Here is a 139,586-nt window from a genome sequence, read left to right as displayed (position 1 = left end):
AGAGCCTGTGTAATCTCTAAGAGGCCTATGCATACTGCCCCCTCCCCCCCCCCCAAAAAAAAACAGCAGGGATGCAGGGACTACATTTAGTTTAGTGTATGATTGATATGGCCTGGGAGTGGTGCCTGCTGTCTTCTTTACTGAGCATGATAAATGTACGGGATGCTTATTTGTTATTTCCGTGATAGCTATTTCTTTCTGTTGGAAGAACCCCTTTGAAATCACCTACCCCCACCTTGGGTTCTCATGTTGTTTCAAGGCGTAGATCCACGCGGCAGAGTCAGGGACGGGTAGTCCCAAAGCAATATGCCCCAAGTGACAGGCCTGACAATCAGAGTGATGGATTGGGTCTGGGAAAGTGGTACTCGAAGGGAGGCAGTGACACCAGCGCGCCTCCACTGGCCGCTGAGAGCACGGGAAAGTGGTCTCCCTAGAGGCCGGCGCACAAAGGACCAGCTTCACCTTCTGATGATCCGCCAACCGGGAACTTTAATGTCAGTACTATGACTCTGTAAAATCTCTGCCAAGCGCTAAGCTGGCAATACACACCTCATCTAAAAGGCGGAGGGAGGGCGGTTGGAGGAGGGTATTGTTATTTTTAACAAAAAGTTTTTATTCCGAAATTTCCCTGGGAAAAGCTAGTGCATTTTCCCCCACGAGAAGAAAAGATGGGAATGGGAAGGCGCATCTCTGGAATCGGTATCGACGTGCAGCACAGAGAGAGAGAGAGAGAGAGAGAGAGAGAGAGAGAGAGAGACTCCTCCCTCCAATGGGATACTGGCCCCTCCAGCGATCCTGGATCCCCCAAAACAGCAGTTAGGCGCGATGCAGTAAGGGAGTTGTGCGCCTCCAAACAGACACTATACGAACCTGAAACACACCCAAGACCGAACCTAGAAATCTGTGCGGGCGGCGCGCGCCGGGCGAGTCCGGGCTGCGGGCACAGCTGGGACACCGCGCTTGGTCGCGACCATCTCACCCCCGAAGGGAGTCCTCAGACTCGCAGGCTTCGGACCCGACGGGCTCAAAGTAGCTGGAGCGGCCACGCCGCGTCCCGAGAGCCGTGGACGCCTCCAGGGCTCGGGCGCTTCCAAGTCCTCACACCAGGGAGAAGCCCATTAGGGGAAGGGAGCCGGGCCGGAGCCGAGCGGGAGCCGAGCGGGAGCCGGGCCGGAGCCGGGCTGGAGCCAGGCTGGAGCTCCCGAGGCGCGGCCCGCCCCCAGGCGGCCTCCGGGGGAGGCTGGGACTCGGCCGCGGCGGAGCCCCCCCACCCGCCCCACCCCGCCCCAGCGAGCACCCCCCGCCCCCGGCGCTGTGAAGGGAGAGGGGAGAGAGACTGGCAAGCCCGCGGAGGCTAGGGCGCGCAGTCCCGGGTCCCGGGGAAGTCTCGTCCGCTCTGGGACCCCGGGGCCAGGGCGGCCGGGCGGGGGGAGGGGAGGAGCGCGGCTGGCGGTAGAGGCCGAGGCGGCCGAGGCGGCGGCGGCGGCGGCGGCGGCGGGCGAGGCCCCTTTAAGCGTCTCCCCTCCCACCGGCGGCGCCGGCCTCCGCCCGCCGCTCTCCCCGCCCCGGGGTCCCGGCGAGAGCTGCGATTGGGCGGGCGCGGCGATCCCTTTGAAGTGTGGCTGCCGATCGCGGCTATTTGACGTGCGGCTCGGGGAAGGCGAAGGTTTTTGTGTGGCTCGCCGGGGCTAGCGGCGGCGGCGGCGGCGGCGGCGGAGGCGGTGGAGGAGGTGGAGGAGGGGTGGAGGCGCAGCGACTGCTGCACGGCGCTCGGCGCTGCGGAGCGAGCCCACCCGCCCACCCGCCCCGGGAGCTCGCCTCCCCGGTGCTCCCCCTCCCTCCCCGCCCCCCCAGTGGCGCTGCCTCCTCCAAATGAGCGATTCGCCCGCTGGATCTAACCCAAGGACACCCGAAAGCAGCGGCAGCGGCAGCGGCGGCGGCGGGAAGAGGCCGGCGGTGCCGGCGGCGGTGTCCCTCCTGCCCCCGGCGGACCCCCTGCGCCAGGCGAACCGGCTCCCGATCAGGGTCCTGAAGATGCTGAGCGCTCACACCGGCCACCTCCTGCACCCGGAGTACCTGCAGCCGCTGTCCTCCACTCCCGTCAGCCCCATTGAGGTCAGTCTCCCAGTCGCCGCCCGCCCAGCGCCGGCCCCATTCCGCCCACCGCTGCCGGGCCCGCGGCCCTACTCCCTGCGCCCCGGGGCTCCGCGCGACGCCCAGGTCCGGCCACGCCGGCGGACGGGGTGAGGAGGGACCGAGGGAACCGGGATCGGAGTCCACCCGGTTCTCCGCAGGCTTCTCCGTGGAGGGTTGCCCCTTCCACACTCGCCTTTCGGAGCTACGTGTTTTCTCTTGGATTGGGGTTGTTTTTGGAGTCTCCACTGGGCCCTTTACTTTTCGTCCGGCACCCAGTTTCCGGGCTAAAGATGATCTCGCCTGGGCCTTTCCTGCCCGCCCCCAGCCCCCCAGACGCCCGTGTGGTCTCTTTGAAGCCGGATCACCCCCGCCCCACTCCGCCTCTGTCCCAGCCGGTTGGAGCGCACTACGCCCGCACTCCCGAGCCCAGGTCTTCCTTCCTCCCACTTCCCTGGGTGCCCTCCCCGGGAGGGAGGGGCCACCGAGAGCGCCAACGGCAGCCCTAGCTGCAGACCGCGCTTGTCCCGGCTCCTGCCTCGCGGCGCCGGCGCCAGAAACCCGTCCCAAGCGAAGTTGCCCAAACTGAAGGAATAAGTTTTCTCCTGGGCGCTGGGGAGGGGGAGATCGGAGGGTCGGGGGCGAGTCGCAGCCCCTCCCCCAGCCCCGGCTGCAGCCCAGTCACCTGCTCCCGCGGCGGCCCCTGGTGGACCACTTCCACCGCGCGGCTTCCCCGGGCCTGCGCCGCGCTCTGGGGCGCCCTGGACCGACGGAGCCCATCCCGGGCCTGCGAGCCCAGCTCCACCCAGCCGCCCCGCCCCGCCCCGCCCCGCCCCGCCGCGCCCGGCCCGGCCCGGCCCGGCCCTCGCCCTCAGACTCTCCCCGAGGCCTTTTCGCCCCGCCGCGCCGCCGCGGGGGCTCCCCGCGCCCCCCGCCCCGGCTCCCCAGGCGCTCTGCCGGCCCCGGCGGCCTGCTGGTCTCACGTCCTCCTCCCTCCCCTTGCCGCTGTCTCCCACAGCTGGACGCCAAGAAGAGTCCGTTGGCGCTGCTGGCCCAGACCTGCTCGCAGATCGGCAAGCCCGACCCGCCGCCCTCCTCCAAGCTCAACTCGGTGGCCGCGGCGGCCAACGGGCTGGGAGCCGAGAAGGACCCCGGCCGCCCCGGCGCCGGCGCCGCGTCCGCGTCCGCGGCCCTCAAGCAGCTGGGGGACTCGCCGGCCGAGGACAAGTCCAGCTTCAAGCCCTACTCCAAGGGCTCCGGCGGCGGCGGCGGCGGCGGCGGCGACTCCCGCAAAGACAGCGGCTGCTCCTCCGTGTCGTCCACCTCCTCCGCATCCTCCTTGTCCCCGGGAGACAAGGCGGGCTTCAGGGTCCCCAGCGCCGCCTGCACGCCCTTTCCCCCGCATGGAGCGCCCGTCTCCGCGTCCTCGTCGTCGTCCTCGCCCGGCGGCTCCCGGGGCGGCTCCCCGCACCACCCTGACTGCAAGACCGGCGGCGGCGGCGGCGTTGGCGGCGTTGGAGGCGTTGGCGGCGGCGGCGGGGAGCTGGACAAGAAAGACCAGGAGCCCAAGCCCAGCCCGGAGGCTGCGGCCGTGAGCCGCGGCAGCGGTGCGGAGCCCAGCGCGCACGGTGGTGGCGCCGAGGCTGGGGCCTCGGGGCGCAAGTCCGAGCCGCCCTCGGCGCTGGTGGGGGCCGGCCACGTGGCGCCCGTGTCCCCCTACAAGCCGGGCCACTCGGTGTTCCCGCTGCCACCCTCCAGCATCGGCTACCACGGCTCCATCGTGGGCGCCTACGCCGGCTACCCGTCTCAGTTTGTGCCTGGCCTGGATCCTAGCAAGTCTGGCCTCGTGGGAGGCCAGCTGTCGGGGGGCCTGGGCCTGCCTCCGGGCAAGCCCCCCAGCTCCAGCCCGCTCACCGGGGCCTCCCCGCCCTCCTTCCTGCAGGGATTATGCCGCGACCCCTACTGCCTGGGAGGTTACCACAGCGCCTCGCACCTTGGCGGCTCCAGCTGCTCCACCTGCAGCGCGCACGACCCCGCGGGGCCCAGCCTGAAGGCCGGGGGCTACCCGCTGGTGTACCCCGGGCACCCGCTGCAGCCCGCTGCGCTCTCGTCCAGCGCCGCCCAGGCCGCGCTCCCGGGCCACCCGCTCTACACCTACGGCTTTATGCTGCAGAACGAACCGCTGCCGCACAGCTGCAACTGGGTGGCGGCCAGCGGGCCGTGTGACAAGCGCTTCGCCACCTCAGAGGAGCTGCTCAGCCACCTACGGACTCACACGGCCCTGCCGGGCGCCGAGAAACTTCTGGCCGCCTACCCCGGGGCTTCGGGCCTGGGCAGCGCCGCCGCAGCCGCCGCGGCCGCCGCCTCCTGCCACCTGCACCTCCCCCCGCCCACCGCCCCGGGCAGCCCCGGGTCGCTGTCATTGCGGAGTCCACACACTTTGGGGCTGAGCCGGTACCACCCCTATGGCAAGAGCCACTTATCCACAGCTGGGGGCCTGGCCGTGCCCTCCCTCCCCACAGCCGGACCCTACTACTCACCGTATGCGCTGTACGGACAGAGACTAGCCTCAGCCTCCGCACTGGGATACCAGTAACTACAGCTCTTGCTCCCCCCACCCTCCCCTCCTTTCCCCCTCCCTCTCCTTTCCTCCCCCCTGCCGCCTCGCCGCTGCCAACCTCCACTACTGCTTCTCCCTGCCGGGGTTCCCCGCCCAGACCCTCCCCACCGGACTGTGTATTTATTTACTATAATGTTAGCTTACAAGCTGGGAATATAAGTGCATTAACGGCCCACACGAGTCAATGGTATGCAAAAAGTCTGTGTTCCCCAAATAATAATATTAATCACACAAATAACCACATGTTCCCCACCGCTCTTCCTTTCTTTTATTTTTTTTTTCTTTTTCTTAGATATAAGGTTTTTTTGTTTGTTTGTTTTGCTTTTGCTTTTTTTTTTTTTTATTGGTTTGGTTTTAGGGGGAGGAGGGAGAGTTGGGGTTCTGGGGTTCTATTTGTTTTCCCTTCCTGGGGCGTTTCTTGCATGCTTCCTAACGGTTAAGACTACATTTCTCCCTTCTCTTTTCCCCCTCTTTCCCCTTCATTTCTTCTTGTTTCCTTACATTTGAGGTTCTGTTTTATCCTTTGTACGAGTAACAGAGAGGAGATATTTTTTGTAAAGCATTTGGGGGGTGCAGGGATCTGCCTTGGTGGCAAGACGTCTTGCGCATTCTACTGACCCAGAACTCTGCTCTGTGATTCCTCCCCTGCCACCCTCTCCTTCTGGGGCCCTTGGTCTGTGCCCTGGCCCCCAAAATTAGAGCCTTGCTCCTCTATCTTGCTCTGAGCACTGAGAGCCCCAACCCCTCCAGCAGGCTACCCCCCACCCCCCACCCGGAGAGAGACCTTTCTACCTTCCAGACTCTTCATGGCTCCAGACATCCGGTAGTCACACTGCCTGCTGGTGGGGGACCCGCAGGGCTCATCTTATTCAATTAAAAGCCCTAGAAGGCCCTGCTGGTATAAAACTTTGCTCTTTATATTTTGCAAAGTGCATTGATAGTCACATTTTATTCTCCATTACTGGGGCAGTGGTCCCTCTCCTGCTGGTAGGGGTAGGGTCAGTGATTCTTGGCTAGATCCCTCCAAAGCAGACCATTGGCAATATCAGAGGGCAATACAACCCTGGTAGCTCCATTGGGAGATAGCTGGGGAGTTTGGGGAGGACATGGATCACAGTAGCCCCATCACCCCCTCCCAGGCCTGACCCAACAGAATCCCCAAGTTGGCCGTGGGCTTCCGTGGGCTCCCTCAGTGACTGGGATTGAAGACTCGGACCCTGGGTCTTCTCCCCACACCTTCCCTCCCTCCTGGTCTTATGCAGCAGTGGGGGGTGGGGGTGGGGTGGGGCCTGTTTGAGATGAACAGAGCTCTCCCTTGGTAAGACTTATTTTGTTAATAAATGGAATACTTGGCTATATTCACACCGTGGTGTGTTTCTCTCTTGCCTCACCCACTGTCCCACTTCCAGACACCTGAGCAGATGTCCTTCCTTTATTCTTGTTTAAATACCTTATGGTTTCCTTCTGAGATTTCCGCTCAAGGTCGAGTTTAATGCCTTTCCTCAAGAAAGGAGGTGGGGGGGAGGAAAAAAACACAGAACTTCTGCCAACGCATTACAAATAACATAAAACCGCCTTTATGGGGTTTTTTTCCACTTGGTTATTTAGCTCCCAGGCTCACTTCAAAGGCCTTGACATTTCCTGGGGACAGGGTGGAGGGAGTGTGTAAATGCAGTTTTTCCTCTGGGCCTGGATTCGAGGTACGAGGGGCTGGGAGAGAGAACCGGGGCGCGGGGCTCAGACTCCTGGCTGCACGGTCCCCAGCACCGTCCCCAGAGCCGTGCAGGGATGCGAAGTCGGCGTGCCTCCGGCGCCACCTAGCGGCGGGAAGATGAGTGACCGGCGCCGGCCCCGACGACGCCCGCCGCGCTGCCCGCTCGAAATGCGCTTGCTTTCCTCTTCCTGGCCGCCCTTTAGACGCCTCGAACCCAAAGAGTTCGTGCGCCTGCAGAGACTGGCGCTTTGCGAGGCTGAGGGGCTCCCCGAGGCCAGCGCCGGGCTGTGGACCCCAGGCATTGGTGCCTCCCAGCCGTCTCTGGACGGGGTTTGGGTTGTGCCGAGAAGGCGCCGAGTCCCTCGGACCCCGACGCCGCCCTCGGTCACGCGGCTGGCGCAGGCTCGGGCATCCCCGGGCGCCGTTGGCCAGGATGCGCGGCCGGGCCGGGGACCCCCCGGTGCGAGGCGGTTCCAGGGACCGAGGCCGCAGCGGAGCGGCGGGGGCGCGGACACGTGTCGGGCGCACGTCGAGGCGGGCTGCCGCCCCCTCCTGGCCGCCCCGCGCTGCGCCCGCCCGAGCCGTCCGTGCTGCTGGTTTGCTTCGCCGCCTCCGCGAGGACTGCGAGCGACTCGGCGGGCGGTGGGCGCTCCGCAAACCGGGTGCGTCTGAAAGGTCGGTGGAGCCAGGTGAGCGCGGAAGGCGGCGTGGGAGGGGCCAAGCGCCCACGCACACCGCGCGCGGCTGGAGGCCAGAGAATCGCAGGACGCGCCCTCGGGACCGGACGAAACCTCAACGTTGGATGTTTTCTGGGGGAGTGGGGAGGTGGATTAGGGTTTTTTGAAGTTTTGCCTCTCTTGGTCTCCGACCAAAATTCCTTCCTTATTAGGCCAGAGAACGTCAGGCTGCTTCTGCCACCACAAGAACTTACCTGTGTCCCAGGGGAAGGGGCCTGAGCTGCGGGTGTCTTTGGGCTCGTGGGGGCCAGAGGGGGAGTCGGGGAGAATGGGCTGGAGAAGTCGCCCTGGGACCAGCTCAGGGTGTTTCTGGGGAATCATCATTAGCCGATTTCTCAAAGTTCAAATCGGCTAGAATCTTTAAAAGACCTGAAATGTTGCGACTTGCTTTGTTTTTTCTCTCTGTTGTGTGGTTTGCTGTTGGTCACATTCCCTTCCTCTCAAGTTCCCTTTCGTCAGATGCCTTTTTTTTTTTTTTTTTTTTTGATGCCTGCTGAAACTGATGGCAATTGCTCCCTCTGCAGGAAGACTTAAACTTTTCTCTTTGTTAAAAACTACCATCTTCAGACCTTCCTAGCTAAGGACTCCAGGGTTCATTTCTTGTTGGGATAGAGAAAAGAATAGATTCACTGTCTTCCATAGTGAACTCTCTGTAGAGCAAAAGTCACGTTTGTAGAGCTGCATGGCTCCCCATGAGCTTAGACCTCTCTGACTATTGAGTTTCCCCAGAAAATATACTGGTGGCCTTTGCAGACTAGGAAGGATGCCATTTGCCTAGTTGGACCGGGGTGCCCTCAACAACCATTGTGACATCAAAGGGCAAGCACTGTAGCCTGGAGTGTCCCAGTTCTTACCGTGAGATGTGAGCCCTCCTCAGCATAAATGGGTGCCAGTTCCTAAGAAATGTGGCTGTTTTAATTAGCTGGTGGGGAGTTGGTTACTTTCAATAGCTAAATTCTCATTAAACAAAGTTGCTGTTTTAATAGAGATAATGCTCCCAACCAACTGCTTATTTGCATAATTAATTCATCCAGCAACTCTTTTCTTTGAGAATCACCTCCACCTTCTCTTTCTCCACCTCCTTCTCCTCCTAGCCCTCCTCCCCTTCTTCCTTCTAATCTCTCCCAGGCGCCAGAAATGGGGCCTGTGTTCCCAAGGCACCAGGAAGGGTGGAAGCACAGAGCTGGAACTTGAGACACTGGACGTTCCTGGCTCCAGGTCAGATTTTCACACCTCTTGCCTGGTTATTTTTGTGGCCTCGTGGGCAGCAGTGGGAGGAAGGGAGGAGAGGGAGAGGAGAGGCTCACCCTCAGATACAGGTTTGACACAAACAGAAATTGCGTGGTGTTAGATTTTTAACTTGCCAGTCATCCCCACCAGCTCACCTCCTGAGAAATCCGTAGCCCAAGTGGGAGGCATGGGGCGTCCATCATCGCCTTGCCCTCCCCAGCATACTATGACGTGTCTCTCAATATAGGAGCTAACTCCTGATGTACGTCTGGGTTACGGTGGAATTCGTCTTGCAATAATCCTGAGGCTCTACACTTTATTAATCATTCTGTAGGGAAAGCTGCTCTCCGGTTCTGTTTGATTTGATTTCATTCATCCTGTCTTTTTGCAAAATAGATGGTTGAGTGCATCCGATAATGTATGGTTTAATTTGGAGCACTATGGGTTTGAATTACCATTTTCATAATGTGCTGTGCATTAATGTGTTACATCATTTATAAAGAGGAATGTGCTGGGTTTTAAACTTTCTCTCCCGAAAGCCAAAGTCACCTAAAGGAAACAAAGCCAAATCACATCGACCCATCTTCTTACCTCGCTGCCAGAGAAACTCCTGCCTCCCCAGCCAGGGGGTGGGGGGGTGGTTAAATCTGCCAAAGCTCGTAAAACCCAACATGAAGCTTTTGTAGTCACATAATGCAGGTGGGTGTCAAGGTTTGGGGGGAACTTGCACATGGCTGCCCGGGAGCCATCAATGGCAGCACAAAGCTCCCCCTCATTATTGTATAACAACAGCTTTGCAGCCAACCCGGTTGGAGGAGACCTCCAGTGGATGGCTCTCCGCAGACCCTAATCCCAGCCCTCCCTCCCCAATGGCTGTAATAACACCAGCTGTCTGTTACTCAAACTCTGACTGAGGAGGAAAAAGCACTGATTATCCAAATACAGTCATTAAAGGGGAAATGTGTTTTTAGGACTGTCAGAGTGATTAATGAGGGCTAGCCGTCTTTGCAAATGCACTTGTTTAGTCTAACTGGCAGCTTCTATTTTCCTATTGATTTATTGCAGCCGTTGCCGGGCCTTGGTGTGTGCAGAGTCAGGGCACTTCACAACTGCGCCCTGTTTAAACAGGAAAAGCATGCACCATTTTGTCCGGGAGGGAGGGACCAGCCTCAAGTCTCTCCCTTCAGGGCAGTCTCCGGGGGCCCAGACCAACAAAGGAGACATTAAAACCCTGCAGCCAGGAGAAGGAAGGAAGCTGCCTCCCCTCAGTTGTCCCCAGTCACTCCCATCCAAGGTCAGTGGAGACGCACCCTGGCCCCTGGACAAAGCCTATCCCATTGTAACACTCGGCAGGCCCGCATTTTCTCCCCGGGGCCAGCCCCAAACCAGCTGTCAGGCCACTGGGTCTGAGGACAGGAGAGGCACCTAGAGGAGGGGGAGGCTGCAGAAGGGAGTGGTGGGGCCAGGCCCAAAACAGAGAACTGAAGCAAAAACCACCCCCTCCCGCAACACACACACACCCCACACAGACACCCCTCTGCCCAGGTCCAGGTCCAGGTCCAGGTCCAGGTGCCGGGGGCAGGGGGGAGGGGGTGGTGGCAGCGAAGCTGGGGGGCGTGATGGGAAATTGATAGAGCCCAGTGGCTGATTTCAACTTTCCAAAAGAGGTAGAGGGACCAAGAGTGATATCTACTACTTCTTTCCACCTGCATGTTTAATGTTTTGACAACTGATGTATCTAAGGACAAAAATAGAGAAATGCCAGCTTGAAAGGAGGGCCCCACTATTTGGGGATTTATACTTCAAGGCGGCCATTCATCTAGGGAAACACAATTTGCAGAGTTCCGGTGATATGCCCAGCATGATGCTGGATGCCGTGAGACACAGGAGAAAACTCAAGACCAAATTCTTGTCTGATTTAGTTGGAGGGACAAGACACCCCCATGAGACAGAGAGCACTGCATATAACTGCATTTATGCTGATCTAATAAACTGCTGAATCGTCCTGGGCAGACAGTGGAGAAGAGGACAGGATATAATACGGTGCTAATTGTGAAGATTAGACAGGCAGGTTGCAGGGGCCAGAGGGGGAGACCCTGGGGACTGATGTGGGTGACCTTGCCCCCACCTGTTGGGAGGCTCCCCAATTCCTTGGAGGCCCATCCTTTTTTGAAGGCTGAAAGATGGATGATGAGGCCTTGGTTCCACAGGGATAAGGGAGCTGGAACTTGAGCCCCTGAGCCCATAATTTCCATTTCTAAAGCAGACCGAGGAACAGGCTTCATTAACACTGTATACAGCACCTCTGGATTTCCTTCTACCTGCTTTCTTCCTAGTGGGCTTGCACCTTCCACAGAGCATTCCACGTATGGAAATGGTGTGTACTTCTTGCTAAATGAAGTGCCTTTCCAAGTTTTCCCAGGGTGGTGGTATATCACCAGCATTATTAACACTTCCTAAAACAGGAAAAGCTGTCAGTGGATTTGGATCATAGATGAACTGGGAGCACTTTCTCTTAAAGAAGTTGAGGGGCGCCTGGGTAGCTCATTCAGTCAGTTAAGCATCTGACTCTTGATTTTGGCTCAGGTCATGATCTCAGGGTCGTAGGATTGAGCCCTGAGCTAAGAACAGAGCCTGCCTCTCCCATCTGCTCCTCCACCTTCTCTCTCTCACTCCCTCTCCTCTCCTCTCCTCTCCTCTCCTCTCCTCAAATAAATAAATAAAATCTTAAAAAAAAAAAAAAAAAGAAGAAGAAGAGAAAAAGTCGAACGTATTGGCTGAGAGAAAATGAAGTGATTGTATTTTATAAACTTTATAATACAAATGGTACAAGTAGACTCCGGTGAACTTTAGGACTGTCCAGGAAAACCCAGAAAATCTAGTCATTACATATCTGGTAGAAAGAGCATAGAAATGGGAGTTAGAAAACTGAGATTTTCTTCTAGCTCTGAAACTTATTACTGTGTGTGACTTTGAGCAAGTCACTTAATTTGAGTCTATTTTTCCATTTCTGAAATGAAGCTGTCAGGCCCTGTAATCCTGAAGCCCTTTCTAACTGGAATATTCTGTGAGTTTCTCAGTCACTAGTCCCTAGTCAAATAGAATTCTTTTTTTTTTTTTTTTTAAGATTTTATTTATTTGACAGAGAGAGAGCACAAGAGAGCCCCAATGTGGGGCTCGATCTCAGGACCCCAGGATCACGACCTTACCGACTAAGCCATCCAGGTGCCTCCAAATACAATTCTAAAGTTCCTATCAGGACAATGAAAGAAACTTAGTGACTTTACCTCCATGATGGGGGCTCAGGTGGAGTGTACAGAAGAAAAAATATTGTAATATGAGCTTTTCACCCAGAGAAGTGACTCCAACAAAATAAGTTATGAAAATATTTTTTTAATTTGATGAGATGCTGAGTTTCAGGTGATGCACATATTTCAAAGGTTGCCTGAGTGCTTAAGTGGGTCAGAAATCATTATTTAAAATTAAAATAATGTGGAGAATCTCATGTGGTTAAACCAAGGTCTATGAAAAGAATCACATGTTTTTTGTAATGTACAGCCAATTGCTTTTGGAAGATGGAATTGGCAAGAGAAGTGAAAAGTAGATAAAAATCAAACCACAGAGGGGTAGAGGAACCTTTGCTCTGAGTGGGCAGTGGGTATCTCTACAGCTCTTTGGACCATAAGATAAAATGATCTGTCCCAAGTTTAAATTAGAGCCAGATTTTAGAATGCAAACAGTAATTTGGAAGATGTCAATGCACATTCCCTATGTCCCGGTCGCTCTTTTGGGTATGCATACATATAAATGTGTGCACATGTGTAGTGCGAGTTACATACAGGTAGGTTTATACCCAATCCATAGAGAAATAGTGTGATCATGCTCTTCCTTTTTACTTTGATAATTTCAAATATAAGGACTACTAAACAAATGTGCAGAAGCAATAGACCAGGCCCACCCAGGGTTTCTCAGGAAGCATCATTGTGAGTGCACCATAGCACAGTTAAATATAATGATATGTACAGGGCATTTAATACTTACAACAAACCTCTAGTTCCTTTTGCTGAGAAAAAACAAGATTTGGAGAGATTAAGTAAATTGCTGAAAGTCTCATAGTCAAAGAGCTGTAGAACCAGGATTCTAACACATTTCTGATTATAAAACTCTTTGTACTAAGCCAATAGCTTCAGACTTTATTTCAAAGGGAGTCTAGAGGGATCCCTGGGTGGCGCAGCGGTTTGGCGCCTGCCTTTGGCCCAGGGCGCGATCCTGGAGATCCGGGATCAAATCCCACGTCGGGCTCCCGGTGCATGGAGCCTGCTTCTCCCTCTGCCTGTGTCTCTGCCTCTCTCTCTCTCTCACTGTGTGCCTATCATGAATAAATAAAAATTAAAAAAAAAAAAAAAAAAAAAAAACAAAGGGAGTCTAGAAGCTACAGGTGGATAGACTATGGGGATCTGTCCCATCAAAACATTCTGACCAGTGTCCCTTCATGGATTGGAACTGTGCTAGATGTAGTGCCAACTACCTTGGTCCTGCCTCTCCTTCCCAGGAACTGAGATGCTGCTCAGTGCAGTGGCTTTGACTCACTAAGTAAACATTGTAATGTATTCTACTCTGTAGAGTGCCCACTGCATATTAGGTTCCATGGTCTTCTCTGGGAACTAAAAAGATGGGAGAGCCATGGGCCTGGCCTGGCCTCAAGGAGCAGATGTGCAAGCTAAAACATACAATGGACCAAGAGCTCTATTAATGCTGTTGTAGGTGGTCATTATAGGCCAGATTACACTGTGGTAACAAATGAACCCCAAATCCTCAGGGCTTACCACAACAAAGACTTGCTTCTCATTTATACTGCACTGCCACCATTGACAAGGATCTCTGTATCAGTCAGGTTTGAGCAGAGAAGCAGAACCAGTAATAGAGGAAGGCATTTATTGCCAGGCATTGGTATACACAACTGTGGTGGCTAACCAAGCAAGTTGTACGTCTCTAGGGCAGGCAGGGAAGATCCAAGCGTGAAACCACTGGCATGAGCCCTTTGAAATCTCTAAATTCAGGGAAAGCCTAACCTATCTTTTAAAGGGCTTACCTGATTAGGTCAGGTCCACCCCCAGACAGCCTCCCTTTTGATGGGAACTGCAATCGTATCTGCAAGACTCCTTCACGGAAGCACCTAGATATGTATTTTGTTAGATAACCAGGTTGGTCTAACTAAGATGACACATCAGAAAGCATCACGGGGTTGCGTATAATTGATCAGACCCACTAACAAAGGAACATCTTCAGTCACAGAGGGGGAAGAGCCAAAGAATCCTCAAAAATTACACGTTTTAGGCCATAATGCCATGTGTCACTCCTGGTCATCTGTTCACACTCCTCTAACTAGAACTGATCACCAGGCTCCTCCCAACTGCCAGCACAGGAGGCTGCTGACCCTCCCTCATGCCTGGGTACTCTGACCAACTTCCATCCCGCCTTCCACATTTCAGTTTACACCAGGGGAAGCTGAGTCTGTGGTGAGATGAAAGCACACATGTCTGCCGACGGCCACACATAAATAAGACTGAGTTCTCCTCTCCATCCCTCCAGCTACCTTCACCCTGCTTCCTCAGGCTTCAACAAACTCCTGCCAAACCCACTGAGCTCTATTCACCTGGAGAAAGTTGACATTTGAAATTACAGAAAACAGTGCCTCCGGGGATGGAATGCCCTAGCCAGACAAGCATGGCCTCACTACAGTTAGGATGGACATCTCAGAGCTCTGAGGACCTTGAAGGTCAGAGACTTGCGACCTTCTGCATACTTTGTAGTCCTGAGATCTCCATCAGGCAGCTTGCAAAGAACCACCTTGTTGAGTATAGAGGCAGCATATTAACAAGGCCTCCTTACAAGAAGGGTAGGGACCTCCCTGGACTGGACTCTAGGAATGCTTTCATCTGTGAAACTCACAAAAAGGTAAGGATTGATTGAAAGTGATAACGGTCAATGGTCACTGACAAACAAGTGCCATCCACAGTATGTGCTCTCAGCTGAAATGAAAAAGCTCTGGGCAACAGGGACCAGACACGGCCCTCTTCCCTCTTGAACACTGATGGAGTGCTCACTGTGTGCCCAGCACTGTGCTAAGCACTTTCCACACAAGATGTCATTAACTCCTGGCAGCAATTCTCTGTGGTTGAGTCTATCATTGAACACATTTTTCCCAAGGTCACAGAGCCAGTAAGCAGTAGAAGCGAGGTCCCTACCAAGTCTATCTGATTCCCAAAACCTATACTCCAGCCACAAGGAGCCTCCATGTTCTCTTGTGAGACTGGTGCCCTGCATGAGAACATCTGGCCCAGGAAGCAAGTGAGGTCCCTGTGGCCACCCATGACACCTGGCCCAGCTGTATCAGTGAGGGGGGACTTTCTCTAAATCTCCCAAAGGCATAGATGGGTGAGGGCAGGATAGCCAGAGCCTTTCCAACTTCAGATCCTCTCCTCTAAAGGTCAGAGAAGAACTTTAAATCTTCTGATCCCAGGCTCACCTCCTGATGGTTACAGCTGAACTTTGCAGTGCACTTGTACTTGTGGAAATATCCTGAGAGCCTACTTCCTGTGCTAACTGCTATCAAAGGGTAGCTGGATAAGACATGGCCCCTTGTATCAAAGTGTTTACAGTCTAGTAGGGAAAGCCATACAAACACAGACTCATAATGTGAAATAAGGCATGACATTAACACGTGAAGGAGACTCACAAAAACTGCCAGCTGTTCAGAGGACCCCAGGCACTGGAAGGATTCATTCGTTCCCCTTGGGCCCCCAAAGGAAGAAGGGGAGAGGTCTCTGAGGCCAGTGGGGCGGCCTGAGAAAGCCCAAAGCCAGAATGTGTTAGAGGACGTCCCTCCAGCTCATGCCAACCGGCTTCCACGGGCAGGGAGCACAAAGGCAAGGAGAGCTTTAGGGAGTCAGTGATTGAGGGGGGGGTGCCACCAGCACAGGTGTGGCACCCACCAACCCCAGTCAAAGCAGGGCAGCAGCCTCAGGCACACAGAGCACAGTGAAGCCCAGTGAAGGGGCCACATCAGAGGGCAGGTAGGCTCTGCACAACTCAGCTCAAGAGCTGGAACTGAAACATGCATCCCATACGCTGGCTGGGCTCTTCCAGTCATAGCCACCCTCCTTGGGCTCTCCTGCCCCCCAGGGTCCACCTGCCTGGCTCCAGATACAGCATCAGGGACCAGAGCACAGAAAGGGTCGGGAGCCTTCTGAGGGTGCCAGTGGTAGGTGGGGCCTTCACACCCATCCCCCTCCTGACACTCACCTGTCTTCCCTGACCCCCCCCCCCCATCTCCCTTCTCTGGCAGTATTGGAGCAAATGTTCTTGGAGAGCATCCTACTTTGCACCCCTTGCTCTAGCATCACCCTCCCCTCCGTCCCACCCCCAGGGCCATTCCTCCCCCCAATACACACACGCACACACACTCCCTCTCACCTCCCTTCCCTCCCCCACCCCTTCCCCTCCATTTGTTTCAATGAACAGCCCCTTTTATCTATTCTGTAGGTACAAATGAAGCTGTCAAATTTGATCAGGCGCTTGATATGACAGGCCGTGGGAGTCAGGACCCCTTGAACAGAGTAGGCCTTGTCTGTCACAGCCTGCCTGACACTTCCCATAATGCCCAGACTGATGAGATTCTGAGTAGGGCCCAGCACATTTTCAACTCTATTTTGGGTGAAAACCCTTCTTGAAAGATCTTGAAAGGAGCTGGCAGTTCAGCCGCCCGGATGATTAATGAGGGTTGGCTCCGCTGGATGGATTTCTCCTGGTGCCAACAGCCGTCCTCCCAACAGGCTAGAACGTGTTGCTGTTGACTTCCCCCTGCACTTCCCCCTCGCAGGGACGCCCCCCAAAAAACCTCTCCCACTAACCCTCGGACATTCCTGCTGCCACCCCTCGCCTCCACCCGCAACCACTCTGGCGGCACATCTCTCCCCCATCCTCCCTCATTTTCTGACGCAGGAGCAGTCCCAGCATATGGAAAAAGTTAACCATCACAGCTGAGTGAGGCCTGGCTTGAGCAAACAGGGCCCACTGGACAGCTTTGCAGGTTTGAGGGCCACAAAGGGAGGGCTGGGAGGGACCAGACAGGACAGTGCCCTGAGCCTTCCTTGAGTTCCATGTCACATGCTCCGTGGGCAGGCAGGCCTGTCTACCTTTTCTCCATGGACTCTATGGCCCCAGAGAGATAAGGCCTTCAAGTCCTTGTCTTTCCACGCTTATCTTGCCATGTGTCTCAGAGGGGCATGGTTGGGATTTGGAGCAAGACAATTCGTTATTGGGTAGGACCCTCTGGTGTAGGGCAGAAGATTTAACATCCTTGGTCTCAAGACACTACTTGTTTGTAGCAACCCCCAATCTTGGAGGCAACCCAAACTATCCCCTACAACTCCAAATGCTCCTGGGGGTGGTCTCAGCCCTGCTTGAGAACCACCAGTAGGATATAGAGCTCCCACCCCCGAGTCTTGAGGGCTTTGCCCTCCACTCTGCCTCTCCCAGCTCTCACTCACAACCCTTAACCTCGCTTGGTGGGGAGAGCACTCTGAAAGAGGGGAAAGAAGGAAAGAAGGGTGTTCTCCCAGCCATCCCAATACTGACTTTTCTCCTCTGCTGCTCACTTCAAACAGGCGCTGCTTTAGTCTCTATTCTTCCCTTCCTCTTCTGCGTTCCTATTTCCCCCAGCAGATTACAGCTCACCCATGCTCAGGATGAAAGAATGGTGCCCAAAGCTTCTTTAGACTTTCCAAGATCAGAATCCTTCAGGAACAGACCAGCGACAGGTAGTTGGGGTCAGGAACACGCTATTTCTTTTTGGAGTATCCCACAGATTTCTTTTTCAAGCCAGACTCCAAGTTCTGGGGACTCCATCAGAGGAGAAGCAGGGTCCCTATAACCAATACCATCACCCACAATCTCTTGTGAAGCAGAGTCCTTGGGCCCAGGCCATGAGAGAGGGCTGTCAAGAATACTAAGCCATACCTACTGTCCTCACCCCACGTTTTTCTTCTGAAAAAGAGAGTAAAAAAAAAAAAAAAAAAATCCCATAGTTTACCCACCCCCAGACCACTGAGTAAATGCCCAACCCTACCTTTTACCAATGGCCCAGTCAGTGGCCAGTTGCTCCAGCCCCCACATGGACCCAACACCATCAAGTACATTCATTCAGTACCCATTACTGAGTTTCTTCTACCTGCCAGGCACTGGGCTCAACTCTGGGCATACAATAATGAGCAGAGACACACAGCCCCTGCCTTCATGAAGCTTACAGACTAGTAAGAAGAAAAAACTGGGCAGCCCGGGTGGCGCAGCGGTTTAGTGTCGCCTGCAGCCCAGGGCGTGATCCTGGAGACCCTGGATCGAGTCCCATGTCGGGCTCCCTGCATGGAGCCTGCTTATCCTTCTGCCTGTGTCTCTGCCTCTCTCTCTCTTTCTCTCTCTCTCTCTCTCCTCTGTGTGTGTGTGTCTCTATGAATAAATAAATAAAATCTTAAAAAAAAAAAAAGAAAAAACTAAAATCAACGTAGGATATAAATTGTGGAAGTAGCAATGAAGGAAAAGCAGACTGTTTTATGGTGCATCCTGAGAGGGTCTAACAAAGAACACTTGATTAGAACTAAGGTCAGAGAGAGCATCTTTGGGAACGTGACCATGAAGCTGAGATCTGAAAGTTGAGCAGGATCAGCCAGGTAAAGAAGGAAGAGTGTCTCAGCTGGGGAAATTCACACCTGAACATTAGCTGAATGCTCCTGCCATGGAGGTATTTCCCCTTGTAGTTAGCTGTGCTTCCGTGGAAGGACAACAGCTCAGTAACTCAGCCCAAGCCCTGGAAGAACCAGAAGGGGGAGGAGCTGGCAGGAGAAGGCAAGCAAGGGGTGCGGAGGGAGACTGCTCAGTCACCTCACCACCCAGGGCACCAACCACCATCTTGGCAAACGAGAGGGAGACTGCAGACCGGTCTGGGCCTGACACGACCTCTCCCTTGAGTTTCAGGGATGCTCTTGGGCCAAGTTTTGAGGTTCTCTAGCTCCTGGAGCTGTGGTGTAGTTAGCTGCTGATGGAGACAGAAATTGAACTAACGATGACACAAATTAATGTATAATTACAAGATTCTTGCCCAAGAGTGAAGCTTGAGGGAGACCCAGCTTTGTCTCTTCCAGAAAGATAATATTTTAATGAAATACAGGAGAATGCATTTCTTACTCTTGGAAACTCATAGGCCTTCATTGGCTCACCACTATGTAATCGAGGCCAAGCCTTTAGCCTAGGAAGCAAGGCCTCCACAGAATAGCTTCCAACACCTTCCCACCCACCCCTGCCGGAAGCTTCCCAGGAGCCAAACATGAAAACTCACTGTTTTCTAAACATCCAGCTCTTGCATTCAGTTGTTGTTCCTTCCTCCTAAAAAGCCTATTCCCTCTCACAAAGTCACTGGTCTCATTTTTACCCCAATCAGTTGCAGTTCCCCTTACTCCAAATCCCTTGAGCTCCTTATTTTATCTCTCTGATAGTCCTTCTGAATGTGAGGACCCCTCATCACCCCTCATTGCACCATTAAGTTCCTTAAAGGCAAGAAGAGTCTTTTACATAGACTTATGGCCCCTGTGTGCCTAGGACAGTGCCAGGCACAAGGCAGACAATAAATACTTGCCAAATTCCAGCTCTTTTCATTGGAAAAGAGCTAAAGAGGTTAAGCATATGTCAGCATCTTCCAGCTGAAGTCACTAGTTTGATGAGAGAAGAGACCTGGGAGATAAAATGCAAAGAAGGAAGGAGGACAAAAGAACAATCAGGAAAGAGAAAAAAGATGTACACTCTTTACCAATGGCCCACTGACCAGATGCTCCAGAAGTCTTCCCTTCTCTCATTGGTCTCCCCATGCCCACAACAGGAGAGGTGATCCTGGGGGCACAGGGGTCACTCTGAGGGCCTTGGCTATAGTGGCAAACCCTAGAGGCAGACAGAGGACACCCACTGGGGTATGGGCAGCCAGTGACCTCCTTTATCTGCCAACTTACCATGGTGGCTGGAATTCCCCCCAATTATGACTCATTTCTTGAAGTTAAGGAACAAGGTCCTGAAAAAAAAGATCTTAAAAATGAGCTGTGAATGGAGTAGAGGGAAAAGACACCCCTCTTAAGACATGGGTGTTCATTAAACCTGTTTAGGAACAGCCCATACCTCAGCAGACAGAGCAGGGCTGACAGGAATAGGACATCAGACTATCAAGGGGCGGGAAGGAGCCAGGTCAGTAAAGTTTTGGAACATGAACATTTTCCCAGGAATGGCAGCTCCAGCGTTGGTACCCCCAGGGAGAACCTGGCAGCCCGAATGCAGGGCCAGAGGACTTCCCTTCAAAGAGCAACCCTGCCACAGTACCAATTCACTATTTGATCCCTGTCTCACCCATGAAAAGCTACCACCACGAGGGAGGGAACTTGCCCCATGTTTACTGCTGTGCCCACAGTGTCCGGTCTGTGCCTGGCATGTAGCAGGCACTCAACAGATATTTCTTGAATAAGCAAATAAACTAATAGGCACTAAGAATGGACCCCAAGGAGAAACTAGGCCTTGCTCTCAATTCTGCAAAGGGACCCAGAAGACCTGCAGAAATTCAGACCCACATCGCTGGAAGCAATCCCCAAAATTAGCCAAGCACCCCCATCTAGCAGACAGAGGTCCACACCTGAGCAGCTTGGAAAAGATGCATTTGCAAACTTACCCCACCAGCTTTTGGAACATAACCGACCTCCCTGCTGTCTTTCAGGATTTCTTAAGGGAGAAAAAGAATTTTCCTGGCTATTGGGCCAGAATATAAAAACAAGGCTACATAAAACAGGCCTAAGAGGGAAGGAGTAGGCCAAAAACAATATGCTCCTTCCCCACCCCCCTGTTTTCTTAGGACCTCAACCTCTTTTCCCAGTGAGGAGGAGGAGGAGAGGGCAAGCAGAGCCTAATGACCCCCTGCCCCCTTGCCAGGACAGAGGCCCTTGCAGGCAGGGAGTCAAAGAAAACTTTTCCGAGACTGATTACCAAGAGGGTAACTAGGTACACCAAGCACATGTGAACAGGCTCCTCGTTTCCAATTCAGGACTGTCAGATGGTGATTAATGACTAACAGCCACAGAGCAGCCTTGATTGCCAAGCGCCGTATTGTTAATGCTGACATTTAATGAGGCCGGACACAAGTCCAGCACAATTCCACACCATCATCTGCAAATAGCGCTCAACAGATTTAATTGGTTAAGTATTTGTGTGTGTGTGTATGTGTGTGTGTGTGTGTGTGTGTAAGAGAGAGAGAGAGAGAGAGATAAAGGGCAGAAGAAAGGGATAAGATGTTGGTGTGTGAATTTGCCCTACATGGACATCTCTGTTTTAATACGTGTAACTATGTGATCCCACCAGTCAGGTGGAGTGAGTCCATAGGACTGTATCCACAGACCTGCAATATGACCTCAGTCCCCAGCAGGAAAGTCTCGGGATACGGTGGCAGCTCCCACTATATCCTCCCCACCCCACTAGCACATCTGACTACTGCTGTGGTCTCCCCACCACCACCCACCACCATCACTGCTGTCTCTCAGGGGCAGCTGGGAACTGGCATGTTTGTGAAGTGAAAACACATGAAAGAGAGTTGAAAGAAGAAGTTGTCTAGAAGTGGGCCTGGATCCAGGGCTCCCGAGAAGCCACTTTTTCACTGGACTCAGATCAATGGTCCCTTGGCCCGCCTGACTGGGCAGCTTCTCCTTTGCCAAGAGAGAACTGTTACCCCCATTCCGGAACTCAACACTCTCTTAGGAGAGGAACGGAATCCATCTTATTGTTCTAGAACAAGAGTCCCCAGCAATAGGGACAGAGAGACTGGCCCAGCGAGAGTTCTGTGGGCCAACTGAGCAAGGTGACCAAGGGCACAGGAAAGGATATGTCAGCTCCAATAGGGCAGATCAACACAGGAGTCTGGCTATAGTCACAGACTGTGGCTTGGCCTCTTGGGGACAGAGAAGGAGGTGAAACCCAGGCAGCCAGCACTCCAGTTGGGGAAATGGCAAATGGACACACAAGAACAGCCTGGATGGTGGATGCTAAGGGCCAAATGAGCAACAGAAAGTGGGTGAATGCCTCCAGCATTCAGAGGAGAGGTCAGTTCAGAGTTGGGGGCTCGAAAAGTCTAGAAAAGGCAGAAAAAGGTAGAAAGAACTAGCAAAGCCATTATCCAAATGAGGGCTTTGAAAATTTGAATTGCCATTACCTCCCCTGTAAAGCCTTATTCTTGGAAGTGGGGCCCTAAAATCACCAACATCACCACTCTGTGGCCTTGGAGTCTGTTAGAGATGCAGAACATCAGGCCCATGCCTGACCTACGGCTCTTGATCTGCATTTGAACAAGATCCCCAGATATCTGCATGTATGTGAAAGTTTGATAAAAGCTGATAAACTCTAAATGCCCTGGTCAGGAAGCCACACACGGTAGCAGGCCCAACCCAGGGACTGATAGGCCTGGAAGCCCTTGACATTGGTCCACTGTACTGCCATGGCAAGCAGTGTCCACTGGGCCTCCCAGCCTGGAAGAAGACCAGGACCACCATATCCACCCTAACTTGCCTCACACCCTATGGCCCTCTGAACACGGCAAGAACACCTGGGGGAACCATCAGTGTGGGTCCTGTTGCTTTTGTTGCTCTTCTCCGTTTGAAGCCAGGACAGGGCAGGACAGCTGGACAACCAGTTTCAGGCCTTGCTCCAACAGGAAGGCTCAGATGGCTCTGCGAGCCTCACCCCTGCTGGCCCTCACTATAGGCTGAAAGGCTTGAGTCGCAGGCAGGAGCAGGCAACTTTCTTCCGTGGGTGTCCCAGGTCTAGAGTCTTTGCTCCAGCCCAGCAGCCAGTACTGAAATGCTCCATGCTGAGGTCTGTTCATCAGAGAGGCCCTAGGTAATTACAGCCTGCTGCTGACCTTCATTCTGTCAGGCATTCCTGACCTCCCGGATCGCCCAGGTCCTGCCATCCTAGCTGTGGTAGGGTCAGCCTCAGAAAATAATAATTAAAAGCTAATGTTTCCTCTCATGACTCTGTGCCTACGGGTGCCCCTGCTGTGACCCAACCTTCCAAAGCCTTTCCATGAGCCACCACATCTTCCCTGCCTGGGGCCTCTCCTCTTGGAAGCACAAACTGTAGGGATCCTCCCACTAGCTGCTTTTTCTGCCCCACTCCACACCACCCCCCACCACCCACACCAAGCCTAACAAGTTAGGCTGTTCCCCCACCTTCATTAAATGCTCCCTTTACCTGGATCCTATAACCCAACCCCACTCTGACAGTTAGAAACCGAGGGGGAGCTGAGGGGCGATCCAGGGGACCTGGGTTCCACTTCTTGCCCCTCTCAGCTGCCACACAAGGCAAAGCACTTCACACATCTGTGCCTCAGTTTCCTCCCGGTAGAGGGAGGGGATTGGATTAAAGGGCTCACTTTATTCCCTAAAGCCCCTTCCAGCTGTCATAGTTTATGGTTGTATTTCAGTCAGAGAATTCTTACGAGGGCTGTATAATGGATATTATAATAAATTCAAAAGTTTAAAATGATACACAAACAGGGTAATAAAGAGTCTCCTTTCCTCTAATCACCCACCAGCATGTCTTTGCATGTGTCCTATTGTTTTGGGGGTTCCTGTTTTTCTCCACAGATTGGGGGCAGCATGATGGCAAAGATGGCAGTTTCTATTTCTTCCGTATGCTCTCCCAGTGACTAACGCTCACAGAGGCCACTTAACAGTGTCACTTACTGGGTGACAAACTGATTACCCTCCAAGCTGCTCATTCACTTAAACGGACCTGTAAGAAAATCACAGGAAAGTGGTCACCTTGGCTTTTCAGGGGGGGAAGGGAAAGGACCTCTCTTAAATATGCAGGTCTTATTTCTCTTGCTGAAAAAAAAGGTAGTTTGCCCCCTTAAAATTAGTTGGATCTGGAAATCCAAACGGAATTTCTAATACTGCCATGCAAATTAGCACAAACCAGCATGCCCGGGGCTTAATTCCATCCACAACGTACTTACTAAGCATACTGTGTGCTCAGCGCCAAGCCTCTGCTCACTTGTCGAGGAAATACGGGAGAAACACTATAAAGTAATAGAATTTTCTAAGGAACATAGCAGGAATTCGATATCAAAATAAATACTGTCCCATTCGAAACAGTTACTTTGGAATGATATACACTTATTCTAATACCTTACCTTGCTCTACATAATTTGGCATTCTTTGAAAACCATCTCCAAAGCCCGTCACATTCTTCAATGACAATGACAAATCTTTATGTATTGATTAGGTGAGAAAAATGCCTTTTGAAGCCAAGCCTGGTGAATAAGCTGGACGGTCAGGTCAAAAATCTAAATAACATGCATCTTCTAATAAAGCTCTTAATGAGCATACAAGAATAATGTGCAGCTTTTGCCTGTGAATACTTTGATGGTCTTCTTTCACCAAGTTACTTGCGTGTAGCCTTGTGTGGGGCACAATCAATCCCACAGTAGGTCTATTTGCTTCCATCCTTGCCTTCCAGCCCACTCCAACTCTCATCCTCTGTCCTCAACACAGCAGCACAAGAGTCAGGTCATGTCACTCAACAGCTTGAAACCCTGAAAGGGCTCCCATCTCACCTGGAGTGGAAGCCAAAGTCAATAGCATGGCTTCTGAGACCCCACATGAGCCAGCCCCCTTCCCAGCTCCCCTTCTACCACATGGCCTCCCCACCATTTTTTAAAATTTTTTATTTATTTATTCATGACAGACACAGAGAGAGAGAGAGGCAGGCAGAGACACAGGCAGAGGGAGAAGCAGGCTCCATGCAGGGAGCCTGAGGCAGGACTAGATCCCAGGTCTCCAGGATCACACCCTGGGCCAAAGGCAGCGCTAAACCACTGGGCCACCGGGGCTGCCCCCCCCTCCCCACCATTGTTTATGGCACATTAGGCAGACTTCCACTTAGGGTTTTTTTTTTTTTTTTTTAGATTTTATTTATTCATGAGAGATATGGGCAGAGGGAGAAGCAGGCTCCCTGAGGGAAGCCAGATGCAGGACTAGATCCCAGGACCCGGGGATCACAACCTGAGCCAAAGGCAGATGCTCAACCGCTGAGCCACCCAGGCGCCCCTCCCCTTAGGGGCTTTGCTCTAAGCTGTCCCCTCTATCTGGAAAACTTCTCTCTCCTACATGTCCATGTGGCCAACTCCTTCATTTCCTTCAAGCTCTTGATCAATTCTCACCTTCTCAGAGAGACCTAGTCTAACCTTCTATTTAATACCTTCCATGTGATAACTCCACACCTAGGCACACATGCATACTCACTCACAAACACTCATTCCTGATCCCCTTATCCTGTTCCTTTTATTCTTTTCTCTGTGGTATTTACCATTTTTCACTATACTATATAATGTATCTATATATTATTTATTGTATTTATTGTTGCTTGTATGCCCCTGCTAGCATCCAGGCTCAGGAGGGCCAGTGTCTTTACCTATTTAGTTGAATCGCAAAAGCACATAGCTGGCACTCGTCAAATATATAGTGAATCAAACTGAGTTGAATTGATTTAAACTGAATTGAATGACAGGTCCCAACTTTGATGAAGTATAGTCCCTGCCTTCTAGCTGCTGACAGATCTGATGGTTAGAAGGATACATACACACATGAAAGCAGTTGAACAGTACACAAGGATACTTGGCCACATGGGATTCACCGTCCTGCTGCAGGAGTGGTGGCAGGGGTAGGTACAGGTGGAAGGAGGCCAAGCCTTCCATCTGATCAAGCAAACCTTGTCCTTTTCCCCAGCACCTGTCTAGATCATTCCAGCCTCCGGAATATTCGCTTGCTCACACCCTCTGCCTAAAGTCCCCTACCCTGCTGTCCCTTCCCTACACCCTACCCACCCTATCAATGTTCAGCCCCAGTCCCCTTCCTCCATACAATCTTCCTTAATGATTCTAGCCCTCCTTGACTTCTCTCTCTTCTGAGATCCTATAGCACATATATTTTGCATGGGACTGTTTTGTCTTTAAAAAGAAACACTATGTATGCATGTGTATTATTAAGGACATGGTTTGCTGCTTCTCTCTTTTGAATGACACCAGCACTGTTCAGTAGTGGTGCCTGATACATATGGCTCCAATTGGTTGGCCATCAGTCAGAGAGAAAGGGGGAGGGCATTCCAGGCACGGAAAACCTCAGAAGCAAAGGTACTGGGGTATGAATATGATGAGCTTAAAGATATTACACCAGTGGTTCTCAGCCCAGCTGAGACTTGAATCACCTGAAGAGCTTTTATCAATAACTCCACATGAAGGCCCGACCCCACATTTTATTGGAGTATCAGGGAATGTGGCCTAGTCATTACTATTTTGCAAAAGCTCCTCTGGTGATTCTAATGTGTAGCTGGAGGTAAGAACAGCTATCCTATTAGGGGGAAAAACAGAGATTAAAAGAGAAAAGTGTATAAAGGAAATTGGAAAATAGGCCTAAAAACTATTATCGTGGCTGTCCTTTTTTTCCATGTTGTTTCAATTAGTTTGTCATAGGAATTTGTCTTTGTCGAAGTTGTCTGGATGGATCGGCACTCTGGACAGTTGATTCTGGCCCCTGCCTGGATGGAACAGGCAGCACCAACAAATGTGGGCACAGCCAGGGTCAGTCGGTACCCACAGGAATCAGAAAAGTCTGGGGAAACTAGAGGACTATTTTAGGCCACTGAGGCACTCTCTCCCCCTTCCAGGTGGTTAGAATTCCGTTTACTCTGTCTTGTGCCTGCCCACTCCAAGAGCCAAGAAGTTTACCAATTATATTCAGGCTATCAGTTCAGAAATTCTTGGCTAATTCTTCACACCCCTCTTGCCCCCACAACCCCCGAAATTGAGAAGTTACACCTACTCACTCTAAAAGGCAGCCTGGCTCAAGGGCATCAAAGAGCATGCCAGGAACTTCACGGCTATATAAGTCCTCAGCTGGTCTGGTCTGTAGACGCACATCACTTTTTCTCCCCCTTTCCCTCCCTTTACCTACAAAACCCAAACCAGCAACCGAGGTGCACTTCCCAGCAGCCACCTTCAGGGGCACCAGTGCAGCCTGGGCCGGTCCTCCCACCCACCCACTGACTGCACCTCTGCGCGCCAAGTAGCGCTATCACCGAGCAAGTCACTATTCACCACCTGCCACTGTTAGGGATGAAGCTGACAGTACCCGGGCCTCCTGGGAGGGACACGGGCTTACATTCAGGGTAGGAGGTAAAGGACTGAGATGAAAGCTTGTCCTGAGCACAGGACCTGCTTTTTTGGGAACAGAGTGTGGGGGGCAGGAAGGGGGAAGGGAAACATACTGGGAAATATGTTGGCACTTAGTGGCTGAAGGAGGGGGGGACGGGAGTGCCAGGGAACAAGGGGGAGGGTGTGGAAAGACGAGGCTAGAGTGCTGACGACAAGCTTCCCCAGCTCCGCAGGCTTGCCAAGACCCAACCCTGGATCCCAGAGGGGTCACAGCCCAGGGCCGACCTCTGAGGCCACCTCCTTTCTCCTCCTCGCTCCTCCTCCATCTGCCAGGCTCTGGCCAACCGGTGGCCTCTCCACACTGGAAGAGTCCTTGAAAAGCCTAGGGGGGAAGAAACCAGCCCCCAGCAGCGAACCCCATATATACCGGGAAGTAACTCGAAACCCCGGAGCTGGGCCAGGGGAGGAGGGAAAGTGTAGAGGGGGATGAGGTTTTTCCACTTCCATTCGCAACTGTCAGGCGGGTGATTAATGACCAACAGGTTTGGAATCGCCTTTATTGCCAGATCAGTATTGTCGCCCGTGACAGCTAATGAGGTTGGACAGGCTTCTCCACACTGAGCTTTATGGGGCCGGCTCCCTCCCCTGCAGAGCTCCCAAGCCCTGCCAGCTTTTGTGCACAGGAATGTCCCAGTGCCCCCCCCCCAACCCAAGCTCCAACTTAGTTCCTCCAACCCTACCCCCAACCCAAAATGCCCTGAACCACCGTCTCACCCAGAAACTGCCCCGTCCACAAAGGAAGCTTCGATCTCCAGCCTACTCACAGAGACCCATCTGTTCCACCTGCACCCCTATGAGCCTCCTCCCCACCCCTGCAGGAGCTTGAGCAATGGGACTGGGGGAGTTCACCACAAAAAGGAAGGCAGAGGAACAAAGGCAAACACTATAGCCCTTGGGTTTAAGACAAGGGGAAGACGCTTCTGCATGCTTGCTCTGGACAGTCTGACCAGCAGCCTTAACAAGCCACTCCCAGTGAGCTGTAAAATTCTAGAAGTATCTTACACCTTTACCACTTCAATCCCCAAATGTGTTGAGGAGGTGAGGCTGGAGGAGTGAGGGAATTTAGGAAAACAGGTTTAATAACAGTTAAAAATGATTTTTAACCAATCACCTTGAACCCAGATACACAAAGCCTGGTTTCAGTGCAGAAATAACTCTCTCCGAGGTCTCAGGGTAAGGAAACTCTGGCTTTGTTTTCTGCCCTCTTACAAATAATCTTTACCTTTGTGCTAGTTCACATCTTGATACGGTTAAGCACGTGTTTGCCTGGGGTTTAATATTTGAAGGAGTTGGAGCAATGTAATAAGCAAACAGCTTAAAAGGCCCAGAAAGACCCCCTCAGCTTAAAACTCTATTACTTTTCAATGTGATATAAATGTATTTTGCTTCTGCTCAGAGCAATTTCCTAGTTTACTCTTATTAAACTAGGAGACGGCTTAGCAGAGTTCTTGATTTATGAAACACATACTAGATTCATTAAAACCTTAAAAGATTTAATACATTTTATCAGGACATTAAATCTGTACAGGCTTTTTAAATCAAATACCTGCCATATTTCATCCCCCACACCCTGCACACTTACTTAAGAACCACTAAAATGTGGACTGACAAACATTACGGGTGTTTCAGGCCTGATTTCTAAGGGGCATTAAAGTCCTCCCCTCTAGGATTTACAGCCCAGCCTCTCCCCAAGGTAGATCTTCCTTCCCTCTCTGGAATTCGGTTCAGTAAGTTAGCTGAGATCTACATTTCCAACATATACACAAATGTTTCCATCCTCTCCCAGCCCACAGCCAGGGGGTTTTATCCTCATAGGTTCTCTAGGACCCCATCAGCAATACCTGCCCCCCATCCTTGACTCCTGGGTTCTGCTTCCCTGAGTCCACACTCAGAGCCTCTCCCTTCACATCCCACTCCCCAGACCCTCTTAACCTACACAGAACTACATCCCGACAACATCTGTCATGCTTGGAATGCTTGGAAAAGTTTGCTTTCATTCTCAGATCCCGTTTCTGAGTCTTGCTATCAGCTGGCTCTTGGCTAGGGGTAATTTTGTCACACCACCACCACCACCATCCCAGGGGACCTTTGCCAATGTCTGGGGACATACCTGGCTGTCATAGCTGGGAACAGGGGTAGAAAGACAGTTGTTAGTAGCATCCAGGGATAGACGCCAGAGTTGCTGCTGAACATTCAACAATGCACAGGATAGCCCTCCCGCTACAAAAGAACCCCAAAGAACCATCTAGCCTAAAATGTTAATAGCAGCAGGGTTGAGAAACCTTTCATTGGACCTTAGCAGGCACAGGTGGCCTCTCTCACTCTTCCATGCTTTCAACACTAGCTCACAGTTAGTAGGTGTTTAATAAAAGTTTACTGAACTGAATTTCTGTCCTGATACATTGACATTTTCCAAATTCACAAATGTGGGGGAGGGAGGAGTACAGAATCGGTAATCACATGAGGAAGTGACTTCCCCATCTAGCCTGCACATCCTTGTTTGTAAAATGGGGTTATAGTCATACTATCCTCGTGGACTATTATGAGGTTCAGATGAGTTCACGTAACTGAAATCACCCGTTTATGTCCCAAAGGGTCATGTGGTGTTTATTATTTTGTTCAACAAGCACTCACTGAGTGCTGCTTATGTACTAAGGAATTAGGTTAGACCCTCTGGGTGGGGTGTGGGAGACACAAACATGAATAAAATGAATCCCCTGCCTTCCAGAGGCTTACATTCTTGTGGCATATACTTACATTCTTGTGACACATACTGACCTAACCAGAATACTTCAGCATATTGAAGGGTGTCCTGTAGGAGAAGAATGCACAGGGTGCATTTGTGAAACCACAAAGCAACAGCATTTAGAAGGGTCTTGAAGGATGAGTAAGAGTTGGTCTAGTAAAATACACAAAAAAACAAGAGAATAAGATCATAAAAAGCTGGAGGTGTGGGTAGGGGATTAGCTCATTGAAGATCACACATGCTAGCTAAGACATGGGAAGCTTTTTCTCGATATGATCAGGTTTTAGGGTTTTTTTATATTTTATTTATTTATTTGAAAAAGAGCATAAGCTGAGGGGGGTGGAGAGAAGCAGAGGGAGAAACAGACTCCCCGCTGAGCAGGGAGCCTGATGCAGGGCTCTGTCCCAGGACCCTGGGGTCATGACCTGAGCCGAAGGCAGATGCTTAACTTACTGAACCACTCAGGTGCCCTATGATCAGGTTTGTAAGTAGAAAAGGTACACAAAGATCATATGGAGTGCAGTGTGGAAGAAGCACTGATTTAAGGGTAAGCTACATGGTAGAGTAGGGAAATCATTAACAGCAGATTCTTACAATAATCCATCCGTGAGAAACGATAAAGCCTAGAACCAGGAAAATGTACAGAGAGGAGGGTGCAGTGTCAAGGAACAATTAGAACTTTGTGACTAATTTACAATCTTTTAGCAGTAATATCTGTCAAATATTCTTTGCATGGCATCCTACTGTTAGGCACCATATGCTAATTTGTCCCGTTACTGGTGGTATTAACTTCTATCACTGAAAGGTGTGTCTAAGGCTTCTCTACTGTGAGGTTAATTAATAAGTATTCTGTACTCACACCTAATGACTAAGAAAAATGTATTTTGAGGATTAAAAAAGAAAAAGAAAATCATGTTATTAAAAGGATGGGGGAAATGGAATGTTTGGTAACAAACATCAACTGTTTAAAATGGACATTGTATGTAAAGAAATTTCTCTTTTCTTTTGGATTTCTTCTTTAGTATAGTTTATTATACATAATAAAAAATATTTTAATGACTTAAAAAAAGAACTTTGTAACTAAGTGAACAGGGCAGATGAAGATAGGCTGAGCATCTAGCTTGCATGGTTGAGTGCAATGGTGACGTCTTTCATGGAAGGAACACGTCCAAGGGGAACTAGGACTTCAGTTTGCAACACAATTAGTTTATCTTCATCCCACATCCAAAGAGATGGTGGAGTGAGGAGATCATGGAAAACCCTCAGTCCCCAAGGAAAGAGGAGGGATGAGATTAGGAATCCAAGTGGAAAAAGAGGGGCCTAGGTAGGAAAGCGGATTCCCTTATCCTCTGAGATTCACATACCAAGTATATAAGGTACCTCTTTGTCTACTGCAAAAAGGAATCTATCAATGAAACAAAGATATATATAGATAAATACATGCAGACAAGAATGCATATGATCTTTTTTTTCAAAATTCCTAATGTTATTATGGATTCAGAGATGTCAAAATGATGGTCATCCCAGGCAAAAGAGGCTAAGCTACACACCCTAAATCACCAGGCCTCTTGGACATTTCCCAGAGTAGCAGGCTGCTTTCTCTCACTCCACAGATGCACTGTGGACCTTGACCAAGTCCTTGCCCTGGATATTTCTTCCTCTTTGCCTTCTGTTCTTTCATGAGTGACATAAATGGATTGTATTAAAGTCACAGGCAGCGATGCATATATCCATCAACAGATAAATGGGTAAACAAATTGTTGTATAGCTGGCCCATGGAGTACTACATAACAGTACAAGGGAATGAATTGTTGACATACAGTAAAAGGAAATGACTGAACAAATCTCTAGATAATTATTCTGGCCAAAAAAATAATAAAGTAAAATAAGGGATGCCTGGCTGGCTCAGTTGGTTAAGCAGCTGCCTTTGGCTCAGGTCATGATCCCAGGGTCCTAGGATCAAGCCCTGTATCAGGCTCCCTGCTCAGCACTCTCTACCACTTGTGCTCTCTCTCACATGCTTACACTCTCTTGCTCTCTAATATATAAATAAAATCTTTTAAAAAATAAAAAGAAGCCAGACATACCCTCCCCTGCAAAATGAGTCCATACTGTATGATTCCTTTTGTATAAGATTGTACAAAATGCAAACTAATCTATAGTGACAAGATCAGCTGTTGCTTGAAAATTGGGGTTGCAGGATCATGGAGGGGGTAGGAGGGGGAGATTGTCAAGGAGATGAGGAAATGTGGGGGCATGATGCATATGTTCATTATCTGGATTGTGGTAATGGTTTCACAGGTGTATATATATGTCAAAACTTATCAAGTTATACACTCTATATACACTTTATTGTGGGCCAATTATACCTCAATAAAGCTGTAAAAACATATCATCACAAAATGATCTTTAGGTGACTTCCAACCGACTTCCAACTCCATTTTTTTTTTCATGAATCCCCTTTGATCCCTTTACCAAACTCCTTTGAAGAAAATATTATCAGCCCCGGGGTAAATATCCTTTTGTTCTTAAAAGGAACCAATCCTGGTTTTTGCAACTGAAAATAAGAGGGGGAATGTTGTAAGTAACCCCCTTCATGATTATTAGGGACATAATTCTTCACTTCTCTTCTCCCAAGCTCACCAAAATCTTACTGGGATCCAATGTCCTGAAAGAAGACCTCTATTTCCTGTTTTAGAGCATAAAGAAGAAAAATCAAAAACTTTTTCCAGCAACGTCCAATCTTGCACTACAGATGAAGCCCAAGATTTTAAGAGTTGCCTGGTTCCTTTGGCCAACCTGGTTATTAATAATTTTGCTCTAACTGTGCAAAAAGGGAGTCTCTTCTCTCTTTGGAGTGGCTCTCTCACCAACAAGCTTAGTAAGAGGACCAAACAAACAGCTATCCAGAGAGAGCAAGATGTGGGTGGTTGGGGTGAGACTACGTTTTATCCTGCTCCAACCCACAACTGCAAAATAAACTGGTCCGATTTAAAGTTTTGCAATTTCTCACCACTGGTCTACATTCCTAAAAGGTTACATGTGAGATAATGTGCTAACTCTGTGTGTGTGTGTGTGTGTGTGTGTGTACGCGTATGTGTGTGTGTGTTTTAAGTTGAATCATTATTTTCCCATTCATTTACTATAAGAAAGAAATAGACTTGGGATCACATGGATTCTGCTTTGCAATATACAAGTTTTGTGGTCTTGGGCAATCCCTTGACTTCTCCAAGCTTTAACTTCCTCCTCTAACATGGAGTTGATCTCAAAGGGCTGACCTCAAGATCAAATAAAATGAGAATGGCATAGGGCCTGGTACGTGGAAAGCACTAGATAATGCTTCGAAATTTGTATTGTAAATAAATATCTGTTGAAGTAGAATTTCAGAGTCCCTTATCTCTCCTTTTGATAAGCCTTCATTTGGTTATTACTCAATACCACATAACTTTAAGCTTATCCTTCTCTCACCTTCTGTCACATTAATAATCCAAATCCACAAACAGACAAGAACATGTTACAGGAATTTGCTATTTAAAGCAGCAACAGCTAACATTATTGAAGACTTAAAATGTGCCAAACATTGTGTATGCTTTTTTTCTTGAAGTATAGGTGATATACAATGTCATATTAGTCTCATGTCCACAACACAGTGATCTAACAATTCTGTACATGACTCAGTGCTCACTGATAAGTGTAGTCACCATCTGTCACCAAACAACATAATTACAATATTATTGTCCATATTCCCTATGCTGTACTTTTCATCTTCATGACTTAATTATTTTATAACTGGAAGTTTGTGCCTCTTAATCCCTTTTGCCTATTTCACCTATCCACCCACCTACTTCCTTTCTGGAAAGTACCAGTTTGTTCTCTGTATTTAAGAGCCTGGTGTTTTGCTTGTTTGTTCATTTGTTGTTTTTTAGATTCCACATATAAGTGAAATCATATGGCATTTGTCTTTTTCTGTCTGACTTATTTCACTTACCATAATACCCACTAGGTCCATCCATGTTGTTACAAGTGGCAAAACTTCATTCTGTTTTATGGCTGAATAACGTTTCATTGTGTATATATACCCCACATACGCCACTACCATTCATCCAGGGATGGACACTTGGGCTGCTTCCACATCGTGGCTATCGTAAATAATGCTGTAATAAACATAGTGGTGCATGTATCTTTTCAAATTAGTGTTTTCATTTTCTTTGGATAAATATCCAGTAATGGAATTACTGGATCATATGGTATTTCTACTTTTAATTTTTTGAGAAACCTCCATATTGCTTTCCACTGTGGTCATACCAATTTACATTCCTAACAACAGCACATGAGGGTTCCCTTTTCACCACATCCTGGCCAGCACCTGTTATTTCTTGTCTTTTTGAGTCTAGCCATTCTGATAGGTGTGAAGTGTTATCTCATTGTGTAAGTGCTTTCCTTGATCAGCCATTTATTGCTTACAACAGTCCTAGAAGGTTTATACTATTATTGCCCCCATTTTATAGATAAAGAAATTGGAGCACAGATAGATTAATTCATTTTCCAAGGTCACACAGCTAACAGGAGGCGTGGAGTGGAGTGAAGGGGTAGGATTCAAATTCAGCAATCTGACTGTGGAGTATCTACACTTAACCGCAACTCTTTTACCACAAGTTGTTTTTTAAAAATGGGTTTTTAAACACTTTTGTTAAATCATCACAGGCTTACCTGCTGCTTGATAATGCTGGATATTGTCAGAAAAATCACAGGGGGCCTTAAGAAAATGATTTTCAGAAATGCTAGACCATCTACTGAAGTTCATCCCCAGCCTCTAGGCAATGCCACAGTTAAATAGCTCAGGCCTGGCAAAAAGCTTCTTGAGAACAGAATCCCACAACTTCCACTCACAGTTCATGCCAAAGTTGAACAGTCAGGAAATTCTTAAATTACAACTAATTCAGATCCTTTATGCTGCACATGAAGGCCCATCGCTTGGGCTGATAAACCTCAATATTTCCATTTTTCTGACTCATTCACTCAACTATTAAATAAACGTATTAAGTGCGACCAGCTGAATTATATCACTGAGCCCGTAGACAAAAAGCCCTTAGGTGCCGAAAGGATGGATCAGGAGATTGGCCAGCTGGGAGGAGGGGGGATTTGTAGCCACAGGCTAAGACAAGAGCCCTCACTGACAGAGGTGGGCACACCGAGTGCCCAGGCAGCAGCACCAGGCAGCCACGTGTGGGCTTCACCATTCAATGCCAAGGCATCCCAGCAACAGACTCATCCAGAGCAAACCCAGGGTGAATTCCAAGCAGATACGCCTGGAAAACCTATGCTTTCCTTTGCCTGTGTCCTGAATCTGTCTACCACCACCATCTTGCCATCTTCTCTGTGTAAAAGCTTTTCATTTACTGAGGGCTGCAATTAAGTGGACGTTCTCTCCTGCAAACAAAAATAACTTCAGCAGCTGAATTAGAAAGGCCCCAGCGCGCTGCTGCTGAACAGCCAAGGCTGCGGACAATGTGAAGCCCTCAGACCAGGACACTCGAGGTCAGGATCCTGCTCCTGATGCCACGGTGCCTCCAGTGTGCACTTACTGAGCACGGGAAGTGCAGACGCAGCCCCTGCCCTCAAGGAGCTTACAGTCCTGTAAGGGGGGGGGGGCGGCGTAAGCTAAGCTGGCCGGTGTTACAAAGGCAGTTAAGCTCCCGATGGTTAAGAAGCGCCAAGGAGGCTTTCATCCACTGTCACCCTCGCGCCTCACTGAGCTCAAGATTCTGCTAAAACTCGAATAATTCCTTCTTCAGCTGTTGAAATAGTGCCGTGAGGACCTCAAAGGCCAAGGATCCTAAAAAAAAAAAAAAAAAGCATAAAGGGCAATCCCAAATAGGGACTGTTTGTTGATGAACGAGGTCACGGTGCTAATGCACGCACTAAAAGATGTGCTAGGTTCCGCCGCGCCGTAGAAAAGCGCGAGCAGAGGGCGAGAAGGGCTGCAGCTCGCTGTACCCGCTCCGAAAAACAACACACGCGGGGCGCGGGGGGCGGGGAGATCCGGAGCAAATTCCGAAGCTGGAACTTCGGAAAGCGACACCCTCAGTCACTCAGCACCGCGGCCACTAGCGTTCTCCGCCGCGTCACCCTCCAGGCGCTGCGCACCGTCCCCACCCGCGAAGCCTAAACCCAGGTCCTGACCCGCCGGACCCAGCCGCGGGCGCCGCCTGGTGCCCATGCGCGGCCTCCGACAGGTCGGAGCGCGGGGGCGGGGCTGGCGCGCTAAGGGTGGGGGCTCTTCTCGCGTGAACTAATGGCGTCATCAGAGCGACGGGCCCGGAAGGAAGTAGCGTGTGGAGGGCGTGGCGGTTTCTACGGTTGCCCTGGGGTTCGGACGAGTACGGAGCGCCTGGAGGGACAGCCTGGTACGCGGCCCCCGCCCCTTAGCGTGCGCGCTGGGCCTAGTTGCGGCTCCCGGCCGGAGCTTCTCAGCGGTCCTCCCGGGCCCCGGGCCCAGCCACCCCCCTCCCTCAGGACCAAGAAAGCCATCCCTGTCTGTTCCGTCCCTTCCCCGCGAGCCCCGAGCGCTTGGGACGCGCGACCCCCTGTCGGGGGAGGGCAGGGAAGGGGCGGGGAGGGGAGGGGAGGGGAGGGGGGCACTTGCAGACAGGACGCAGCTGCAGATCGGTAGCTGGAGTCGGTCACGGTAAAAGCAGCGCCTTGCAGACGTCCGAGCCCGAGTCCTGTTAGCCCCGGGAGGCGGGGTCCACGCCCCGCGCGGGGGCCCCCGGGCCGCCTGACTGGGAGCTTCTTCCGTTGCCATCGTTTTTCCAGATCCTTCAGGGCCCGGGAAATGAGCCTGGACGCCAGCTGTCTGTCCTCCTGGCGCTGGCACTCCCTGGGACCCGGGACCCCGGTCTTCCCACCCTGGGGAGCCCTCTTCTGCTCTAACCCTGCGCTTGGGGACCCGTCGGGTGCAAAGTGCCAGTCAAGTGTACGGGAGGGTGTATTCAGAGCCCTCCCCTGCCGCTTAGGGCCGAAGGAATAACTGGGAAGGTGGACGGAAGGCCAGAGAACCCCACCGTGCAACTCTGCTCACATGCTGCCTCTGTCGCCCCAGCATCTGAAAGGAGTAAATAATGGTTTCCTTTGGAGTGGCAGGCAATTAGGACGGCAGGCTCTGACCAGCATTACACAGCCACAACTGCCTGTCACTTGACATCCTCTGTAATTTGGGCAACCTACTGCAGCTGCCTCTCTTCCCTTTTACTAGTAGGAGTGTCTCCAGTGACAGCACATTCGTGTTCCCAGGAAGAGAAGGCTGTGTTCTGAACGCTGCCCAGTTGGCTCTGCTTCTCTCTCGGGCCCGGCTGTCTCTGGGGCCACTGCCTCCTCAAGGAGGTAGGGAATATAATCCCACAGTGAAGGAAGGAGTGGGAACGTTGCCTGAGAGCAAGCATGAGGCGGGTTGTTGGCGTAGCCTTGTGTCCAGGCTTCAACAGGCTGGGTCTGAGCCACTTGCAGGAAGCTCAGCTTAGTGAGGGGCTCTTCCTGTCACGGCTTTTCTCGTGCATGTCGGGCCACACACATTTTCCTGCGTCTTTTTCCCCAGGATACAGGTTCGCTGATGGCTCAGTTGGGAGCAGTTGTGGCTGTGGCTACCAGTTTCTTTTGTGCATCTCTCTTCTCAGCTGTGCACAAGATAGAAGAGGGACATATTGGGGTGTATTACAGGTAAGGAAGAGACAGGAAGAAGCTTGCAACTTCCTGTTAAATGACTTTCCTAGTCACTGGCCGATTCTATTGGACATCTGTGAATATTGAGTAGAGGAGTCTTTTAGATTGAGCTGTTGTGTCAGTGACCATGGAAACAGGTGTACACCCACACTCATATACATTTATAAAACTTAATCTTACATTGATGCCATGGATGGCGAACCATAAATGTGTATAGAGATTTAGAGACAAAATCTGAAGGAAACCAGTGCTTGCAGATCATCCCTGAAACATTGTTTTCTCCTATATCCCTTGCAGGCATCCTGGTGCCACAAAGTTACCTCCAGTGAGCACCAGTTCATGATGGCCACTTGAGGAGCTGGCCTGCTCCGCTAGTTTGTACCCACTCATTAAAATTAACATTTCAAGAAAAAAGAAGAATCCTGCAGATTGACATATATCTGTCAAGGCAAGCCCTAGGATAGTAGTTCTTACAAGAAAGGAACCCAGTTGTGTTACTATTTTGTTACTCTCTTTTTTGAAAAAAAAAAAGTGTATTTTCTTCATAATACAAAGCAAAGAAGCACTTCTAAATCTTGGGTTGCTTTCCTTCCAGTAACCTCCATGACCAAGTCTTTTGCTTTAAGTCTTTATGAATTCCTCCTTATATATGCCCAAGATGCCTATTCCTGGACTGCCAGTAGCAAGTTCTGGAAGCCTCACTGGGCTCCACTCTCTGCTTTATTTCTCCCCACATTCTGCTCATATGTCCCCCAAAAAGGCTTTAATTTGTTACCCTTTACACATAACTTGGTTATAAAGGTAATTCTGCCCAAAAAAAAGTACATATATGTTTTTTAAAGCATTCTGAAAATTATTCTTTTGCTTGTTCGTGCCCCTGGACTCCAACATTACTGCAGTTGATTGGATAATTGTATTACTGGACTTAACCGCCCCCATGGATTGCCGCAATGGATATGACCAAGTGAAACTTCTCATCTGTTAAGGATTGCCGGGGATCCTGCTGTCTTCATTCCGCCTAGCCCATGTGCCTATTTTCCTGCTGCAAAAGCATGAATAATGGTTTTATGTTTTACTATCAGGCTTCCTATAATATGAGGGTTGAGCTGAGAGGAAGGGGTCTGTGGACATGGCTCAGGCACGTGTCACTGTATGAAACATGTATGGGACTATAGAGAAAGTCAGTGCAAATAGTATTGCTGTGATCAATACCTCTTGCTAAACTGTTTCTCTCTTCCTCCTCTGCAGAGGTGGAGCCCTCCTGACTTCTACCAGCGGCCCAGGTTTCCATCTCATGCTTCCTTTCATCACCTCATATAAGTCTGTGCAGGTAAACTCAGTGTGTAGGGTGTGTTTGAGCCACTGCAGGTTTGGGGTGTTTACCAACACATGATTTGGAATTATTTCCCATTACATGAGTATAATGCCTTTTCAAGGAATCATATATACAGGATTCCTTGATAGGATCTATGTCCTGTAGATATATATGATATATATATATATATATATATATATATATTTATGTATATATACATATATGTGTGTGTGTGTGTGTGTATATATATATATATAAAGAATGAGGCTCCATGAACCACATACTCTAGAGCTTTATTTGACTGTTGAAATAGCTGAATGGGGTCATTGCATTGGCCCATCACTCCCAGCTGGGAATTATTTTTTCACTTCAAGGTAGAGCCAGAGAAGAATCAGTTCTGAATGTATAGAAGGAGAAGTAGGATGTGTGTGTCTGTGTGTTTAAATCACAGGCTACCAAGATAAATGGAAATGAAACACAGTAATTTTGCTGGTTCTTGTTTGAACTTCATAGATGTAAACATAATTTGGAGGGTTAGGGGAAAGGAAAGTTGGACTTGGTGAAGGGAAATGACATTTGAAGGAAAAGTAGGATTAGTTATGATAGATCTAAAGCCTGGCTAAGTTAAACTAGCCATCTTTGAAGTATGTCCAGCTACAAGGGTTAAGGAGATTTAGAAAATGACTTTTAAACTGACCCAGGAAAAAAAAAAATAAAAAAAAAAAAAAATAAACTGACCCAGGAAAATATCCTGGAGCACCTCATCAGCATTCTCTGTTCATTTCTTCTGCCATTTCCTGTGCTTGATGGTTTTCAGAGTGCATTTATGCCCAGGATCTCAGGAGTCTAACAGTAATTCTGAGAAGGGGTTGAGCCAGGTTAAATACAGAATCCTCTTGTTTTGAGACTAGTAAAGGAAGACAGCAGAGGTAAAGATGGGTCTTAAGACTCCTAATCCAGGGTTGTTTTCATTAAACCATTTTTACTCAGCTTTTTCGTGTGATGATTCACTTACAGTGAGGCTGGGCTTGCGTACCTTTGTTCGTCTGGGCCTCACACTCTGTGTAAATAAAGATTAGGCTGAGTGTTCATGTTTAACAAGGGCAAAGCTCAACCCAGTTAACCTCAAGGACCAGGCCATTTGGGATTCCAAAACTAAGCTACTTTGCTCAGCACTGCCCATCTTACATCCTTTTATGTCTCTTCTATTTCTAGACCACACTGCAGACAGATGAGGTGAAGAATGTGCCATGCGGAACTAGGTAAGGTGCCTGGAGTGAAGCAGTCAAGCTTGCATCAGCGGGAGGGCCATCTGGCTACAGTTATAGACCATGAAGAGAAGCATTCCTTCTGGGTGGTTCCACCAAGTTCCCTGCCTTCTGGCTCGCTAGGTGCCAGTGTGACTAGGCAGTGCAGTGCAGTAGGGAAAATCACAGAAGGTAGACAGGTTTGGGAGGGCCTTGAATGCTGTGCTAAGTTTGGGCTTTTTCTGTGACAAGTGAAGATCCACCAGAAGCTTTTAGCAGATAAATGACTTGATAGAAGAAGGTACGTTTAGCATAACCAGCTATGGAGAATGTCGTAAAGGTGGAGGGTGACCTTGGGGGGTCTGGAAATCCAAGCAGAACACCAGTCTGGTAGTCTGATTGGAAGGTAAAGATCTAAATTGGAATAAAGTAAGAGGGATACCTGGGTGGCTCAGTGGTTGAGCATCTACCCTTAGCTCAGGGCATGATCCTGGGGTCCTGGGATCAAGTCCTGCATCAGACTCCTCACAGGGAGCCTGCTTCTCCCTCTGCCTATGTCTCTGCTTCTCTCTGTGTGTCTCTTATGAATAAATAAATAAAATCTTTAAGAAAAGAAAAAAGGAATAGAGTAACAAACACCACCACAGGGAAACATTCAAGGAGGGCAAATCCAGGATTAGGGCATCACACAGGACAAATGGCCTGATTGCATCACAAGGAGGAGCTTTGGGTTGTAAAGGAGACATGAAAGACATTAACAAAGCAATGATGAGCCTTAATTAGAACCTGGTTCAAGAACACCATCTATGAAAGACACAGGGGGACTGTCAGCTCGGGTGGCCATAAGAGAGTGCCACAGACTGAGTGGAAACTCAGAGTCCAAGGTGCCAGCAAAGTTGGTTTCTAGTGAAGCCTCTTTTCCTCGCTTGCAGATGGCCACTATGCCGTGTCCTCATGTGCCCTTTCCTCCATGCACACAGAGAGAAAATCTCTGGTGTCTGCCTCTTTGCCTTTACCAGGCCGATCAGGTTAGGGCCCCACCTATGGCTTCATGGAGCCTTAATTACTACCTTAAGGCCCTATCTCAATACAGTCACATGGGGGTTTTATTTAGAATTTCAGCAAGTTGATTTTTGAAGGGCACACAATTCAGCCCATAACAGGAAAATTGGGGAGACTGGAATAAGGACTGGGTATTAGACTGCTGTTAAGGAATTATTGCTAATTTTCTTAGGTTTGGGAACAGAGTTAGACTACATAGGAGAATGTCATTATTCCTTGGTGAGTGTTGCTTACTGATATTTTAAGGGGGAAGAGTATCATGACTGGAACTTTGAAATATTCAGCATGAAAATGCAGATCTGTAAGGTAAAATTGTTAATTGCTCAATATAGGTGTTTGTGTATGGACAGTAGTTACTATTTTTTCAATATTTCTGTCTGCTTAAAATTATTTATAATGAATATTTGCAGGGAAGGGGAAGTGCTGAAACAAAGTCATGGTGAAGACAAAGTGAGAAATGGTGACCATAAAATTCCACTGTGGCCTTCTAAGCTCTGAGAATTCCTTGACTTTTCCCTTCAATTGATTGCTTTAATCAAAAGGCATTGCAGATTCCAAAGATACGAACTATTCTTTTCTTAGTGGCACCCCAGAAGTTTCACTTTTCTCCTCATGGAGATATTTTAAGGAAGTGTGGTTTTTTTTTTCTTTTTAAGATTTTAATTTTTTACTTATTTGAGACAGAATGCACAAGAGTGAGTATGAGCAGGAGGAAGGGGCAGACTAAGAGGAAGAAGCAGACTCCCCGCTGAGCAGGAAGCCTGATGCAGGGCTCAGGGCTCAGGACTCTGGCTGGAGCCCAAGGCAGACAGTTAACTGACTGAGCCACCCAGGCACTCCAGGAGGTGTGGTTTTCTGGGAGATTGTGTTCTTTCTCTAAGCTCAGAAGATTCCTACTTGGAGATCCATCCTGGCTTCTGGCCTCCCATGAACTCTGCTGCTCCTTTGCTGCCAAGTCACACACCTTATGCCATCACCCAGAGACTGCACTATATTCCAGAGCCTACTGGTGACCTCTTTGTTCATTCTTCCCCCAACAGTGGTGGTGTAATGATCTACTTTGACCGAATTGAAGTGGTGAACTTCTTGGTCCCCAATGCAGGTACGTTTTTCCAGTTGACCTTCACCTTCAGCTTACTTTGCCTAGCATGTCCCCCACCCCGGGCAGAGAGAGCTGCTGGGTCTGAGCAAGAGAGTCCTGCCTTTTCTTACTCCGCAATCCCTCCTTCCCTCACAGTGTATGACATAGTGAAGAACTATACTGCTGACTACGACAAGGCCCTCATCTTCAACAAGATCCACCATGAACTGAACCAGTTCTGCAGTGTGCACACGCTTCAGGAGGTCTACATTGAGCTCTTTGGTAAGAAGGCCTCTGGTGGCCGCAGCAGGCCTCAGCAGCTCTTTCCCCCACAGCCTGCTTCTGAGCCATGCTAGGGGAGGATGGGTTCAGGGGTACAGGAAATGTCAGAGAACCTGGTGCTCGGGAACAGGTTACATGCAGAATTCCTAGAAAATGTTGATGACAGTGGCACAAGGTTGTGAAAGCAGGTGAGCTTTGGGCATGGGGATCACGGTGGACTAGGGAACTCCTGGCCCAAATCAGAGGACTGGAAGGCAGGGTGTTCCTACTGTCCCTGAAACAGCCTTCTGTAATGAAGACAGGGTCTGTTCTAGAAGAACCTTAGAGATTATCCAGCCCAACAGCCTCATCTTCAGATAAGGGGACTGAAGCCCACAGAGAACATTGCAAAGCTAGTTGGTAGCAGGAATGAGGCTAGAACCTGCCTCCCCTGGCTCTTGCTTCAGAGTGCTTCTCCGTACGCCACACTGAATGAAGGGCACTCAGGAAAGGTGAGGAGGATGGTAGGCTTCACATTTAATTCTAGAAGTGGGACAGGGACCATAACTTCTTAAAGTTCCTAGTTTCTTTAAGCCTATACAGGTAGAGATGAATAGGAAAACACTTAAGAGAATCCATATGTTTTAAGTAGACACTTTTTGACCTTTTTGCCAGTCAGAGTCAACATAGCCTGACTTTAGCAGCAAGCAAAGAAACAGTTCAGTATTGTTACAGATCTTCGGTGGTTTTTAGTGTTTATGTATTTTGGCGCTTGCTGCCAGAAGTTTTCTAGTGGCCAGTGCTAAAAGTAAACGGTACTACAACTATTCTTGATATTAGGACAGGACAGTGACTTTTCCCAGGATCTTCATTCAAAAGGACCCTGATAGAACATTTCACAGAGTAGACAGGAGGAGGAACCCCAGTGCTGCCAGCGATCTCCATTAGCCTGTTGCACTGTGTTTCCAATTTGAGAAATCGTCAGAATCACTTTTAATTTTTCTGCAATAGAAAGTGAGTCTAAATTCACTGTACAGGGTTGGATTCAACGTGTTTTTAAGAAAAATTTCATTAATTTGCTATTTTTTTAAAATTTATTTATTCAGGGGCAGCCCTGGTGGCTCAGTGGTTTAGTGCCACCTTTGGCCCAGGTTGTGATCCTGGAGACCTGTGATCAAGTCCCACGTTGGGTTCCCTGCATGGAGCCTGCTTCTCCCTCTGCCTGTGTAAAAAGGCAAAATCTTAAAAAAAAAAAAAAAAAATATATATATATATATATATATATATATATATATATATATTATTTATTCATGAGAGACACACAGAGAGAGGCAGAGACACAAGCAGAGGGAGAAGCAGGCTCCACGCAGGGAGCCCAATGCGGGGACCCAATCCTGGATCCCAGGATCACATCCTGAGCCCAAGGCAGAGACTCAACTGCTGAGCCACCCAGGTGCCCCAATTTGCTATTTTTTTTTTTAACCTCAAACTGATAGCATTTTATAAAATAGCATTAGTTTTCTCTAGCCATTGTTTTAGAACTTTTAAATGAATATTTTAAAGCATTTGAAACAACAAAAGACAAAGGACTCTAATTTCCATGAAGAAAAAATGAAACTATGAGATTGTTTTGCATTAGAAAACTTCTTCCTGTCAGGGGTACCTGGCCAGCTCAGTTGGTGAAGCATGCAGCTCTTGATCTCAGAATCATGAATTTGAGCCCCATGTTGGATATGAAGATAACTTAAAAAAAATTTTTAAGGGGCACCTGGGTGGCTCAGTGGTTGAGCATCTGCCTTTGACTCAGGGAGTGATCCCAGGAAGGATCAACTCCCACATCAGGCTCCCTGTAGGGAGCCTGCTTCTCCCTCTGCTGTGTCTCTGCCTCTCTCTCTGTATCTCTGATGAACAAATAAATAAAATCTTTAAAAAAAAAAAAAAAAAAAGCTTTAAAAAAGCTAACAAAAAAAAAGAAACTTCTTACTGCCTGAGAAATTCAGTAGCTTAGTGAAGCTTCTTGTACAAAGATGCTGGAAAAAATGTATTTGCTTTGAATTTTTTTTTCTCTAAGTTTTGCAAGCAAACACTGTCTTGCTTAGAATCTGTGTCTATAAAGGAGGAATTCACGTCTCTAATCCGATTCCTGGAATATGGGAGGTTTTCCACTAGTTCTCCCCTCTCAGGACTCACAGCCCTGACTTCCCACATTACTGTGTGATTCTCATTAGTGCTTACATGGATGCATCCGCTTGCCCATTTTATAAAAAGCATTACATAGTTCTTGTTCAGAAGTTGACCTGCATCAACCTTTTTGTGTAATATAACCTAATCTGGATTTATCTATGTAACTGTAATGTATAAACAAACAATTTATTACCAATATTACTTTGGTAATAAAGCACCTAGCAAAATATTTCTTCCAGATTTTCCTAGAAAGTTATGAGCCCAGGACCACAGGCATCCGGCTGCTTTAACTCAGATGTAATTTGGTCTAATAAATGACTATTTTTTATTAACTTAGGGAAGGTACAGAATGTCTCAAAGTTTGGTTGGTATTCCCTTTAAAATAGAAAATCTGAAATGTAATGTTTATTTACAGCTGTCAAATTGTTAAACATGTATCAGGTCTGAGGTGCTATCTTGTGGGGCCATTTCTCCCTTGTGCTAAGAGGCTTGTGAGAGGATATCCAGTGCATGAGAACGTTAAAATCCCTTGCTTACTGAGATAACAGTCGAGGATAGTGTTGTTTTAAGCCCTAAAAATTAAAGCATAGTAATTAAACAGTGTATTATTTGGCTACGAACTAGCTTGAGCACATCGCTGAACTTCCGTGGGCCTCAGTCTGGTCTGGGCATCTATTAAAGGCAAGAGTTCCACTTGCGGTTCCTCAGAGGTTCCTGTTTGGGCACAAATGACCAAAAAGCCACTTAAAGCAGGTGGCAGCTGACAGTGAAGGAGGTGATTCAGTCGAATGTCCCAGCCTGGTTTTGTGGAGTCTTCTCAGTGTCGCCAAGGATCTTACCGAGGACCTGGCAGGCAGGGGGTCAGAAAGAGAACGTTCCAGCTGAGAGGGAAGCTCTGGTGCTGCAGGATCACAGCGGGCAGGGGTGAGGGGGGTGGGCACCAGTCAGAACTCTTCCTACACTTGCCTATGAAACGACTCCCACGTGCATTCCAGACAGAGCAATCAGGGCCAAAGCAAACGACACATCAGAAGACTCAGGCTCGTTTCCAGAACCATAAATTTTCATTTTCCTCCTGTGTTATTTGAGGGAGTTCTTAATGGAAATAGTCTTCCTTGGGGCTTTTGTTGACGTCAGCATCTGTTTTTCTTTTAGAAACTTCTAAAATGACTGCATTTCTTGTGTTTGGGTCTCTTCAAAGTACCTACCATAGCCACTCCACCTTCCTCTCGAAATGGGGTGCCTGCCTTCTCTTTAGCTGCTGTTGTCTAGGGAAAGGCCTGACTCAAGAAATGTGCAAGAATTGTTTGTTCTTTCTCTTTTTAAAGCTCGGTTTCCTTTGGGCAAGGTTGATATTTTCAGCAACCTCAGTGATTTCGTCTAGAGGCCACAAGAAAAGGTTACTCTCACATCCAGCTAATGTAGAGGTGTGTTGTTTTGAAAGATGTGCAGGGAATCTTTAGATATCTGGGTTCTAATAAGCACGCAGCCTCGGAAAGACCTTTTGCCTGTCAGGTGCATTCTTGAGCATGTATTTTAGTTTGTACTCTACCCCCATACTTTCCTCCATCCTGCCTAAAAAGTGTAACAACAACCTTTTCTGTCTGTCTTGATTCCAGATCAGATTGATGAAAACCTCAAGCTGGCTCTACAGCAGGACCTGACCTCCATGGCCCCCGGGCTTGTCATCCAAGTAAGCATTGCCACAATGGAGAACCTCCTGCGGAAGATGGATTCTGTACCCATCCACCCCCCGCAAGGGATGTCCTTTCTTTGCAGGAAAACCAAGGGCAAGTGGGAACTGCTTATGTCCCTTACCACCCTCACCTTCCCATCCAGTGCTATTTTTATCCTTCTCCAGGCTGTGCGGGTGACAAAACCCAATATTCCTGAGGCGATCCGCAGAAACTATGAGTTGATGTGAGTATTGCCTCCACCCAAGCTATGCCCCCCACTCTCCCCCACACCCCATCCCATCCCAATGTGAACCAAAGCTGTACCAGGTGTTTATTCCCCTTCTTGAGTCTTCGTTACAGCCCATTGCTCTGTCAGATGGAGCGAGTGTGTTGGGACAATCACCTGGACTCCATAGCGGTGATTGAGAGCCACAGGAGAAGCCCTTTCAAGCAGTGATGCTTTTAAAAGGGCCAGGGGGCATTGTTTGTGCTTTATGGCTCATGCCAAAGAAGATGGGAGGGAAGGGTGGTTAAGTGAGCAGGCAGGTGCATTTTACCAAGGTAAATTATGCTTTATTTCCCACAAATGAGTTACTTTGGAGCAGAAAGAGCCATGTTACTGTCTGCAACAGATCTGCTTTTACTTGGGACATTCAACAGCCTTCCAGGAGAGAGTAAGAACTCACAGTTTGCCTCTCTGCAGCAAAGTTTGGCTTCTCCGGGGGACAGTGAAGGTCCTGGGAAGCTTCTTCCATGGCAGCCTCACAGCTGCATACTTTTTTTCCCTTCAGGGAAAGTGAGAAGACGAAACTTCTCATTGCAGCCCAGAAACAGAAGGTGGTGGAGAAGGAGGCTGAGACGGAGCGGAAGAAGGCCCTCATCGGTCTGAATGTGGTTCTGTGACCTCCTTTCAGGGCAAAGGTTGGGGGCGGGGGTGTGGTGGCAGGAAACTGCCAGGTCCTCCAAACCCTTGCCAGGTACAAGAGGGGCATTCATACACCCAGAAACAAAGCTGAAGTCATCAGATCCTGGCCAGGGGCAGTGAGTTTTGAGTCTCCCCATTATCTCTGAAATGAACGGAAATTTTCGTGTTAATTCTTAATGGATAGTAATAATGGCCAGCACCTATTGAGCACTTACCATGAGTCATGTACTTTTTTCTAAACACATGTAAATATGAAGTACCTCACTTCTCCCAGCCATGAGGTAAGGTAGTTACTATCGTTAACCTCATTTTATTGAACCGAAGACCAGAGGGTTAAATAAGGTGCACAATGTCACATGGCAAGTAAGTGGTAGAAACAGGGATCAAACCCAGGGACTCTGTCCAGAACTTGGTTCATAACCACTACACTAGATTATTAACTACTACTGCTTCCCAAGGTGACATGGCAGGAAGAAACTCTTATCTTTAGACTATCCCTTGGGGAGAAATACTCTTGTGACTTAGGAGGGAGGTTAGGGCTTGCTCCTCACTTTTGCCAGAGGGCCCAGGTCTCCCCGTTCACTGTCTTGTGCTGGTGTCATGGTACCGTGCACACTGGCACAGCCCACGTGTGCCCGCCGCAGTTCCCCTCTGACGTTCTCCCTCTGAGCTTCCCCACCGCCCTGCATCAGGGACTCAGGAAAGGTGGAACTCAGTCCAGCTTTTGAAATACCAGTGCTCTGAGCCTTCTCTCAACTTCATTACTGTAGAGGCAGAAAAAGTGGCCCAGGTCGCAGAAATCACCTATGGGCAGAAGGTGATGGAGAAGGAGACCGAGAAGAAGATTTCTGAAATTGAAGGTGAGCACGGGTGAAGTGAATGCCGGAGTTTTCCTTACACCCTACCTTTGTGGCAAGGTGGTGGGAGAGCCTTTTCCTTCACTCTTTCATCTTTGTTCTAAGATGTGATGATTTCTTTAGAAAATCACTTTTTCTCTGTGCTTTGAGTTGAGTTTGGGGGGAATAAGGGCTAGGCTGGCAATCAGTTTTCCACTTCAGAGGACATTCACTCGCCCAGCAGATGTCCACTGAGTGTGGCCAAACTTGCTCGTGTTAGGCCCAAGGAAAAGAAATCGTCTCAGTCCCTTGCTGTCTGGCAAGGGTCTCAGGGCGTTGGAAGCAAAGGAAGAGGTGAGGCCCCTGTGCCTTCCCTAGCCCCTTTGCAAGTCTGTAAACACCACAGCTGTGGCCTGAATCTGCACTCAGCATCCCCTGCAGTGGTTACCCAGGCAGGTGTGAAAGAAACATCTTTTTAACACCAGCAACACTGGAGCTGGAGACAAGTGTCATCTTTGCTGGCTTTTCTGTGTATTATTCACTTTCACTTCCCTGCCCCTAAGCCCTCAGCTCATTCCTGCCACTCACCTTCTCCTTCATGTGGTGCCTTAAATCAGGCAAATTCTAGGACTCAAACTGGGACCTCAGAGCCCAGAGCACTGCTCTGTCCACTTGTACTCACTACGGGGACTCTCAAGGTCTGTGGGGGCCCAGTGAGGGGCCAGTCAGGAGTTAGTTTACAGGTCAGTGGCTCTTCAGTTGGGAGCTCTTAGCAGAACAACATGTTGTATTTCTTATAAAAACCTGCAAGCAGGTGCTAAGGCCACTTGAATGGGCTGCATGCAGTCAACACCCCAGCCAGGCTGCACACTCTTTCCGCCCAGGGTCATGCTGAGAGTGTGCAGCCAGAACCCACCCACGGCTGGCGGCTCTTCCCAGGCTCTTTGCTACAAATACTACTCACAGGAGGCTGGCCTCATTCCCAAGGCAAGTGAGCAAGTAGCAAACATTTTGCTTCAGCCTGACAGAAAAGCTAGTCTCCGCAGATTAAGGAAGTGTATTGCATGCATAGTCGAAGTTGAAATAGCTCTTCATCCAGACGGGTGTCAGTCTGGACCATGGTGTGTATATCTCTTATTCAGCATCGTGCCAGCTTAAGCACTGTTACCTAGAAACTTTTTGAAATGACTGATGGGGGACAAAAGGGCAATGAAGTTGGAGAGGGACCGAGCTGTTTTCTGTTGGTGGCATTCAGTTGTAGGTGGAGCCACCTGTGGGCTCCTTGCGCTTCTGCCCTGCAGCACTAGAGGGATGATGTGGAGAGCTCTGAAAATGCATGTGAGGACCAGGCTGCACCCCTGTCCTCCCAGACGGGGAGGGGAAGAGGAGTAAGCATGTGGAAACAGGAAGTGTCTCTTGGCGGCAGTGTTTTCTCAAGACTGCCACCAAAGATGCTGCTGGGCACGGCAACAGACGTGCTTGTAGTCAGCCCCCACCACAGGGAGATGCCATCCAAGCACCCCTTTGTCGTGGTTGATTTTCATAACGACTTGTGAAAGAGGGCAGATGCCTCTTTCCCCATTTCACAGAAGAGAGAACCAAAGCACAGAGGAAAAAGAGCACCTCCCCAAGGTCGCACAAGCAATTGGGGGGACTCCCCAGGGCCCAGTGGTCCCGAGACCTCTGTGCTGCACTCACTGCATTCTTGCCCTCAGATGCTGCCTTTCTGGCCCGGGAGAAGGCAAAGGCTGATGCGGAGTGCTACACTGCCATGAAGCTCGCCGAAGCCAACAAGGTAAAGCCCAGTACTGCCTGGTAAAGAGGAGGTATGTTAGGTGTGGGGCTAATGTTGTTTGAGAGCTCCCGATGTCCCACGGCCACCACCACCACCGAAGCCCCTCCTGGCCAGAAGTGATGGCCGTGTGCTGAGCAGAACAGGTATTGCCCCTTCCCTTAGCCAGGCCTCGACAGAAGTTTAATTGTGTGAAACACAGAAACTCTGAAAACTGGCAGCTATAACCTCGCAAACCCATTAGTACCCTGTCACTAATAGAACAGAGAGGCCAGAAAGAGTAGAGAGGGCACCTTTCTTTGACAGAGCTCCTCTCCTTGTGAAAAGCGAAGGGTACCACCCAGAGTTTTCTTGAATCTGGCTCCACCTAGTCTTCTCTCCTTTGTTTCTTACAGCTGAAGCTGACCCCTGAATATCTGCAGCTGATGAAGTACAGAGCCATTGCTTCCAACAGCAAGATTTACTTTGGCAAAGACATCCCGAACATGTTCGTGGACTCTGCAGGCAGTCTGGGCAAGCAGTTTGAGGGGCTAGCAGACAAGCTGATTTTGGATGATGAGTCCTTGGATGCAGACCCTGAGGAGAATTGAAAGTTTTTTGTATACAGCCTCGGATGACATTTAAAAAGATCTTTATTTTTTAAATGATGAACCAGGATGCTCCTCCCTCCCACACTACCTGCTTTGACTCTCTTCCACATTCTGTGGTGAAAAAAGAAGAAATGGATTTAAATCTATTCCCCTTCCTGGGAAGGGAGGGCAGGGATTGATGATTTGGGGTCTTATTCAGGTAAGCAGGTTAGATGATTTCTGTTAAGATTGGTGGGTTTGACCTTTGACTTCCAGACACTAATTTTACCCCTTTGAAGCTGGCTTAAGTAGGGATTTGATCATTACAGAGTGGGAGGAGAGGGCGTGGCCTTGGGGTGATTTCCTTTCCCTGATTTGGGAAATTGCGGTCCAATTTTCTCACCCCCGCCTCTAAGGTAGGAGATGCCTGTGGGTGAGACTCAGCAACTGAGCAACTGTGTACTTGTGAGTCTGCCAGCAGAGCTGGGGAGAACAGCTGCAGAGAACGTTTGGCTTTGCTGGTATTTTTGTCTGCATATGTGAGTTACTTCAGAAGCGCGCTTTGTCGAGTCCTCATAAGGAAGGACTGGTGCTAGGTTTTGCAAGCTTTTCTACACGCTACCCTCCTTGCCCCAGGGCTCAAAGAGCGGTGGTTTTTGACTACATTCCTGTGTCAGGGTTTGGGCACCACCACATAACTCTTAAAACTTTTCACTTGTTCTGTGATTTGGGGTTTTGGGGGGGGTTTCCCCCCTCTTGAATCTGTTCGTTGATTCCACTCAGCATTAGGAAGATAGGAACAAATAACCCAAGTGTCTTACTAGCTGCTGAAGTGAGATCTTCCATCTCTCAGACACCGTGATACCTGCTTGGCAAACTACATTATGTTCCTTGAGATCTAGCATCTTATTGTGGAGATTCTATGTTGAAGAGCTCCTTTGGGAGCAGAGGAAGGTCACCTGAAAGATCTCCTAGTCTTAATGCTCAGAGCTTATGCTGATGGTCTGACAGTGATAAAAAGGGAGCCCACTAAATAGCACATTTTTTAAAAATCTAGGGCACCAACAGCCACACAGGCGTCAGATTGAATGCCAAATCTCCAGAGACAGCTGTGAGGGTACACGTCAAGAGTTCATGCCCAGGTTCCTGGGTTAGAAGGGCTGCATCAAAATCTGTTCCAATGTTTTAGGTTTTTCTTTTTTCCCATTTCTAATTAGGAAAATTTACGTCACTCTGGGAGGTTTGGGATGGAGGAGGAGAAACATGAGAGAAAGGTTTTCTTATATCCTGAAATTGGAGTGACTGGGATAGTGGTGTCCAGCTTATGTAGATTGTGAGTTGTGTACCACATTGTTGGGTTATCTCCATTTAACTTGCAAGCATATTGGTATTCTCCATGACAAACTGTGGCCTAGGATTTGGCCTTGCTATTAGCTGCCCCCCGCCACACACACCATCACCACCAACAAAAACCTACCACTGTACCCCTTTTCCCTCAGTGATACTATGAATGATACTTTCTGGCAAAGATCCCCCACCTCATTTTTGGTCCCATGCCCAGACTTCTGGTTTATTGAGTGGCCCCAGAATTCGGCCCAGCTTGCTCCCAAGTAGCACCAGGACTGTCAAGAGTTTGGGGAGCATTCAACCTGCTTAAGTAAAAACAAAATGTTAACTTCTCTTCGTTCAACTGTTGCCCTTCTCTGTTCAAATATCTGAGACTTAGAATTCTCAAACCACTGGTCCTGGTCACACTTAGTGCAAGCAACCAACTGTTCATAGGAATGATGGATTTTAACATGCTCAGAAGTGCTTGCAGAAGACAGTCCCCCAAGGCCAACATAGGGTATCTATTATTAAGATACACTCCCCCCTCCTCACGTCTCAATGCCATTAATCACTTGTTAGGAGCAACATGACACATGATGTCCAGCATCCCCAATTTACATATTTGTTTGCTCCCTCTCCTCTGAGCCTTGTTGCCTAGGCCTCAGAAAATACTACTTCAATTGAATAAAAAGTAAGGATATCTCAGCTTCTGTAAAGCACGTTTGCTCAGGTTATTCACTTGAAAGCCTAATACTAACATCCTCTGATAGCTTGTCCCTTGCACTAGATACACTTTAACCACAAGAGCCTCAATAAAATTAAATCCTGCTGCCCCTGCCCCCATCAATGCTAATGTTGCTTCCTCTTTGAACAAAAAATATGTTGTAGTATCCCTGAGTTTAAATTCACTGGTTATCTGTATCTGCCTGAATAGTAAAATCATGGAAGTCAGCAGTTTCCTTAGCATGGGACAACTAACCAGTCTGTGTGACTTTGTGTCTTCAGCACTTACTAGAAAATCTGATCTTAAAACATTTGAATTCTAAACATGTAAAATGTGACAGCCTACACTTTTGTAGGCAATAAAGTCATGGCTGCTATTTGTAAATGGAACTTCTATCAAAATAAGTAACTGTTTATAAAATTCAGTTTTTGTAGGATTTTTTTCAAGGAAAAGTCACCTTGGTTGAATGTTTCTCATTAAACTTTACAGAAATGGTTCATACTCAGTACTGTTTTTAATCACTTTTTTAATATAAGGACAGAATATTTGCAAGGAAGCCAAAGTTTGTTAATAATTTTTATAAGCCTAAAATAAATTTGAAGGTATCTGTGGTCATATCAAGTTGAAGGAGGGAAAAAAATAATTTAAAGAATTTTGGCAATGTGTTGACCCAAAAAAAAAGTTGTTTTCTAAATAGTCTGTTGTAATTTCTATGAGCCTGTGTATCTTTCAGCACTGATAACTTTGCCATTTACAGAGAGTAAGTTGTGAAAGTGAGATCAAGTATTTACTAGCGATCTGATCAATTTAAGTTTGAAGATAAACCTCAATCCTCAGTTGAGAATAAACCTGTGTGTTGGCTAGTGGCTGCTCTGTGTCTGTGAACTTAACTGCTACTTCTTTAGTTCTATTCAGTAGGGTTTGAGCCACTGTCTCTATTGCTTCCTTAGAAAAGAGGTAATAGCCAATCAGTTTCTGTTTGTATTTCCATTTCTTTTTATTTCTGTTTTTGTGTAAGCTGGTGATTGACTAGTCAGACTAACTCTACTTTCAAAGCCTCGAGAGTTTAATTGACCCCCTTCGTAAATGCAAAATGTTTTATTAATCACTCTCATATGCTGGACTAATTACCTTGGGTGCGTTGATAGCTGCAGGAATTGTTTTAGACAATACTAAAGGTGAGAATTTATATCTTAGTTTTATTTTCAGTCTTGCTAAATAAAGTCTTTGCATCTACTTTTTTATTAAAGAGAAATTCAGCAATAGCTAATATTAGGATAGGTGATAAAAAGAAATAAAACATCCCTCTGCAGTGAGTTAAGTACAAGATGACCCTAAAAATATATTCTGATGAATATCCCCATTATCAATGTAGAAACAATAAATTACTAATTTGTAAACATGGCATGATTCTTGATAGGTGTTATGGAAATTGATTATTTTAAAGAATCCATTCACTTCTGCAATTACCCTCTAGGGTAGAGATCCTTTCAGTTGACCCAAAACTCATTTTTATATCAAATAAGTAAAAAAGTCCATCTCTGCTCTGGTAAGCTGGCCAGTGTAAGGCTGCCAAATAAAATACATGATGCTTGGTTCAATCTGAATTTCATAGAAACAACTTTTAGCATTAGTATGTCTCAGATACTGCATGAGACATACTGAAAAATTATGTTTTCATATGACCCACACATTTAACTGAATATCCTGTATTAATTTATCTGCCAAATGTTGTAACCCTAGCCCAGCTTTCTCGGATTTTGTGGGGGTTTTTGTTTTTAAGATTTTACTTACTTATTCATGAGAGACAACAGAGAGGCAGAGACATAGGCGGAGGGAGAAGCAGGCTCCCCACAGGAAGCCTGATGCGTTACTCAATCCCAAAACCCCAGGATCACGACCTGAGCCAAAGGTAGATCCTCAACCACTAGACCACCCAGGTGTCCCTTTCTCAGATTTTTAATGGTGTCTCAAACTTCCTCTATTGGTTTGAAAGCCACTACACAAATAATATGAACTTAGAATTGAATAGCTAAGAATGTAGTTCCTGGGGTTAAACTGCCATGATACAGATCCCAGCTCTACCACTTCCTATGTATATGGTCTTTTTTTTTTTTTTTTTTAAGATTATTTATTCATGAGAGACACACAGAGGCAGGCTCCATGCAGGGAGCTCGATGTGGGACTTGATTCCAGGACCCCAGGATCACGCCTTAGGCCAAAGGCAGGGGCTCAACTGAGCTACCCAGGTGGCCTCCTATGTATATGGTCTTAAATTACTTAACCTCTCTGAACTTCAGTTTCTTCATCTATAAAATGGGTTGAATAGATTAAATGAAATCCTTCATGTGAGGGGGTTAGCAGTGGGCCTGGCATGTATGTTTTCAGTCATTTGGGGAAACAGCCTAGAAAGCACAGTTATTTAAGTGGGTACCACTAAGTAGAAAGTCAAAGAAATGTGATGATAAGATTTCATATTGCACAGCGCAGAGAGGGAAAAGGGAACAATATTGGAAGGCAGCCAATATGTATGGAGAATGCATACATCTACGGAAATGTCATATGTACAAATAAGCAGGTGTGGTGGCCCTCTTAAAAGGAATTCCCAGTTCTGGGCTCCGATTTGGGGGGAAAAAATTTTAAGAGGAGGCTAGCAAAACATGTTAAAACCAAAATTTAAAAAGTAAAAAAATAAAGCCCATAGGTTGGCCCCATAAAAGGCAGAAGGGGAATTTAATGACTTTACATTTATAAAAGTTGCATAAGAGTTGGCTAGGTCTTCTCAAGCTCCTCTGAGACCAATGAAGAGGAAATTAGTTTGCAAAATAGAGTATTTTTTAAAATTTCACCTAAGATTGGCTAAAATTTGAAATCAGTAGTTGTGTGCAAATAGAAAATAAATCCAGGGATTAGCATGGATAACATTTTCTTCTCTGATAGTCTTCAGAAATTGGGGAGATTCTATGTTGTTTGGGATGGTTTAAATGTCATTCTTTCTATATGAAAGATCAAATGATCTCTAAAGGTCTTCCCCAGGTCTCTGATTCCAGAATCTGTATTCACATTTCAAAAGCCAAATGTGAAAAAAAAAAAAAAACCAAAAGCAAATGTGACAGTATGTTTGCTGAGCAATTGTTGTCATGGCTTCTCTACCTCAATTCATTTAAACTGGGACATGAGCATTATCTCTATGCTTCTCTTTAGAGCCAAGTAATCAGGCAACTATAATTTTCTATTTATCTTTTTTTAATCCCCCAAAAGAATCACAGTAAACTCAGAAGGAAGCAGTTTTTAAATCCATGAATGTTTTTCTCATAATTCATGGCCTCAGATGACAGGTGAATGTTTTAAACGCTTGATGACATTTATGGTGAAAGTATAATTTTTTTTATAAAATTCTTTATAAAATCTGTTCTTCTGGGTATTTGGCTTTTTAATCTCTTTCCCTCTTTGCCCTTGCAAACTGTTGGAGCAATTTGAAGATAGTACAGGTGATGAAGCGATTGTGGACCTTCATTTTTCAAGGACTAGTAGGAAAGAATGAAGTGTTAAATTAGATGATGTCCCAGAGTGTGGAAGAGAAGATTACTAAAAAACTAAGAAAAAAGTGGAATCCGATTCATTCAAAAGCATAGCTGAGAGGGAAAGACACTGGAAAATGTGAAATGAGACTAGGGTCACCTTGATCTTTTTATCTTTACTTCATTTTCTTAAGGTTATAGAAAAGCATCTTAGAAACGAATCCACCATTAAAAAGAAAGCCTGTCTTACTCATGCTGGTCTCTCCCCAAGTTACCTTTACAGAGAAACGCCTCTATGTAGATACGTAGACTGAATAGATTAGCAGGGTGGAGGAACTAACATTGATTGAAACTTTGCACTTGCTTTGGGGTAGCACTCTGCTAAGTGTGTCGCACATGCTGTCTTGATTGATCACCACTGCACCTCAGAAGGGAAGGACTCCATTTTATAAATGAAAAATTGAGAACTTCAGTAACTTACCCTAGATCACAGTTTAGTGAGGAATCCAAGATTCAGTGTGTGTCAATTCTATGCCACCGGTGCCCAATCTTGGCACCACTATCCTTACTAACTTGAAATTTTAAGTCACTCTTCTGATGCCTTCTTGGGAGCCACACACACTTAGAATATGGGGAATGAAAGGAGGTTGACCTTAGAAGTCAAAGAAGACAACTGACCTATTAAATCTATTAAATGAAGACCCCTGCTGTTGTCATAATAACGTATCTCCTAGATTGTGGGTACATCTTTTAGATCTGATGAGGTATCTATAGTTTTTAAGATGTTTTCTTAAAAACACAGGGGCACCTGTGTGGCTCAGTCAGTTAAGCATCCAAGTCTTGATTTTGGCTCCGGTCATGCTTGATCTCAGGGTCCTGGGGTGGAGCCTTGCGTCAGGCTCTGTGCTGGGCATGGAGCCTGGTAAAGGTTCTCTCCCTCTGCAACACCCCGCGTGTCCCACTTGCTCAGCTCTCTAAGAAAAAAACGTGAAGTAGCCTGTCAGTTTATACCCGAGTTGAAAGGTGCTGGGCGGCAAGTCAGTGGTGGGAGGAGCAAAGGGGATTAGAGTGACCAGGATCGTGTGAAGAGATGTACAGAGGAAGGACTGGGTGAACCTGACATGCTTAAACTGACAGGCTCCAACTCTGCGTGAGCTCCGGGATGAGGCGGCGGGGCCGCAGGCGGCGCTGACCTCTGGAGACGCGGTCCCGAACCGAGGCGGCTGTGAGCAAGTACCACGAAACGGTCTCCCGGGGCCGGCGGACTCCACGGGTAGAGCTGGCGACGCCCGACCTCGGCCGTTAAGCTCAAGCCCCACTTGGGTGTGGAGATTACTCAAAAATAAAATCCTTAAAAAAAAAAAAAAAAAGACTCATTAAGTAGACCTTACTTTGGAGATACTGGGTTAAAGGTACCCATTGAAATGTTTTACTTTTTATGCCCCTGTCGGGGATGCCTTGTGTTCCGGCGCGGACCGCGACCTGGGCAGCCCCGGACTCCGGGGCCACAGGGATCAATGACCACACATTTGAACCACGCCGCCTTCCTGAGAAACAGCGTTCTTTTCTCTCATACCGGTTCCTCCACTAAGAGCCGTGTCTCCCGCCCTAGCGGCTTCGAGTCCCGGTCCCCGCGCGGACGTCTCGGTTCCCGGCTCTGACCGCCGGGGCCGACGGGCACACCTGCGGGACGTCTGTAGAGACGAGGACCCCCGAATAGGCCGCGGCCTTTCGGAGGAAGCTCCCGCGGGGGCGGCGGTGGGGGCGGCTCCGGCAGCTGGACGCGGAAGGCTCCCATCGGGGGGCGCGCGGGGGGCACGGGAACCACGGCAGGCGGGCCTCCACGCCCCAGGCCCCCGCGTCCTCCCCAAAATGGCCGCCGCCGCGGGGCGGGGCCTGCCGCCCCGTCCCGCCCCCGCGTTGCCCGCTGTCGATTGGGTGAGCCGACTGGCTGGTGAACGGCGATTGGGCCCCACGAGACGTGCGCGGGGCGGGACCGGAAGGCGGTCTCGGCCTGGGGGTGCGGGGGTCCCCGCGCGGGTGGGTCCCGGGGGATGTGGAGAGCTGGCAGCATGTCGGCGGAGCTGGGAGTCGGGTTCGCACTGCGGGCAGTGAACGAGCGCGTGCAGCAGGCGGTGGCGCGGCGGCCGCGGGTGAGAATGGAGGCGCGGGGACGCTGGGCGGCCGCTTTGAGGAGGGAGGCCCCTGCGTAGGAGTGGGTCGTCACGGTGACGCAGAGCGGGTCTCCCGCGGGGACGGCGGCGCAGGTGGCGGAGCCCCCAGAAGGCTAGCCAGGGCTTTCTGGAGGTTGGCTCGGTTGGAGCTGAAAGTATCCACTACCCGAGGAAGTGACCGGCCCCCGGCATCGCGACCGTTGCCCGTCCCTCGCGTGGCGGGCTCCGCAGCCTTAGCAGACGGCCGCCGCGCGGCCCTGTGCCCCATCCACCACGGGGACACCTGCAGGAGGCCAGGTCTCCCGGGATCACGTGTGGGCAGCGCCTGACAGCTAGCGGATGCTCGTGGCGGAAAGCGGAGGTGGATTGGCCGCGCTCTGGAGACGGCGCTGCACGGGCACGTTTGGCAGTGCTCCCTCGCAGGGGCGAGCTGACATCCCATCCCAAGCGGTTTGCAGGAACGCTTTTCCTCCCCTTATCTCCTCTTGAAATTTCATTAGACCGAGGGCCAGTGTTTACTCCTCACACTGTAGGTTTAAGCTCGATGGTGTGGAGTGAGACACAACTGAACAAAAAGGTCAAACTCGGAATGTCAGAACTCAGAATGCTTTCCTGGAGCGGAACACCTTTATTAGTAGAGTCTTTGCTTGGCTACGAACTAGATGTTATCTTGAATTAAGTCACTTAACGACTCTGGCCCTGAGTTGTCTCATCTGCCGTAGGCAGTAAAATAAGCTCCGATTGCTTTAAGCTCACTGCTGGCCTTAATGTTCTATGATTCTCAGGGATTCTCCAAGAGAAGCTAGGGATTTCCCTGACAAACATCACTCAGGGAGGTTCTCCCAGCAAAGCTCCTCAGGCAGATGGGTTGCCTGTTCAGTTTTCTCTGGAAATCATCAATTCATCAACACGGTGGTAGAAAGTATGACATGGTCTCATAAAGGCTGGTAATGCATCCCTGAGAAGGAAGAGGAAACGTCTTGCTAATAGCTCTGAGTCCTCAGGGCCTTTGAAAATACAGTGATTCTCATAAAATTAGCCACTACAATCATATAAGAAAAGGGCATTCAGGGTTTCTTCCATGTGGTGTTCAGAGACATGAAGTTATGCCTGTTTTAAGCCTGTTTACTTGTGGGTCTTTCTAAGCAGTAAAGTAATCCACATGAAGGAAGGACCCACTGTGTCTGGTGTCCTTCATTCATGTCTACGGAATCACCATGAGTGTATCATTGCTGCCCTCTCAAAAAAATGAGTCTCTGCTTCATTTTATACACAGGCAATAAAAGAGATCTTTGGAAAAAAAGAAAAGAAAATACAGTGGTTCTGTAAAAATAGCAGAGGGTGATGGCATACATGAAAACCGAGCTGCATGAGGATAGGTGGATTTCTTAATGCCTCTGTATGGATTAGGTTGAAGCAGAATGCAGAGAAGCTCTGCTTTTTATGTAATTGTTGTAAACCCCAGGGGGGGGGGGGTCATCATATTGGTCTAATTCTGAGTCCAGAGTTTTTGATGTCCCTGCCTCAGTTCTGCTACTCGTTCTTGATTAGAATGAACAGTAAATTACATAGCTGCCCTACACAGACCACTTTTGAGAGTGGGGGGGGCAATATTAATCACTATGCCAGGACCAGAATAGGTTTCTAAAACGTAACCTTGGGGTTTTGGAAGCAAGAAGTGGCATCCCCTCTAGTCAGAGAGTAGTGCCTTCCCTTCATGAAGTGCTTCTTAAACCTCCAACCATGGTATGCAAGAGCATCATCTGGAGAGTTTGTTTAAAAAGCAGATTTTCAGACTCCCAACACCAGATATTCAGATTCAGTAGGTCTGGAGTGGTACCCAGATGATGCTGATGCAGTTGGTCAAAGACCACATTTTAAGGAAATACTGCTTTTACTTACCTACCTGAGAGAGATTAGATATTAAAGTAGCTAACACATTAAATTTGGATGCTATGCATTTGAAAGGCATCCGATCAACATTATTTGATACTGGTTTCTCTCCAATATTGGAATAATGGAGCTTACCCAATGTCAAGTGAAGACCTGTGCTGATTGAGTCTATGAGATCCATCTTATAGAACTTACTGGAATAATATTCCTAAATGTTCACTCATTTGGCTCTTTCCCTCTTGGCAGGATCTTCCAGCCATCCAGCCCCGGCTAGTAGCAGTCAGCAAAACCAAACCTGTGGAAATGGTGATTGAAGCCTACTGTCATGGCCAGCGCACTTTTGGGGAGAACTATGTAAGCCTTTTTCCAGTCTGCCTTTGGAAAAGTCATGATGGCCAGACTTCTGATTCCTTCTGTTTTTACCCTTTAGGTTCAAGAACTGCTAGAAAAAGCATCAAATCCTAAAGTAAGTGGATATCTGAATTCTTTTGAGTTTGTACTTAATCTTAGGCCTTCAGTTGAAAGTCACACCCACTTTGGTGGTTGAGTTTTACAGCAGGGTGAACTGGCGGTAGAAATGTCCACATTCACCTTGAACTCCAAATATTGCACAGCTAGATTTTCTTTCTCTATTAAAACTAAGACGGGCAGCCCTGGTGGCCCAGTGATTTAGCACCGCCTTCAGCCCGGGGTGCGATCCTAGAGACCTGGGATCGAGTCCCACGTCGAGCTCCCTACATAGAGCCTGCTTCTCCTTCTGCCTGTGTCTCTGCCTCTCTCTCTCTCTCTGTCATGAATAAATAAATAAAATTTTAAAAATCTTAAAAAAAAAAACAAAAAACTAAGACTGTAGTTTTCTCCTTTGCAGCTTTTTGGTTGTGGTGATTTAGGAGCTTGCTGTAATCCTGGATCCTTTTGAGATTTGAACACTTTAATCAGTTCATCCTTTTTTTCTTTTTTTTTTTAAAGTGGGCTCCACACCCAGTGTGTGGCTTGAACTCACGACCCTGAAATCGAGAGTCATGTGCTTTACCAGTTGAGCCAGCTAGATGCCCCATAATCAGTTCATCTTTAATGGATGATATCTAAAAGATGGAGAGAAGTGATGGGAACAAGGAAGAGAAACAGAGTAGAAGCCATAGGTTTTTCTCACTTAAGAGCCTGGCTAAAGATGGTGGTAGTGGTTTCTGCATAGACATGAACAGTCAGAAGGGTGTGTGTAAGGTATTTGAGCCAGCAAGGCCTTCATAAATTCTAAGTCAAACATGGTTACCTTTTTCTCTTCAGATTCTGTCTTCGTGTCCCGAGATCAAATGGCACTTCATTGGACACCTACAGAAACAAAATGTCAACAAATTGATGGGTAAGATAAATTTCTAAATATGAAGACAAAATCTCTTTATCATTATATTACTTATACTACTTTCTATGGAAAAGAGAACAGGTTTTAGAATAGTCCTAATTCACCTTTTGTGTTCTGGAGTTTTGGGGGAAAATAAATTTTAATTCTTAGTATAAAGTAAAAGCCTCATACCAACAACAGAATGAATTCACCATTGACTGGGTTGTTTATACTTGGAAACCTACCCTACTTGAAGATGCTAGGTATCATATGATAGTCTTTCAAATGAATTATAAGGAATTGTAGCTCATAAGATTTTTCAGTTGGCCAGGGAGACATTTTTGTCCTTTTCCCTTTAAATGTAAAGCTGTAGGAGTGCCTGGGTGCCTCAGAAGCATCTGCCTTCAGCTCAGGTCATGATCTAAGGTCCTGGGATCGAGCCCCATGTTGGGCTCCCTGTTCAGTAGAGAGTCTGCTTCTCCCTCTCCCTCTGCTACTCCACTTGCTAGTACTCTTTCAAATAAATAAATAAATAAATAAATAAATGTTTTTTAAAAATGAATAAATGTAAGGCTATAGTAAATAAAATATAATATACAATAAAACAAAAACAGTACATAATAAAATACAATATACAGTGAAATATAATACAGCAAAGTAAAATTAAATATTAACTACAGAAAGACTTAACTGTATGACAATGGCACGTGGAAGTCTGTTTGAGGAACCAAATACTTATTTCTCTCAACGTGCAAAATTAAAATAACCTGGTTTTTTATAGGCAGCTTTTTTTTTTTTTTTTTTTTTTTAATGATAGTCACAGAGAGAGAGAGGCAGAGACACAGGCAGAGGGAGAAGCAGGCTCCATGCACCGGGAGCCCGACGTGGGATTCGATCCCGGGTCTCCAGGATCGCGCCCTGGGCCAAAGGCAGGCGCTAAACTGCTGCGCCACCCAGGGATCCCCTATAGGCAGCTTTTTTGAAGTATAATTGACCTAACGTAAATTATATATACTTAAAGTGCACAATTTGATTAGTTTCAACATATGGTTGTACTTGTGAAACCATCACAGCAAAGTAGTAAACACATTCATCACCCCCAAAAGTTTCCTTATACTCTTTGTAACCCCTCCTTCCTGCTTCCCCTCCGCCACCCTATCCCTCCTTCAGCACTACTTAACTTGCTTTCTATCACTGTAGATTAGTTTACCTTGTGGGGCACCTGAGTGGCTCTGTCAGTTGAGCATCTGCCTTCAGCTCAGGTCATGATACCAGGGTCCTGGGATCGAGCCTCATATTGGGTTCCCTGCTTAGCAGGGAGTCTGCTTCTGCCTCTCCTCATGTCTCCCCTGCCTCTCCCCTTGCTCCTGCTCTCTCGCTCTCTCAAATAAATAAACAAAATCTTTTTAAAATAGGGGGGAAAAATAGATTAGTTTACCTTAAGAGTTTTATATAAATGGAATCATAAAATATGTACTTTTATCAGTCTGACTTCTTCCACTCAGCATAATTATTTTAAGGTTCATAATATTGATTTATGTATCAGTAGTTCATTCCTTTTTGTTTACCCACTCACCTGTTGATGGACATTTGAGTTGCTTCTAATTTGGGGCTATGACAAAATTGTTATGGAGGTGAGGGGGAAAAATTGTCATGAACATCTTTATGTGGACTTTTTCTTTTAAGATTTTTATTAATTTATTAATTTGAGAGAGAGCATGCGTGCTGGGGTGGGAGAAGCCAGGAGAACAGAGGGAGAGGGACAAGCAGACTCCACATTGATCTTGGAGCCTGGTGCAAGGCTTGATCTCACGACTGTGAGATCATGACCTGAGCTAGCCGACTGAGACATCCAGGCACTTCTGGACTCTTTCTTACCTCTTGGAATAAATACCTAGGAGTAGAATGGTTGAGTCACATGATAAATATATGTTTAACATTTTTTATAATTCTGATAAAATATACATAACACAAAGTTTAGCATCTTCACTATTTTTAAGTATACAGTTCAGTGGCATTAAGTACATTCACATTGTTTGCAACCATCACTACTATATCTTCTATAACTCTTCCTCTCTCAGAACTGAAGCTCTATACCCATCATGTATGTTTAACTTTTGAAGAAACTGCCAGACTGTCCTCTAAAGTGGTTGTGCCATTGTACATTCCCACCAGCAGTGTTCAAGTTTCTCCACATCCTTGTCCACACTTAACACGGTCAATCTTTTAATTTTAGCCATTCTAGTAGGTATGTGCTGCTGCCCTTGCATTTCCCTAATGACTAATGATGTGGAACATCTTTTCACGTGTTTGCATCTGTTCACCTTCTTCAGTAAAGCCTCTATCAAAGTCTTTTGCCCATTTTCTAATTGGATTTTTTTACCTTTCAGAGAGAATTCTTTATATATTCTGGATACTAGTTCTTTATCAGATACATGCTTTGCAATATCTGCCACTCTATTGCTTGTCTTTTCATTTTCTTAACAGTGGCTTTTGAAGAGCAGAAGTTTTTAATTTGATGCAGTCCAATTATCAATTTAGATTTTCATAGACTATGCTTTCTATGTTGTGTCTAAAACATATTTCCCGGGGATCCCTGGGTGGCGCAGCAGTTTGGCGCCTGCCTTTGGCCTAGGGCACGATCCTGGAGACCCAGGATCGATTCCCACGTCGGGCTCCTGGTGCATGGAGCCTGCTTCTCTCTGCCTGTGTCTCTGCCTCTCTTTCTCTCTCTGTGACTATCATAAATAAATAAAAAATTTAAAAAAAATAAAAATAAAAAAATAAAACATATTTCCCTATGGTTCAAGTGACACAGATTTTCTCCTAGCAACTTTATATAGTGTTTGGTCTTATATTAGGCATATATTATTCACTCTGAGTTAATTTTAGTATATGGTTCAAGGTATGATTCTAAGTTGTTTTTGTTCTTTAATATCTCATTGTTCCAATACTACTTGTTGGACAGTCTGTCCTTTCTCCATTGCATTCCTCTGTACCTTTATCAAAATCAGTTATCCATGGGTTTATTTCAAGACTATTTACTTGATCCACTGTTCTGTTTATCTTTTATACTAGTAGCATGCTATTTTGATTTACTGGAGCTTTATAATAATTCTTAAAAATCAGTAGTGTTGGGGCAGCCCAGGTGGCTCAGCGGTTTAGTGCCGCCTTTAGCCCAGGGAGTGGTCCTGGAGACCCGGGATCGAGTCCTGCATCGGGCTCCTTGCGTGGAGCCTGCTTCTCCTTCTGCCTGTATCTCTGTCTCTCTCTGTGTGTGTCTCTCTCATGAATAAATAAATTAAATCTTTAAAAAAAAAATCAATAGTGTTAGTCCCCAACTTTTTTCTTCTTTTTCAAAGTCTTTTTGGCTATTCTAGATCCTCTGCATTTCCATATAAACCAATTTATCAGTTTCTACCAAAACAAAACAAAAATCCTGCTAGGTATTTGATTAGAATTGTATTGAATCTATAGATCAATTTGGAGAACATTGGCATAGTAAAAATACTGAATCTCCCAACGCATTAATAAGGTATAGTTTAGTATTTATTTAGGTCTTCTTTAATTTCTCACAGTAATATTTTGCAGTTTTCTTTGTGCAGGATTTCCTCATCTTTTGTCTGATTTATATCTAACTTTTTCTTATGTTGATGCTATCTGCTGATACTATTATTGAGCTGTTACTTCAATTTCTGATTGTTACTAATATATAATAGTTGATTTTTGTTTTTTGTATATTTTGTATATTCATCTATCCTGCAACTTTATTAAACTCATGCTAGTAGTTCTACTTATTCTAGTAGTTTCTTGTTAGTTTTTTAAGTTCTACTTATTCCAGTAGTTTAAAGGGTTTTTGTTTTTTTTTTTGCAGATTTCATATAATTTTCTACATAGACAATTATGTTACCTGTGAACAATTCACTTCTTCCTTTCCAATCTGGATGCCTTTTATTTCTTTTTCTTGCCTTATTATACTAGCTAATACCTCCAATACAGTATTGAATAGAATTGCTAAGAGTGTGCATGCATGTTTTTATTGGTGTCTTTTATCAGAAGGAGGAATTTCCCTTCTGTACTAGTTTGCTGAGGATCGACCTAGTTTGATAAATCAAGAATCAGTGTTAGATTTAGTCAAATGCTTTTGCTGTATACATTAAAATAATCCTACAGTTTTTCTTTTTCAGTTTATTAACATGTTGAATTATATTTATTGAGTTTCAAATGTTAAACCTTGCCTATGAATAAACTCATTTGGTCAGGCAGTAGTATCCTTTTACTATAATGTTGCATTTGATTTGTCAAGTTTTGCTTAGAATGTTTGCATCTACATTCATAAGGGACATTGGTCTTTCACTTTCTTGTAATATCTTTTTTTTAGGTTTGATAACAGAATAATGCTGGCCTCATAGAATGAACTGGAAAGTATTCCCAACTCTTCAGCCTTTTGAAAGAATTTATGTGGAATTGGTATTCTCTTCCTTAACTGCATGGTAGAATTTACCACTGAGGCCTGGAATTGCTTTGTAGGAAGGTTTTTAACTATAATTTAAGTTTTATTGATAGATTATTTACATAATCTGTTTTTTCTTGGGTGAGCTTTGTTACTTTATGTTTTGCAGGAGTTTGCCCAATTCATCTAAAGCAATGAATTTATGAGCATTCAGTTGTTTGTAATATCCCTTTATTATCCTTTTAATATCTGTAGAATCTGTAGTGATGTCAACTCATTCCTGATGTTGATAATTTGCTTCTTCTCTTTTTTCCCTAATCCATCTGGCTGAAGGTTTATCAATTTTATCAGTCTTTTCAAAGAACTAGTTTTAGTTTCACTAATTGTTCTCTCTTGTTTTATTAGTATAATATGTTTTATAAACAAAAATAATAATGATGTATTATAGGATTTATAGCATATGAAAAAGTAAAATGCATTGAAACAATGGCATACAAAATGGAAAGTAAGAAACAGAAGTATGCTATTATAAGGTTCTTAAGCTACATATGAAGAAGAATGACACCATTTTAAGTAGACTGTGTATGAGTTCAGCTTTAAAGCAACCAATAAAATAAAATTAAAAAAATAAAAAAATAAAGCAACCGATAAGCTAACCTGGCTGGCTCAGTCAGTAGAGCATACAACTTGATCTTAGGGTCATGAGTTCAAGGCCTATATTGGGCATAGAGCTTACTAAAAAATTAAATAGAATAAAGCAACCAATAAAATGACACAATGAAAAAAAAATGACACAATGGAGTTAGAGCTAATAAGTCAGCAAAGAAGATAAAGTGGAGTAATAAAAATATGTGAAATTGTGGTTTGATTTGCATTTCCCTAATGACAAATGAAGTTGAGCATCTTTTCATGTGTTTATTGGCCATTTGTACATCTTTGGAGAAATGTCTATTCAAATCCTTTGTGTGTGCTTTTAATTGAGCCTTTTTATTGTTTAATTGTAAAAGTTCTCTATATAGCCTAGGTACCAGTCCTTTATGACGTATATGATTTGCAAATATTTTCTCCCATTCTGTGGGTTATCTGTTTACTTTCTCCATGGTATCATTTGTAGCTCAGGAATTTTTCATTTTAATGTACTCCAATTTATCTCTTCATTCTTTTGTGGCATATGCTTTTGGTGCTATAGCTAAGAAATCCAAGGTCACAAAGAATTTTTTTTAAGTAATCTCTGTGCCCAGTGTGGGGCTTGAACTCACAACCTTGAGATCAAGAGTCAGATGCTCTACTGACTGAACCAGCCAGATGTCCCCAAGGTCACAAATATTTACTCCTGTTTTTTGTAAGAGTTTTAGAGTATTAAATCTCACCTTTGGGTCTGAGTTAATTTTTATGTATAGCCTAAGGAAGAGGGAGATGCAACTTCATTCTTTTTCATTGAACTTTTTTTGCACTTTCACCTTATTTTTTAGAGATATTTTTACTGACTATAGAATTCTACCTTGACAGTTTTGTCTTTCAGTACTTTAAAAATATTGCTCCACTGTCTTCACTTAACACTGTTTCCAGTGAGAAATATGCTGTCATCCTATCTTTGTTTCTCTGCATATATCATGGGGTTTTTTTTTCTCTTGCTACTTAAGATTTTTCTCATTATCACTGGTTTTGAGTGATTTGATTATGATGTGCCTTGGCATAATTTTTTCCACGTTTCTTGTACTTGGGGTTCATTGAGCTTCTTGGATCTGGTATTTGCAGTTCTAATCAAGTTTAGAATTTTTTCAACTATTGTTTCTTCACATATATTTTCTGCCCCCCACCTTCTCTTCTCCTTTGGGGACTCCAGTTATGTATTTAATCTGCTTGAGATGATTCCACAGCCCACTGATGCTCTTTTAATTTTTATGATTTATTTTCCCCTCTCTGTGTTTAACTTTGGGTAATTTCTTCAAGGTAACTAAGCTTTTCTTTAGCATTATCTAATTTGCCATTAATCCCATCAGTGGATTTTTCATCTCCTATTATGTTATAGTTTTCATACTTAGAAGTTTAGTTTGAGTCTTTTTTTTATATCCTCTATTTCTCTCTATAATTTTTAATAATTTTTAATATATGGATAGTTATAACTTTTAATGTGCTATCTACTGATTCTATTATTTTTGACAGTCTGGAGTAGTTTAACCATCATTATGTATCGTATTTTCCTGCTTCTTTGCCTGATCTTTTTTTTTTTTTTTTTTTTGGACAGCCAAACATTGTGAATTTTCTTGTTGGGAGCTGGTCATTTTCATATTCCCATTTCATATTCCATTTCATATTCCATTTCAATTCCTATTCCTCAACATTTTTGAGCTTTGTTTGGAACACAGTTATTGGGAACAGTGTGATCTTTTTAGGTCTTGCTTTTAAGATTAGTTGGTGTGACTGCAGCAGAGCTCAGTCTAGGGTTAATAGTTCCCCATTACTGAGACAAGACCCTCTGTATACTCTACCCCCAGTACCCCATGAATCTTGAGCATTCCAGCCTGTCTGGTGGAAATCAGCACTAGTCCATGCCCTCCATGAACATCAGGCACTGTTTCTTCTTTTTTTCTTTTCTTTTTTTTTTTTTAAGATTTTATTTATTCATGAGAGACACAGAGAGAGAGAGAGAGGCAGAGACACAGGCAGAGGGAGAAGAAGCAGGCTCCATTACAGGGACTCGATCCTGGGACTCCAGGATCACACCCTGGGCCAAAGGCAGGCACTAAACTGCTGAGCCACCCAGGGATCCCCGGCACTGTTTCTCCTAATCCTTTCAAATATTTCTATACTCAGCCATGGCTGATTTCCTCACATGCACGTGCTGATCCATACCCAGCTGCGTTCTGGAGGGGAGCCCTTCACAAATCACCAGTGATCTCTCTGTGTGCAGCTGTCTCTTCTCCTAAATTCTGCTCTGTGAACTCTAGCTACTTTCCAGATTCTCAGTCATGTCCTCAACTCAGGGTCCACGCTCTTCCTGTGCTCCCCTTCCCTGCGCCACATTCTAAAAACTCTAGGCAGTAACCTGGGGCAACTGGGCTCACTCTATTTGTTTCTCATCCCTCAGAGGTCACTGTCTTCCATACCCATTTCTTGTAAACCATGGTTTCATGTATTTTGTCCATTTGGTTGTTCAGGTAGGGTAAATCTGACCCCTGAATTTGTTGGGAAGCAGAAGTCTACTATATTATTATTAAAAGCTGTTTCAAGGGACACCTGGGTGGCTCAATGGTTGAGCATCTGCCTTTGGCTCAGGGCGTGATCATGGAGTCCCGGGATCAAGTCCCCTATTGTGCTCCCTTCATGAAACCTGCTTCTCCCTCTGCCTACATCTCTGCCTCTCTCTGTGTGTCTCCCATGAATAAATAGATAAAATATTTTTTAAATGAAATAAAATAAAGGCTGTTTCATATCAGATATGGGGGAAGTAGGAAGCCTATATATACTTAATAAATGGCAACAAGACAATCAGCTTTTTATTAAAGAAATAATTAAATTAGAATCCCTTCCTCAGTGTAAATTCTAGCTAAATTAAAGAATATTAACTTGAATATCAAAACTATAAAAGTATTAGAAGAAAATATAGAAAAATATGTTTATTTTTTCAGACTGATGAAAGGCCTTTCTAAATAAAATAAAATCTGGAAGCCATAAAAGAAACAATTAGCACATTTGCTTATAAAAATTAAAGCTTTCTATAAGTCATAGCAAAAGAGAAACACAGATTGGTAGTTAATACTTTTTAAAAGGGGAAGAATGTCCATAATGCATAAAGAACCATATGTATTTTTTTAATCTATAAGAAAAACCTAGGGAAAAACTAAGAATAGGCCATTTATAAGGATAAAATATATAGCCAGTAATCAAATGAAAAATGCTTACCTTTAATAAAAGAAATGCAAAATATAATAATAAATTCTACTTTTCACCAAACAGGTTTGCAAAAAATTAAAAGGCTGCTAATATCCAGTGTTTTGAGAGCATGAGTAAATGAGCACTCCACATTTTGCCAGGAAGATTCTAAAGTGATAGGGCGTTTTTGGATTTCTAGTATCTAACACAGTTTTAATTGTACTTCCTCTATAATCATTTCAGTTCTTGCTGTCCTATAGCAACTTGTATATGTGCACAGAGATCTGTGTCTAAGCTTTGGTTTTGTAGTAAAAAAGAAAAAATGTCTATTAATAAGAACAATGGTAAGTAAATTGTGATCATCTATTCTGTGGAATGTTGCAGTTGTTGAAGTACCAGTGGATTTATGGTATTGATGTAAAAAAAAAAAATTTCCAACATGTATTGCTAACTGGAAGCAAGCAACCCGTAAAACATTTACTGTGAGCAGGGCTGGCTCAGTCGGTAGGAGCACACGACTCTTGATCTCAGGGTTATAAAAGTTCAAGCCCCACGTTGAATGTAGATCTAAGATCTTAATAAGATATTTAGGGGAAAAAAATTTAGTATGATCCAATTTGTATGTTATTTCAAAAATTACCAGGAAATTATATATCTGGGATGTGTGTGTATTTGATTGGGTGGAAATACACTAAAATACATCTGGAAAAATCCTCATCCCAACAGTAATAGTGGGAGTTTCTAGGGTCAGAGCTTTGAGTTTTTATCGCATGTTGCTTTTTTTTTTTTTTTTTTTTTACACCAAGCACATCTACTCTTGTCTCTTTTAAATACATTTTTTTTTTTTAAAGTGAAGTAGTCTGAGCTCAAATTCAGCATTAGGAATTTGAGTCATGGAACACGTGGGTGGCTCAATTATTTAAACAGCTCAGGTCATGATCTCAGGATCCTGGGATGAAGCCCCTGGGTCAGACTCCCTGCTCAATGGGAAGTCTGCTTTCCCTCTCCCTCCAACCCCCCCCCCAAAATAAATAAATAAAATCTTTTTAAAAATATGGAATCAGTTTACCATTGTTTAAATCACAGCTCTAATATCTGTTAGTTTTGTAAACTTGAATAAACTTTAGCCTTCCTGAGCCTCAGTTTCCCCATTGGTAAGATGGAGGTAAAAATAGTGCTTCATGAACCATGGTAAAGATTAAAAAGCAATAATATAGGGCAGCTCTGGTGGCGCAGCGGTTTGGCACCGCCTGCAGCCTGGGGTGTGATCCTGGAGACCTGGGATCGAGTCCTGCATCGGGCTCCCTGCGTGAAGCCTGCTTCTCCCTCTCCCTGTGTCTCTGCCTCTCTCTCTGTGTCTATGAATAAATAAATAAAATCTTTTTTTAAAAAAAGCAATAATATATGTACAGGGGTTAGCAAATTGCCTGGGGCATCTCAGTGATCAGAGCAGGCTGCTGATGTTGCCGCTTCTGTCTTCATTATCATGTATCTCAAGCAAGACACACTTCATGTCACATGCATCTTTGGAAAAGGAGATGGTTTCGCTGACATCAGCGGCTCCCATAGCTGTCAGTGTTTGGGTCATTCCAATGTCCTTATTGAATAAGAGCATCCCCATTCCACGGTTTCAGAACATGACGTTATCATGCCAGGGAAGCACTTTGGCCTCCACTGTTATCCTTCCTTTTTTGTCACTTGCCCCGGCTCTCACAGTGTGAACTGAGATTTGGTCCCATCAAGCATGTTCTTAGGAATCTCCACAATTACCAGCCTTTTGAAGCCCGGGGGTGCGTGTGCTGCCTGGTTGCAATATGTCAGCCTCTGTCTCCCCAGTTGGTCCTTTCTGATGAGACAGCAGCGGGCCCACATTGGAACTGACATCTAGTGAAACTGTCACATAAGTCTCAGCAGGACTGAGACTTACTGTCTTGTTCTTTTTCTGGGAAATTGTTCTCCCAGCCACCAAGTCAAAGACTGGTTGTGTATTTCTTGCTGCTAGTAGGGTGAGTGAAGAATTACCTTGCCTCTTTTTCATTACAGCCGTCCCCAATCTCTTCATGCTGGAAACAGTGGATTCTGTGAAGTTGGCAGACAAAGTGAACAGTTCGTGGCAGAAAAAAGGTTCTCCCGAAAGGTTAAAGGTTATGGTCCAGGTTAACACCAGTGGAGAGCAGAGTAAGTGAGCAGACCTGAACTGTAGATTTTTCTTCCCGTAGGATGGTTGAAGGTCAGAAAGAATGACAAGCCTGAGTATGTGATAGCTAAGGTTCTAGAAGGAAATCACAGGCCTTTAAGAAAACTGTTTCCTGTAGAATCTAGATGGCACAGTGACATCTAAGCCAGTCCACATATGATTCTTTCATATATCGTGGTTTCTTAATTCTTAATTTTTTGGTGGCCCAGAATAGGACGAGCCAGGAAGGGGACTGTGACTTAGATCTGAAAATTCCCAAAAGTCCATCACTCCTAAAAGAGATGGCAGAGTTACACATGTAATACTCAGGTGTTGAAATCAGACCTCGGGTTTGAGCTCCAGCACTTTCCAGCATTGTAACCTTGGGCAAGTTACCTAACCTCTCTCTACCTCAGTTTCCTTGGCAGACAGTGATAGTCATAACAGTGCCTACATTAGAGGGTGTCAGGAGGATTGAAAGTGGTAATGTGGGTAGAGCTGTTGGCAGAGAACCCTGCACAGCTTACTTGCTAGCACTTGTTAAGAGTATTTACAGGTCAGTCATTCGCTTGCGACCAGCCGAGCACCAGTATTCACCATACTGTAACATGAAGGAACATGGTGTACACTGTTTTCCAGATAGGCCCTCAGGCCAGGCTTCCTGGGTTCAAATCCCAGTTGTGCAGTTTCTAGTGGTGTGACTTTGGACAAGGTACTGAGCCTCCCTGTGCCTCAGTTTCCTCATCTTTAGAATGGAGAGAGTACTTACCTCGTGGTTATTGTATTAAGTGAAAAGCTGTTAGGACTTGGCACATGTGCCTGACATATAAGTGTTCTGTAAATTTTAACAATTATCATTGTTTCTACATGCACCTAGATTATAATGTTGTCAGCATAGGTACATCTGAAATTGGCTCCAGGTCAAGTCTGTGACATCATTTCTTGATAATTAGCTGTAATCTACTATAATTAAAGATTAAAGTGGATGTTCATAGCCTCTCCATTTGAAAAATGAGGGAAAGAGAATATAAATATTCCTTATAACTGCATAACAATAACATCATTTGCTGCAGATTCCTCCTCCAGTTATTAATTAGCAAGTTCCAATTCATTTTGCAAATGCATAGTGAAAACTGTGTGATATATGCTTCATTTTAAAACATTTACAGTGGGGATCCCTGGGTGGCTCAGCAGTTTAGCTCCTACCTTCAGCCCAGGGTGTGATCCTGGCGTGCCAGGATCGAGACCCACATCAGGCTCCCTGCATAGAGCCTGTTTCTCCCTCTGCCTGTGTCTCTGCCTCTCTCTCTCTCTATGTCTCTGATGAATAAATAAATGAAATCTTAAAAAATAAAAAATAAAATAAAACATTTACAGTTGTAATAAATTAATGAAATCAGAGCTAGGAAAAGAATCCTCCAGTGAATCTGGCATTTTGGCTACATGAGTCTTCTTGGGGTCCCAAGAAAAAGCAATGCTTTTTTCTTTTCCCTCTGCTTCAGCTGTTCTCAGCTCAGATCACTGAGATTCAGATGATCATTACTTAGAACCTGACCAGAAGGGAAGCAACATAGACAAAGACTTCAAAAATAAAGTTACTCTGTAGGACTTGATATGTTTTTTTCCAAAAACGTATCTCTTGCCCGAAAGTCACCTCCTCTGTTATCAAGATGGGATGAAAGTGAAGCCTTCCTCTGGCCAGGTCAAACAGTTTGGTACAAGTGTCTTCTGTTCCTTTTTGTGAAGGTAAACATGGCCTTCTGCCTTCAGAGACAGTATCCATGGTGGAACATATAAATGCCAAGTGCCCCAGCCTGGAATTTGTGGGGCTGATGACCATAGGAAGCTTTGGACATGATCTCAGTCAAGGACCAAATCCAGACTTCCAGGTACTGGGGTCCGAGGATGGGAGGGATTGCTCATGCACTAAGGAAGCATCTTAGCGAAATGCTTTTGCAGGACTGGCTGTTGTAATAAGCTTCAGAGACACCCCAGATATTGCCTGTCTGGGGTTATAACCCTCTTCTGAACTCTTCTCGTAAGGAAAGGAGAAAATAGATTTCCAGAACCCTACAGACCTTTCTCAGCCCCACTTGAACCTGGTTAAAACACAGTCTTCAGAGAAAATGAGTTCTTTTCTTCATTTCCATCAGCTGATCATTTTTTGATTTTTTTTTTTTTTTTTTTAAGTAGAACCATGTACTCAAAAACTCTTTGGATAACTTCTGGAAACTTTGGCAGGCCTTGAAACCAATGAGGAATCAGTAACCTTCAGCAGAGATGTTCAGATTCAGCCACTTTAAAGATCCTTAGAGAAGGCAGGAATAAAATAAATGTCATGCTTGTCTGTCAGGTGTTACTCTCCCTCCGAGAGGAGCTGTGTAAAAAGCTGAGTGTCCCTCCTGAGCAGGTGGAGCTGAGCATGGGCATGTCCATGGACTTCCAGCATGCAGTAAGTGTCCTCCCAGGTGCCTTTATTTGCCTCAAGGGGAGGGTCCCAAAGGCCACAGCAGAAAGTGGGTTTTACCAAAAAAAAACCTTTGAAACACCTCATCATAGCAATAGGGCCCCCAATAGCAGTGGCTGTCAACTGTTCCAACATCCCCCACCCCCTGCTTTTCTGAAATGAAATGTGTGGAAATTATAGCCTGACACATAACTTTTTAAAACTCAGTATCATTCCATAAGTGGATTCTAAAGAAATAAGAAGGGGTGCCTGGCTGGCCTGCTCAGTAGAGCATGTGATTCTCGATCTCAGGGTCGGGACGTCAAGCCCCATGGTGGGTGTAGAGATTACCTAAAAAGAAAGGGGGGGTTAAACTATAATATTTTTTAAGTTTATCTATTTTTAAGTAATCTTTACACCCACCATGGAGCTTGACCTCATGACCCCAAGATCAAGAGTCACATGCTCTATCCACTAGGCCAGCGAGGCGGCCCTTAACTATAATTTTTTGAAAAGGCAATGCACTGTGTAATGTTTGGGCATGGATATGTGAGTGTCATAATGACGAAGTCTGAAGTTAATCTTATGGGTAGCTTCACTATGAGTGCAATGGCTATAACTATATACTGATAAAGGCGTGCTGCTTTGGCACCTCAAATATATGTTTTTCAGGACTAGTAAATAACTTGATAAGTGCTAAAAGAAAGTATAAACTTCACTCTGTGTATCCAGTAGTTGCACTCTTGGGAAATCACATATATGAGAACAGTGCAAAAATACTTTGTGTTTATAAGTAAAATGGAATTAGATCCTGTGCTCAAACAATCAAGAGAAGGTTTTTTCAACTGCCTAACCCTGGAACATTAGAAAGGGGTGTGGGCTGTAAGATGCAGTGTGACATCTAACATCCCTGGCCCCAACTAAATGGCATTCATATTCCCTAATCACGGTGACAGCCAAGGAAATGCTTATTTCTCAAACACACCCAAGACGTAGGATGACACCAAGGTTAACCACTGCCCCGTGACCCTCTTCTGCTCCGTTATCGTTTTTCATGGAAGAATGAGAGGCACAGGTTCAGCGTTGGCTGCATTATTTTAAACTCAGGCCTTGATGCTTTCTCTTCTTCCCCACAGATTGAAGTAGGATCTACGAATGTCCGAGTAGGAAGCACCATTTTTGGAGAACGAGATTACTCCAAGAAACCTCCCTTAGACAAGTCCGCTGCAGACCTGAAGACCCCAGTGGAAGTGGCGCAGGCACACTGAGCCCAGCACAAACAGCTGTGGCTCCCATCCCGTGGGCTGGTCCAGGAAGACTAACTATGCACTCACCTGGAATTCCATTTTGATGTCCCCTGTGTTACAGCACAGCAACACTCTCCTTGTAACCTGGAGAGAGCATGCTGATGACTGTGTGTATTGACAGGAACCATCTGTACTTAGGATCTGGTGTAACAAGCTCACTGCAGATAGCAGTTTTGGATTGGATTTGAGAAATCCTGACATTTCCACAGGACAGATACCAAATCAGTAGCCAGGCATCGAGTTCAGTTTTGAATCCTGCCCAGGAACACCAACCAACCCATGAATGCCTTTCCCAGATTAAAATGTGGCCACTGATGCCTATAATCACCAAAGTGAGAGGGATTCGCATTTGTCATCTCCCTTAATAGAAAATTTTCTCCTACAAACCCCTCCTGAGTAATTGTCTTTGTTGCTGTGGAGCGAAGTGATTGCTGGCCCCAGTTCCACCACCCCCCACCCCTCCCCGCCAGTAAATATTGTCTCTACTCTGGAATGACTGTACAGGTACCCCTCCAAACCCAAATCATTGCGGATAAGAGTTTATGGCATTGGCCACCTTGTGGTGTTGATCCTGAAAATCACAGGGGTGACATAAATGGGCTTGGGCCTTTCTCACATCCTCCTGAAGAGACAGGGCTCTGAGCTTTTTCTCAGTGACAGGAAGTCAAGGCTGTGATTTCTTCACCATAATCCTTTTAATGGTGATTTCTCATCAAAGACCAGTGAATCTCCTAGCTCCCCAGAGATTGCTTCAAGGCTAGTTCAGGTTTGCAGTTTCGACAAGGCCTGGCTTTAAGGTTCCCGTCCCTGCGACCATTCCCCAGGCACATCTATAACCTCCCCTCCCCTGCTACATTGATAAGCCAAAATTTTGTAACTTCTTGATTGTTAATAAAGTAGCAAGATATTCAAAAACCAGAAAGCACAATCCTCAGATTCATAACAGATGACTTCAGTCTGTTTAGTTCCTAGATGTTTTTTTCCTTATTTATTTAAGCCCCAGTCTTTAATTTCATGAAACAACTTTCAGAACCTGCTGCTGCTGCTGAATGTAATTTTGTAAAACTTAAAACCATTATGATTAGTTTCAGTCAGAACTCTAACATGATGTTCCAGAGTATATTAAATAAAAATGTGAATTTGAATTATACCATCTGTGCCAATTATAAAGCAATTAAAAGATTTATTTTCTAAGACCTGGTGTAATGAGTGAGTCTAACAGGAACAGGGCATTGGAGCCAACACGTAGCAGCTGTGCCCGTCACTTGACACCGTGCCACCCGAGCTTTAGAGGAAGACTTCCCTTGGGTCATAGCTGTAGCCAAAGGCACACCGTGGATGAGAGAGGAATTCTGAACTTCTAAAGGCAAGAAAATGAAATGTCCATATTTCAGCAATTAAAAGGAAGGTTCCCTCTTGCTGCAAGAACCTCTTTTAAACGGCCCCTAGGTGGCGACATTGGTTAGCCTGTGGGGCCAGATTTCCTGGGAGGGGTCCCTCACCCTGAGTCTCAGTCCTTCAATGGGCAGGAAAGGAGGCCAAAGAGAACACGATTTTTCCAAGTGATAGGATTGCATCTTGCAAAGACACTAGGTTCCCCCAGATACCTCATTTCTCTGCTAACTGGACCAGGGGTCCGAGGGTGGCTGCAGAACACTTTGGGAGAGGTGAACTGGTCTAAGCTTTTTTTTTTCTTTTAAAGATTGTTAGCTTTTTTTTTTCTTAAGATTTATTTATTTATTCAGAGAGAGGCAGAGAGGCAGAGGGAGAAGCAGGCTCCATGCAGAAAGCCTGACGTGGGACTCGATCCTCGGTCTCCAGGATCACACCCCGGGCTGCAGGGGGCGCTAAACCGCTGCGCCACAGGGCTGCCCTGGTCTAAGCTTTTTAATAAAGAACTCTCTGGATTGTGCCTAGAGATTGGAAACAATGAAGGAGGCAAGCCAGGGGAGGGTGAATCAAACCCAGATAAGGAAAGGAAACCAAAGTAGGTCTGTCCAGTATACCCACAGCGGGTATGGGCCTTTGGCAGAGAGAAAAGCGAGCAAAATTATGACTTTGACTTGTTATATGGGAGAGGCAGCAGGTCCGAATACTCCCACGTTTTCATCAGATGTGATAGCATCCACACCAAGTTCCCTGAGTCACAGGAGCGGCTTTCTGGGGCAGACCCACCATGTGGCCTAGCATTCTCTGGGCCCCTCCCATCGCAGCCTGGGCCCTTGCCTGCCCGGTGCCAGCCTGTCACCCTTAGAAGGGTCAGATGCTCAAAGGCTCCCAGTGATCCGGCAACGCTTTGTCCTTGCAGATTTCCTCATAGATTCCAACTGTTGCATCTCTTAATTACTAAAAATATACACTGCCCCTTCCCTGCCTTTTTTAAACGTTACCAGCCCATTAAGCACTCTCCCTTATGTTGTCTCATTTTGCCCCCACAAAAATTGGTAGGGTGATTTTGGCAACATGGTGGTGTCCCTTTGTAGACAGGGCACTGAGTCCCAGAGAAGGTTCTGTGCTCCTTTTCTGAGGTCAGAGTGGGTTCATGGCAGAGCGAGAAATAAACTCAAGGCTCTTGACTCCTAGTCCAGAGCTTCACTGCACCACACTGGTATGTTCTGTTGTCTCGGGATTGTAATAATTGGTAGGTGGCATATTCTTAGATTTATAGGTTTAAGTTAAGAGAAACGTATTACCGTAAAAGAACTGTATGTTTTTAGTCTATTGTAATTGTTGAGAACTGACACATCTTTAATGCAGAACAAACTCTGAAACCACAAGCAGTGGGGATGAGCAGGGAGGAGAGAATTAAACCCAGCCTGGGTGGATTAGCCTCTCCTCCTGTCATCCTGGTTCCCTAACACACTCATCCCTCCCCCAGATTCAAACTACCCCATGGGCTGAGCTGTGAAGCCCAGATCATGCAGAGTTGTGCCCTTCCCCCCCCCACCTCCCACCCCCCCCCACCCTCCCACCCCCCGCCCCAGAGCCAGGCTGGCAGAGGATTCTGTTCCCCACTGCTACACAGGAGAAATGAGGTCACACAGGACATCCTTAACACCCAAGACACCTCTGTCCTTTTGAAAAGAAGTGGCTCTGTGCTTTCCACCAAAGCTCTGGACGGGAAGGACTCGCCCGCCAATTCCTGAAGGCCTTGATAAGGTGGCCTTGACAGCGGTGCAATTGGAACCGATCTGCTCTGGGACCTGCGACCGTCTTTACCATGAAATCAGTTGAATGCTATTACGTCAGCCTGATGACTGAGGGCAAAAGAATCCAAACTGTCCACCAAGAAGCTTCGCTAATCTGCCCTCTCCCCTCAAGAGGCACCTAGGTAAAGAAAGTGTTCCCTTTACACACGGTCTGCATCACCACGCATGTGTGGTGGCTGCGGGGGTGGGTGGGTGGCTATCCACAGAGTTGGGGGTCCCTGATCTTCAGCTCCTCCCCTAACATCCCTTCAGGTGTCCAAGGGACCCCAGAACGAACACTCTTTTCCCTGAAAGTCCAGCACAGATAAGCTGAAATGGAATATGCTAGGGACAAAGGGGAAGGGTCTTTTGGCACCTTTCTTGTATTTAAAAGCAGTTTTCTGAGCTCACAAAGGAGCAGAAGCCACCTCTTGAGGGCCTGAGGGCCTTCTCCAAGCTGGGCTGGGGTGGGGGGTGCTCCCCGGGCTCCCTGCCAGCGCCTGCCTCACCCATGCCCCAGCCCAGTTCCCCTGCGCTCCAGCTCCAGAGCAAAGCCTGACCCAGCTGCCAATCTCCAAAATAAAATCAATGTGTGACCTTACCCACCAGCTGTCCCAAAGAAACTAGCACAAACTAGGGCCAACTTTGAAGCCAAGAAGGGAAGATGAGAAGTTGGGAGAGGGGGGGATAACTTGGCTGGACTTGAAAGGTGTCTTGTCTGTCTGTTCCCCATTAGGCGCAATTCTCTTGCAATCTGCAGCCTCGACATAATTCTCTTGACCAGAAACTCTCCAGAGAGATAGTGTCAGAAGGAAAAACAAACAGAAAAGCATCTCTGACAGCAAAATCACTTAAAAACCAGGGAGGGCAGGGAAAGGCACTCCACTGTGGGGCCAAGTGGGGAGACGCACTTACCCCGGGGCGACAAGGACAGTGCCAGGAAGCCAAGCTCCCCAGTCCTCTGTACCACAAGCCCCCCTAGCAGCAGAGATGTGATTTGTCTGGTTTTCTCACCTGTGCACTCAACACCCGAAACCCACAGTGCCCGGCTTTTTACAAAGGCCTTGGGGTTGCACCCCAAGGGACTCAGAAGGACTGTTTTAGGGGAAAACAGTGGTCCCGTGTCCTGCCTCACTGTCCCATTGCTGACTGCTCCCCAGCAGCTGCTGAAGGCTGAAGACCCAGCTCTCCCTGCAGCTGGCAGCCCGGTCCCCAGGCGGCAAAGACCCTTCTCCTCAAGACCCTTTGACCTGCCTTTGAGCTGAGCTGCCTGGCGTTGGGGAAGGCCGGCCCCACCCTGGTCTTCGGGAACCCAGAGGGTGAGGACTAGGGGGTGGGGGGTGGGTGCAGAGCCAGAGAGGACCCAGTTCTGGGCTCAAGTTTCTGGGGCAGGCGTCCCGTTAAGAGGAGAAACTTTTTTTTTTTTTTTAAAGAAAGAAAAACTAATCAGAAGAAAGAAGCAAGAGCTTTCCCCTGCCTTTCCGACTTGTTTATTACTAGGATATCTGATTTCAGCAGAGGAAGCCGGCACTGAAGCAAGGTTTTTATTGGCCGTGAGCAAGAGGAATTTCAGGGTTTGCCTCTGATTTGGCTTCCCCAAAACATGCGGCACCGGCACCGAAGAGAGCTCACCGCTTTCAGGGAGTAGCTCGGCTTGGGGGTGGGGGTGGCCAGAACTCCCGCTCTCTGCAGCTTCCACCAAAATTCCCCTTCGAGGAGCCAGGGCCCAGCCTGGAAGGTGGCCTCATAAACATTTCAGAGAGGAGAACAAAATAGGGAACAAGAGTTAGGAAGCTCTGAAATTGGCTGGGGGTGGGGGGGGCGTGAGCTGTGCTCACCGCACCCCTCCCTTCCGAGTGGGGACCTGGAGGAGAGTAGGCCGGGTTTGGATGAAAGCACAGTGTCTCTAGCTGACAGAGCCAGGCAGGCTGCAGTCGCAGGGCCAGGCCTGATGGTTTCAATGTGTGGGGAAGATAAAGCCAGGATGTGCAGAGGCAGCCTCTGCCAACAGCTCTCCTCAGCTGGGTCGGCCGGCCTCTGGGGAGGGGATTACCAGCTGGGCCTCAGGCTGGAGGAGCTGCTGCTGATCCCCAGGGCTCCCCACGGACACCTCCACGCAGGGACAGCCCAGCCTTCCTGCCTCCTGCTGGCAACTCCTCTGTGGACAGAGGGCGAGGGTGTCCCTCCATCTGGGGCCTCTGGGGGTGGGGGGAGCCCAGCCATCTCCCTCTCTCCCTCCCCCTCCCCCCATATCCTATGTCTACCTACCTTGCCCTCTAATCCCTCTCATCACCTTCCCCTCACCAAACACCAGGGACAGGATGGACCTCAAAGCCAAGATCTCTAGGAGTCCCTGCCTTGCTGTCCTACTTGCCCCATCAGGAGCAGGATCCTTGTGCCGAGGGTGCAGAGACTTTGGGGGCCCACTCGGAGTGGAGAGGGCAGCCCCTCTGCCCAGGGATGGCTCTCTTCCAGATCCAGGTCTGGGAGCCCCCCCACCGCCCCACTCCTCTTCTGGGCATGGGTCTGTGCAACGGGTCCAGGGCCCTGTTCCAGGGCCAGTGTGCACCCCATGGTGTCGGCTGTCCCCAGCGGGCTCTGCTCACCTATGAGGGCCGGGCCTCACTCTGGAGCCTCACTGTGCCCTGGGAGCTCTGAACTGAGGCCCAGACTGGGGGGTGGGGGGATAGAGGAACAGGGCTCTCACTGTGTCCACTTCGAGGAGCCCAGGCATCAAAAGGACTTTATGCCGTCAGCTTAGGAACATGCTCCCAGGGAGAGGAGCTGCAGGAGTAAAAGTGGATGGTCCACATTGGGGTGGGGAGCTGCTACAGTGGACACACACACACACACACACACACACACACACACACGGCCAGGAGGCTTGCTCCAAGCCTCTGGTACCAGTCTGCCCCCGTTTGACTCCCCACTTCTGTTCCTCACCAGTCAGATCACCTTGGGCCAAGACTTAAGCATCTCGGTGCCTCAGTTTCCTCATCTGTAAGTAGGGGGCATATTAAGAGCGTTGGCCTCCTGGTGTTGCCGCCAAGTTGAAACATGATAAAGCGGGGTGCCCCCAGCTGGCTTAGTCGAAGAGAGCCCAGGACTCGGTCTCAGGGTCACGAGTCCCAGCCCGACGCATGTAGAAATTACTTAAAAATCGAGGACACAGATCCTCTTGTAATGTGACAAAGCAGGTAGAGCTCCATGCACACAGAACCTGGCACATCCTGAAAGCTCAGAAAACTCTAGAGCCCCAGTGCTGGACCCAGCCTGGTTGGGCTTTGCATTCTGCTCAGATCTCCATGGAGAAACGGGGTGGAGCTCTGATGGACCCAGCAGATAAGGACTGTCGGGAAAACTTGCCTTCCTTCTTAAATGAAACATGATCCTCTAAGGCCTAGGAGGAAGGGTGACCGTCCAGGAGGCAGCAAATCTCTGAGTGCCCACGACGACGAGCTCTCTTTCCAGGCATCTCAGCAAGCGCACGGCGAGGTGGAAAGGCCCAGCTTCCCCTTCACACGCTGCCCGGATCTGGACGCCCAGGCCTTCCCTGCCTGTCCCCGCAGCTTTAAACTAAAGATCTCGCTAGGGACTGGGGCATAAAAACAGCCAAATCAGCCCAGAGTGAAACCAAAACTAGCCACTCTGGCTCTCATACCCTGTGTCCTGAGAGGCTGATGACACACCCAAACCCCTGAGTGCTGTCCCCACGAGGGAGGTCCAGGGAGGGGGCTCCTCTTCCTACATTTCTCCCAACCTCCCTCTCCACGACCACGGGCCTGCCGGGTCCAAAGGCGGCCAGCCAGGGCTTAGGTAATAGAGCCCAACGTCCTGTCCTGCACCAAGTCTGACCTTGACCTTCCAGGGAGGTTGGGAAGGGGGAGGTTGGTTAGGGTACATAAAGCAGACAGGGGATGAGAGGAGAAAGAAAAGAGAGAGAAAGGGAAAGAAGTAGAGAAGTAAAAAGGAGATAAGAGAGACAAAGGCCAAAGGGCCAGCCCAGAAACCCCCCACGGCCAGCTAGGCATCCAGAGGACAGCTGCTTCAGGGAATTGGGGTTCACACAAATTACAAGTCTAATGGGCCAGGCTGCAGATCAGCCTCAGCTGTGTGTTAACAAGGCTCTCGGAGACAGGAGGGGTTTTCCACACACCCCTAGTGGGCCAGAGTGCCCTCGGGGGACAGACCGTGGTGTTGGGAGAGGGCAACGGAGACCCAAAGACTCCGGCTTGAAGATCTATGGAGAGCCACGCCCCTGAAGGATGCCCCCCTGGTGGGGAGTTGGAGGGGGCACGCTTCCCAAATCTGCACCTACAAATCCCACCCTCAGACACGGAAGCTCAGACCAGTATAAGACTCCTGCAGTGATTGCACTGAATGACAAAGAGCATAGAACTAAAAGCAAACCAGGTGAAAGCTGCCTCTGGACAGCTGGTTCAGGGGGAGAATGTTGTTTTTCATTTCAGGCACTTCCATGCTATTTCATTCCTTTTTCAAAGATTTTATTTATTTATTCATGAGAGACACGGGGAGAGAGGCAGAGACACAGGCAGAGGGAGAAGCAGGCTCTCTGTGGGGAGCCCGACTTGGGGCTCCATCCCAGGACCCGGGGATCACGACCTGAGCCGAAGGCAGACACTCAACCGCTGAGCCAGCCAGGCGACCCCATGCTGTTTCATTTCTAACCATATGTGTGTCCTACATTGATAAAAACAATTTTTATAAATAGTGGTGAGGGTTGGAAGCCAGCTTAGCTCTAGACAAAATTTGAGGTCTGCCTCAACCTGGGCTCCCTGCCACATGCCCAGCAAAGGGAGATCCCTGTCTTCAGTCTTGCCAGCGCCCAGCTGGCCCAGTCCCCCTGGATGAGTGGACCCCAAACACTCCAGGCTTGTCTGGACCTCTCCTCCTTCCCAGAATAACATGAAAAGCCACTAAGTAGCTTTTTGCTCCTCTTCTGTTTTCTTCAGTACTGTGTCAAGTCTCCTCTGGGGTGAGAGGGGCACAGATGTGTGAGCCTCAGCCCTGGGAAACCAGAGGTTCACACCTACCCACACTTGCCCATCACGTGCAAGGTAGCAGGTGGAGTACGAGGGGTGTTGGGAGAGCCAGGCCCCCACCCAACTGCTCCACTGAGTGATCCTGTCATAGCACAGAAAGAGTGAGGTCAGCTGAGCCCTCTCTGCCCCAACACACATGTGCATAGACACCCACACACATACACACACACAAGCACACCCGCATGTCACTTAACCTGAGTTCCAATGTCCTCATCTGTGAGAGAGGATAGCAGCTGCATATGGGGCAGTGGTTAGGATGAAATGAAATACAGTTGATCCTTGAAGAACATGGGGGGTTAGAACATGGGACCAACCCCTCTGCACAGTTGAAAATCTGAGTACAACTTTGGATCCCCCAAACACTTAACCACTACTAGCCTACTGTTGACCAGAAACCTCACTGAAACATGAACAGTCAATGAACACAGTTATATGTATTATATACTATATTCTTTTTTTATTAAAGATTTTTATTTATTTACTCATGAAAGACACAGAGAGAGAAGCAGAGAAACAGGCAGAGGAAGAAGCAGGCTCCCTGCAGAGAGCCCGATGCAGGACTCCATCCCAGGACCCCAGGATCATGCCCTGAGCCAAAGACAAATGCTCAACCACTGAGCCACCCAGGCGTCCCTATATACTATATTCTTATAATAAAAGTAAGTTAGAAGAAAGAAAAAGTTATTAAGAAAGTTGTAAGAAGGGAAACCTGGGGGCTCAATCAGTTGGGCATCTGCCTTCGGCTCAGGTCATGACCCTGGAGTCCCAGGATCAAGCCCCCAAATCAGGCTCCCTGCTCAGTGGAGAGTCTGCTTCTCCTTCTCCCTCTGCACCCCCCACCCCAGCTCATGTTCTTTCTCTCTCTCTCTTGCTTACTCTCTCTCTCTAATAAATGAAATCTTTTAAAAAAGAAAGTCCTAAGAAAGAGAAACTAGATTTACTGTAAAATACCCCACAGAGAACTGGGTCTGTGGAGTTCCAACCATGTTCTAGGGTCAGCTGTCTGCACACAGCAGCACCCTCAGTACCTTAGCACCTCGATAAATGTCACTCTTGTTCTCCTCCTCTCCACTTCTCTCTCTACACCCTGGAAGCCACACGTCTACACACAGTCATAAAAGTGTTGGCCTTCTGCCACCCGCTCTCCCCTTCACAGTCACCTCCACCCATCCCACCCCACCCCCCTACACACTTGCTCACACTCTTCTGGCCAGTGTTTCTTGTCCTCCTTCTGGGATAGTCCGACCCCAGCAGGGCTCAGGGAGAGGGCAACACCCTGTGCCTGGCCTCCTCCTCTCGTCTGCCTCTAGGGAGGAAAGGCAATGGATGGAGCTGTTCCTCAGGGAGGCCTAGAAGAAACAGGTCACAGGCCCCTAAGGAGCCATGAAACCAGATGGAAACCAGGCCCTGATGGGCTTGGCTACCTTGGCCCACCAGAACAGGCCCTCCTTCTGGACCTGATAAGGCTGTGACTTGAGAGGCTTCCTGAGTCCTGATCCATTGGTGAGACTTGGGCAAGAGAGATACACTCTGTATCCTGGGCTCTGAGGAGACTACGAGCCTGCAGAGGCGCCTCAGGGCCCACCAGGGAGAGGAATAGGGTGGTAGGAGGAGACCCGAGACCCCTTACCCCTCCACCACCAGCCCTGCTTCACTCCCTCTAACAATACAGGTCTGTCCTCTGTCTAAGGCTCCAAGCTTTTCCCTGGTCTCCCTCTCTGCCTGGCTGATGCCTGTTTATCCTTCTAGGTTAGCTTAGCCACTGCTTCCTCGGAGAGGACCTTTCCTGGTCCCCCGAGGAAACTATGGGCTCTCTGTCCCCCTTTATTCTAATGGCCCCTTCCTTTCACACATATCACCCACCTCACAATTTGTAATCATAGAGTCATTTGTGCCCTTCTTTGTTCAACCACAACCTCTCTTACTAGACTATCAGCTCCCTGAGGGCAGCAATCATGGCTCTTTTTTTTTTTTCAAACCATTTTATACCCAGCACTGAAGCTCACAGTGATGGGCCAAACTCTTTATTTTCTCCCCAGGTTTTATCCTTCCTGGGTCTTCTCCAGCTTAGTAAATGGCAACTCCATTCTTCTCACAGCTGAAGCCAAATACCTAGAGGGCCAATCTTTTTCTTTCTTTAATTGAAATATAGTTGACACGCAATGCTATATTAGTTTCAAGTGTATAACACAGTGGACAGTTTTATAAGTTATGCTGTACTAGGGGGTCATTTAAAAAATATTTTATTTATTTATTCATGAGAGATACAGAGAGAGAGAGGCAGAGACACAGGTAGAGGGATAAGCAGGCTCCCTGCAGGGAGCCCGATGCAGGACTCGATCCCAGGACCCTGGGATCACGACCTGAGCCAAAGGCAGACGCTCAACCACTGAGCCATCCAGGTGTCCCTACTAAGAGTCATTTTTGACAAGTTTTTCTCACAGCTCACTTTCAGTATGTCAGGGAATCCTGGACTCACATTCCACCCACACCCAGGACCCAACCACTTTCTGCCTCCTTCCCCACCCCCTTTGTCCAAGGTGCCATGGCATCTCCCCTGGACGGGTGTCCTAACTGGCCTCCTGTGCCAGACTTGTCATCCTTCATGTGCCAGATAGACAGGAGGTTTAAAAGTCTAATTCAGGTGAGATAATGCCTCTTTCTCAAACCATCTGGTCTTTTCTTCCTATTTTGAATCAAACTAAATGCCTTTACCTGGGTCTTCAGTACCCTAGGTGATGGGCACATGAGGTCAAAGGGCACAGTGACCACACCTCTCACTCTGCCCCAACCACATGAGTCCCCAACTTCCTTGATTGAGAACCAAGAGTGCTCTCCCACCTTGCTGCCACTGCTCTTTCCTCTGCATGGAATGTTCTGTCCCCCCAGAGCCATGTGACCTGCTCCCTTCTGAACTCTGCTGGAAGATCACCCTTGTCATAGAGGTCTTCCTCATTACACTTTATTTCCTTAAGCAGCTTCATTTTGCTTCATTGATCTTATTATCCCCACCTATTAGAAGAGGCATATTTGTTTATTTATGTTCTCTCTCTCTCTCTCTCTCTCTCTCTCTCCCACTGCTGTAACAGTAGTGTCATGAAACCATGGACTTTCTTTTGGTTTATCGCTGTACCTTCATAACCAGAAACAGTATCTGGCACATGGTAGATGCTCCATAAATGTTGCTTAAATGAATGACTGAGACTTCTGTAGCACTTTGTTGAAAAAATTAAATAAATGTCTCTTCTATTTGTTGGGCACTAAAACAGGCCAGAAATGTGAAAGATCAAGATAAGAATTCCCTCCTCTGGGACCTTACATGCTAAAGGAAGAGTCAAATACGTAAACACTGAGCCATAAGAGAGGACACAATTAAGTAGGTACTGTGGGGAAAAAAAAATGATATTCAACTGACTAAATTTGCTGATCTAGTTGGCTTTATTCACTGATTCATGAACCAGGCAACATCCCATCTAGTGAGCAGAACAGAGCTGCTTGAAGCTGAACAAAACTGAAGGCTTTTCCAGGCAGAGGGGGTGGGAAAAGGAAGTTCCTAGCAAAGAGTGGATTGGTTCCGGCAAGGTCTCCTTTCTTTGGGAAAAGGCTGGGGTCTATCAGGCATTACCTCACTGGTGCTGACAAGGTAATTCCAGATTGGCTGGTTAAAGGTCAGATTTCTGGGAGGGCTGAAACTAAAATTAGGCTAGGTATTAAGTCTTGGTTTGCTGATGTGGGGCTTAGCACAAGTGACTCCATTTTTGATCTGTTGTTCCTTTTTCAACAGTGCCAATAAGAAAAACAGCAGCAAGCCTCCAGTGAGGAGGTTAGCTAACATTTACGGAGCACTTGCGTGTGCCAGGCTGGAGTGTTCTCTGACACCGATTAATTCTCCACTGAGTGTCCTATAATTTAATTCCACTCAGAGGTAGAGCAAACCCCACAAGTTAAGGGCTCAGTCCTCCCAGTTCAGATGCCAGTTGCGAGTCTTGGGGCCACCGATACTTCTGACTCACTGGCTGTAAATCAGAGCCTCCCATGATCTCTTCTTTAGTTTCAATAACTTGCTAGTATGGTTTACAGGACTCAGGAAAGCACTGTACTTACGTTAGAGGGTTTATTTGTAAGGATTCAACTCTGGAACAGCCAAATGGAAGAGATGCATAGGACCAGGTATGGGGAGAGGAGAAGGAGCTTCCATGCCCTGTTCAGGTATGTGGGCCTCCCAGCACCTTGTCATGTTCAACCTGAAAGCACTCTAAATCTCACCATTGGACGTTTCAGAGACCTCAATCTCTAGCATCCCTGTCCATTTCCCAGAAGCCAGTGGGGCTGAAAGTTCTAATCCTCTCATCACTAGGTCTTTCTGGTGACCAGCCCCATTTCCAGGCTACCTAAGAGTCTCACCCTCAACATTAGCATAAAGTCAGGTGCAATCAAAGACGCCCCTTATGATTATTAACAAAAAAAAAAAAAAAAACTCCTAGGGACACCTGAGTGGCTCAGTGGTTGAGTATCTGCCTTTGGCTCAGGGCATGATCCGGGGTCCTGGAATCAAGCCCCGCATCAGGCTCCCCGCAGGGAACCTGCTTCTCCCTCTGCCTATGTCTCTGCCTCTCTGTGTCCTTCATGAATAAATAAATAAAATCTTGAAAAAAAAAAAAAAGACAGTCCTATCACTCAGGAAACACCAAGGGTTTGAGGACCTCTGGGTCAGGAACCAGGACAAAGGCCAAATGTATTCTTGTGCTATACTACACAGGCATCATTTATATACAATTGACATCAGTACAATTCTCTGAAGTAAGTGCAGATGAGAAAACTGAGACTTTGGTATATTAAGTGATTTGCCCAAAGTCATGTGATCCATAAACTAGAGAGCCAGGATTTGAATGCAGCTGCAGAGTCCATGCCCTTGGCCACAATACTCAGTTCAGGAGGCAGCCCAGCATCTGGGGGAGTGTGAGTAGATTTCACTTTAAGGGTGACTCCAATTTTAATAGACACAGAGATCATGACCACTTCCTGCGAGATTGCCTAAATTATACACAGGTGCCTAACACAGGATCATATCTGATCACCAAAAGGAAGGCCTCCCAGGCCCAAAGATTTACCTGGGTAGCTTCTCACAGTCCTTATTGTCTCTTCTGCTTGAGTGGAGCATTTCTCTCCATGAATACCCAGTGTGAATGTTCCAGCAGGACAGGCAGCCTCAGCACCGTCCCCAGAGGAAGGTAGGAGACAGAGAGCCCGGAGGACTTCCCAGCACAGTCATCCTGGGATGGAGGTGGGAGAAGGAGAATTGGGGGGGAGGTGTCACAGGTTCTGTGCCTCCACAGTGTCTAAGCTCATGGAGCCCTGGAGAAATGTCCTATTTGCATTATTGACCTAATTATGGACCATTATCTCCTGTACTATTGTCTAGGGTCTGTGTTAGGATCCTGCCTCTGAAAGGCAAGAAGACCCAGAGGGTGTTAGAAAACCTAAGTTTAAAGGTGAACACCCAGGATGGGGCCCCCAGACAGCTGGGGGAGCTAGCTAGCTAGCCAGCTCTTGCTGGTTCAGAGTCCACACATGTTACAATCTTTAGTCACCCTTTCCTTTCTTCTAGCTGAGTATCAAGGCTCTTTTGGAAAGTTTCTGCCTTCCTTGATTCTGTTAGAATCAGGATGGGGGTCCTGCCCAGCTATGCTTTGTGAGTGGACATCTCTAGAGCTTTAGCTCAGAAGGGCCCAGGGAATCAAAATGAGAAAACCTCTAGAAGTAAAATTTGGGGGGAACTGTTGAGAGATCTCCTCTCAGCAAATTACAGAGCCTGGTGGTTAAAAATTTGGACCCTGGAGCCCAGAGTGCCTGAGTTCAAATCCTGGTCCTACTACTTATTAGCCTGAACCCGTGGACTACTAAGGCGCCTCTTCACACCTCAGTTTCCTGTCTGATAAAACAGCCATCCTTATCCTGCTGGGAGGACTCAATGAGCTAATTCTTGTGAAATGTAGTCAACAAATGCCTGGCATACAATAAGCACTCAGGAGATAGCTCCCGTGTGCAGGTCCTCCTGCCGTAGCCTCTGCTCTGCTCCAGTCTCGGAGGGAGGGGACACTGACCATTACCCCAGCTTCCAATGGGAAGACTGGTCTGCCATGAGGTTAAAGGCTCCAATTCATCCTTCACAAGGAGGACTGGATCAGCCTGGAAGCTGGGGGCAGAGAAAGGTTTGCTAGCAGCTAAAACCTAGCAAAGACAAGCTTACTTTGGGGGGGGGGAGCCCCAGACCCTTAAGGGAATAATTATGGGTTAGTAGTCAGGTGGTTTGCACTTCTGCCCTGAATTGGATTAAAACTTCTCTCTTGCTTCAGCAGGATCAGTTCAGCCTCCTCTCTGTGATCTTGATACCTTATCCTTAGTCCATTAAACAGCTTATCACACCAAGAGTGTGTATGTAATTGGCAAAACTCCCTAGCCAGATTTCTTGAGATTGGGACTAAGTTTGAGTTCCTCTTCTGTCTCAAACAAACTTCGAAACAAAAAGATCTTCTTGTAGGCCACTCATCCATCCCACCCTGTGCTTCTGATGACAGTTAAACTGGGAAGCTTCTGTGGGAAAAGCTTTGAGTGGCTCAGAGGAAAGAGCACTTGAAAAGTAATCAGAGGGTAAATTCCCACCCCTGGCTCTTGACTGCTCATGACTCAGTTTCCTCATCCACAATGGCAAAGTGGGAAGGTAGCTCCTGTCCCATTCACCTCTCTGGGTGGGTATAAAAGACAAACGTGATGACAAACAGGAAAAGAGAGAGTTTTATAAATGTCTCCATGCAGCACCTCATTCCCACCTGTGGGGAAGCTTTGCCTCATTAAATGTCATTTGACCTCTGTACAGCCTCACAGAATACGAGTCCCAGTGCAATTCCTTTCCAGACTTTTGAGCGTCTTCATGTAGCAAAAATAATTGACCAAAAAGCTGTGTGTGTGATCTAGGCCAGAGGCCTCTCCTCCTCTGAAAAGTTCACCTTGCCTGAGAATAGGAGAGTTGAATGGCAGACCCTGCCTGTGGCCCTGGCTCCATCTCGACCCTTCCAAAGGAATGCAGTCTCAGCCTGCCTGCCGCCTGTGGAGGGCTCCTGCTGGGGAGTCCATTCCCCTTCTCTCTTACTCCATTTGCAATCACTATTTATTTATCTTTGGAAGTTGAAGGAACCAGAGCCTACAGCTGGGAAAGACTGGAGGAGCCAGAGAGGGAAAGTGAAGAAGCCCGTGTCTGGGCCCAGTGTCTGTCTCTGGCAGGGCAGGGAGAGAAGGTGCTTCTCAGCAAAGGGGGGTGGGAGACTCCAGCCAAAGGCTAGGGTGCTGGAAAAGATGCCGCACACACCAGTAGGGCCTAGACCACAGAAAGGAGGTGGCAGTTAGAGACCTTCTTTGGTGATACAGTGATAGATGAGACACAGGAGTTCTGCTCTGGGATCCCCCAACCCAGGTGGCCTGCCCCTCAGCAGCAAAGGGTCTATTAGGCCCCATTCCCAGCTTGCATCACAGTCCCTCTAGGACCCTCAGGATCCATCCCCAGACAATATTCGAAGCCACCAGCCCTCTGCCTATGGAAACTGAGTGCCACCTCTCGTTCACTCAAATGCCATAACTGACATTCATAATCTAGAAGCCCCCCCTTATGACCCCAGAGATTAGATGCTCCAGGATGTTAGAGGCTGTGTCCAAGTCAAATAGAGCTGTCTAGAATGAAACTCTACTAACCTACAGGGCAGTGCTCTTTCCACACCCTGGCAGCACTGATCCCTGCTTTTCCTCTTCCCATTTTCCTCATTCCCACTGCCTTCCAAACACACACACACACACACACACACACACACACACACACACGGATATGGAAAATGTAGAAAGCCAGATCTAGCCTGTTACCTTGGCCTTTGACCCCTCCGTGGCCTAGTGACAGGCCCCCCCTCCCCCGCTGGGTGAGGTCACTGGCAGCACTGGCAACAGAGGGGCGGCTGAGCCTTCCTAAGTCTTCGGGTTGGATCCTGCAGTGGCCGAGCAGGGCTGCGGGAGGGGGAGCGGGCCGGGGCGGCGAACAAAGTTCAGTCTCAGCCCCACACAGGGAGCACCAAACACCTCTGGCCAAACCCGCAGGTCAATGAAAGACCCAGAACATGGGGTTGGGCTGGACCAGCAAGAGCGAGGAAGGGTTTTGCGGAAAGCGATGGTGGTGGGCTTCGAGGCCCAGGCGGGTGGTGGAGCGGAAGAGTCCGGGCCCGGGGAAGGCGCGCGGGAGGGCGAAGGAGTCGGGGTTCGGGTTCGGGGCAGGCTCCGGGGCGCTCTGCTCCGAGGAGGGCCCGGCCTGGCTGCGCATCGGGAGGCGCTAGGGCCTCGCGGACGGGCGAGCCGGCGAGGGGAGGGCGCCCTCCGGGAGGGCGGGCGGGGGCAGGCGGCGGCGGGAGCGGCGCCGCGCCGAGCTGCCTCCATCCATGGCACGGAGCGGCGGCGGCGGCAGCAGGAGCCCGGCGCGATCCGCTAGGTCCCAGCCCGGCGCGGAGCGAGCAGGCGACGCGGAGGGGCCCGGCCCCCGGCGGCCCGGGAGCACCGCGCGGAGCCTCGGGCCGCGCCGCCGGGGGCCGCCAGCGCCGCGCTGACAGCCGCGCCCGCGTCCTCCCCGCCGGGGCGCTCGCCGGACATGCCCCCGGGGCGCGGCGGCGGGGACCCCGGGGCTCGCCTCCGCCCAGGGCCCCCCGCCCCGCCCTCGGACGCCCCGGGGCCCCGCTGAGCACGCCTCCCGCCCGCCCGCCCGGGTCCCTCCGGCCGCCGCGCAGACGGGCCCCGGCGCCGCGGGTCCCCGCGGGGCGATGGGCTGATGGGCGCCGCGGGACGCAGGATGCGGGGGGCGCCCGCGCGCCTGCTGCTGCCGCTGCTGCCGTGGCTGCTGTTCCTGGCGCCCGAGACCCGGGGCGCGCCCGGCTGCCCCGTCCCCATTCGCAGCTGCAAATGCTCGGGGGAGCGGCCCAAGGGGCTGAGCGGCGGCGCCCCCAACCCCGCGCGCAGGAGGGTGGTGTGCGGCGGCGGGGACCTCCCGGAGCCCCCCGAGCCCGGCCTTCTGCCGAACGGAACCGTCACCCTGTGAGTACCGCCCTCGGCCGGCGCGGCCCGAGCCCCGACGAGGGGACGGAGGGAGACCAGACGGGAGGGGCGGGAGAAGGGGGACGGGGCCGCTGCGGCCACCGCAGAGACTCGAGGGCGGGCCCGAGTCCAGGCGCCGGTAGGGAGGCTTGGAGAGGTGCGGGAGGGACGAGGGGTCCCGGGGTGCCGGGGAGGAAGGGGCCTGGGGGCGGCCGCACCGCACAGAGGCACCGCGGGCGCCCACTCACCTGCACAGGTGGAGGGAATGCGCGCTGGCGGGGCGCCCACGCCCCTGGACTCTGCAGCCTGGGCTGGGGTAAAGACTTCGGGGAGCCGAGGGGGTTGGGCCGGGGGAAGGCTCAGGCAAGACCGACGCCCGCCGACGCGTCCGTGGGCGGCCTGGAGGGGTCCCCCAGGTTCACCCCGCGGGCTTGGCTCCTCCAGTGGGGGGCGCCCCACCCGCACCCCCCCCCCACCTCCGTCGCCTGCCAGCCCCGGTTCCAGCCGGTCTCCACGGGCCGGCGGGGCACTGGGGTCTTGGGAAATCTGCCCTTGGGATTGCGGCGCCCCCGGCCTGAGCGAGACCCCGGCGTCCCGGTCCCTCTCGGGCCTCTGTCCCTCCGCGCACTTCTGTGAAGTGAGCTGTGCGCCCGGGGTCCTGCACCCCGCCCTCTTCTTTGCCTTCCCTGGGGGTGACACTAGCTTTGGCTGTTAATCGATTGACTTCTCCGCTCCAAGACTGCGAAGAAAGAACCTGGCATCCCCTGTCCTTCCTCAGGCTGGCCCCCGCCCCCAGCCTTCCCTCGGCCACGCGACGCCAAGCCCCCACGGTGGAGGCCAGTTAGGGACCTCCGCCCGCCGCGCCTCCTGCTCCGGCCACGTGCTCGCAGCCCCACGCGCCGTGGGGTGCAGGGTCCGAGCCGGCGGCAGCCCCTGCCCTGCCGCCCAGGACCCAACCTGCAAGCGCTTCCCCTTTCCTGTCTTCCTGCCCCCGGTGGCAACCGTTTCCCCACCGCCCCTTGCCCAGAGCTGGGGCTGGCTCCCAGTCTATCCTGATTGTGTCCAGAACAATACAGTAATGCCTCTGGTTGGGTGAGTTCAGAGGCTGCCGGCTTCCTGACAGGACACGACTGGTCAGCCTCTGACGTTGGCCGCCTGGCCTGCATTTTCCCCAGCTGGTGTGTGTGTGTGTGTGTGTGTGTGTGTGTGTGTGTATGTGTGCGCACGCGCGCGCGTGCATTAGGAGGTGGAGGCAATGTGTCTGCTCTCTCCCACGTCTCCCCAGCGGTTCTGGGATATGGCCATGGCCTGGGAAGGCAGCTGGGGCTGCTCATTCCTGGTCTCTTTGATTGTCCACTGGTGTTGAAGGGTCTAGACAGGCCCGGGCATTCCCCAGCCCACTCAGATCTGGAGGAGAAATATGCTTGCTGTGTGGAATGGTTGGGCCGGTGTCTGTGCGAGCCCCCCCCCTGGGCAATGATAACTCAGTTCAAGAAAGGGGTGTGTGTGTGTGTGTGTGTGTTACTCCATCTTGTGGCTATACTCACACACAGATGTGGGACACTGTCTCTCTGTATGCCTGCTTGTTGGGATTAGGGAATCCTAACGAACTGAAGGCAGAAAAGAGGGGGAAACATTAAAAGGTGGTTTTGCAGTACATCTTAGAATGATTTGGTAACTAATGCTTTCCAGCCATAGCTAATTCCCATCGACGCCACTCCAAGGAGTGAGCGCAGCCAGCTCTTGGTGAGAATATATTGTGACAGGGTGGCAGCAAACATGACTGCTAGCTTACCTTCCCATCCCAAGCCACTCCCAGAGGAAGGGCCCCTTCATTGTCCCAGGCCACTGACCTAGCTGGCTTAAGATACCTTCCAAAGGAACATCTCTGGGCCTGGCTGGACATCACCACAGTGACCACAGGGCAGGCCCTAGAAGCCCCCAAGAGCCCGCTGGCCCGTGAGCCTGGACTGTGGCTGAATCCCAGCCACAGACATATTTCTTAGGCTCTCCCTCGGGGCTCCACCTAAACCTGATCCTGATTGCTGGGCAGGGGTTCTCTTCCCACCCCCCTACCCCCAGCTCCTCCAGCCCAGCCATCCTTACCCAGCATGCCTCTTGAGGGAAGAAGGAAGAGAAGTGCGGGAAGGGGCTTCATCCTAGTAGCAAAACAGGAGGCTCAGAGCTTGAAAACCTTCTCCACACCCTCTCAAACTCTTCCTCCTTACTCTTTTTGTTTCCACATAGATTTCCCCTTCCATCTTTTTGCCTGTCACTTGGTGCAAGCAACAGGACTCTCTTGGATAGATTTTTGCACCATGGCCTTATCTCCCTCCTCCTCCCCTATTTACCTCCACAATGGGCCACCAGGTCCCAATCCCCTTCACACCTGTACCCTACTCGCTTGGGTCCTCAGGGGACCCAGGATTCCACCTATAGGAAGCCTGATAGCTGCCAGTGCTGGGACTATTCAGGCAAAGAAAAGGTGGGGATCCCTGGGTGGCGCAGCGGTTTGGCGCCTGCCTTTGGCCCAGGGCGCGATCCTGGAGACCCGGGATCGAATCCCACGTCGGGCTCCCGGTGCATGGAGCCTGCTTCTCCCTCTGCCTGTGTCTCTGCCTCTCTCTCTCTCACTGTGTGCCTATCATAAATAAATTAAAAAAAAAAATTAAAAAAAAAAAAAAAAAAGAAAAGGTGCCCTTCTGCAAGAAGCCTCCTATCTCTGGTCAGAGAAAGCTTCCAGGCAGTTCCAAGGCAATTCTGTGAATAGTCCTGAGTCCCGTTGACCTCACTGAAAACCCTTCCACCTCCACCCTACTATCTTAACTCCTGCCTTCTGTTTTTGTAGACTCTGTTCTCCCTCTCCCACCCTTTGCTTTCCCCTCTTCTAATGAATTTTCATTTGCAGTTTTCCAGGAAAGCAGAACTCTTGGCTTCCTTCCTGATCCATTTGTCCCACCCCTCAGCACAGTCCTGACACCAGTGCTCCTGTCCAGAGCAGGAGCCTTTATGGCTCTCCCGTGGTGGGGAAAGGTCTCATGGGGGGTGGCTAACTTCAGGGAGAGCCTGGCTATGAGAGGGGGATGAGGACCCATGTGAACCCCCCACCCATCCCTGGGCAGCAGCTAGTGGACCTGCCTTCTCTTTCTCAGCTCTGAGAGTGAGGGGGAGGAGGGTAGTAAGGAATTCTAGGAAAGGACAGATAACTTCAGAAGGAAATCTCCTACAAGGACCTTCAGGGACATCTGAGCAGCCCCTCAGAGGATTCCAGCCAGCGTCATAAATTCCTGGACTGGCTGCACTGAAAAGGCCCTTACAGAGCAGCAAAGGCAGCCTCTGCATCTCAGTCTTACAGCTGAGCAAACTGAGGCCAGAATGGGAGGGCCTGGTGTCCTGACAGTCACAGCTCCCTGACGCCTGGGTGACTGCTTGGATTCTCTCACATTCCTCTCAGGGAAGGAATTCGCCATTCACCTGGCTGGACTTGGGACCCAATGGACACAAAAGCTGCCTTTAAAAACCCAGTTCCTTCCCAGCAGAACCAAGGCCCTTTTGACCTGGGAACATTCCAAGGCTGGGTGGGGAGGGGGCAGGCAAGGATCAGGTGACCCTGGATTCTCCCAGAATCCCTTGTCCACTTTGCCTCCCCTTTCTGGGGCAGGGTGTTGCCCACCACATCAGCGACCCACAAAGGGGAGACGGAGCATTTGCCATTCAGATGCGCCTAAGGACGGGCAGATCCTTTTGCTGGGGGCTTGGTGGTCTTTAGAGAAAGAGGGAAGGAAAGGGGAAGGGGAGGCCCCTTCGCAGCCCTGGTGCTCACTCCAGCCTCAGCAAAGTCATTCTTGAACACAGATCTCCCTCTGAAGCTCCAGCCCTGAACCGGTCCCTCCCCTCAATGCCCCTCACCCCAGCTGCCAGGATCCAGTTAGGGGAGTTCGGGGCAAAGTATGCCAGCTGCCTCACACATAGCCCGAGGGGAGTGGAAAGATGCTGGCTGCAGGGGCGGGTCCTTGCCAGCTTCCCCACCCCCTCTCTTCCACCCTCTTTCCCCCATATGGTTCTCATAAGGTCTGGGCTCAGAGACAGCAGCCAGAGGAAGTGGCTGTGTACAGAGAGCTTTTGTGAGGGAGAGGAGGGGGAGGGGGGAGAGAGCCGAGAGAAAGAAGGAAAGAAAAGAAGCAAGAGGCTGGGGACAGAAGGTGGGAGAAAGCCTGGAGACGCCTGCACACTACCTTCCCATCCGGGTGCAGGGTGGGTCTTAGATGCAGGCACGCCCTGAGCGCTCTTGACCCCACCTGTCTGAAAGGAGGGGCCCAGAAGAAATCCATGTTCCCCTCTGACTTCCCAACTACCTGCAGGAGAGGCTAGAGGCAGCCAGCCCCTTCCCAGAGCCCTGGGGGACTCTTGCCCTGAGGTCTCCCTCAGGTGCAGGATGTCAGGGTCTGAAGTCCCATCTCAGGGCAAGCACTGGGCAGAGAACAGAGTCCTCTGGGGTTTACTGGTTGAGTCCTCACTGCGCCAAAGAGACTGGAGTGGCCACCACACTGAACTCCAAAGACAACCCCTATAATTCAACATCCAGTGGTTCCAGGACCCAGAATGGGTAATTTGGCCTGAATTTTTCAGAACATGTGCATGAACCCAGCCACGCCTGATCCCCACGGAGGTCCCTTCCCACTGACTATTGTGGATCAATCACCCTTTCTTGATGGGGAGCTGGCAGTGGGCAATCCCTAGCCCTGGGGGTGAGTCTGAGAATTTCCCCCAAGGCACACGCAAACCAGTGTAATTTGAACCTGACCATAAATTGACCCTTAAATTGGGGGGTCATGTTTTTAAAGGGAGAGAGTTTCCAAGTTGAGGCCGCATGAGAATCATTGGGATAAGAACCCTTTCCTAAAGAGAAAAAGTTCCAGTCAGTCCTTGTCCTTCCTTCAGGGAGCTCTCCTCACCAAAGCCCAGAGATGGGAGGTGAGTTCCCCAGCACCACACAGCCCAGGGCAGACTCCTCACTCCCTGGTGACCCTGAAATAGAGGCCAACCCCCCCTCCACTCCTCCTCCCTGGGACCCTATGAAGAGTAGAGGAGGGGAGAGGAGGGAAGTGGCCCTGGGCTGAGGAACTAGAAGGAAAGTCCGGTAACTGCTAGGAAGGGGCTGCTCGGAGGGGCTGTTTATTTTCATTCCCCCAGCCCAGCGCTCTGTTCTATTTAGAGCTCAGACACTGACAGGACAAAGCTGCCTCCTCCCCTTCCTCCCTCCTCTGTCGGGCCCCCATCCTTCCCAAACTCCAGAACATTCCTTTGCTTTTAGGACTGGGTAATGGGGGTGGGGGGGAGCAGAGAAACTGTGGAGTGTAGCTAACTCGGGCAACCTCCCAGGACCCAGCTTCCCCAGCCCTGGGAGTGGGGAGAGCAAAGGGGTGTGCAAGATGGATGGGGCCAGGTGAGGGGCAGGGGAGCCAATCTGTCACAGAGGAGCAGGGAATGGGGCGGAGAGAGGCCTGAGGAGGGAGTTCCAGCCTGAACTGGAGGGGCCAGACGTCTCCCAGCTGGAAAGTGAAGGGAAAATCTGAGAGCTGCCCACCCCTTCTCACCACCCCCCCGGGGGCTCTTGGCCTGCTGGGAACTGTGTGGTGAGGCCGAAACTTCAGACTTCAGGCCCCAGGAGACCTGGTATCCAAAAGGGGAAAAGCCATCAAATACCAGGAGTGGGAGTCTTCAGTCCAGATTCTTCCTTTACCGAGAAGAAACCTCCAGAGAGGGGCTGACCTGCCTGCCATCACAGCTCCCAGCCAGACCAGCCTGTACTCCAGTCCCGGTCAGCCTCTTCCCATCGTGACCAACCAGAGACCTCATCCCTGGGGACTGGGCAGGGGAGATCAGTGATCTGCTTCCTCCAGTGGACACGTGAGCCAGGGAAGGGGGTAGAGAAGCTAACAAACACTTATGGACTCAGGTGGCCTCTGTACAAAATCACTGCACAGAGTACTGGAAGTCAGATGGACTCAGAGCAAGTGGCCTCTAAAGCATCCCTCCTGGTGTTTCTCTCCCTCTATGGCACTCGCACAGCTTCAGGACTACACCACCCCAAGGGCACGGTCTCAGGAGGGCTGTACCCTGGAGCCAGGTGAGCTCAGAGGGGGAGAGATGCTGTATCCAAGCCGTCAGGACCCAGCTCTGCCCAGACACACGGGGAGGTGGGGGCAGGGAATGGAGGCAGGAGGAAACTGCAGAAAAGCAGAGTTCAGCATGAACCTTGACCACCCCAACCTTCCCTGGAGCTCTGCCCCCCCAGATACCGGGCCATCAGTTGGGCCAGTGTCTGTTCTGTGTCCAGCCCGTGCCGGTGCCAGGAGGTGAGAGCCCTGGTGTCTGACCTCAGGGCCGGACAGTCTCCTCACGGAGACTGGATGCAGGTGCACAAAGCAGGACAGGGTCAGGGCCCCAGGGCTCGCTCGGAAACCTTCTAGGGTAGAAGGACTAAGGGACTAATTTATACTTGGGGTATAGAAGACTGATAACAAGTTGATCCTTTCAGCTTTATTTGTATTTGAAAAGAAATCACTCTCTCGGGATCCCTGGGTGGCGCAGCGGTTTGGCACCTGCCTTTGGCCCAGGGCGCGATCCTGGAGACCCGGGATCGAGTCCCACGTCGGGCTCCTGGTGCATGGAGCCTGCTTCTCCCTCTGCCTGTGTCTCTGCCTCTCTCTCTCTCTCTCTCTGTGACTATCATAAATAAATAAAAATTAAAAAAAAAAAAAAAGAAATCACTGTCTCCGCCCAAAATCGTGTCTGCCCCTGGGCTGAGAGTTTAGGCCATGTTTGGAGAAGCACTTAAGGTGAATTGGGAGTGACTTCCCAGCTTCCTCGAATCCAGTGGACACACACACACAAACATTCCGCTCTGACACATGTCCCTCCGCCTTCCATGAATGGAGGATCGTAGACCTCGTAGACCTCACATCTCATCGATGTTTGTAGTACTATTGTGTTACACAGGGCTGAGCACACAATAGGCATGAGAGTAGACTTGAAGATTGAATGAGTCCCTGGGGTGAATGATTACAGCAGGCTTGATTCTGTGTGCTCAGGCTAGGGTGCCAGGGCCCCAGATCCCCAGCCAGGCCCACTGACCACCCAGCTACCACAAAGCCCCCTAGCGCCTTTTCTCAGGCTGCAGATTCCCTCGGGTTGTCCTCCCTGTTTCAGCCCCAATTTCTTGGTCCTGCCTGCACACCACCAAGATGCGGTGCCCTTGTAAAGAGGGCAGGTTGGAGAAAAGAAAACAAGAAGGCCCCATGCATAGGAGCATTCCTATGCAAGACAGACTATTTTCTTACTTTTTTTTTTTAAGATTTTATTTATGTATTCATGAGAGACACACACACAGAGAGAGAGAGAGAGAGAGAGAGAGGCAGAGACACAGGCAGAGGGAGAAGCAGGCTCCACACAGGGAGCCAGACGTGGGACTCGATCCTGGGACCCCAGGATCACGCCCTGGGCTGAAGGCGGTGCTAAACCGTTGATCCACCGGGGCTGCCCTACAGACTATTTTCTTTCCTGACCTTGACCTCAGGCCCTGCCTGGACAGGTCAGCCTCAAGGCTGAGGTCTGAGGCCATATCTAGACACAAACCCCAACAGCCTGGGGAAGGAAGGTCCTACTTGGGTCTCCTTTTAAGCAGGTGTCCGGTGCCGTGTAGACAGGCTCCCAGCCAAGGGAAGGGATGGCAGGGAGGTTCCAGAGTGTAGTCTGTCCTCTCCACCAGTTAAGTCCCCTGCAATCAGGATAAATGGACAGAAAGGCAGACTGTGGAGGGAAGGGAAGCCACAGGACGGCAGCCTTCAGCCTGAGGATTTGTGTCAAGGCAGGGCCTGTAGACCGGAGGCAGTTTCACTTTTGGAGACCCTCTTGTCATATCAAGTGCACTGGAATGCACCCACATCCTTCATGAAACATAACAATCATGGCTAATCGACGTATTATGACACTCGGTTGTTATTTAGTGAAGTGTTTGTTAATTTCAATTTTATAGCATTTCATTTCAGAGGCAGTGATTATTTTTTTAGGTTGCAGACACCGTTGTGAGCCCAGGAATGCTCAGAGGCCTTGGGCACTATGGCTGCAGGAGGCACTGGGAGTCCTGTTGCACTGGATGGTTCAGAGTGGCTGTGGGCCTGGGACCCCCTCACTGATGGTCTCCCTAAGACACCGCCAAGGTGCCAGCAACAGATGCTGGAGACAGGTCTTTCTGAGCCCAGACATGTCTGTCTGAATTCCAGGCTCAGACTCCCTGGAGAACGTACATTCCCAAGTGCCCAGACATGTGGTCCTTGTACCTGAGTGTGTTACAGTGGGGTAGGGGGGTGCTGACATGTATGACTCTTCTAGCACATGAGAGAACAATTTGGTTCAGGCATGTATTGGCCCCATGTCCCACGGAGTGGTGGCCACATGACCCCTGCAGGGTCATCTCTGATGTGGGGCTGGGATCTGGTGAGTTCCTGTGGCTGCCCAAAGGCCACAGGGCCTCTCTGTAGACGCCAGCCACTCGCTCCCTTGGCTTCCAGCCTCATTAGTGGTAACTCTGCTTGCTTCTCTTCCCTAAAATAGGACCCTAGCTTGGGAGAGAGTTCTGGAATGGACTCAGTGTGCCCCTTCTCCTTGGCCAGATTTCAGACTCTAGGATAAGAGAACAGGGGACTCCAGGGACCAGCCCCCCTTCCTGTGAAAATTTGATGATGTTGGAGTGGTAGACTGGCGGGGGGGGCGGGGGGGCTGGAGATGCAGGGTTGGGTGAGCCAGAGGTCTGTGAGGCGGGGCCAGTGTGGTTGGGAAGGAAATCCACCTGGAAGCCTCCCTGTGCTGTTGAGGGGCGAGGGGTTGGTACAGGCTGAGGAAGTAGCTGTCCCATAGGGGTGGCAGGGCAGTTAAGATGAGGCCAAGCTGGCACTGTGTCTACGAAGCTGGACGGGACCGTGGGGCCAGGGCTCCCTCCTTCCCGACTTGATTGCTGTGCCTGTTTCCATCCCATGAGACAGCCTAGTGCAGTGGGAACATTTTTCTTCCCAATCGTCTAGGCTGTGTATGTCTCTTACCAGTAGCTGCCAGCTTCCTACCTGCTCCCAACAACGCCAGAGCCGAGCACTTTCTATCCCAAATCACTGCCTTCCCTACCCCCTGGACGAGAACTGGACCACTGAACCGATAGGCACAGTTGAAGCCATTCTCTGGACAGCCTAGGTCTAAAGCAAAATTTCCTCAGCCCCATCTAGCTTGTAAAGGCCAAAAGATCCAATTCTGGGTGTTTGGGGACTTGGATCACACAGATAATCTGCCTGAAGTTTGTCCAAGAACTGTCAATGTGGCAAGAAGGGGACCCGTTGGAGGACAAAACACCGTTTGCCTGGCATCGTCCCTGCTTTTGGGAATGGCTTCTGGAGAGTGGGGAATCGGGGACATGTTTTCTGCCACAGAAAAGTATCTCATTGCAAGACTTTCTGGGCTGGTCCAGCTGGAACCGTGGGCTGTAGCTGACCCCTCACTCCTCCGCTGCCTCAGAGGGAGAGGGACCTGCCAGACAGAGGGGATAGGACACCAAGAGATGAGTTGTTCCTTGTTCTGGGCCACAGGCTCATCTCCACCTGCATCAGAGGCTGGTCCCCAATCCTTTGCTCCCACACCACACACACACACACACACACACACACCCTGGTTGCCTCCTATCTCACAAGCACCCCAGACTTCCTCCTGGGGAGGTGCAAACCACAAGGAAACTAGGTAAGGTTTAAGCCACTAGCCATATGCAGCTCCTGAACACCTGCAAGGTGGCCGGTTTGAATTGAGATGAGCTGGAACAGTTTAGAACACAGATTCCAAAGTTTAGTTTAAAAAAAAAAAAAAAAACACCTCATCAATAATTTTGCATATTGATTACATATTGAAGTGATAACTTTAATTCATTGGGTTAACTAAAATACATATTAGAATTAATTTTCCCCCCACCCCCCCCCCAGTGGGGATGGGGATGCTGATGAATTAATTTTTTAACTTAGGGCAGCCCGGGTGGCTCAGCGGTTTAGCGCTGCCTTCAGCCCAGAGCCTGATCCTGGAGACCTGGGATGGAGTCCCGCATCAGGCTCTCTGCATGGAGCCTGCTTCTCCCTTTGCCTGTGTTTCTGTCTCTCTGTCTCTCTGTCTCTGTGTCTCTCATGAATAAATAAATAAAATATTTTTTTAAATGTGGCTATTAGAACATTTGAATTACTTATGTAGCTCACGTTGTACTCTACCGACGAGCTCTGGGTTAAGAATTTGGGGTATGCAAACAGTGTCCAAGGGTTAAAGGCTGAAGAGTCTGAAGAATGTGGGGTGTACCCCAACACTCCCTCTAGACCTGTGTGGACAGGATTCTCAAATTAGGATCCCAGGTTTTAATCTCAGGGGTTGGGAATTAGAGGATTTCTTTTTAATTTTCTATTTTCACTTCAATGATCTTTAAACAAAAATCCTTTGCAGATAATTTTGAGATAATTATTTATTAGAAGGTATTTTCATAGTGTAAGATTTTCATTTGGAAAGCCAATTTTCTCACTCTAGAATCAACCCTCAGACATATTCTCAAGACATAAGATACTTTTTCCCTCCCTTTGACAGATCTCCACTCAAATAATGAGAAATAATGTTCTCTGGCTCCCCACTTTGTGGATGGAGCTGCGATAACCCTGCAGCCCTGTCCCTCTCTCCTTTCCTACCTCCTGTTCCCCTGTACCCCCAGCCTCATCAGCATCCCCATCCCCATAAACCCAGGGAGGGTCAGTCCCTCTGAAAGACCTTGGGGATTGGGGGAGGAGAAGGTTGAAATACAAGCCCTTTCTCCACCATTCTTCTAACACTTCAGGACCCCTCTCTGACATTACTAAAGGTACTTAAAGGTCCTCTCACCCTCTCTGACATTTAATGCAACCTCTGAGCCACAAACTCTGGTGGCAAATGAAGGGGATGAAGCAGAGATGAGATGAGGCAGGCTTTGATTTTTTTTAAGATTTTATTTATTTGAGAGAGAGAGAATGAGTAGGAAGAGGGGCAGAGGGAGAGGGAGAAGCAGACTCCCCACTAAGCAGGGAGCCCTATGTGGGGCTCAATCCCAGGATCCTAAGATCATGACCTGAGCTGAAGGCAGTGCTTAATTGACAGAGCCACCCAGGTGCCCCTGTGGGCTTTGATTTAAAAGTCACACCATCAGGGGCACCTCGGTGACTCCATTGGTTGGGGGTCTGCATTGGGCTCAGGTCATGATCCCAGGGTCCTGGGATCAAGCCCCACATCAGGGTCTCTGCTCAGCCACGACTCTCCTTCTCCCTCTGCCCCTCCCGCCACTCATTCTGTCTCTCTCTTAAATAAAATCTTCAAAAAATAAAAATAAGAGTCATACCATCAAGAGCCTATCACCACTGAGGGGGTCACCAAAGCCCCACCAGGGCCTGAATGAAACCATTAGAGGCCCTAAGAACTGACAAGATTATGATTTACCACCACCATGGGTAATGTGAATTAAAATTTTCCTAATCCATAAAATGAGCATAAAAGGGGCCATGTGAGTTCTAATTATTCATATAATGACAACTGTGGTGAACTTTTTGAAATGTCAGGATTGTGTATGTGTGTGTGTGTGTGTGAAGGGGGGCGGGAAGAGTGCACCATTTGGAAACCCAGCATCCCCCCCACCCTGCCTCATTCACACAATCACTCTTCAGGCCCTGCTAGGAAGTGTCAGCGTTGAAGGGACAGTTGGGTGGAGACCAGAAAGGTAGGAGGGGTCTGTCTGGAAAGCAGAGAAGGGAAGAAATCCCCTTCCAGTCTTGCTCCATCCTGGCCATTGTCTGTTCTCCATGAGCCTCTTGAAGATGGACTAGATGTCTGGAGTCCTCTCACCACCTGTCTTGATATGTTCACCTACCCACTTCCTATAAGCTTGGGGGCAGAACTCTGGACAGCTGATCCCATGCCTTGTCCCCACCGCCCACCATCCCCCACCTGAGATTTCCTTTATTGTCCATCCCAGAGGCTGCCCACTCAAGAGAAGTTTCCAGACCCGGATCTCTGGGCTTCCAGTGTCCACCAATAAGAGCAAAGACGTGAAACCCTTTGTCTTGGCCCAGAGCAGGCAAGAGTTTGGGCTGAGAGGCTCATTAAAGTGTTTTAATAAGCAATTAACTCAAAGGATGAGCCCTTTGGCTGGTCTGGAACTTCCCCCTCCCAGGGAGGGAGTCTGGCAGAGAAAGGCTAAGTGGGTGGGCAGAGTGGGTTTAGTCAGTAGCTTGGGGCCTCTTTCCTCCCCGTCTAAATACAAATAAATAAACAGAACCTCCGAGTGGGCAGAGGCAAAGGCTGCGGCCTAGGCTTCTAGCAGGCCCAGGGCCCTGTCCATTTTCTGTGGAGGCCGCAGTCAGGCTTGGGGAGACAAGGATACTCTGTCTCCCTGAAGTGGGGGTCTCCGAGGGCTGGGCCCCGAATCCCCTTCTGTGAAGTCCTCTGCTCCCAGAGCGTGGCCGAAGGAAGGGCGGCTCCTCCCACCTGCTTGCACACCTGCTGGGCCTCCGGTTCCACCTGCCAGAGCCCTGGCCCAATTCAGGCCACTCTCCCCACCACTCTCCTCAGCATATGGAGCTGAGGCCTGAGAAAGACAGGGCCCCGGAGGGCAGGAGCGCTGTGGCTCAGGCCTGTGGTTCCAAGGTGTAAAGGGTCATGGCCACTTGACACCCGTTCAGCCCACTTGCATACAGAGCCCTAAGTCAGATCCAGGCCATGGCGGTAGGGAGGGGGGCTCCCAGGGCGGGTGAAATGTCTGCTTTGGGGCTCAGTGGGCTGACCAGTCTGCCTGAGTCATTCCCTAGCTCTTCCCTATAACCCGGAGCAGAAGGTGGGGCTAACTGCCTTACACAATGTCAGGGGGCACCATTTATGGTGCAAAGCAACATGGTTGTACTGGGGAGACCACTCCCCTCTCCGTCCACACTCTCTAGCTTGTAACAGCACGTTCTCCTGCCTGCGTTCTCTCTGTTCCTCCAGGCTCTTGAGCAACAACAAGATCACTGGACTCCGAAACGGATCCTTCTTGGGACTGTCCCTGCTGGAGAAGCTGTAAGTGCCGCGGCGAAGCGGGGCAGAGGTGGGGCATGGCCGTCATGGGCCAGAAGTCAGTCCAGGCATGATGAGGACCCCTAAGTGCTGAGGGACCCCTCAACCCCAGAACCTGCCAGCTAAGCGGGGCCCAGAGTCAGACCCATGGGAACCCCGCCCAGACCTGACCCACTGAGTGGAGGGTATGGAGAGAGGGACCAGCTCCTTCACCAGTGACAGCGGCGAAGTAGGGAAACCTAGGCAAGGATGGGGCTCCAGGAAGTTCATTAACGCTCTTTAATGAGCAATTAGCTGCGAGGGCTGAACCCCTTAGCTGGCCAGATGCCACCTCCCGCTCCAGCTGGGGGCCCAGCATAAAGGGCTGAGGAGGATTTAGTGTGATTGAGGCCTCTTTCCTCCTCTCCCCCCGCCCAAAACAAATCAACAAACAAAGCCCCAACAGGCTAGTGCCCTGGGCTGAGGGTGGGGAAAGTGGATCACCTCCAAAGGGCCCCCACCCCACCCGCACTGCCCTGGTTTGGGCTGCCCTACAGGCCCAGCAGGCTGGTGTTGGGCTCAGGACTGCAAGGGCTCTGCTGACCAGAAGGGACTTTTTCCCTGGAGTTGGGGACCTGACTCAGGAGAGGGCAAGTCACTTAACCTGCCAAGCGAGGGGATTGAACCAGCCTTCAGAGGTCCTGTTCCAGAGACCACAGCCTGTACAACAGCTTTGGGTGCTGTCTTCTCCACAGGAGACCTGGGCTTCTGTCCCTCCTGGAGCATGATCCTTGCTTTCTCCCCTACCCTGTCTTCTACCTCTGCTCCCATCCTGCAGAGCATTCCCAAATTCTTCAACAGAGCCCCTACCCCTCTACTGCCATTTTGCCTGACAGGTTTGGGTCAGTGTGATGAAGGATACAGAAGAATAAGGTGGAAGCTCTGCTCTCAAAGAGCCAGAGATTATAGTCTAGTGGAACCACAACAATGTCATGTGTGTTTGAGTGCAGTAGGTTGGGGCTTCCATAAAGCCCAAAGGAGGGACTTCACTGAGCCAGTGAAGACTGGAAAATCCAAGGGTAATTGGAATGCAGTATCTCCACGACTTGGAGCGTAGGTCTTCAGCCATGACAACAGTCTTATGAGGTCATCTCTGTTACCACCCACTTCACAGGGGAAGGGAAAGCCTCTCTCACACACTCCCCAGCACTGTGAAGAAAGCTCAATGGCCTGGTTGGATTAGTGGCATGGAAGGGGCAATCCCATGTTTGAGGTGGAAAGCCAGAGCATGTTCTCTCTGATCTGGGGCATGTTGGGGTGGAAGGGGATCTCAGGATGTTGGCAGTAGTGCGTGCACACAGCTCCACGACCAGGTCCCTCAACCCTCTGCTCTGCAGCTCACAGACAGGGTGATCCAGGCGAGGAGAAGGGGCTACCACCAAGCTGCTGTTAAAAAGTCTCCTTGGGTACCACCAGATCGGGAGAGTTTTTATCTCCCACAAGCAGTTGAGCTCTGATCCCTGCACTCAGTCCAGGCTTGGTCTCAGAGGGCTGAGGGGCAGGAAACCACATGCTCCTTCTGGGGATCTTTAGGAGGATGACAAACTGCAGCTGCCTCTGGCCCTTTGCCCTGCCTCACCAGAGCCAGTCACCATCCAGAGTTGGTGTCCCTTCTCCTTACCATGAATGAGATTGCTCAGTGCCTCTGGTGGCCCCACTGACATCTTCCCATCTTTACCCTCTCACTTTATCAGTTACAGACCCATGGGGTCTCCCCGCTTCTCATCCTTTAGTCTCATGAGGGTAAACTTGCTAATGAAGAAAAGAAGATGGTCCTTTCCTTCTCACTCACGTCAACATACTGAATCTCCCCAGCACTGGGGACCCGAGTCACTGCATGGCAGGTGCTTTCAAAGCATGGGAAACAGAGAAAAATGAGAGAGTGGCCCAAAAATAATGGCTAAAAGCTGAATTGCGTGGCAGGAGTGTGGGGCAGGAGACAAATTTGAATTCAGAATCCTGAGTATGAGCACTGCTCTGTTAAGAAGCATCCAAGGCCTTCATTCTAGAGTTATTTGCTGAGCCCCCTTTGTGTGCCAGTGTTCTAGGCATTGGGAGTGAACACAGCAGACCGAGTGCCTGCCCTCATGGAACTTACCCTCTACCAAGAGGACCCATATATGATATGTATAATATATCAGGAGATAAGTCTACAAAGAAAAACAAAGCAGGGTGAGGGGGGACAGAAAGCCATGCAGCAGGAGGAGGCTGCTGTTTTATGCAGTGAGGTCAAGGAAGGCCTCCCTGACAGGATGACTGAGTCTGAGTCCTTCGGGAGGGAGGAACCCTTGGGTCCACAGTATGCCTGATGGGTCTGAGGAACAGAAGAAGCACCTGTTAATGGGAAGTGGTAGGAGATGAGGTCAGCGTGATGCTGGGGTGGGTGCCAGGTCTGGGATCTTGGTTTCCTCATCTATAAAAAAGGGGGGACATGGTGATTTGTAAGCTATATTATGGATTTTAAATTCTGTGATCCTTGGGTGTGTGTGTGTGTGTGTGTGAGAGAGAGAGAGAGAGAGAGAGAGAGAGAGATACCCGTAAGTGCCGCTTGAGAAGGAAAAAAAATCAGAGGGCCCAAGGATGCAGCCAAGCTTTCCAGAAGAGGTGAGGCCTCTGGGAGAGGGGTGTGCTGTGTTCAGAGATAGAAAGATGCTTCCCAGAGATAGAAAGGCAGGGCAGGGGCTAGAGGAGCCCAGGAGCTCTAACCTGGCTGATCACTACTGCAGCAGTCAGGGTTCTCCAGAGAAAGAGAACCAATAGGAGATGCATATGTGTGTGTTTGTGTGTGTATCTTTCTATAAATATATAAAGGAATTATTTTACATTTGTTCTTTATAAAGAAATTTCTTTTAGGGAAATGGTTTGTATGATTGTGGGGTCTGGCAAATCCAAAAATCTGTAGGGCAGGCCAGCAGACTGGGAAGTCAAGCAGCAGTTGATGCTTTAGTCTCAAGACAGAATTTCTTCTCTGGGAAACCTGTTTTTGTTCTTAAGCCCTTCAACTGATGGGATGAGGCCCACCATATTATCCAACGTAACCTTATTTATCAAAGTCAACTGATTGTAGATGTCCACCACATCTACAAAATACCTTCACAGAGACAACTCCCTTAGTGTTTGATTAAGTTACAAGGTGCTATAGCCTGGCCAAGTGGACACACAAAACTAGTCATCAAAACCACTGTCCCACTATCCCAGGGATGGGGAGAGATCCTGTGCCCCACTCCCAGAGATGCTAATTCATCAAGTCGGAAGGGGCCTGGGAATTTTTTTACAAGGTATGCAGACGCTTCTCATGCTCATCTGGGGTTGGGAACCAGTAGACCAGATGACCCCAAGACTGTGAGCCTATTCATCACAAATGAGACGCCGTGGCCTGGCGTGCAGTTGGTGCCAGGAAACACTGATCTCTCTGTCCTGTCAAGCTCAGACATCCAGGCTTGGGCAGCTGAGGCTATGGCAGCTTAACATCCCACAGTCTGTGAGCGGCAAGTCCCGTGGGAGGGTTGGGGCCTCCCCTAATGACTGAAATGGTAGATCTGGGCTACAAGAATGCCAGCATTGCCTCCTTGTGCTGAGCACCCCTCTGGCCTTTGGAAATGGGTCAAGTATAAGCATATGGGGGGAGGAAATCAGCCTGGTCCCTGGTAATGCATGGCAGGGCCTCGAGGCTGGGGTTGGGGAGGAGACAGAGGGTACCACTTGGGAATATGCCTGCAATGATCTCAGGGGAGAACAGGTGCCCCAGAGAGGCGAGTGGGAGAGTGGGGATGGAGGGCACACCTTGTGGGATCCTATAAGTCAAGTAGGATGGACAAGAAAACCTGAAATGGGCCAGAGGAGCAGTTCGTGGCCAGCCCAAGAGGTGTACAGAATTTTCCAGATGTGTGAGGCCCTCTGTCTGAGCCCTCCCCTCTGTATCCCACCAGCCCTCCTGATGGAGGACCCTGTCTGCTACCCAGGGGAAAGACTTCTGGGGTGGAGACAGGGCGGGCGATGAAAGGCACAGAACTCCACTCTGGAGTAAGAGAGGCCTGGGATTGAATCCTGCCTCTGTGATTTACTTTCTGGGTGCCTGTCCAAGCCTCAGGGTTTCTCCCCTGAAAAAGGAACCCTAGACAGGTCATGGGGACAGCACAGGCTTTTCAGTAAGTGCTTGTTCCGTTCCCTTCTCCTTGGAAGAGTTTGAAGTTGCAAGATGTGCTATCGGCAGCCCCTCATTGCATGGATTTGCCCAGCGCTCCCCGCCTTGAGCGGCCAGTCCTGGGGCTGATACGTGCATGCGTGCGTGGGTGCCCAGAAATTCCCCACGGATGGCCCGGCCCCTCTGGTCCCTGGCATCTCTGCCCACATCCCCCACTGCCCGGGCATCCAGCAGGGAGCCGGCCACCAGAAGACCTCCCCCGGGGCTCCGAGGGTGCCGGGCCCCAGTGAGAAGCCCCCAGACTGCAGACCAAGTGGGCCGCAGGACAGACAGCCCCCAGGAGAGGCCGAGGGAGAGAGAGTGGGTGTGCATGTGAGCAAGTGGCTCTGTGTGGACACACGCCCCTGGAGGCTTGCACGCCTGGAGTAGAGGGCCTGGTGAGGGGAGCCTGGTCAGCCCCAGGATGATTTGTCATTGCCTAATGAGATTAATGAGCCCCGGGGGCTGGTATGCAGCGGTGCTGGGGCACTCATTAGAAGCAGATGCTCATGGGAATGATGGCAAGGGGGGGGGTGCGGGGTGGGGGGGGTGGAGTGCTTCTCACCCGCCAGGTGGTTTCCATTAATCCGTGGGCGGGGCCACGAGCAAGGCCGCCTGGCCGCACTCCTCCCCTTCCCATCCCCACTCCACTGGGGAGGAATGCAGAAGAGAGGCTGCTGGCGCTGGGAGCCCCCAGGCCTGGGGAGGGAGGTTCGTGGGCTTGGGGACAGCCCTCGTGCCTGCCCTTGGAGCCCCAGTGCCTGGCATAGTGTACATGCTCAATAAATACCTGTTGGATGATATCAGAGACCAGAGGGCCGCCGGGAGGGACCAGCTCGGTTTTCCTGGGCCAGGACCTCCCCCTGCCGCTCCCCCCACACCCTCCGTACCTGCAAGGGAGTCTGGCCCGCTTCTCAGCCAGCCCCCACTTTCGAAAGAACCCTGGAAGTCCTGGTGGGCCCAGGGAAAGCTGCTCTGTGGCCTCCGAACCTATAATTTGGTTTCTAAACCCACAAGCAGGGAGGTCTGTGGGGGCCAGAGGGAGCCACCCCACCCTCTCCAAACGAGGTCCACGCTCACCCCACACACGCACGCTCTGGCCTGCACACTCACTCTTTAACAGCTTTAGTGAGATATAATTAACATCCCGTAAAGTTCACCCACTTAAAGTGTGCCATCCGAAGGCTCAGAGTGTATTTACACAGTTGTGCGGCCTTCAGCATCTAATTTTAGAACATTGTCATCATCTCCAAAGTAACTGTGCATCATTAGCAGCCACTCCCCACTCCCCCTCCTACTCCCCAGCCCTAAGCAACCACTAATCCTTCTGCCTCTATAGATTTGCCTATTCTGGACATTTCATCTAAATGGAATCATATATGGAATCTTTTATAATCGGGCTTCTTTCACTTAGCTTAAATGTTTTCAAGGTTCATCCATATTGTCACATGTTTTGGCAGCTCATTCCATAAAATAGGGCCGAATGATACTCTGTTGTGAGAATATAGCATAAATGCGCTATCAGGTGCCAGACATTTGGGATGTTTCCACTTTGGGGCTTCTTATGAATAATGCGGCTGTGACCATTCCTGTTCAGGTTTTTGTGCAGATGTACACCCGTTTCTCTTGGACGTGCACATGGGAGTGCAGTCTCTGGGTCCCTTGCCAAACTGGTTTTCACAGTGGCTGCACCACTTTACACTGCTACCAGTAATATGTAAGGGTTCCAGTCTTCCACAGCCTCATCAACTCTTGCTATTGCCTGTTTTTCTATTATCCATCTTAGCATGTATGAGGTGGTATCTCACTGTGGTTTTGCTTTGCATTTCCCTAATGGCCAATGGTGCCCACCATCTTTTCATGCATTATTTGGTTATTTGTATCTGCTCTTTGTGAAGAAATGTCTATGCAAATCCTTTGCCCATTCTTTTCAGCTGGTTTGTCTATTACTGAGTTGGAAGAGTTCTTTGTATATTCTAGATAGAAGTCCCTTATTAGATATGTGATTTGCAAATATTTTCTCTCATTCCCTTGGGTTGCCTTTCACTTTCTTGGTGTCCTTTAGAGAGCAGAAGTTTTAAGTTTTTATTAAGTCTGCTTTATTAATCTGTTCTTTTATTGCTTATGCTCACATACTCATGTTACACTCAGCTTCTGAGCTCCAGCTTTCCCAAGAAGAATATGATTTGCTCTCAGGACCCCCCCACCCCCACACACCTTCTGCCATAGAGTCCTTCTCCTCCATACTGGCATAGATACATGGAGAGGAGTATGCCTTGAATCAGGGTAGCCTCGCTCTGGGTTGCACAATGGACGGTGGGGAGGGAAAGTTCCATCTACACACCACACTTTTCCCAGCTTCCAAGTCCTGGGCTCTATGGAAGCAGGGAGAAGATGAGAGATTCCACTTCATAGAAACATCTGTTTACCCTCATGATTTCACCTAAGAAATGAAGGGATTTTGGGTGCCTGAATGGCTCAGTCGGTGGAGTGTCAAACTCTTGATCTTGGGGTTGTTCGAGCCCCACACTAGGTGTAGAAATTTCTTAAAATATTTAAAAATCTTTAGAAAGAAAGAAAGAAAGAAATGAAGGGATCAGATTAGACAATCCAGGGCAGGGGTTCATCACCTGGGTTCCACAAGCCGCCTGAAATCATGTACACAGTGTTGGGTGTAGTGTACTTTTCTGAGGCAGGAGTCCATAGCTGTCATCAAACTTTTAAAAGGATGTGCTAAGCAAGGAACACCAACCTATAGGGACCTTGCTGGCCCAAAAAAAAAAAAAAAAATCCAAGTTCTATGATAACATTTTCTCCTGCTGCTAGGACGGGTACAGCCCCAGACCTGCTTCCTCTATGTTAGGGACCAGGATCCCATTCCACTCTCAAAGCTCAGCCCAATGAGCAGCCCCAGGCCTGTGCCCCTCAGGAGAAGACCCAGAACTGGCCTGTCTGGTCGGTTGAGGGGCTGCCTTGGTCACCCCTGATGCCATTCTGTGGGCATGAGACAAGGGGGAAGGAATGCCAACGTTCGGTGGAAGCTCCCCTCTCAGAGGGCCCCCACGTGGCTCTGGGCTGCAGGAAATCCAGGGCAGGAAGGGGCTGGGGCCCAAGTGGCCGCCTTGCTCCCATCTGCAGAGCATCAGTGGGGCAGGCGGGGTGGGGGTTCTCAAGGGGGGCCGGGGAGGAAATGAGAATAAACACAGTGAGCGGAGAGGGAAGGGGCGGGGGGCTGCGGCCTCAGCCCCTTGGCAGCCCATGAAGGGAAGTGACACAATGAGGAATGTGTTTCCCTCTGCCCGTCCCCCGCATCCCCCGCGTGGGGGTGGGAGGCAGAGCCCTGAGAATGGCCAGACCCCAACCGGGGCCAGGGGGCACATGCTGAACAGCACCAGACCGGGTGCTGTGAGAGCAGGGAACTGAATGGGGGGTGCTGGCAGGAAGGGCAACACAGGGGGCTACCCCCCACACCCCGCTCCCCCACCCATCTCCAGTCTCCATGCTGTATGGGCATCTAGGGTCTGCGTTCTTGCACATTCCCTGCTGGGACACCACCAGCCTGGGTATGGAAGCCCTCCCTTCTCTAGGAAGCTGTCCCCTTCTGGTGGCTTTCCCCTCCTTCTCAAGAGACTTGGGGTTCTGGAGGCCAAGTCCTTGGTATGAGGGTGTTTCATTTCTCTCTCTCTGGGTGTTTTTGTTCCCAGCTGGGACTGGCTGTGCGAAAACAGGCCCCCTGGTGGGATGGCACCTCCCCATCCTGGACACCCATTTCCTCTCCCAGAGCAGGGAGTGGCCAGTTAACCCCCTCCTGCCCGTAATCCAGAGATGTCTCTGAGACTTTAATGGCCGGCAGAGCCACGTGCCCCCATGTGTCAGCCTGAGCTGGTGGGTCACAGGGCCTTGGAAAACAGGTTGACCCCAGATATTTCTGTCCATCTCCTACTTCCTGCACAGCCTCCTTCCAACACGCTGGTCATTCCAGGAATCCCCCCCACCCCAGCCCTCTGCCTCATACTCTCCTGGGTGCTTGGGTTGGAGCAGAGGGCTGGCTGGAGTGAAGGGAGCATGCAGGAAGGCTGCAGCCCCCAGCCCGGGGCCCCAGGAGGGGAGGCAGGCTGGCTGAGCAGTGAGGCCCTGGTCAACTGCTCTGCGGGGCTGCAAGCGTGCTGGTTGTGCTCAGGAAAGACTCAGGTGGTCATTGAGTAGTTGGGTGAGTGGCCAGGTGGTGGTCTAGCACCTCTCCCCACAGCTGTGCTCCGGAAGCAAAGGATGGGAGGGTAGCCCGTGGGCCAGCACTATACCTTGGTCCTTAGTGGTCCCAGGGAGCTGCCAGTCTGGTTTTGCAATGGGGCCCGGTAGGCACCCGTGGGTCCCAAGTGGGTCCTTACACCCCTTGCCACTCCTTGGGAGAGGGGATGAAAGGGAGAGAGGGTTGCAGTGGCTGCGTGGATGAGTTTGAGCAACCAGACCCTGGTGCAGAAGCTGCACTGATGACTCACTTGCCCTTCACTCCTCTGGTGGATGGCCCTTGACCCCATGGAGCCCTGCGGGGGCATCATCTTCTTCTGTGTCAACCAGCTGGAACGGGGCCCAGAGATGACATTTCCTTTGTACGTGCTTCAGCATCATGGGCTCCTAGGATACCTCCCCATCAGCGTTGCCTTTTTTCATCTGAAGAATGAGGGGTCCCCAGGAGGGGTTATAGTTCTGCCCTGGTGTCAGAGCCCCTGGTCAGCACCCGGGGGGTCATCAGCTGCATGGCCTGCTTCCTCACCTGTCACATGGAGAGATCAATCTGGACAGAACAGCTATGGAAATACCTCCCCCACTGCTGGGCTCCAGAAGATCTTACCTTTCTAGAGCAATTTACAAAAGACTCTCACACCCATTATCAAGTGGTCCTCACAGCAGCCCCTGTGAGATTCCCTGGCAGCTCGGATGGGAGCAACAGGGGCAAGTGCTGGCTCTGCTCCTTATTTCTACTGGGTTCTGCTTCCTCATCCATGGGGCCCCCATCCCATCTCTTGGCCTCTGTGTTCTTCTTGACATCTTTCTGACCAGCACCCCTTGATGGTAGCCGAGGCCGAGGCCGGGAGGGGCAAGGAGACCTAGCTGAGGGGTGGAGTCCTTCATCCAGCCTCCCCACCAGGGCTGAGGAGAATCCAGTTCCCAACACTTGTGGTCGAAATGAGGCTTCCCCACCCCAGGGGAGCATGCGGCCCCCAGACTGGGAGAGGTGTGAGGGCTCCCACTTGCCTCCCACAGGGACCTGAGGAATAATGTCATCAGCACGGTGCAGCCTGGGGCCTTCCTGGGCCTGGGGGAGCTGAAGCGCTTGTGAGTGGCATGTCCTGCTCCCCCAGCCCTCCCAGCCCTCCCCCTATCCCTGGAGATGGTCCCCTGGATCCCTCACCCCACCATCCCTTCTTGTCCCGACACTCATCGTACTGTGGGGGAGGGGCAGGCAGGGGAGGCACTTGAGGCCCATCTCCTTGTTCATCCCATCCTGCTCCCCACACAAGCCCCCGCCACACACACATGTGACCCGCCCGAGTGGATCCATGTGCTACCATGTGGCCCGCTTACTGAGGCTGTGTGTGTCCCTCTAGAGATCTCTCCAACAACCGGATTGGCTGTCTCACCTCTGACACCTTCCAAGGCCTCCCCAGGCTTCTCCGACTGTGAGTGGGGGCAGTTAGCGGGGAGGGGAGGCTCTTCTCCAAGGAGGAGCAGCAGCAGACCCTCATAGCACACCCCTGCCCTCCCCCTTCACTCACTCTCCCTCCTCTGGCCCAGGGAGACCCTAAGATCCCGGCTCACTGTTCCCTGCCCCCTGCAGAAACATATCTGGAAACATCTTCTCCAGTCTACAACCTGGGGTCTTTGATGAGCTGCCAGCCCTTAAGGTTGTGTGAGTATCTCTTCCCACCCAAGGACCCAGAGCCCAGCTTCCTTTCTCTGCCCAGGGAGGACACACATAAATATCATGACCACCGCGGCCGGCCTTCTCAGTGGGCAAGTCAGGCAGTGGCCCAAACCACCATTGCCTTCCCACTCTCGCCAGGCTGGCGGTGCTCGGGCCTTCCAGCCTCAGTCTCTCCCAGGGCTCCATCCCCACCCCCCAGGAGCCCACACTCCCTCTGCCCTACTCTCCCCATTTCTGCAGGGATCTGGGTACTGAATACCTGACATGCGACTGCCACCTGCGCTGGCTGCTGCCCTGGGCCCGGAATCGCTCCCTGCAGCTGTCTGAGCACACGGTCTGTGCCTACCCCGCTGCCCTGCATGCCCAGGCCCTGGGTGGCCTCCAGGAGGCCCAGCTGCGTTGCGGTGAGCACATCCTCAGCCCACACACCTGCCAGGGGCTCCTCTGCCTACCCCCTGGTGCAGATGCGCTCCTGAAGGGTCCCGGCTGGCTCAAGGCTCCCTCCGCCTTGTGTTATTGAGTAGTGGGCATGTTCTCCAGGGCATCCTCCTCAGATCCCACTGGGGGTCCTTCTCCAGCCATCAGCATTTCCTCACTTTCTTTGGGGCCACTGCTTTATGTTTTCACCTGGTCCCCTTCTTGGGGTGATAAGTGTGCCATGGAAAGGAGCACTTTTATTTGCTCGTCCCAAACCCACCTGTTCCTCTCTTGTGCTCTCCTCTCCAGAGGCTTTCTCCTATGCCCTGTTTACCCAGCTAGAGGGGGCTCCAGTCAGACAGGGCCTGGCCGTGCCCCTACTGACATCTTCCACACTGGTGCACGATGGCCTCACTGCCCATGTCTCCTCCCACAGAAGGGGCCCTGGAGCTGCACACGCACCACCTCATCCCATCCCTACGCCAAGTGGTGTTCCAGGGCGACCGCCTGCCCTTCCAGTGCTCCGCCAGCTACCTGGGCAATGACACCCGCATTCGCTGGTACCACAACCGAGCTCCCCTGGAGGGCGACGAGCAAGCGGGCATCCTCCTGGCTGAGAGCCTCATCCACGACTGCACGTTCATCACCAGGTACAGGCCCTGCTGCCTCTTCTCAGCCGGAGGCGTGGGGTGGGGGAGGCCACGGTACCCATCATCTGCCCCCCAAATGAGTCGGGCTCAGACATGTTCCTGAGGGTATGTTCCTCTGTGTAAGCGTGCACGTGTGTTTCTGGAAACCCAGGACTAAGTCATAAAGGGTCTGGCTCGGGGATAGAAAGTCAATGCCAGATAGGAAGAAAAAACTGATTCTGACATTTCTTTAGCACTTTTACAATGTATATAGTGACTCTCACCTATGTGCTGGGACTGAATCTCTGCAATAGACTTGCAAGGGAGGTGTTATTAGCTCCATGATGAAGGGGGGGATTGAAGCTCAGCCAAACAGTATCATAAGGCCAATGGATATGAAAGGAGAATGTACTTGTGTCCTTCGCTCAGTTAAAGAAAGCCCTGAAACTCCTGCCCCGCAGGCCCTAGGCCAGGGGCTGCGGGTGGGCGCGCTGGGGCGCTGGGGCGCTGGGGCGCTGGGGGGCCGGCCGTGCAGACTGCCTCACCCAGCAGCCCCCCGCCGCCCGCCCCGCAGCGAGCTGACCCTGTCTCACATCGGCGTCTGGGCGTCAGGGGAGTGGGAGTGCTCCGTGTCCACCGCCCAGGGCAACGCCAGCAAGAAGGTGGAGATCGTGGTGCTGGAGACCTCCGCCTCCTACTGCCCCGCTGAGCGAGTCGCCAACAATCGCGGGGACTTCAGGTAGGGCGCCCTCTGCCGCCCCAGGGGCGCATCACCGCCGGGTCCCACCCCCCACCCCCACCCCAGCTCCGGCGTCGGGAACAAACGGCCCCAGGGCTCCGCACCTGCGGAGAAAGCAGGAGATGGAGAAAGCGCTTCTGTCGCCCAGCCCCGCGTCCCACTGTCCCGCAGTTGTATTTACAGAGACCTTATCTTTTCGTATAAACCCCCCATCTGATATGTGCGGTGCAGAACAAAAAGTTTGGGTGGGATTTTGTTTGTCTTGTTTCCTTGCATTAATAGTTGACAAAACTCTCCCACCACGAGTATCAGATTTTAATATCCCAGTGGACGTCTTGGTTAGGAAAGGCCGGGATCATCCTCCCCATGTACAGCTGGGAACACTCAGGCCCAGAGCGGGCAAGGGACTTACTCAAGGCTCCCGGTCTGAACAAACACGAAGTTAGAAAGAAGGTGGAGCTCGGGAGCCACTGTCTCTGAATCCCTCCCTGAGGTCCCATGGGGCTCTGCATCACAGGGCCAAGGGCAGAGGAGGGACCCTTGCTCTGCAGAGCCTAGGGCGTCAGAGGCCTCCCATCTCTGCCCCCAGGTGGCCTCGAACTCTGGCGGGCATCACAGCATACCAGTCCTGTCTACAGTACCCCTTCACCTCCGTGCCCCTGAGTGGGGGCGCCCCAGGCACCCGAGCCTCCCGCCGGTGTGACCGAGCTGGCCGCTGGGAGCCGGGGGACTACTCCCACTGTCTGTACACCAATGATATCACCCGGGTGCTCTACACGTTCGTGCTGGTGAGGCCAGGAGAGGAGGGGGGGAGGGGGCATCTCATCAGCTCTGGTCTGGGGAGTGGGAAGGGGAGAAGCCAGATTGCCCCATGGGGCCTAGGACCCCCCCTCATGGCTGGGCTGCGGGCTCTGCTGCCCCTCTGTTCTGGGGGGGTGGTGTGCATCCCGAGGGCCTCTTGCTCTTCTCATCTAGCTTTTCTCCTTCTAGGGTGTTCAGATACCTCCCCCCAGGGCCACCCCAAGCATTCATCCTTTCTTTCTTTCTTTCTTTCTTTCTTTCTTTCTTTCTTCTTTCTTTCTTTCTTCTTTCTTTCTTTCTTTTCTTTCTTTCTTTCTTTTCTTTCTTTCTTTTCTTTCTTTCAAGATTTTATTTATTTATTCATGAGAGACACAGAGAGTGGCAGAGACATAGGCAGAGGGAGAAGCAGGCCCCCCACAAGGAGCCTGATGTAGGACTGGATCCTGAACCCTAGGATCATGCCCTGAGCCAAAGGCAGATGCTCAACCGCTGAGCCACACAAATGAGGACTGTGTGAGGCCATCCCATTATCCTTAGGGCGTTAGAAGTGGTGTTAGAAGTGGGCAGCCTGGAGTCCTGTTGAGTTCATTCCTTACATGTGCCTTCTGTCCTGATTAGACCCAGCTTGTGGGCCAGCCCCCTCTCCCAGGGCACTGTCGCCCCAGCAGCAGCACAGACCAGGGGGCCCCCTAGGGGTGGCTCTCGGGGATGAGGGAGCCTCCAAATGGACCAGCTCCTTTCTTCCTTCAATTCTCCCAGATGCCCATCAATGCCTCCAATGCACTGACCCTGGCCCACCAGCTGCGAGTGTACACAGCAGAGGCTGCCAGCTTCTCAGACATGATGGATGTTGTCTATGTGGCTCAGATGATCCAGAAATTTTTGGGTTATGTCGACCAGATCAAAGAGGTGAGATTCAACCCAGCCTCTGGGGTCCCTGGAAACCAACCCCCACCATTTGCTCAAGCCTCTTGTGCCCCAGTCCCTGGGCCCCAAACCCCACTCCTGCCCTCAGTGACTCCCTGCCCCTGGCCCCCTGCCAGCTGGTGGAGGTGATGGTGGACATGGCCAGCAACCTGATGCTGGTGGACGAGCACCTGCTGTGGCTGGCCCAGCGTGAGGACAAGGCCTGCAGTGGCATCGTGGGTGCTCTGGAGCGCATCGGGGGGGCTGCCCTCAGCCCCCACGCCCAGCACATCTCTGTGGTAATATGGATCAGCTGGGAGGGAGCTCCTTGGGGAGCCTAGCCCTGGGAGGGACCTTACAGTCAACTGGGGCCAGCCCTTGCCTGCCAGGAGGCAAACACTCCTGTCTTTGGGCAGCAAGTCCTCCAAGTATGCACCTGCCATGCGCTCAGCTAGCAAGAACCCCGAGTGTGACTCACTTGTGTGGAATCCAATTCCAAGTTGTCAGGGACAGCACAAAGGAGAGGGAGGGTCCGGTGACAGGGCCGAGTTATTCAAGACTTCATGGTGGGAAACCGAGTTATAATGCTAGCCCAATGGAAGTGAACAGAAAGAAGGGTAAAAGGAGTCAAAGGAATAAGAGGAGGTTTGGAAGCAGGATGACAGTGCTGTGATGGAATGAGGAGTAATGGAGACTCCTGTTCCCTAAGGAGAGGGTGACATTGCCAATGGTGGGTTGTGACCCAATGAACCACCACAGCAGAGCACCTTTAACGTGGAAGATACTGTGCTAGTCACTTGAGGAGGTATAAGGAGGTGGGACGTGGGCCCTGCTCTGAGGCTTGGTTGGGGCAGCAGAACTAGTACTGTTCAGAGGTGAGCAAGGTCTGAGGTAGGGTGAGAGTGGGATGAAGGGTCTTAGGAGAAGGTGCTATGGCCAGGGGTTGGGGAGACGCTGCGGCAGATGTAAAACTGCCAGGCCTTGAGAAGACAGTAAGGAGTGTGTAGGGGGACAAATCTGCAGAGAGGGACTGGGCAGCGTCAGGCAGGAGGCCAAGAGAGAGCCACTATATCTCAGATGGAGGGTGACAGGTTCCATATCCCCAGAACTCAAGGAACGTGGCATTGGAGGCCTACCTCATCAAGCCACACAGCTATGTGGGGCTGACCTGCACAGCCTTCCAGAGAAGGGAGGCAGGAGTGCCGGGTGTGCGGCCTGGGGGCCCTGGCCAGAACCCCTCACCGGAGCCAGAGCCCCTGGCTGATCAGCAGCTCCGCTTCCGCTGCACCACGGGGAGACCCAGCATTTCTCTGTCGTCTTTCCACATCAAGGTGGGCACCAGGGGAGGGATGTGCCAGATGCAGGTGCCTAGGGAGGGTGAGTGGTGTGTGTGGAAGCAGATCCAGAAAGGGGGTTCAGGGGAGGCGGGAGGAGGGGACTGGAAGGCCCCAGAGTCCGAAGGGTTCCCGGATGTCTCTGAGGAACTCCGATGTCCCCCCCAGAACAGCGTGGCCCTGGCCTCCATCCAGCTGCCGTCCAGTCTGTTCTCGTCCCTTCCGGCTGCCCTGGCTCCCCCTGTTCCCCCAGACTGCACCCTGCAACTGCTCATCTTCCGAAACGGCCGCCTCTTTCGCAGCCACGGCAACACCTCCCGCCCCGGAGGCGCGGGGCCCAGCAAGCGGCGCGGTGTGGCCACCCCTGTCATCTTCGCGGGAACCAGTAAGGGCCCAACGTCCCGCGCGCAGCGCTCCCCAGTGTCTGCCCCGTGCCCCTTCGCCCCTTCGACCTGCCCTTCCCACACCCACAGCGCCCCTCACGCCCTGGGGGAGGTGGCTGAGGAAAGGGCCCCTCGCCATTTGGGGCAGGGATAAGGGACGGAGACATCCCATAAAGGAAGGGATTGCTGGAGACAAGGCTCTGGAGGACATTGGGATTTACATCCTGGACTTGTCGAATTTCAAAAAGGTTACAGACACACTCCGAGTCCTCCCTCACCTTCCTCTTCCCAGTATTACCTTCTACCCTCCTTCCTTCCCACCCGGCCCTCCCGGCCCCAGCCCCAGATCGGCTCTTCTTGGGTACTTGACGCCACCACTCATTTGGCATTTGGAATGGGCCACCTCCCAGATCATCCTGAGCCTCCCTGGGGGAGACCCACAGCCTGGAAGGCAGGAATCCCGCTGGGTCCGAAGCCCAGCACACGCCCTGCCCCAGGGGTGCAGCCACCCCAGGCCCCCGCTCTACCTGGGTGGTCTCCCTTCTCCCCTGCAGGTGGCTGTGGCGTGGGAAACCTGACCGAGCCGGTGGCCATTTCACTGCGGCATTGGGCTGAGGGGGCTGAACCCATGGCAGCTTGGTGGAGCCAGGACGGCCCGGGGGGACCCGGGAGGTGGAGCTCCGAGGGCTGCCAGCTCCGCTCCAGCCAGCCCAATGTCAGCTCCCTGCAGTGCCAGCAGCTGGGCAACGTGGCGGTGCTCATGGTGAGTGGAGGGCGGGCGGAAGGTTGGGAGAACGGGGAAGTGTGCGCGATGCGGGGAAGACCCAGGTGTTCTGACCACCTGGCACCGCCGAGAACTACAGAAAGGCGGCAGCCTCGCAAGCCTCATAACTAGGATTCATGGGGAAATGTCCCTCTGGTCTTCCCCACACGTTTCATCTTTCAGGAGACAGAGGAGTCTTGCCTCCACTCATCGAGAGACATGGATCTGGAACCATCCAGCCTGGCCCTCACGTCCTGCACTCTCTGAGACCCAGATTGTTAAAGTGGCAAAAACAAACAAACAAACAAACAAACAAAAACATGTAGGAACATTTCTCCTTTCTGGTCACCCTCCTCACTCACTCCTCTCCAGTTCCCGCTCCTTCACCACATTTTACACCCCACTGTCCCAGATCCTGACCAGGCTGGCAACTGGATTATAGACAGAAACCTCCCCTTCTTTCCTCATCTGATTTTTATTTTTTATTTTTTTAAGATTTATTTATTTATTTATCCATTCAGAGAGAGAGGCAGAGACACAGGCAGAGGGAGAAGCAGGCTCCACACAGGAAGCCTGACGTAGGACTCAATCCTGGGTCTCCAGGATTACACCCTAGGCTGCAGGTGGCGCTAAACCGCTGCGCCACCGGGGCTGCCCTCATCTCTGATTTTTACATTGAGAATCAGATGTGTTCCCAGAAGGGCAAGAGACTAGGAGGGAGAAAGTGGCCGATGGCGGTGGATTATTAACACTACCTAAGATTGACTTTCTAAGAACGGATGTCGCAGCACTCAACGTCTTCGCCTACCCAGATGGACTAGGGGCTAAAGTTGACCCGACTTGGGAAGAGGAAAAATGGTCTGGGGGACTGGCCAGGACTCCATGGAGTGGCCCCTACCCCCTGGCTTCCTAATACTTCCTCTTCCTACCCTTTCCAGGAGCTGAGTGCCTTCCCCAGGGAGGTGGGGGGCTCAGGGGCAGGGCTGCATCCAGTGGTGTACCCCTGCACTGCCCTGCTGCTGCTCTGCCTCTTCTCCACCATCATCACCTACATCCTCAACCACAGGTGGGAGCTCCTGCAGGAAGGGAGGACATGGAGGGAAGGCTGTGGGTCTCATTGAGTCCTGGCCAAGGGTTCCTTTCCCAAGGGGTCCACATGACTTTCCCAGTCTCTTGCCTAGCATTTTATTTGAAGGTTCTAAGGCTGCAAAACACATTTTGGAGGCGAAGCCCGTCCTGCCCTGGGCCCTCTAATCACATCCACACACGTGCATGCACACAGATATCTGTCTCCCACCCTACCCCACCCCCGCCTCCAACTGCTAGCCCAATGGCCTTGAGACCCCGTGGGTCTGACCTTGGGTTGGGTGGCCCATTAATTAAAGACCGTTTCTGGGGCAGCTCCATCCACGTGTCCCGGAAGGGCTGGCACATGCTGCTGAACCTGTGCTTCCACATGGCCATGACCTCTGCCGTCTTTGCAGGAGGCATCACGCTCACCAACTACCAGATGGTCTGCCAGGCAGTAAGCAGGAGAAGGGGCTGGGGCAGGGTGGGGGGCGCCCCAAGATGAGGGATGGAAACCTGGGTACAGAGTCAGGAGGTGCAAGGGGAAACGGGAGGTTCATGCTAAAAGGCCCCATCTCCACTGCTGTGGCCAGCCCTGCTGGGGGTGGGGCGTGGGAGTAGGGGTGGTAAGAAGTACAGAGAGCAAAAGATGGGCCATTAAAGTGGAGAGTGGGGGTCTGCAATGGAGCAGAGGTCAGGTACTAGCCAGACAGCGAGGGCAGGGTAGGGAGAAGTCTCCAGAGCAGGAGAGAAGCAGGGTGTGGAAGGAAGAGGGTGACAGCAGGGCCAGAACCTTGAGGGGGATCTGGTTAGACCTGGGGGTGGGTCCATAGGAGGAGTGGGAAAATATTTAGACTGAGGCCCTGAGGGAGTTCTAGTAGCAGCGTGGTCTCCCCCTCGCCCCCAATCCCCCACCCCGTGGCTTGACCCCGCAGGTGGGCATCACTCTGCACTACTCTTCCTTGTCCACACTGCTCTGGATGGGTGTGAAGGCCCGCGTCCTCCACAAGGAGCTCACCTGGAGAGCACCCCCTCCACAAGAAGGGGACTCTGCCCCGCCCGCACCCCGACCCATGCTCCGGTACGTGCTTCTCACTGTCAGCTTTGCAAGGGTGAAGGGCTCGGAGGCGGGTGTAGGACACCAAAATCTGTTCTCCCAGGGTGGAGGCAGGCCGGGTCCAAGGTCCTGGCAGAGAACTATCCAAAGAGAGAAGAGGCAAGGCCCCAGGTAGCTCCAGGTTGCCCAAGGCCATGGAACCATCCTTAGGGCTCTTCAGGGATGACAAGCCCAGGGAAGGAAGTGACTCCAGTGGCTTTGGGCAGGGATCCTGGGAACCTGAGTGGTACCCTGACTTCTGTACCGTTTCAGGTGAGAGAGCAATTCTGGCCTCTGTCCCCTAGGACAGTTGTGGCCAAGTCCCCTAGGAACCTACTGAGCCTGCCCTGTAGGGGCCTTGCATTCCTGACAAAAATTTCTGACAGAATTTAAATGGGAAAGAGGATGGGACAGAGACCCGGAGTCAAGGTCTTTGAGCATCTGGTTCCAACTCCCTTAGTTCCCCAACTCCCTGACCCCCGAACCCCACTCCTCTCCAGGTTCTATCTGATTGCCGGAGGGATCCCACTCATTATTTGTGGCATCACAGCTGCTGTCAACATCCACAACTACCGGGATCACAGCCCCTAGTGAGCCGCTGCCTGCCTGCCCACCCCAAACCCACCCGCCCTGACACTGGATGCCTTCAACTGCACTCTTAGGGGCACCTGCCAGGCCCACCCAGCCAGGGACCTCACCCAAACCCATGCATGCTGCCCAAGCCAGTTTCTGCTTTTACACTCACCATGTCCTGTCTCCCCCACCACCCAGCTACCTCAGATGTGCTCCTCCCACCCTTCATCCACTGCCTGTGTCTCCCCTCAGCTGCTGGCTGGTGTGGCGCCCAAGCCTAGGAGCCTTCTACATCCCCGTGGCTTTGATTCTGCTGATCACCTGGATCTATTTCCTGTGTGCAGGGCTGCGCCTAAGGAGTCCACTGGTGCAGAGCCCAAAGGGGGGCACCAGCAGGGTCTCCCTGGAGCCAGGGGAGGAGCTGAGGGGTTCCAGCAGGCTCAGGAGCAGCGGCCCCCTCCTGAACGACTCAGGTTCCCTTCTGGCTACTGGGAGCGCGGGGGTGGTGACACCCGGGCCCCCGGAGGATGGTGACGGCTTCTATTCTCCGGGAGTCCAACTGGGGGCGCTGGTGACCACGCATTTCCTGTATCTGGCCATGTGGGCCTGTGGGGCCCTGGCCGTGTCCCAGCGCTGGCTGCCCCGGGTGGTGTGCAGCTGCCTGTACGGGGCGGCGGCCTCCGCCCTGGGACTCTTCGTCTTCACCCACCACTGTGCCAGGCGCCGGGACGTCAGGGCCTCCTGGCGCGCCTGCTGCCCCCAGGCCTCGGCCTCCCGCGCCTCCCCGCGGGCCGCGCCCGCCGCCCCAGAGGACGGCTCCCCCGTGTTCGGAGAGGGACCCCCGTCCCTCAAGTCCTCCCCGAGCGGCAGCAGCAGCCACGCGCCGCCCCTGGGCCCCTGCAAGCTCACCAACCTGCAGCTGGCGCAGAGTCAGGTGTGCGAGGGGGGGACGGCGGCCCGCGGGGAGGGGGAGCCGGAGCCCACGGGCTCCCGGGGCAGCCTTGCCCCCCGCCACCCCAACAACTTGCACCACGGGCGCCGGGCGCACAAGAGTCGGGCCAAGGCGCACCGCGCGGGGGAGGCCGGCGCCAAGAACCGGCTCAGGGCGCTGCGCGGGGGGGCAGCAGCCGGGGCGCCCGAGCCGCCGTCCAGTGAGAGCGGCAGCCTGCACAACAGCCCGTCCGACAGCCACCCGGGCAGCAGCCGCAACAGCCCGGGCCTCCAGCTAGAGGGCGAGCCCATGCTCACGCCGTCCGAGGGCAGCGACACGAGCGCCGCGCCACCCCCCGAGGCCAGCCGGCAGGGCCAGCGCCGCAGCGCCAGCCGCGACAACCTCAGGGGCGGCGGGGGCGGAGCACCCGAGCGGGACAGCAAGCGGCGCTCGTACCCCCTCAACGCAGCCAGTCTGAACGGCGCGCCCAAGGGAGCCAAGTACGACGACGTGAGCGGGGCGGACGCGGCGGGGGGCGCCTGCATGAAGACGGGGCTCTGGAAGAGCGAGACCACCGTCTAGGGCGGGGGGCGGGGGCGGGGGCGGGTGACGCTGCGGGACGCGCAGGCCCCGCGACCCGGTCCGCCGCGCTTCTCCGGGGCCTTCGGAGACGTCTACCGGTACATCGGCAGGTTGGAGGTAGAGGGGCCCCGGGGGCTGTCGCCCGCCTGGCACACCAGCTTCGGTCCTGGAGTCGGCGGTGGGGGCTGGGGGGAGGAGGAAGACAGGCCCAAGGCCCGCCGCTGTCAAGAGAGGCGTCACTCTGGGGTGGCGACCACCCCAGGACCACCCCAGGACCGCAAGCAGTACACATTTCCGTCCCAGCCCAGGCTAGTTTTGCCAGTCGTATCGGTGCCGTCCAGGGTAGTGGGGGAAGGTCCTGTAGGCCCACGGGAGGCCCGTGGGAGGCGGGCAATGGCACATCCCCCAGGTGGGCTCCTCCATAGGTACTCCCCACCTCTCCGCCCTGTCTGGCTGGTGGTCATCAGCCTTATCAGGAACACACAGATGATGGGAGCTTGAGAACCCTGTTCTCTCCTCACTGCCCTCCTCTAAAGTCACCCATGGCCATCTGTGCCTAGATCCTAGGGCCTCTCCCCCACCCAGCTTTTGGCCAACTAGGGGCCAGCCTAGCAGATGAGCCAAGTGACCAGGACCCATAGGTGCTGCTTTTAAGATTAACTATGCAAGAGAAGGTGGAACAGTGTGGAAGGCAGCGCTGGAGTTCTAAGGAATGGGGGGTGCACGTGGAAAGGGTGCCCAGTCAGGGACAGGCGCGTCCCACAGGAGTGGTACACAAACCACACCGCAGGGCTTTAGAGGTAGTACCTCAGGAAAGATCTGAGTCAAGTGGAGAGTAGTGCTTAGATCTGGAGCGAAGGCAATGGTGCCCTATACACAGTGCTTTGAAGGGAGGCTCCATCACAAGGCTGCAGGTGGTCCTGGAGAAGCACTTCCTGTTCAGTTACAAGACCCACCTCCCCAGTCTCAGCCTTCCAACACCAAGGGACCCAGGAAGGGCCCTTCCCTGCCTCCAGGAGGCCATAAGGAAGAACCATTCCAAGAATCTGACGTCTAGCTCAGTATTAGGGACAAACCTTCCAAACATCAGTCCAGGTTCCTGCCTCACAGAAGCCCAAGCTGAACCCCACCCCAACCCCACCCCCGCAAGGCAGCAGGTAGGGTCCCTGCAGCTCACATGGGGGCTGTGCCTTCACTCCTTTTAAACACCAGCACCTACAAAGCAACCACCAGCCTTTTACTACAGGACCCAATGAAAAGTGGAGGGAAAGCCGAGCCTGGTGAAGAGCAACAGGGAAAACCAGACCTGGTCCAGGTCCCCTCCCAGTGTCCATGTCGCCGCCATCTGATCACCAAGGCGAAAGACATAAGGGAGGGGAGAAAACCCACACACCTTGGGATGAATCCTGTTATTTATGCTTGCTGCACAGACAATATTAGACCCCCCCTCAAAAAAAAAAAAAAAAAAAAAAAAGCTTCGTATTATTCTTCCACATATGCTGGCTGCTGTTTACATACCCTGCCCATGCCTTAGCACTGGAGAGCTTTCTGCAATACGCTGGGGAAAAGGGAGGGAGGGGATGAAAAGTGCCAAAGAAAACATGTTTTTAAAAGCTCGGGTTTTATACAATAGAATGTTTTTTAGCAGATGCCTCTTGTTTTAATATATTAAAATTTTGCAAAGCCCTTTGAGCTATATAACTTTAGTCCACCCATGGTCCTTTTGTTATGAGGTAGAGGATTTTAAAACCCCCAACCCCATACACAAGAACCCATCAATCTACAAATGACATAGGGCCAGGAGCCGCCCAATTCCTGTCCTCTGAGGGCTGATAGCTTTCAAAACACCGACCACTCCACATGAGCAGGAAGGGCCTGGCAGGCCTGGAGCAGCAGTGTATCCAATACAAACCAGGAGAAAGCCTGGCACCCTCCAACCTGTCTAGGAGGAAAGCCATCCCTCGTAGTATGAACATCTGCACCTTCCTCCCTGGCACCAACAGATGGGATTCTCTCCAAACCCACTGTCCCTGCACTGCTCCCAGCTACTACTCCAGGACCCAGGGTCCAATTAACTGCACAGAGTCCCATGGTTACTTTAAATAAGAAAAAATAAATATCTCAGGACTCACATACACTCACTTCTCCAGAAGTGATAGGTCTATTGTCAAGCTGCTGCAGGAATGGTGTGAGTGCTCCCCTGGATGCACATCAGGGAGGGTTTGATACCCCTATGGCAGCCTGTCTTGCAGCCTGAGCTTTCTGAAAGTCCCTAACTTCCTGAGGAGTACGCAGATACTGCTCTATTTCACTATCAGAAATGTCCTCATCTCCGGTGACTGTGGAGATAGGGGGTGGGGGACAGATCCGCTTCGGGGGCTTCAACATGCAAGGTGGGAGAAGAAGGGCAGGACTAGCTGGTCTCTTGCCCTCGGGCCGATCTAAGGAACTCGTCGCTGCCTCCTCTTTTCCCTGCCCTGGGCTCTTGCCCCAACCCTGCTGCTGCTTCTCCCCAGCTTCCAACTCTGCTGTTCCGTCTCGAAAGGCCTTGCGAACCAACGTGTGCCGGTGCTGGAGAAGGTCACCAATGTGCTTCACCACAGACCGTTTGTCAAGCCTCAGAACCTGCAGCCAGGCCAGCTGCTCGGCCATCCGCAGCAGCACAGCCAGCAGCTCCTGCAGGCGGGAGGAAGCAGGGCAGGGCAGGTCCACATTTGCCAATTTACAAAATCGGGCAAGTGAACAGGTCAGACGCTCCGAAGGCTGCAGTGACTGCCAAGCCAGGAAGGTAGCAGCGGTGATGACAGGCAAGGGGTGCCGCCCGGTCACCAACCATGTCTCGTCTGCCAGCTCCACCAACTGCAATGTTCGCGACAGCATCTTCTCTTTGTCCTCCACATATTTGGCTGGAACAGACGGGGAAGCTTGGAACAGTTTGAAGCTGAAAAAAGAAAATGAGAGTCTGGTCTCCATGCCTACAGGGGAGAGGGCTGCTCTTCCAAAGCAAGGAAAAGGAGTACACTCGCAGTGGGCAAGCTCTTCTCTCCTCTTGGAATGCTCAAGTTCGCTGGCCAGGTACGGAGTTCATAGAGGTGCAGAGAGAAGACAGGCTGAGTCTTCTACTTGTGCAGCGAAGGGCAGGAAAATGCACAAGAAAGCTCACGTTTGTCAGCACCTCCACCGGCCATCATTCTGAGCGCTTTACAAATGTTCTCCTGTCATCTCCTCTACACCCCACTAAAAATACATATAGTTTAAAAAAAACTGGCCCATATTCATCCAGCTAAGAAGTAACCATGCAAACCCAAAGCCACTTAACACTGATAACCTTTGCTTTATACTGTATTTTTCAGAAGAAAGAAAACACCACAGCTACTTAAAAAAAAGACATTAGTTTCTGCTTCCAGCCCCATGACTAACATCCTGTTGCCTCCATTCACAGATGATCCTGCTGAGGCAGGGCTGGTGCACACAGCCAAGCGGGCTATGCACAACACAAGAGCCACAACTCAGTGGCCCTCTGCCAAGGCTGACACCTACTTTGCTTATGTCATTAGGTTGCAGTGAGGGCAAAGGGATTTGGAAATGACAGCAGTCTAGAAATGTAAAATGGGATTAACCTTATTAGTACTGGGCACAAGAGAGGGAGACTACATTTTTCTCCCAAATTCCTTTAAATGGGCTTTGGTGAAAAAGAGACAGCAAAGCTCAAAGGACTGGGTTCTAAGGAGCCAGCCTGTCCCAGAGTTTGCCAGCGGGCAGCTTACCTGCTACAGTAAGTCTTCACCAGGTCCGCCAAGCACAGGGATGGCACATCCAGCCCCAGGAGCTTCACTATCTGCATGTAGGTGCCAGAAAACACTTCCAAATCTGCATACAGCAGGGCGCAGATGGTTCCCATGGTGAGGGGCCAGTTATGCTGTCGGCAGGTAATTAAGACACAGCAGCCAACCAACACTTCCTTCTTTTGCAGCCTGGCAGCACGGATGCCAGAGTGCCGGTACGCTTGCTGGTAGTAGGCAACTGCTGTGTCCTCAAAGGTTGATGGCAGCTGCAGAACTCGACAGAGGTCTCTCACTCTGCGGAGACCTAAGAAAGCCCACAGCAAGAGTTGGGGGGAGGGGGGGTGTCAAAGTCAAAGGCACTACTGTGCAGCTCCTAGCAATTTCTGCTAAACTTGCCTCCAACACCAGATGCACAAATAATGTAACTTTCTAAAATGACAAGAGTGACATTTGGTGAGGTCATTCTAAAGGCACAAAGAAATCTGTGCAAAGAAGTTACATTTCAACCCACCATTCTTTGGAGGTCAGTCTGATTCAGAGCCACGCGGGAGTGTGATCTGGGATGTTGGAGTCTACATGTCACACAGCCCTGACACACCCAACCTGTATACAGAATCAGAACCATAGACTCTCTCAGAACCACCTCCATTCTTTATTTCCAACTGCCATTCTTTTAGGCTCTACTGTACACAGTAATAGTGAAAACAGGAAAAGCAAGAGGATGGGCTGGACCTTCCAGAGAATTTTCTGTATCATAAAAGGTTGATTCTCACCTCGTTGCTGGCTGCGACTGACTTGTTCGTTTTCCCCTGTGCTTCGGGAATAGGTTACTTCTGTAAGGCAACGGACAACAAACAGCTTGTTCAACCTTTATTCACCAAACTCCTGGCCACCCGCCACACAAAACTGGGGAGAATTCCTATCATTAGGCTCCATTCCTTATCTCACAGAAGGTGCCCCACTTTGCACGTTAAGAGTCCATCTGGCCTTCTATGCCCACAAGCAGTAGAAATACAGAGACTGAGAAGGTCACCATGGCACTAAAGTGGCCTCAGGTGCTCCAAATTCTCAGCCCTCCCTCCTGTGTATCCAATCCCGGGCAATTTTCCTGAGTCATGATTTTGAGGGCTGAACTGGTGAGGCACTCGGAAAACAAAGAAAAAAAAGGGGGGTGTTTTTGCCAATTAGTGCTAAAAACTATTTCGGGATAATAGTCTTGTCTGTATTTGTAAAGAATTGACCCATAACCCTTCCGTCATATCCAGACTAGGTAAACCGAGTGTACTTTGTTTCTGTTTCATTTGGTCAACGCTTACTATACCTAGCATTTATACATGTTACACCTAATACATATATATATTAGGTACATGTATATATAATATATATAATACCTAACACATGGCAGATGTCGCACCAAGTGCTAGAAAAGCAGACGAACGGCAGCCTCCGCCCTCCCGCAGGCCGGAATCTGACGACAGCCCCTCCACCGCCGCGGCCCGCACACCCACAGCCCTGGGTACCTCGGAGGTTGCCTTCGTCGCTGAAGGTGGTCGTAAGGACTCCCTCGGTGACCACGCAGCCACAGTCTGAGCACACCAGCTGGCTCTGCGAGTAGTGCGAGTCGTCCACGAGCTCAGCGGACCCGCAGTCGGGGCAGCGGCCTCCACCCGGCATCTCACAACCCAGAGCCGCAGAAGCCCCCGGGCACCCGGGCCCACGCCTGCAAGAGCAACGGTGGAGAAACCGGAACTAGGAGGGAAGCCTTCTACGCGGTGCACCTTCCTCTTCCGGCTCCAGAGCAACCGCGGGATACGTAGGTAGTTCGGGCTGCAGGCCTCGCACACTTCCGGTCCGTTTCCCTGACGGCTCGGGTAGAAACGTGAGCTATAAAGAGAGGTTCCTGGCCTGGACCGCGTCTTGGCGTCCGGTGGTATCTGTGGTCCGATTGAAGTGGAGCAGACTGGGGGTTAGTGGGTGAAATTCTACCTACAGGGACACACATCACAGACAAGAAATTGTTGCCGTTCCCAAACAACTCTCCTTTCTGAAACTCTAGGGGAATCGTAAATTATCTATTTCTCTTTGGTAGCAAATGTTGATTTGGACCGTAGTACAAAGTATGCGTAAAAGGAAGAATATTGTAGTGAGAGGACATTGTGCCAGACATGTTGTTTCCCCTCTTTGCAGTCTATTTTTCTCAACTATAGAAAGTTCAGAGTGGCAAACTCATGCTCTCAGAGAGAAGGCAAGGAATGTCTGAGGGAATTGGGAGGGAAAGAACATGAGGTGCTGAGGCTTTGGGCAAACTGGAGGTTCCAAGCCGACTTGGATGTTTTTAAAAGCTGAGTTTTCAGATATTCCAAGAGTCTGGCTCCCAAGCTCCTATGTTGGTATAGTATAAGTCAAAGAATCAGTGATGCAAACCAAGCTTACAAATTTTAAATTATGTATGTTATGTTTGAATACACATTAAGTCACCAGAAGAGTGTATTTTCTAAGCAAATAAAGATTTTATTTATTTATTCATGACAGACACACAGAGAGAGGCAGAGACATAGGCAGAGGGAGAAGCAGACTCCCTGTAGGACTTGATCCCAGGATCACACCTAGAGCTGAAGGCAGACGCTCAACCACTGAGCCACCAGGACATGCCAAGAATAAAGATTTTTTAATGCTTGAACGTTTTAGAATCAGCTGTGTCTGAAAAACAAGAAAGTTGAGTTAAATGGCAAGGACCACCAGAAGTCTGTTCCTTAAAACTCCAAGAAGGCAGATGGGAGTCAGCACAGCAGGTGCACGAAATCTGTGTGGAGAGTCTGTTTCTCGGGCTGACAGTGGAGAATTTCAGGTAGGCTCCTGGCATTAGCAGTTTTTAAGAACTGTCATGGGCTCAATTTCAACCTTATACGGGGGATTGGGGTTGGAAGGGTAAGATCAGCATTTTCCACTGAGAACAGAAAATGATTGGACAGCTCTATGCAGAATTAATTGAGAAGTAAGTATGTTTTGTTAGACCTTCATAAATTGGGATACTCCCTTGAGGAGTAAGATACGGGTCACAGCTGCCTTCCTTAGAAGACTAGTAAATTTTGCATTCTAGAACTGAAAAATTTTCAAAATAAAAAATGAAGCTTATTAGTCTGAAGAGACAGGTGACACAATGACCATGTACCCGGAGATTCCTCAGAAGATTTGAGCCTCAAAAAGTAAAGAATCTGATTAGACAGGGCTATAGGTTCTTTTGAAAAAGCTATAATCAGTGGTCAGGTACATGGGATTCCCTGTATGCCTAACGAGACTATGAGTTCTCTGGACCACAGTGGGAACAAGGGCATCTCTGACGCAAAGATTGCATTTAATCTATAATCCAAGGATCAGCGTGCTCTACCTCATATGTCACTTACCTTTAGTATAAATTCAAAAGGAGATGCCGTACCTTACAGGAATTGTCCATTCGGCAGAAGCCCCCCTGGCTCACAAGTTCCTTCCCTCAGCTCACAGGTATACCATAAACCTCTTCTCCTTTACTACCACACAACAGAATTTCCTGCATCTTGGACCTCAGTGGGCTGGCCAGATGCTGTTCCACTGACAGTTGTTAGTCTAGTTGATGTGCAAACACAGATCAGCCAGATTTCCATTTTCTCATTTCCCACACCAGCACCACGAGACTGAGTGCACCCTGCTGAAGGGTTGCGGAACTTAATGTGACTGTGATAGAAATGAAAAATATATTTGTAAAATGGGAAACTTCGTAAGGCTCTCCTTACGGTTCAAGAGGTAAGCATTAAAAAAACAAACAAACCAAACCAAAATCCCTTTAAAAGCTGTCAGCCCCTTCTTTTCCAGTTTCCTTGATATCCAGACCTAAACATACCACCCCATCCCCAAGAAATTGCCTTCTCAGTGCATAGAACCTCTTCTCCTTTTTAGAGAAGTCCCACCTATTACCACAGTGCTTGATCTCGATGGAGCATTCACCCCCTCCCTCAACCAAGGGATGCAATAATCCCCAACAGTCTATTCCCTTACATTTGAATTAGTCACTCTAGCCTCACACCACAAAGGGGCTTCAGCACAATAGCTTTGGGTGGGTCCTGGCGTTCCAAGTCCCCTCTCTTCTAGACTTGCCCCCTAGTGTGAGGTATTTGCTCTGGCTGTCCAGCTGATAAATACTGAGACACACTCCCATGCTTGTGTGTGCACACACACACCTGTTAGAAAGATTCATTAGTTTTAGACAATACATACAGTTGACGACCTTATTGGGGTGGGGAAATATGTCTCCAAAAGCAACATAATTGCAATGGGAGTGCTTCTTCACGTCATTATACAGAACAGCATCAGACTCCTCTCATCCCCAATTTTGTGCAAATCTTGACTCTAACTGCATTTTTTTTTAAAGTGGGATTTTGGGCAGCCCCGGTGGCGCAGTGGTTTAGCGCCGCCTGCAGCCTGGAGTGTGATCCTGGAGACTCAGGCTCCTTGCTTGGAGCCTGCAAGCCTCTCTCCTCAGTGTGTGTGTCTCTCATGAATAAATAAATGAAATCTTTAAAAAAAAACTTTTTAGGGATCCCTGGGTGGCGCAGCGGTTTGGCGCCTGCCTTTAGCCCAGGGCGCAATCCTGGAGACCCAGGATCGAATCCCACATCGGGCTCCCGGAGCATGGAGCCTGCTTCTCCCTCTGCCTGTGTCTCTGCCTCTCTCTCTCTCTCTCTCTGTGACTATCATTAAAAAAAAAAAAAAAAACTTTTTTAAAAAAGTGGGATTTTTATTAGAATCCTCTACCCATGAGAGAAGCCTTAAAATTCACCTTTCCCCAACATTACTCATCAAATAGAAGAGCGTTTTTTTAAATATTTTATTTATTTATTCATGAGAGACACACACAGAGAGAGAGAGAGAGAGAGAGGCAAAGGGAGAAGCAGACTCCATGCAGGGAGCCTGACGTGGGACTCAATCCAGGGTCTCTAGGATCATGCCCTGGGCTGAAGGCAGTGCGAAACCACTGAGCCACCCGGGCTGCCCAGAAGAGCGGTTTTATGATCCTCCAACCAGCACCTCTAAGGGGTACAGGAGTGGTTCTCTTTTCCAGTCACAAGTGTCTGATATCATAAGAGAGCCTGGCCCTCAGACACACACAGACTGGGAGGTAGGCAGGACCCAGGCCAGAAGATGGCACACTCTATTAAGACTTGCAGGTTGAGGAATACCAGGTTGGCCCAGTCACCTGGCTGGCTCAGTCTGTAGAGTATGTGAATTTTGATCTTGGGGTTGTGAGTTGGGGCCCCATGTTGGAAGGCAGATTGTACTTAAATCAAAAATAAAATAAAAAGACTTGTAAGTCTGGGGTTCTCCACTTCCTCAGCAAGAAATTGGTTTAAGAAACTTCTTTGCCTTCCTCTGGACATCAGCACAGACACATCCTTGGTGCCCTTCCTGCTGCTGCAGACTCTCCTAAGAGTTACCTTCGTTCAGTGATAGTGATGATCTGTTTACCAGATGCTCCTCAAAACCCTTTGCCCCATGCTACATCCTCCCCCCATCCCCAGCCTGTGAAACTGGAGTCAGGTTTCTTGTCTCTATATCATTGGTGCCCACAGGGTGCCTGGCATACAGGCTTTTGGAATGCTGAGTCCCCAGAATATGGTGGATTTGAGTAGAAAACTCCTGGAAAGGGAGGCTGTTGGAAAGGCTGCCCCAGCAATGGTCCAGATGTGAAATACCGACCTTAAGGCCACAGTTGTTTTGTGTGTGTGTGTGTGTGTGTGTGTGTGTTTCTTCAGATTTTACTTATTTATTTATGAGAGACACAGAATCAGAGACATAGGCAGAGGGAGAAGCAGGCTCCCTGAGGGGAGCCCAATCAGGGACTCCATCCCAAGACCCCGGAATTACGACCTGACCCAAAGGCAGATGCTCAAACACTGAGCCACCCAGGCATCCCAAGGGCATAGTTTTTTCCAGAGAGGAAGAGGAAGAAGAGTTTTATGGTCGAAGTGGGATGAGAAGGAAGCTTTCACCAGTCCTCCCTGGGTTAGACGTGTGCATTCTAGTTTGTTGTTTGCCTGTCTGACTCTCCCTCTGATTGCAAGTCTCTGTGGGAAGGATATGGTTTTCTGGTCCCTGTGTCCAGGGAGCACTTCCTACAGTGAGGACTGGCATTCAGGAAAAAGCCAGTCAACTTCTGTGAATACCTGTCCCTCTGCGTGGGCCCATCAGAAGCAACAAATAGACTAAATTTCCTAGAAGGAAGCTGATTCAAATTTAAATTAAGTAACCCGGGAGATTGGAGCTCCCATCCTCAATCCTCAATCCAGCCTCACCACCGAGCTCCTCCTGGCTCAGTTGATTGAAGCCCCCTGGTAGTTCAGCGGTTTAGCGCCGCCTTCAGCCCAGGGTGTGATCCTGGAGACCCTGGATCAAGTCCCACGTCGGGCTCCCTGCATGGAGCCTGCTTCTCCCTCTGCCTGTGTCTCTGCCTCTCTCTGCCTCTCTCTGTGTCTATGAATAAATAAATAAAATCTTAAAAAAAAAAAAAGAAAAGAAACATTGTCACTCTAAACCAGTTTCACTCTGAGTGCTGGGGACACGCTCTACTTGTCACACTAAAGCCAGGCCGAGGCTCAGGCCGTGGAGTCTTTCTGACTAGATTTCCTTCTCATCTCCGCAGCTTTTTGGCCGATACTCCTTTATCACACATGGTGAGACTGCCTTGGCATATATAGGGCCAGGAAGACCTAAATCCCGGTGCCCACTAACTGCCCTCGCTCAGATCGGCTTTCCCCTTTTGCATGGTCTATTCCATCCCTGCCACACATTCTGCCTTTCCTGGGCTGAGGAGTCATGTGTTCAGTTTCTTGAACTCCTAGGAACCCAGGCATTGGGTAACTCTAAGGGAGGGGCTCACAGGCCACACATCGCTGCCCAGGCTGGGAGCACGAATTCCAGTCAGCTCACTTACCTGGAACTTCCCTCCTCAGAGAGGCTGTGACTCAGCTGGCCTTGTCCGGAGGGGAAATTGAGTCATACCACATTGATAAGGTTTTGGAATTATAGGTAAGATCCGGAGCCAACGACCAAGAAAGAATTCTTGAGATGTCTGTGGTGCAAAATGGTGGTTTTATTAAAGCCCGGGCACAGCCCAGGGCGTGATCCTGGAGACCCTGGATCGAGTCCACGTCAGGCTCTCTGATGGAGCCTGCTTCTCCCTCTGCCTGTGTCTCTGCCTCTCTCTGTGTCTGTGTCTCTATAAATAAATAACATATTTTAATAAATAAATAAATAAATAAATAAATAAATAAATAGCCTGGGCACAGGACCCATGGGCAGGAAGAGCAGCTGCCCTGGGCCTGTGAGGGGTGGCTGATTATATACCTGGGAGTTGGGAGGGGTTTGAGGATAGTCTACTCTCTAAGGAATTTTGGAAGCAAGGTTTCCAGGACCTTGAGGGGGCTTAGCTATTGTTGGGAAAAGGTCACTTATTACCATCTAATGAAACCTAAGTAATGAGACCCTTCAGATGGATATTGGTGGGCCATGTGCTTGGGGGATGATTGCCAACATGAATCTTGGGGGTTTAGAAATAAAGAGAAATTTCTAAAGGAATTTTTATATGTTAAAGTAGGCTTACAGGATCCTGGGGGGTCGGCTTAAGATTGCCTTCTGCCCTTAGCAAAGTATGAACATCCAGGCAGTTGAGTCTGTAGAGGAATGTCACGCCCCGTTTCAAGGACTTGTCACTGTGCTTTGTCCTCAGCTAGTCCTCTGTTCCCCCATCAATGTCACACCATTTTCTCTGCCTGTTCCAATCCTCTAGGATTCCAAAAGAATCAGAACATTATCTCCTTGACCCCTGAAGTGATCCTAGGCCAGGGGTTAGCAAACTTTTTCTGGAATGGGCCAGATAGCAAATATTTAGCTTTGGCAGATGAGAAGGTCTCTGTTACAACTCCTCAGGTCTGCTTTTATAATTTGGAAACAGCCATAGCCCATTATGTAAACGAGTGAGCATGGCAATATTTACGTAAAACGTTGTGGACACTAACATTGGAAGTTCATGTGATTTTCATGTGTCACAAAATATTGTTATTTTGACTTTTTTGCTAACAAATGTAAAAATTCGGGGTGCCTGGGTGGCTCCATTGGTTAAATGTCAGCCCTCGGCTCAGGTCATGATCTCAGGGTCCTGGGATCGAGCCCCACATTGGGAGTCTGCTTCTCCCTCTGCCCCTTCCCCTGCTTGTACTCACTCTCTCTCGCTGTCAAATAAATAAATAAAATCTTTTTTAAAATGTAAAAATTCCAGTATTCCGTATGGTGTTGTTGATGGTGGTCATCATTCTGTACATTAAAACCCCAGACTCATTCATTTGATGCTAAAAAGAAAAGTAAAAATCATTCTTGCCTCGTGGGCTGTACAAAACCAGGACACTGGCCGTACTTGCTGACCTCTGTGTAGATCTCCAAGTCAGACAGATGAGGAGTTCAAATCCATTCTTCTTCTTTTTAAAAAAATATTTTATTTATTTATTTGACAGAGAGCACAAGCAGGGGGAGTGCAGACAGAGGCAGAAGGAGAAGCAGGCTCTCGGGTGAGCAGGGAGCCCGATGCAGTTCCATCTCAGGACCCGGGGATCAGGACCTGAGCCAAAGGCAGACACTTAACCCACTGAGCCACCCAGGTGCCCCAAATCCATTCTTAAGTCCTCAGTATGTGATCCTAGGAGAACTAAAGTTCTGATGCCTAAGACTCAGTTTCCTCATCTGCATAATGGAAATATTATGCACCTTGATGAGAATTAGAAATAGTATATGCTTAGTGAATAATAATGCAACAAAGGAGCCTTCCTTTTGCATTCAAGGCTCAGCCTGAAGGGCACTTGATTTGCAAAGAGAGGAGCAGCTTTCTGTCACCTCTGTGAGGGCTTATCAGTGGCAGCAGAGTGACTATTTCCAGGGACTCTGATACAGGTTTTTGTGTAAAAAACTCAAACATTTAGAGGCTGAAGACACTCTCTTGCAGGAGATTCTGCAGCTTTGGAGAATGGTGGCCTTACAGAGCTGAAGGAAGCCTGTTTTGAATGCAAAGTGAAAGCTCCAGCCTTCCCAGGAGAGCAAGATTGCAAAGCCCCCAAGATGACACCTCAAGAGAAGCCGAGAGAACAGGGTCCATCTGCTTAGAGACTGGGTTCTAGGGCTAAGGGGGCCTGTGCTGATGCTTGGGCCACAGTTGAAGAGTCCTAACCACACCCTATATGCTTTTCCTGGGAGGCCGGGGTGGGGTACTTCCCCAGCAAGTGCTCATTCTGGTCCAGAGGTGGCTGTGATGAGAACCAGGACGGGAGCACCCTGGATTGTGCCGCAGTCACCATGGCTCTTCCGTGTGTTTGGGGAGCCCAGGGAGGAGGTACTTGGCTGGGGCACGTCCTCCCCCAGAATCACTATCTGTCCTTGTTGCAGAACAGGATCTGAAGGCAAGCA

The 139,586-nt window shown here is 49.9% G+C and overlaps 6 protein-coding genes across 24 annotated transcripts; 4 read left to right on the top strand and 2 right to left on the bottom strand.

The window, feature by feature from the left end:
* The first annotated feature begins 1,798 nt into the window (after positions 1-1,798).
* ZNF703 (zinc finger protein 703) lies at positions 1,799-6,117 on the top strand. The gene is made up of 2 exons (XM_025427418.3): positions 1,799-2,115; positions 3,152-6,117. Exons 1-2 carry the CDS (start codon positions 1,873-1,875, stop codon positions 4,727-4,729), a joined length of 1,821 nt encoding a protein of 606 aa, XP_025283203.2. The 5' UTR covers positions 1,799-1,872; the 3' UTR covers positions 4,730-6,117.
* A 29,663-nt stretch (positions 6,118-35,780) lies between these two features.
* ERLIN2 (ER lipid raft associated 2) lies at positions 35,781-53,112 on the top strand. 10 transcript variants are annotated; one of them, XM_049094730.1, is made up of 13 exons: positions 35,880-35,933; positions 36,785-36,909; positions 37,121-37,242; positions 38,494-38,575; positions 39,776-39,822; positions 41,910-41,971; positions 42,107-42,232; positions 46,015-46,088; positions 46,257-46,315; positions 46,863-46,954; positions 47,767-47,856; positions 49,548-49,627; positions 50,020-53,112. In XM_049094730.1, the coding sequence occupies exons 3-13, from the start codon at positions 37,136-37,138 to the stop codon at positions 50,212-50,214; spliced, it is 1,014 nt and encodes a 337-aa protein (XP_048950687.1). In that variant the 5' UTR covers positions 35,880-35,933; positions 36,785-36,909; positions 37,121-37,135; the 3' UTR covers positions 50,215-53,112. The 10 variants fall into 10 exon arrangements, with proteins under 10 accessions (XP_025283516.1, XP_048950687.1, XP_025283655.1 ...); XM_025427870.3 differs by lacking the exon at positions 35,880-35,933 and adding an exon at positions 35,938-36,061; XM_025428013.3 differs by lacking the exon at positions 35,880-35,933 and adding an exon at positions 36,196-36,214.
* Positions 53,113-53,425: 313 nt separating this feature from the next.
* On the bottom strand, positions 53,426-57,841 carry LOC112647427 (proline-rich protein HaeIII subfamily 1-like). Of its 4 annotated transcripts, none has more exons than XR_007402594.1 (3): positions 57,344-57,722; positions 56,961-57,117; positions 53,426-56,741 (listed from the first exon to the last, which is right to left on the bottom strand). XR_007402594.1 is itself a non-coding variant. In XM_049094732.1 (2 exons), the coding sequence occupies exons 1-2, from the start codon at positions 57,839-57,841 to the stop codon at positions 57,100-57,102; spliced, it is 516 nt and encodes a 171-aa protein (XP_048950689.1). In that variant the 3' UTR covers positions 56,478-57,099. The 4 variants fall into 4 exon arrangements, 1 of the variants encoding a protein (XP_048950689.1); XR_007402596.1 differs by having other exon boundaries at positions 53,426-55,773; positions 56,249-57,117; positions 57,344-57,669; XR_007402595.1 differs by having other exon boundaries at positions 53,426-57,117; positions 57,201-57,722.
* Positions 57,787-76,628, top strand: LOC112647332 (pyridoxal phosphate binding protein). Of its 4 annotated transcripts, none has more exons than XM_025428419.3 (8): positions 57,787-57,920; positions 60,081-60,188; positions 60,265-60,300; positions 61,122-61,197; positions 71,549-71,683; positions 73,428-73,570; positions 74,035-74,133; positions 75,264-76,628. In XM_025428419.3, the coding sequence occupies exons 1-8, from the start codon at positions 57,822-57,824 to the stop codon at positions 75,393-75,395; spliced, it is 828 nt and encodes a 275-aa protein (XP_025284204.1). In that variant the 5' UTR covers positions 57,787-57,821; the 3' UTR covers positions 75,396-76,628. The 4 variants fall into 4 exon arrangements, with proteins under 4 accessions (XP_025284204.1, XP_048950688.1, XP_035555826.1 ...); XM_025428352.3 differs by lacking the exon at positions 57,787-57,920 and adding an exon at positions 58,244-58,391; XM_049094731.1 differs by lacking the exon at positions 71,549-71,683.
* A 15,899-nt stretch (positions 76,629-92,527) lies between these two features.
* Positions 92,528-128,019, top strand: ADGRA2 (adhesion G protein-coupled receptor A2). Of its 4 annotated transcripts, none has more exons than XM_025428665.3 (19): positions 92,528-92,805; positions 105,880-105,951; positions 115,436-115,507; positions 115,780-115,851; positions 116,010-116,081; positions 116,337-116,500; positions 116,950-117,163; positions 117,717-117,881; positions 118,471-118,669; positions 119,442-119,591; positions 119,726-119,887; positions 120,695-120,919; positions 121,091-121,307; positions 121,860-122,068; positions 123,007-123,134; positions 123,470-123,593; positions 124,072-124,217; positions 124,733-124,822; positions 125,058-128,019. In XM_025428665.3, exons 1-19 carry the CDS (start codon positions 92,543-92,545, stop codon positions 126,316-126,318), a joined length of 4,005 nt encoding a protein of 1,334 aa, XP_025284450.1. In that variant the 5' UTR covers positions 92,528-92,542; the 3' UTR covers positions 126,319-128,019. The 4 variants fall into 4 exon arrangements, with proteins under 4 accessions (XP_025284450.1, XP_048950684.1, XP_048950685.1 ...); XM_025428755.3 differs by lacking the exon at positions 92,528-92,805 and adding an exon at positions 98,265-98,935; XM_049094727.1 differs by lacking the exon at positions 116,010-116,081 and having other exon boundaries at positions 92,549-92,805.
* BRF2 (BRF2 RNA polymerase III transcription initiation factor subunit) lies at positions 127,759-131,930 on the bottom strand. The gene is made up of 4 exons (XM_025428841.3): positions 131,624-131,930; positions 130,877-130,936; positions 130,086-130,407; positions 127,759-129,259 (listed from the first exon to the last, which is right to left on the bottom strand). The coding sequence occupies exons 1-4, from the start codon at positions 131,775-131,777 to the stop codon at positions 128,530-128,532; spliced, it is 1,266 nt and encodes a 421-aa protein (XP_025284626.1). The 5' UTR covers positions 131,778-131,930; the 3' UTR covers positions 127,759-128,529.
* Between the last annotated feature and the right edge of the window lie 7,656 nt (positions 131,931-139,586).

Source organism: Canis lupus, chromosome 16, assembly GCF_003254725.2.
Source record: "Canis lupus dingo isolate Sandy chromosome 16, ASM325472v2, whole genome shotgun sequence".
NCBI classification, from domain to species: Eukaryota; Metazoa; Chordata; class Mammalia; order Carnivora; family Canidae; genus Canis; species Canis lupus.
This window is presented reverse-complemented; position numbering and strand designations above follow the sequence as displayed.

Bases quoted from the DNA above. Each gene is read 5' to 3' on its own strand.
- ZNF703 (XM_025427418.3), top strand. From the start codon at position 1,873: ATGAGCGATTCGCCCGCTGGATCTAACCCAAGGACACCCGAAAGCAGC. The intron at 2,116-3,151 runs GTCAGTCTCCCA...TGTCTCCCACAG, and splicing joins CTCCCGTCAGCCCCATTGAG to CTGGACGCCAAGAAGAGTCC.
- ERLIN2 (XM_025427555.3), top strand. From the start codon at position 36,608: ATGCTGCCTCTGTCGCCCCAGCATCTGAAAGGA. The intron at 39,823-41,909 runs GTAAGGTGCCTG...TTCCCCCAACAG, and splicing joins AATGTGCCATGCGGAACTAG to TGGTGGTGTAATGATCTACT. The intron at 41,972-42,106 runs GTACGTTTTTCC...CTTCCCTCACAG, and splicing joins CTTCTTGGTCCCCAATGCAG to TGTATGACATAGTGAAGAAC.
- LOC112647427 (XM_049094732.1), bottom strand. From the start codon at position 57,841: ATGCTGCCAGCTCTCCACATCCCCCGGGACCCACCCGCGCGGGGACCC.
- LOC112647332 (XM_025428352.3), top strand. From the start codon at position 58,281: ATGCTCGTGGCGGAAAGCGGAGGTGGATTGGCCGCGCTCTGGAGACGG. The intron at 58,392-60,080 runs GTTTGCAGGAAC...CCCTCTTGGCAG, and splicing joins CTGACATCCCATCCCAAGCG to GATCTTCCAGCCATCCAGCC. The intron at 60,301-61,121 runs GTAAGTGGATAT...TTTTCTCTTCAG, and splicing joins AAAAAGCATCAAATCCTAAA to ATTCTGTCTTCGTGTCCCGA.
- ADGRA2 (XM_025428665.3), top strand. From the start codon at position 92,543: ATGGGCGCCGCGGGACGCAGGATGCGGGGGGCGCCCGCGCGCCTGCTG. The intron at 92,806-105,879 runs GTGAGTACCGCC...CTGTTCCTCCAG, and splicing joins CCGAACGGAACCGTCACCCT to GCTCTTGAGCAACAACAAGA. The intron at 117,164-117,716 runs GTACAGGCCCTG...CCCGCCCCGCAG, and splicing joins GACTGCACGTTCATCACCAG to CGAGCTGACCCTGTCTCACA.
- BRF2 (XM_025428841.3), bottom strand. From the start codon at position 131,777: ATGCCGGGTGGAGGCCGCTGCCCCGACTGCGGGTCCGCTGAGCTCGTG. The intron at 130,408-130,876 runs GTGAGAATCAAC...GGGCTTTCTTAG, and splicing joins CAGTCGCAGCCAGCAACGAG to GTCTCCGCAGAGTGAGAGAC. The intron at 129,260-130,085 runs GTAAGCTGCCCG...TTCTTTTTTCAG, and splicing joins GTGAAGACTTACTGTAGCAG to CTTCAAACTGTTCCAAGCTT.